The 109563-nt window shown below is 44.8% G+C and overlaps 1 protein-coding gene across 1 annotated transcript; it reads left to right on the top strand.

The window, feature by feature from the left end:
* The first annotated feature begins 38039 nt into the window (after nt 1-38039).
* Nucleotides 38040-95703, top strand: LOC120935444 (vomeronasal type-2 receptor 26-like). Its single transcript, XM_040347732.1, has 7 exons — nt 38040-38278; nt 49422-49716; nt 64879-65661; nt 68697-68759; nt 74522-74749; nt 83247-83370; nt 94796-95703. Exons 1-7 carry the CDS (start codon nt 38040-38042, stop codon nt 95701-95703), a joined length of 2640 nt encoding a protein of 879 aa, XP_040203666.1.
* The last annotated feature ends 13860 nt before the right edge of the window (nt 95704-109563 follow it).

Raw genomic sequence — 109563 nt, 5'->3', positions numbered from 1 at the left:
TCTATATGATCTATCTGTCCCCCCAGCTCTCCTACTTCAGCTTTAAGGGTGGTCATGCACTTCACCATGTCTGTGTGTAAGGAGCTTCGGAGGGAGACAAGCATGTCTTTCAGGGTTGTGTCAGATATTGGCTTGTCTGCAGTGGGGAACTCAGTAATGCAGTTTACAAGTTCCCTAGTGTCCTCCATAGAATCCTGGCAAGTGCTCACCTGCTGTGTGCTGATCGTCATACGTGGCCTCGATTTAGCAGGGCTGCGGGAGAGTGGGGTGGAGACTCCAGGAGATTGACTCATAGGCTCGCTGAGTGAGCCCGGGCTGGATGCGGCTGAGTGAGTGCCGCTCGAGGATGAAGGAGAGCTATGCCCGTAGCCAGCGCCATTTTGGGAGTGATCACGGGCCGCCGGAGGATAGAAATCTGTCAGTTTTTTCGGCCGGGTGGCTTCTTTTCTCTTCCGAGTCATCCCCAGAGGTGGACCGGGTGTTTAGGCAGGAGCGGGTCGGTGTTTCAGCGGCGATACCCCTTTTCAATTCTTATTCTCAGCGCTGGAGCGAAGCAGAGGAGCTATGCGTCCATGCTGCTGTGTGGTAACCACGCCCCCCTGAATATGTGCTTTTTTAATACAATGTTTTTCCCTTAAATTAATTAAAAATGTGTTAAATGTACTATTTTTGACACCTCTGTTGTACTGGCATCACTATAATTCCATTATCCTCCTGTTTTCCTCTTGTCAATCAAGGGATGAGGTGCAATTGTATATTCTAACCTCACTGTGGTTCCATGCAAATAATGTATACTGTTTGGGAGTATTACACAATCTTCAGGCTTTTTTTAAGCATGTGTGCAAAAAACAAAACAAAAAAAAAAACAGCTTGAGAAGTGAAAGGGTTAAACACCTCTAAACTAAACATGAACCTAAACTGGTTGTAATGTTTGTGTGGTTGAAAGTCATGTCTGGGCACATTGTGTTCCAGTACTGAACTGAGCGAGTATAAAAAGATACGAGTAAACTTTCATTGGACGCTCTCACCTTATACTTTAGTGTGTGTGGATTTATTTCAGCTTTTTTGTTTTTTATTTTAAAAGAGAAATCCATGTCATGTAATGCTTGAGCCAACATGTAGACTGCAATATACACGTTATAGGATGTTTTCTCATCAACAAATTGTAAACCAATTGAAAATGTCTCCAAACTGCAGTCCCTAAGAGGATAACTAGTTGTGAGTGGAATAAGGAAATTTTTCATTTGGTTTTTTGAAAAGCATCCACATTGAGTTATGAGAATATCCTCCATCAGGGGGTCATTTGGGTGGCTGGATGAAGTAAAATTATGAAAATATTCCAGCAATCCTGGTATGTAGAAATAAGGGAATGAAAACACCAAGCTGCAGTTATTGAGAGCAAAAAACATTCTACTCATTGACCAAGAATCTGGTATAATAAATGTTTTCTCCATGTAATAAGGGACATTATTATACAAAAACTTGTAATAAATCAGACTAACTGAGCCACAAATAATAAGAACTTCTGTAGTTGAGGTCCGCAGCTCTGGAGGAATTGTATTGCAATTCTTTTTAGACACCAGAATCTTGAATTCAATACAAATTCCATGATCAGATAAATGTTTGCTGAGATGTCGGATCTCCCTCTCTCCGTATTCATCATCAGATGTAAGGATCCCGACCCAGTTCCACTTCAACCTTTCCAGTAACTTTGCTATGGCCACATATTGCATCTCATCATCCGGAACTGTCCGGAAAAAGTTTGGATACTTCTTTCTATCACTCAGCAAAGTATCTCTGGCTCCGTAACTAATCTAGAAATGAAGAAACAAGTCTGTATAAATAATGTGTAACTCAGATAGGTAGATTCACAAAGAGTTAGGCCGGCTTATCTACAGATAAGCCGACCTAACTCTGAATCTAAGCCGACCTATGTTTAAGTGTATTCTCAAACAGAGATACACTTAAACATATCTAAGATAGGCCGGCTTGCGCCGTTCTATCTTAGATTGCAATGTTTCTTTTGGCCGCTAGATGGCGCTTCCATTGCGGCCGGGGTAGATTATGTAAATGAGGGGATACGCCGATTCATGAACGACCGCAAACGTACGCCAGGCCTACGCCATCGAATTACGTAGTTTCTGTAAGGGATAGGCCGCCTAAAGTTAGAGCTATGCTCTAGTGGCCTAGCCAATATTAAGTACGGCCACCGTTCCTGCCGCAAATTTCGAAATGTGAACGTCGTTTGCGTAAGTCGTCCGCGAATCGGGATTTACGTCGTTTACGTCCATGTCAAAATCAATAGGCCCGTATGGCGTACTTAGCCGCAATGCGCAGTGTCAAAAAACGTGAGGTCAAGCCTCATTTCCATAAAACACGCCCCCCTCCAAGTCATTTGATTTAGGCGCCCTTACGCCCGCTCGTTTGAGGCTACGCCGCCGTAGATTAGCAGGTAAGTGGTTTGAAAATCACTACTAGCCTAACTAATTTACGGCGGTGTAGCCTAAACAGGCTAGGCTAGGCCGTCCTAACGTTAGGCCAATGTATGTGAATCTACCTATTAATATCTAAATCAGAGGAAGATGAAGTATCCTAAAGAATGATTTTAGGGGATTAAGGCTCTTTCACAAGGGCGGACCGTATGTCCGCTTTTTCATCCATCCGTGTATGGATGAAAAAGGGACATACATTGGTCCCTATGAGATTGCGGGTGTCCGCGGATGAACATATGAACATAACATATGAAATTTTAAGGAATATTTCACTTTTATTGTTTCACTTTAAGCATTATTAAAATCACTGCTCCTGAATAAACAGCCGGGGGGCAGGACCCGGGTCCCCAAACACTTTTTAGGACAATAACTTGCATATTAGCCTTTAAAATTAACACTTTAGATTTCAAACGTTCGAGTCCCATAGTCTTTAACAGGGTTCTAAAGTTCACACAAACTTTTGGTCTGTTTGCAGGTTCTGGTGCAAACCAAACGGGGGGAGTTCAGCTCATCCCTAGTAGATGCACCGGCTAGAAACATAGCTTTACTAGACCTACTGATTACCAACAATACAGACCTGATCACGGATATGGAAATATGGGGCAATTTAGAAAACAGCGATCACAGGTCAATTAGCTTCAGTAGGAAACATAAGGAGAATACAAAGACACTGAATTTCAAAAGAGCCAACTTCCCTAAACTACAAACCTTGCTAGAAGACATTAATTGGGATAAAATCCTAGGAAAAAAGAACACGGAAGAGAGATGGGTTTCCTTTAAGAGCATATTAAATAAGGGCAAATTTAAAAGAGAGAATAAAAGTCCTGGGTGGTTTAACGCCAATGTAAAAATGCACATAAAAAGACTTCAAAAAATACAAAGCTACGGGATCATCATCAGCATTCCAACTTTACAAAGAATGCAACAAGAAATGTAAGCGTGCAATAAGGGCGACTACGATAGAATGCAAAAGACACATAGCGGAAGAGAGCAGAAAAAATCCCAAGAAATTCTTTAATTATATAAACAGTAAAAGAGGACAGACCACATTGGCCCCATAAAGAACGAGGAAGGGAATCTGGTTACAAAGGATGATGAGATGGCAAAGGTATTGAATTTATTTTACTCCTCAGTCTTCACAAGGGAATCGGGGGGCTTCAGTAACCAAAACTGCAGTGTCTATTCTTATGACACGTCACAGGAAGCACCCTCATAGCTTACAGAGGACAGAATTAGAAATAGACTTGAAAAACTTAATATTAATGAGTCACCAGGACCAGATGGCTTGCACCCGAGGGTCCTTAGGGAACTCATTCAAGTAATTTCCAGACCATTGCTCCTAATTTTTACTGACAGTCTAGTGACTGGAATGGTACCAGCTGATTGGAGAAAAGCCGATGTAGCACCAATATTTAAAAAGGTCCAAAATACATCCCTGGGAATTACAGACCAGTTAGCCTAACATCAATAGTATGCAGACTCTTGGAGGGGATGATAAGGGACTATATACAAGATTTTAGTAATGAAAACTGTATCATTATCAGTGGATTCATGAAGAATTGTTCTTGCCAAACCAATCGATTAACCTTCTATGAGGAGGTAAATTGCCATCTAGATAAAGGAAGTCCCGTAGACGTGGTGTATCTGGATTTTGCAAAAGCATTTGATGCAGTTCCCCATAAATGTTTACTGTACAAAGTAAGGTCCGTTGGCATGGACCATAGGGTGAGTACATGGATTGAAAACTGGCTACAAGGACGAGTTCAGAGTGTATTTATAAATAAAGAGTACTCAAAATAGTCAGGTGTGAAAAGTAAGGCCCCCCAGGGTTCTATGCTGGGACCAATCCTATTTAATTTGTTCATAAATGACCTGGAGGATGGGGTAAAGAGTTCAATCTCTATTTACAGATGATACTAAGCAGGGCAATAACTTATCCGCAGGATGTAGAAACCTTGCAAGAAGATCTGAACAAATTAATGGGGTGGGCAACTACATGAGGGTTAATGTGGAAAAATTTAAAATAATTCATTTGAGTGGCAAAAATATGAATGCAATCTACTCATTGGGGGGTGGACCTCTGGGGGAATCTAGGATGGAAAAGGATCTGGGGGTCCTAGTAGATGATAGACTCAGCAATGGCATACAATACCAAGCTGTTGCAAACAGAATATTGGCATTAAAAAGGGGATCAACTCCAGAGATAAAGTGATAATTCTCCCACGCTACAAGACTCTGGTCCGGCTGCACCAGGAGTATGCTGTCCAGTTCTGGGCACCAGTCCTCAGGAAGGATGTACTGGAAATGGAGCAAGTACAAAGAAGGGAAACAAAGCTAATAAAGGGTCTGGAGGATATTAGTTATGAAGAAAGGTTGCGAGCGCTGAACTTATTCTCTCTGGAAAAGAGACGCTTGAGAGGGGATATGATTTCAATTTACGAATACCGTTACCGGTGACCCCACAATAGGGATAAAACTTTTCCTTGAAAGGGAGTTTAATAAGACACGTGGCCACTCATTAAAATTAGAAGAAAATAGGTTTAACCCTAAACTGCTTAGAAGGTTCTTTACTGTAATGCCGCATACACACAGTCGTTTTTTGTGATGAAAAAAAACAACATTTTTAAAAACGTCATTTAAAATGATTGTGTGTGGGGAAAACGTTGTTTTATGTCTTCTGAAAAACGACAAATTTTTTGGGGGAAAATGCTTAAATTTTTTATGTAATTTTTTGTGTCATAAAAAATGACCATGGGTAGGCTAAAACAATGTTTTTAAACCCGCGCATGCTCAGAAGCAAGTTATGATGCGAGCTTGAATGGAACAGAGTGCCGCCGTACGTGCTGAACGTAACCACGCTTTGCTAGAGCATTTTGAAAAAACAATGGTGTGTAGGCAACGTCGTTTTTTAAAAATGAAGTTTGAAAAACTTTGTTTTTTTTTTCATGAGAAAAAACGACTTTTTTTTACAAGACAAAAAAACACAGTGTGTACGCGGCATAAGAACGGCAAGTTGTGGAATTCCCTTACACAGGCGGGGGTCTCAGCGGGGAGCATCGATAATGTAATACCGACATACAGTAAAATCACACACATAGGTTGTGTCTTTTTTTTCAGCAACACCTACTACCGTGTTTTCCCGAAAATAAGACACCGTCTTATATTTATTTTTCCTCCAAATATCACACTATGGCTTATTTTTGGGGGACGAGGAAGAGGCCCGTCTTTTTAACACTGAACGCCCGCCGTCTGAATATGAATGTCACGGAAAATCAGGTACACAGATCGGCACAGTGAGGTCTGGCTGCAATGGGCACAGTGAGGTCAGGCTGCAATGGGCACAGTGAGGTCAGGCTGCAATGGGCACAGTGAGGTCAGGCTGCAATGGGCTGCAAATAGGCAATGTTGACCCTCTTTTCCACTTACAGTAGCTGATGCATTCTCACCCTAGGCTTATACTCGAGTCAATAAGTTTTCCCATTTTTTTGTGGTAAAATTAGGTGCCTCCACAAATGTTATTGCACCATCTCTTATCTTTGTTGGAGATGTGGAATAGAAGTTGGCACCAAGCTTCATGTGTGGTGCCAATGCTCTAAGCTTCAGCCCTTCAGGGGAAAATCGTTGGTGCGCGATATACGGCGATACTGCTGTTCCCGGGCGCCGCCAAAATATACCAAGCCGAGCCGAGTGTACTCAGCACTCGGCTAGGCTCAGCCACGCTCGGCTCCGCCCGCAGCCACGTGAGATTAGCCGAACACACAGGAAATCCGTCTCCTCTCTGCGCCAAATCCAAAAACAAACACCGCTGCAACCCTGGGCAAGATGCGGATGGACTGGATGTACCCCGCGAGGAAGCCACAGACGGACACCTGCAAAGCTGAAGACGGACACCCACAAGGCTGGACGGACCCCGCGCAAGGAAGCCGCAGACGGACACCGACAAGGCTGGACGGACCCCACGCAAGGCCGCAGACGGACGCCGGACAAGGCCGCCGATGGACGCAGGGCAAACATTTCCTAAAAATACCTTCCTTGGGGTGCAGATTATACGCCGGCGCGTGATATACCCCGATAAATACGGTAATCAATTCATTTATTTTATATTGACCTGCACTATATATATTTTTATTGTTTCTTTATTTTAGTTTATTTGCCCACCAAGTATTGATTTATTTGTGCACCATCACTTTGTGCACTGGCACGTTACTTATACTAATATGTGGATTTTGTTTTTGTATTCACATTGTCACATTTATATAATTATATATCTTTTCACTTCTGACCTTTAGAGTGTTTTAGATTTTGCGCGAGAATCCCCTTTTTTGCATTTAAGTTTGTGTGCATTGTAATCACCACTAGTTTTTGCTGCAATTTCACCATTGTTACTTTGTGACATCTATTACTCGCAGTAGCGCGAAGGACACTATTTATTCACTTCATGATATGGACTATGATCTAGTCATCATTTTTATATTTTAGTGTTTCAAATTTGTTTATTCATGTATTCCTTGTGTACTTATTGTGTGATTTTTCTTTTTTGTGTTTCAGTAGTGCTTGTCAAAAAAACTCTCGAAGAAGCCAAATCGAATGGCGAAACATGTTGAGAGAATTGTCTGCATGCATTTTTGAAACTCTATTTATTTTATGATGGATTTTTTATTCTATCTATCTCTTGTATAATAACATTTATTTTTATATACATTATTTGTACAGTATATTTCATGCACCTTAAAAATCCAGTTTAATTTTCCTATGTTTATTCTTTAATCAAGGGATGTGGTGCCTACTATTTACAGCTGACAGGTAATATAACTATATCGAACTGTTTTGCAACAAAACAAAAATAAAGCATTTTTTATGACGGATCTTTCGGATTTTGTATTTCTGCATGTTTGTTATCGTTTGTTAAAAGAAACGCGAAAATCCCTGAAATTCGGACGAAAATGCATTTGGACGAAAACGAATGCACATGGCTAGTATTGACTGTACTTTCTCTGTTTGTGTGGTTTGGCTCTTTCTGTAGAACTATTCATTTGCAATATAAACAAAAGTAAAATGACCGCGCTAAATGTGAACAGTAGGCAAAAGCAGCAACTAACAAGTGAAATACACACAAAATATTAATGGGAAGAATAAAGCTGCACTGTGAAAAATCAAGATTACTATTGAAAGTAATGGCCCGGATTCAAAGAGATTTGCGCATTATTTACGGAGGCGCAGGGCAACGATTTTGCCCTGCGCCCCCGCAAATTTGCTCTGCTGCCCTTGATTCACGGAGCAGAAGCTCCGTGATTTGCGCGGACGCGCCGGCAAAATTGCCCGGCGCTAGAGCACGCGATTTAAATGATCCCGTAGGGGGCGGGAATCATTTAAATAAGGCGCGCTCCCGCGCCGAGCGTAGAGCGCATGCTCCGTCGGGAAACTTTCCCGACGTGCATTGCGGAAAATGACGTCGCAAGGACGTCATTTGCTTCCAAGTGAACGTGAATGGCATCCAGCGCCATTCACAAATCACTTACGCAAACGACATGAAATTCAAATTTTGCAACGCGGGAACGACGGGTATACTTCAGCATTGGTTGCCCCTGCTATTAGAAGGGGCAGCCTTACGCTAAACATGCCATACGGAAACGACGTAACTTGCGTACGCAGGGCTCGCGCAACATTGTGAATCGGTGTTACTATGCAATTTGCATACTATACACTGAGCACAATGGGAGCGCCCCCTAGCGGGCATCGCAAGAATGAAGCCTAAAATATGCGTGGCATAAGAGCCTTATGCCACGCAGATTTTAGGCTGCAGTCTGCGTTACGATGTTCCTGAATCAGGAGCATTCGTAACGCCGGAGCAAGTAAGCAATTGCGCTGTGTAACCTATGGTTACACAGGCACAATTGCTTCTTGAATCTGGGCCAATATAAACATATAAATATGTGTAAACAAACACACAACAAAAAAGTGGATGACAAATGTGCAAAAATTATCAAAAGAACTCTGGGCCAGATTCACAGAAGAGATACGACGGCATATCTCCTGATACGCCGTCGTATCTCTGTGTTACGGCCGTCCTAACTATGCGGCTGATTCATAGAATCAGTTACGCATAGCTAGCCCTAAGATCCGACAGGTGTAATTGACTTACACTGTCGGATCTTAAGGATTCAATTCTAGGCCGGCCGCTAGGTGGCGAGGCCATTGCGGTCAGCGTAGAATATGCAAATGACTAGTTTCCCGAACGTCCGCGCTGCCCGCCGATCTAACTTTACGTCGTTTCCGTCGAGTTACGCCGCGTAAAATTAGGGCTGAGCCCTAGTTGTTCTAAGCCATGTTAAGTATGGCCGTCGTTCCCGCGTCAAAATTTAAAAAACCACGTCGTTTGCGTAAGTCATCCGTGAATGGCGCTGGACACCATTTACGTTAACATCTAAACAAATGATGTCCGTGCGACGTCATTTAGCGCAATGCACGTCGGGTAAATTACCCGACGGAGCATGCGCAGTACGTTCGGCGCAGGAATGCGCCTAATTTAAATGGTGCCCGCCCCATTTGAATAGGGCGGGCTTGCGCCGAGTGCATTTACGTTACACCGCTGCAAGTTTACAGGTAAGAGTTTTGAGAATCAGGCACTTACGCTGTAAACCTGCGGCGGTGTAACGTAAATCAGATACGTTACGCTGCCGTGGAGCAACGTAATTGTATCTGAATCTGGCCCTCTATTTGCAATAAGTCCACCAAAAAAATAAGTGATAATGATGAGGATCCACCACCGAAAGTGAAAACACCATATGAAATTGCGCGCTTACCAAATGGCAAGCAGAGATAGCTTGTGGCTAAAACCCCAGCCTGGGTCTTTTAACCGTGGATAGCAGAGACCGCCACTGGTACTCAAAGGAAACTCGGGATGATTGATGTCACTCACACAAAATAGGTACCGGAAAGGAATAAATGCTCACCATAGTGAAGTTCCGTCAATAAATACAATTTTAATAAAGATAAAAAAACTCACAAGCACAGAAGTGTATGCAGCATGTATAAGAAGCGAACACCTGTCCGCTCGGACTGTAACGCGATGACGTCAGCAAGTCTCCTCCTCCCGACGTGCGTTTCGTCACACAAATGACGTCACTTGGGGCAATAAAAGAATTCATGAGGAAAAAAAAAAATCTGCTTTTCTTACCTGGGTGTAACCATATAGATTCAGCAGCTGGGCCATTTGGAGAGTGGTGTCAGAATTGAGATCTCCAATGAAACCAGCCGGGGCACCCCGCTCCATACAGGAATAATTTGGAGCTTCCTTTGTATGTCCAGACAATATCTGTAGAACGTCTTTTATAGCTTTATTCACATGTCCACAAGAATCATACAAATGGTATCCCAGAGTTATGTTGGGAAGAATATCTGGACTGCGGTTTATCTCATCAATAGCAAATATAAAAGACGGGAGATGTCTGTATTCTCTCTTGTAAACCCTGCAGAAAATGGATAGATTTGCATTGGTCTACAGCACTAGGACTGAAGAGGAAATTCCTGAAGGCAAAATATATAACACATTTAGATGTATGGTGGGATTGGGGGCCGTGTGTATTGCTCCATGAAACATATAGTGAAATTTAATTATTCCTGCATTTATATGAGTTAGAGCAGTGATTGATAATTTAAAAGGACCTCAGCTGTATCCCCTGACATCCCCATGCGGCTGCACATAATATTCAGTATATGTAATGCTTCAGAAGAAGGTCAGAGAATGCAGACTTACTAGAGTAGGCATGTCCAAAGTCTGGTCCGCGGGCCAATTGCGGCCCGCGTTTCGGTTTAATGCGGCCCCACTGGTATTTTGAATATATATATCTTTTGTGGCCCCAATGAATCCCAGAGCACCTCGGGGGTTCATTGGGGGGCCACACAAAATATACCGTATTTATCGTTCTGGCAGCCTCGGAGGGGACAGGGAGGAGGAGGGACGAGTGCTGTCAGATTACATACAGGAGAATCTCCTGTTTACTTGGCGCCCTTGGAATAGGAAGGCCGCCAAGTAAACAGGAGATTCTCCCGCCCTCTCCCTGTACCCTCCGAGGCTGCAGATGGGCATCGATCAGGCTGCACTGATGGCAATAGTGAAGCTGTATTCAGAGGCTGCATTCATGTCAATAGTGAGGCTGCATTTATGGCAATGGTGAGGCTGAATTCATGGCAATGGTGATGCTGCATTCATGACAATTGTGAGGCTGCATTCATGGCAATGGTGAGGCTGCATTTATGGCAATGGTGAGGCTGTATTCATGGCAATGGTGATGCTGCATTCATGACAATTGTGAGGCTGCATTCATGGCAATAGTGAGGCTGCAATTATGGCAATGATGAGGCTGCATTCATGTCAATGGTGAGGCTGCATTCATGTCAATGGTGAGGCTGCATTCATGGCAATGGTGAGGCTGCATTTATGACAATGGTGAGGTTGCATTCATGTCACTGGTAAGGCTGCATTCATAGCAATGGTGAGTCTGCATTCATGGCAATGGTGAGGCTGCAGATGGGCACTGATTAGGCTGTATCACGCCCACTACCTTCCTACTTTGAATTAGGCGGGCTTACGCCGGCCAATTTATGTTACATTGATGCAACGTAGGGAGCAAGTGCTTTATGAATACTGTGCTCGCCGCTCTGCGCTACGTCGGCATAACTATGTGCCAATCTCTGTGAATCCGGGCCATTTCTGACTTTCACATGCACCGACCTCGGCCTGTTAATCAACCATGTTTTTGTTTGCCATTTGGACTGATCTTTTGCCCTTCTACTTTAGTATACAGGGGTCTCACATATGTGAGGGGCTTCAGAATAGCATTCTGAGTAGAGAAAAACAGTTTTTGGTTTTCTGTGTTCCCAAAACAGGGTCTGGTTGCCCAGAGGCTTCAAAGAGATTTGGGTGGGAGAAGCCTCTACCCCTGTCCCCCTGGCCCTAAGCTTGATGGTCATTCCTGCTGCCTGGACCAATACTTTGGCTGTGCTGACCATATCGCTGCCTGTAATGACCCAGGAATGTTTGGACTATGTTTATTCCTCCTGCCTGAATCAATACTTTGGCTGCGTTGACCATATCGCTGCCTGCTGCCTCTACTGACTATGGACAGTATTTCTGCTTGGACATCTCTGCCTGCTACCTGGACCAATGCTTTGACTGAGCTTTGGCTGTGTTGACAATATCTCTGCCTGTACTACCTATGGACAGTATTCCTGCCTGCTGCCTGGACGATTGCTTTTGCTGTCGCTGACCACTTCCCTGCCTGCTGCCTGTACCGATGCTCTCCTCTGTGAACCACTGCACTACTAAAATCACATGTAATCTTTTGTTATTTGGAATGTACATGCTATGTCTTAGAACTATGAAGGGCCTTCAAAAATGTGATCGGTAGTCAGAAAATGATATGTGTAATTTCTGCTCCTAGAATGCCTGAAGGTGCTACTTGGATGTTGGGCCTCTGTATGTGGCCAGGCTGTGTAAAAGTCTCACACATGTGGTATCGCTATACTCAGGAGGAGTAGCAGAATGTATTTTGGGGTGTCATTTTGGCTATGTACATGCTATGTGTTAGAAATATCTTATAAATGGACAACATTGTGTAAAAAAATTCCTTTTAATGTTGTCCACAATTTCCCAAAACTTCTCGGAAAAATGATCCATTCAAAATGCTCATTATGCCTCATAGATTATACGTTGGGGTGTTTGCTTTCCAAAATAGGGTAATTTTGTGGCCAATTCCATGGTCCTGGTGCTCCAGGGCTTTCAAGCGTGTCATAGGTGGTTGAGAAATGAGATGTATAATTTATGCTTCTAGAACACCTGAAGATGCTACTTCAATGTTGGGCCTCTGTATGTGGCCAAGCTGTATAAAAGTCTCACACATGTGGTATCACCATACATAGGAGGAGTAGCAGAATGTGTTTTGGGGTGTAGTTGCAAGTACGCCTATGCTGTGTGTGAGAAATAACCTGTTAATAAGACAAGTTTGTGTGGAAAAAAATAAAAATTAAAAAATTCCTTAATTTTCCCAAGCATAGTGGGGAAAAGTTACAACTTCAAAAAACTCACCATGCCTCTTACTAAATACATTGGAATGTCTACTTTCCAAAAAGGGGTCATTTGGGGGGGGGGGTATTTGTACTTTCCTGGCTTGTTGGGGTCTCAAGAAATGTGATAGGCCAGTAGTACATCAGGTGAGATCAATTTTCTTGTAGACTGTATAACTTTCACACACATCCGCAAATTTGGGTTATTTTTTACCAAAGATATGTAGCAGTATAAATTTTGGTCCAAATTTATGAATACAAATTACTTATTTGCTAAATTTTACAATAAAAAAAAAAGTATTTTTCATTTTTTCAAAATGTTCGCTCTTTTTTCGCTTATACAGTATAAAAAATTTAAACCCAGAGGTGATTCAATACAACCAAAAGAAAGCTCTATTTGTAAGAAAAAAAATTATACAAAACTTTGTTTGGACACAGTGTAGTATGACTGAGTAATTGTCATTCAAAGTGTGGTATTGAAGTGGTTAAGGTCCTATTCACACTTGTGATCAATACATGGCAAAGCACCTTCTCTATGGGCAGTGCAATGCAGTGTCATTCATTGTGAATTGCATGCCAATGCATTGTACAGTAGATCCCAACACACAACACACCTCTAGGCACCATAATACACATACTATGCTCTGCGATGTGCTGCCTTATTAACAAACAGGTATTGTGTGTTTTTCATCCATTGTGGTACATTGGCAGCTATTCAAAATGAATGAATGTGACCATTAATACCCGGCAATGGAACACCTAAATGTGAATGGGCCATACGTGATTTTCATGAACACATTGAAGGATATAGTGCTCTGTAGATCAGATTGGAAGATTTACACTTCATATTTCACTTACGCTGAACACATGAGATTTTTAATAAGATTTCCTTTCTCTCTCCACTCTGACACTACAGAATGTACAGCAAATATCCCTCCTATAATGATGTCTCCATCCTGAGAATACTTGTACTCAAATGTATAATTCCTCATAGTCATATCACAGCGGTGAGCAGAGTTCTGGGTGTCAGATGTGCAGGGGGTCACACACAAAGACAACAAGCACAACATTCTAAGTGGATATCTGAAGACAACATGGCCGAGTCTCTGATAGACTCCAATGAGTTTTTCTCCCATCCTCCTCATCATCACTGACAGCAGAACAGGATCCTGACACTGACTTCATGGCTCAGCTGAAGGCTGTGAAAGTGTCAGGTTTATAAAGAATAATTCTGTTATTTATTACTGATAGACTGGAATATGAATCTGCTTATAGAGTAGGAAAAAAGGCCGAACCTAAAATACACAGAATCCATCTTTGTCAGCACCGTAGAATACGAAGGTTATAAAATTACCATTATGATATATTGTACATGAAACTGTAACAATGAGAAGTTGGATGGCCAAGAATGCCGAGTGTATTATTATTATTATTCATAACAATATTATTATTCTTATTATTCTTATTATTATTATTATTATTATTATTATATTATCGGCCTTCACTGCCTTCACCCACCAACTCACTCACTGCCCAATAGATCAGCAATCCCTTCAAAAATAAGATTGATACAATTTGTGATGAAATCTCCACTGTACTGTTTTCTCCCCCACTCAACACTCCGGGGCAGATCCACAAAGCACTTACGCCGGCGTATCTCGAGATGCGCGGCGTAAGTGTAAATATGCGCCGGCCTATCTATGCGCCGTATCCCCAAAACGAGATACGCCTGAAAATCAGATTTTTTTCGACCAACGGAATTTTTATACACCGGCGCATCGTGGGCACAAAAATACGCTAGATGCACCATTGTTTTTCTATGCAAATATGCAAATGAGGGAGATACGGCGATCCACAAAAGTACATTTGTCCGGCGCAGGCCACGCGCTGTGCGCATCAGCTGTACGTCCGGTCTAAAGTTACCCCTCATAAAAGCAGCTTTAACATTGCACCAGACGTGTGCATGTCAGCTAAAGCAGCACCTTTAGGGACGAGCTGAGCAGCCACACTTGCAGGACAACAATCTGTATGCCAACATGCCAGGGGCATCCATGGTCATAGCTATACTACTGGCTTTAGATGCGCGCAGAAGGAGGAGGGAACGGAGAAGGAGGAGGAGGGCACGGGAGAGGATATACCGACCGTGCATAAACGTCTTTGGCATGTGTGATTCTGAGGTGTATCGCATCTTCAGATTCACCCCTACTGCCATACTGGACTTAACCACAACCCTGCATGATGACATCACCAGCCAGACACACCGCTCACATGCAGTGCAGCCACTGGTCAAGGTACTGGCAACACTCCATTTCCTTGCCAGTGGCTCTTTTCAGCGTACAAGTGGAGTGGTGGCTGGGATGTCTCACAATCCTGCATTAGCAGATGTGTGCACCAGGTTACCCTTGCCAACCAAATCATCAGACCCACCCAGGAGGACCTGCGGGTGAAGGCAATGCATGATTTCTACAGAATTGCCAGATTCCCACGCACCGTGGGGGCCATTGATTGCACACATGTGGCACTATGGCCCCCCTTGAGACAGAGCACCTATACTGCAATCAGAAGCACTGGCATTCCATCAACGTACAGGTGATAGCCAATGCCCAATGCCTCATATGGCACATCCGTGCCAAACACCCAGGATCCAGCCATGACAGCTACATATACCGTCAAAGCTCTATCCCAACAGAATTTGAACAGAACGTGTATGGGAACAGCTGGCTGGTTGGTGAGTGACATGGGTGTCAGGCATGACTGTCCCCCTCCATGATGCAGACATCATGACTCCTTCTGTCTTTTCCCTTCCAGGTGACTCTGAATATGCACTTGGACCCCATCTCATGACTCCATTCCGGAATCCCCAAACGCCAGGAGAGCAAAGATACAATGATGCACACGCATGGAGTGGTGGAACGCACCTTTGGCCTCCTGAAGTCCTGTTTCCGATGCCTGGATAAGTCCGGGGGGATCCTGTTGTATTCCCCAACTGTGTGTGCCAGATCATTGGTGCATGTTGCATGCTGCACAACTTCGCCGTGAGAAGGGGCCTGGAGATTGACATACGTGATGACCTGACCCCCGAACCAGACAATCCCCCCCTGACCGAGGCTCCCCCATCTGAGGGAAGAGCAGTCAGGAGATGCCTCGCAGTAGGCACCTTTGCACGTTAAACCCACACATTAATCATGGCACAAGTAGAATGCATGCATGCACACCACTGTGGTCCCTAGCACAGACACATCACATCCTCATCAAATTGGATTAGCACAAGCCCACCATGCAGGACTTGGGAGCAGCAACGCTAAGCCAAGGCTCCAATTATGTCACTGTACATTCATACACCATTCACACGGACCTGGGATCACTTCTCCCTGGTCCTGGGGAACCCTTCTCCACCACTAAGGATGAGCCGAACACCCCCCTGTTCGGTTCGCATCAGAACTTGCGAACACACCAAATGTTCGTGTGAACTTTAGAACCCCGTTAAAGTCTATGGGACTCGAAAATATGAAATCTAAAGTGTTAATTTTAAAGGCTAATATGCAATTTATTGTCCTAAAAAGTGTTTGGGGACCTGGGTCCTGTCCCAGGAAACATGTATCAATGCAAACATTTTTTTTCAAAAACGGCCGTTTTTTCAGGAGCAGTGAATTTAATAATGCTTAAAGTGAAACAATAAAAGTGAAATATTCCTTTAAATTTCGTACCTAGGGGGGGTGTAAAGTCAGCATGTGAAATAGCACATGTTTTCCGTACATAGAACTGTCCCTGCACAAAGTGTCATTTCTGAAAGGAAAAAAGGCATTTAAAACCGGCTTTGCGGCTCTAATGAATTGTCGGCTCTGGCAATTACAGAGATGATTCATTCATAAAAAATAAAAATAAAAAATCTGGGGGTCCCCCAAATTCCATTAACAGGCCCTTCAGGTCTGATATGGATATTAAGGGGAACCCCGCCGTCAATTTAAAAAAAAAATGACATGGGGTTCCCCCCAAATATCCATACCAGACCCTTCAGGTCTGGTGTGGATTTTAAGGGGAACTCCACCCCAATTTTTTTTTTAAAATGGCGTGGAGTTCCCCCAAAAATCCACACCAGACCCTTATCCGAGCACGTTAACCTGGCCGGCCGCAGAAAAGAGGGGGGGGACATGGGGAGGATGTCCCCATGTTGATGAGGACAAGGGCCTCATCCCTTGCCCGGTGGTTGTGGGGGTCTGCGGGCGGGGGGCTTATCAGAATCTGGAAGACCCCTTTAACAAAGGGGACCCCCAGATCCTGCCCCCCCCTATGTGAATTGGTAATGGGGTACACTGTACCTCTACCATTTCACGAAGGAATTGTAAATAGTTAAAAAAAACACACAGACACCGTAGAAAAAAATCCTTTATTGATAGAAAAAAAAATCCAGTGATGTGAATCCACTCTCGGCCCGGCCCCCCGCTCCAACGTGGTCTTCTATCCAGCGACGGATTATCTCTCCAGCGACGGGTGATCAGCGGTCCGGTCCAGCGGTGAGAAGACCATTCGTCCAGAGCACAGCAGGCGAGCTCCACTCTCCGCTGGACACAGCCCAGCGGAATGACGCGCTGGAGCTGTGACATTTCTTATATAGGGGAAGCGGCCACCCGTCACGTGACCCCTCCCCCTCTGACGCACCCTCGTACGTCACTGGGAAAGCCCGGTCTTTCCGGGTCTTTCCCAGTGACGTACGAGGGTGCGTCAGAGGGGGCGGGGTCACATGACGGGTGGCCGCTTCCCCTATATAAGAAATGTCACAGCTCCAGCGCGTCATTCCGCTGGGCTGTGTCCAGCGGAGAGAGGAGCTCGCCTGCTGCGCTCTGGACGAAGGATCTTCTCATCGCTGGACCGGACCGCTGATCACCCGTCGCTGGAGAGATCATCCGCATCCGTCGCTGGATAGAACACAACGTTGGAGCGGGGTGCCGGGCCGAGAGTGGATTCACATCGCTGGATTTATTTTATTTTTTTATTAATAAAGGATTTTTTTCTACGGTGTCTGTGTGTTTTTTTTTAACTATTTACACTTCCTTTGTGAAATGGTAGAGGTACAGTGTACCCCATTACCAATTCACATAGGGGGGAGGCAGGATCTGGGGGTCCCCTTTGTTAAAGGGGTCTTCCAGATTCTGATAAGCCCCCCGCCCGCAGACCCCCACAACCACCGGGCAAGGGTTGTGGGGATGAGGCCCTTGTCCCCATCAACATGGGGACATCCTCCCCATGTTGAGGGCATGTGGCCTGGTGCGGTTCAGGAGAGGGGGGGCCGCACTCTGTCCACCCCTCTTTTCTGCGGCCGGCCAGGTTAACGTGCTCGGATAAGGGTCTGGTGTGGATTTTTGGGGGAACTCCACGCCATTTTTTTTTTAAATTTGGGGCGGGGTTCCCCTTAATATCCATATCAGACCTGAAGGGCCTGTTAATGGAATTTGGGGGGACCCCCAGCTTTTTTATTTTTATTTTTTATGAATGAATCATCTCTGAATTGCCAGAGCCGACAATTCATTAGAGCCGCAAAGCCGGTTTTAAATGCCTTTTTTTCTTTCAGAAATTACACTTTGTGCAGAGACAGTTCTATGTACAGGAAACATGCACTTTTTCACATGCTGACTTTACACCCCCCCTAGGTATGACATTTAAAGGAATATTACACTTTTATTGTTTCACTTTTAGCATTATTAAATTCACTGCTCCTGAAAAAACGACCGTTTTTAAAACTTTTGTTTGCATTGATACATGTTACCTGGGACAGGACCCAGGTCCTCAAACACTTTTTAGGACAATAAATTGCATATTAGCCTTTAAAATTAACACTTTAGATTTCTCCCATTGACTTTAACAGGCTTTTCGAATTTGCCGCGAACACCCCTAATTGTTCGTTGTTCGCCGAACAGGCAATGTTTGAATCGAACTTGAAGCACAATTGAGGGTGACACCCCTTTTCCGGCAGGAATGTAACCCCCACAATCATACATCATTCACAAACATAAAACAAATCATAATCACAGTAAAAAAAAATTAAAACACTGAAAACAAAAAAAGACAAAAAATTAACGCCGCTGGTGTGACCCACGCCTGGGCCGGCCATGGCCCCCGGCTCCTCAGGGGAGACTCATGGGGGGGGGATCAGGGGAAGGAGGAGCATCCCCTGGTCTATGCCCACCTGGTGGCCTGCCCTTTAAGGCCACTTCGATTATGGTCAGGCCCACATTGAGGGCTGCCGTATTGGCCTGGACAGCCTGGGTCAGGGCACGCACCTCCTGACCCACGCCTGCTGTGGCAGTCTGCAGGTCATTGCAGCAGGTAATCACTGCCAGGGAGTTACAACTCATGTCCATCACTGACTCCTTGATGGAGGCCAGGCTCTCCTCCATCCGGTCTAAAGTCTGAGTGACCTGACCCAGATGGTGGGTCTGACGGGCCTGGTCCCTTCTTAGGTTTTCCGGCAGAACCTCTGCCACCCCCCTGGTCTTGCGGGTCGCCTTCCTGCCTCCAGATGAGGCTTGTGGCCTGGGAGTAGGGGAGCCCCTTGGGGGGGGAGCCCTGTTGGGGGAGGAGTGGGAGGGGCTACCCCTGATGGAGGCCTGATTGCTGCCAGCCACAGGGGGAGCCTCCTCCAAATGGAGCGTGATATCATTCCCCTCCTCAACCTCCTCCTCCTCAACCTCCTCAGAGGACTCCGGCCTCGTCTGGGGGTCTTCCTCAGACTCATGTACGGTGGAGGCTGCGGACTGGCCAGATGGCCCAGCACCCTCCTGCACATCTGTGGATGACACAAAACTTACACAGGTTGGAGGATCCACACACTTGTCACATATTCCCTCCCCCCCACACATGCTACTCACCAGATAGAAAAAAAAACACTTACCTGTACTCACAGCCTCCTCAATGGAGTCAAAGCCAGGCAGCCCCTCCACTTGCTGCCTGTGGAAGCACTGGGCCACCACACGCTCCTCAGTGGTGAGCCTAATAGTGCATGGTGGTCCCCCTCCAGTGCCCCTGGCATGTGCTGCAATCTTGGCCAGCTTCCCACGGACCACACGCCTGAGATCATTGATCTTTTTTTGGATCCCACTGTGGGTCCTGGTCTCACCACCCAACGCATTGACAGCGTCTGTGATGTCTTGCCGTATCTGCCTCCTCCTGGCCGGGGTGGTGTTGGCACTCTCAGGGCCATGCAGCAAACTACCAAATCGGGTAATGGCCCTGGTAATAATCTCCTTCTCCCGCAAGGAGTAGTTTAACTTCCTCTTCCTCTCAGTCATCTTTACAAATCACTCTCCAAAACACTCTCCAAAACACACCGACACGACACAAACCAACAAACAGCAACAGACAACGGAACAAAAGCACCTTGCTTCAGGGGGGGAAACAATTGGATGTACTTTTGCAATGGAAGGGCGTGTGTCTGGGCCTATTTATGCCCTGGGCGTATCTCACTAAGTACGCTGGGCCTAATTCCTATCTCACTAATTGCGCCGGGCCGAGTTCTGAGCATGCGCAGAGAGGCACTGACCATAGTCATCGTTGTGCGCATGCGTAGTCCGGCCGGCCCTTCATTTGCATGGGGTCACGGCTCATTTCAATGGAACACGCCCACGTCCTTCCCACTTCGAATTACGCCGCCTTACGCCTCGGAATTTACGTCGCGCTGGCGCATATTTGCGCGCAAATACTATGAGGATACGGTAATTGCCTCTCTAAGTTGAGCCGGCGTAACGTAAATGAGATGCGTTACGCCAGTCTATATATGCGCCGATGTACATGGATCTGCCCCTCCATGTCCACAGCTACACTCAACACTTCCCTCATTCAACCCCACTGATATAGACAAGGTTGCTAAAAAAAATTTCTAAAGCCCACCTAACCATCTGCCCCAATGGACCCTATTCCCTCGCCAAATGCTACGTTAACCTTCTGGATTTATCCTACACTCTCTAACTCACATCTTCAATCTCTCAGCTCTCTTCTGAAAAAAAAGAAGATTCGACGGAGCAGGGAAACTGTACGTACATTTCTGGTTGAATGTTCCGCCTACAAGCTATAGTAGAGTTCTAATGTTGTATGACACTAGTAATAATTATATTTATTAATTACTATTACTAGTCAACCAACATTAGAATTCTTCTATAGCCTATGGGAAGAGCATTTCACCATAAATTTTCACCAAAAATATGTTTTTAGCTACTTCGTCGAATCTTCATGTCTCTATAATGTCAAATCTTTTCTCTCTATATCGAATCTTTTCTCTTTATGTAGAATAATATTGGACTAATACAGTTAAGGTTAGGCACATTCGTCCGCAACGAAAACAAAAATAAAGCATTTGTTTATGTTGGATCTTTTGTTTTTCGTTTTCTGCGCTTTCGTTACCATTTGTTAAAACGATAACGAAAATACCTGAAATGTGGACGAAATTGCATTCGGACGAAAACGAATGCACATGTCTAGTTACCACTAGGGTTGTCCCGATACCGATACTAGTATCGGTATCGGGACCGATACCAAGCATTTCCCCGAGTACTTGTACTCGGGGAAAATGCTCCGATACTTTACCGATACCTGAATCCTCCTCCAGTTCCCCCATCCATTCTGCTCTCTCCCTCCATGTGTCCCCCCTCTGTGCCGCTGCCGTTCTGCTCTCTCCCTCCATGCTCCGTGTCCCCCCTCCGTGCCGCTGCCGTTCTGCACTCTCCCTCTGTGCTCCTGTGTCCCCCCTCCGTGACGCTGCTGTCCTCCATTCTGCTCTCCCCCCTCCATGCTCCTCTGTGCCGCTGCTGTCCTCCATTCTGCTCTCCCCCCTCCATGCTCCTCTGTGCCACTACCGTTCTGCTCTCCCCCTCCGTGCCGCTGCTGTTTTACCTTCTGCTCTCACCCTCCAAGCTCCGTGTCCCCCTCTGTGCTGCTGTTTCCCCCCCCCCCTGCTCTGTGTCCCCCTCCATGTCCTCCTCTGCCCCCTCTGTTAGGATGGAGAGCGGCGGTATGAGCCGCTTAACCCGGCTCCTACCTTTTCCGAATGAACAGAGTCAGTGATCACTGACTCTGTCCATTAATATGACTGAGCATCGTAAACTGTGTTTACGATGCTTCAGTTTATGAATGGATAGGAGCCTCTGTCTCCTGTCCATTCATTTCCAGTGCAGCTGAGAAAGGGACTGGGGATCTGTGTCCTTAGTCCATTTCTCTGTCTCAAAGGTGAGATGTCAGGGGTTACGACCCCTGATATCTCACCAAAGCCCCCGAACAAGGCTAAGAAAAAAATGGCAATAAATAATAAAATTAATTAATTGCAAAAAATAATACATATTAAAATAAAAAACACCCTGACACATCCACCCTCCCCCCCAAGAAAGCATTGTAAAAAAAACAAAAAAAAAATGTGAAATTTAAATTGTAAAATAAAATAAAAAATACTGACACATGACATAAAAAAAAATGTATCGTTAATCGGTATCGGCCAGTACTTGAAAAAAAGTATTGGTACTTGTACTCGGTCTTAAAAAAGTGGTATCGGGACAACCCTAGTTACCACCATACCTAAAAAGCTTTTCTTGGACCCCTCCAATCTTAACAACTTATTTCCCATCTCTTACTCCTCTTTTTTCTCCAAACTCCTTGAACGTCTGGTCTACAACAGACTGAGTGACCATCCTTACTGAAAACAACCTGCTTGATCCCCTTCAGTCTGTATTTTGCCCCCCTAAACACTCCATGGAAACTGTTCTCCTAATACTCACAAACGATCTACTAATGGCTAAAACCAATGGACACTATTCTACTCTCCTACTGCTGGACCTCAGCAAGTGGAAGGATGAAAACTGGATAGCCGCACTCCAAATCACTTAAAAATAAGTTGTCTTTATTTTTCAACCGTACACACAGTCACTGCAACCAACAAAAAAACATCCATGACTAAGCACTAAATGTAAGTGCGAAACGCGTCGGCCATACTGTTTTTTGTTGGTTGCAGTGACTGTGTGTACGGTTGAAAAATAAAGACAACTTATTTTTAAGTGATTTGGAGTGCGGCTATCCAGTTTTCATCCTTCCACTTGCTATCATCAGCATTGCCAGCACCTTGGTGGTTCAACAGCCCTTGATTGCCTACGGGGCTCACCTGGAGCGGTGAGAAATTTGTCTGCTACTCCTGGACCTCCCTGCTGCCTTTGACACGTGGACCACTCCCTCCTCCTCAAAAACTGTACTCCTCTTTTCTTCATGACTGTACTCTTTGTTGGTTCTCATCCTACCTATCCCACCACACCTTCAGTGCCAATTACAACTTTAATTTCTCTTCTACGCTTCTTTTCTCTATCGGGGTCCCCCAAGGTTCTGTTCTTGGACCTCTCCTATTTCCGATCACCTCCTCCCTTGGTTAGGTAATAGCCCCCCATGACTTCCAATACCATTTGTATGCTGACGACATCCAAATCTATCTCTCAACCCCTCTGCTCACTCATTCAGTCTTCTCATGTATCACTAATTTACTAACAGACATATCGGTCTGGATGTCACACCACTTCCTCAAACTCAATTTATCCAAAAATGAGCTAAGACTATCTGCTTATTTATGCCTATTTGCATGTGGACACCCCATCATCTAACACGCCATGGAGGAGGCTGCCATATTAGTTACCGGGACATCAGGACCAAAGATAGATCTGACTACATTCCTTTCACGTAAAAATTAATATTGAGCTAACCTGTGAACGAGTGAAAAAATAGAAAAATGTAGAAAAGCTGCTACATAAGAATGTGACAAATATTCAAAGTGTGTAGCGCTAAAAGTGATGTACAGTGGAAATGTACAATGAAAATAATTAATCAAATAATCATTGAAATGAAAATCTACCTGAAGTCCTGCTGGTAAAAATATAAATAAGAATAAGTCCAATGATGTGAGTCAGTCCTTGCAAATAGCAGACAAGATCCGCCACAGACAAGTGGTTATTCTCAAGTGGACACTGATCATAATAGCAGGTGTATGGAACATCCAGAGTCATATGTCATCCAATCATTGATAAGAATATATACTTGTAGCACCCCCTTACTTTTAGTATGGGTGTTACGCAAACAATTAGTTGGGAATGGGAGGATTAGTTTACTCCTATTCATAATTTGTGGAAATTTGGGTTAATCTGCGTTCCGGGGGTGCGTTATCACCCCCGGGTGGCAGGTGGCGCTAGAGGGGTTCTGACAGACCCACCTTTCCCAGCAGCCAATCAGAGGAGTTCTGCACTCGTTGGGCATGCTGGGGGGGATATATCTGTGGCAACCGCCATTGTTTCCTGTTCTGTGCGGGGCCCCAGTTCCAGGTGCGGTATCCACCTTCAGGGTACGCGCATCCATGGGCCCTGCCACCGTGGCCTGCTCCACTGAGGTTATGCACCATGCGGACCCTCACCTTAATATTGAGAGGGGCCCCAGCGACTTGCTGGGTCCCAACCTTCTGCTGTAAGGATCCTAAGCTGGGAGCTGTGCGATGGGGGATCGGCTCGAGGAGAACCTAGAACTAGAGGTTGTCCAGGAGGCCTAGATGAACCATCGGGGATGCGGTCACCACGCCACATGACAGGTATGCTTAAGCTGTCAGTGGGTGACACAAAAATCTGCATTGACTGGGAGGATTCACTCATTCTGATCTCACATACCTCAAATTGATAAAGTCTGTACCCGAGGCTCTGAGTCAGGCCAGTGCTACAGGCCTGTTCCTCCCAGTGAACTTTAAGTGGCGCTCCGGCTGCCAGGCATGTGATAGACGCCTGTCCGGGGGCACTTTACCCACCCTGATTGTGGTGGCGACGAATTGGGTTACATTATTGCTGAGAGTAGGCTTGCTCTTTTCCATATCCAAGGCCTGATACTAAAGTTTCTCTACGCTCATCAACTTTTCTCTATTGTGTGTCATGTTGATGTTGGCCATGTTAGACCTTGGAATAAAGCATTGAAAACTCAATTGACGTCTGGACACTTGCTCTTTATTCACACTCACAGCTATCACCCCTAGACCAAGTCAAGACGGTAACTTAAATAGGCCGATCCCAAACTAAACAGCGGCTCCTTCGGGGTGAGCGCTACATACTCTTACCGGAACAGGTGGACCAGAGTGTCAGCGACAATGAGTCAGTAAAGCATGGATAGCCAGATCAGCAAATCGCCCAAACGATCAATTAGGCCCAGGAACTCTGGAAGCACCTTAGAATGTCTTGTAGGAAACAGCAAAACTGGAAGGCTGATGACCAAATTGGATAGCCAAAAAGACTAACATCCGAAGAGGTATGTAGAGAAAAAATGCCTCCAATAGTGTAGGTCAAACAAAGCAGGTTTTTATTTAAAAAAAACAACATACATAAAAACTGATCACTGGGATAAAAGCAATGTGGGGAGTGATGAACCAAGTCTGATGTGTTTCGTCCTACTAGGACATCTACAGGGGCATCTAACAGCTCCCCCACCTTGCACACATATATAAATACCATACAAAATGTAAAAAACAATCAGGAACAGCCAATTAGTCATTAGTAATATTAAGGTCCCTGATTGGAGGGGAACCGGTCACATGATGACCTGAGTTCCAAGTTTCGATCAAGGAACCAATGGTGTAAGGCAATAGGATACTCTTATGGATTTAGACACGCCTACAGACCGCACCAGGAAGTAGCATGGCTTACCCGTGATGTAAATCACATAAAAAAGCCAGCGAAAGTGAACATTAGGCTCACATGGCTGGTGATAGCTAATCATAATTGGGCCCCAGGGGAATGTTAGCGTGACGTAACGTGACGCAATTCATGAAACACCACAGCAAGCATTTACAGCCAAAAGTTTTAAAACAGGAATGAAACGGCAAGAACAAAATTGGACACAGCCGAGGATCAAACCATCTAGCTAAATGAAAAAAAAAACGTAAAGATGTCAAGATCTAGTGCTCCACCCGACGCGTTTCCCCATAGAAGGCATCAACTGGGAAAGTTTGATCCTCGGTTGTGTCCAATTTGTTTCTTGCCGTTCCTGTTTTAAAACTTTTGGCTGTAAATGCTTGCTGTGGTGTTTTATGAATAAAAACCTTTTTTTTAAGTTTTACTGCACCATTAAGCCTTCCTCTTTTATCTCCTATTGAGAGACAGTTATCCAGGATTATTTTGGATGGAAGACGTTTCCTGTCTGTCGATTTCTCTTCTCCTAAAAATCAAGAGCCCAGCTGGAAGTGCTTTACTGCAACTGAAGGAGCCATCCCTTCCTGAATCATACTTTGGGTGGATCGTATCTTTGCTGGCAGGCTGATGCATCAGGCTCCTATGATCTCTATAATGTGAGGTCCTACATTTCTGGTAAACAGTTTTTTTTTATTTCTGGCATCAGAACATCAAAGGTTTCCGGACAGGCCAGTAGCTCAATTGCATACTGTGCAAGCTCTGGCTAGTGATCCATCCTCAAGACCCAGTAACCCATAGAATTTTCGGTGGGAAAGGTGTCCAAGTCTGATCTTGCCCTAGGTATTCCCGAACCATGTAAAACAGATGCTGGCGATGGTTGCTGGAACCGATCATACCTTGGGGCTGCGGACTAAAAAATTGTCTGAACGCATCAGTCAGATGGCCATCTTCTTCACCGCTGCTTCTTTGGCTGACCAAAGCCTCAGCAACACGTTGTCCAGGACCAGGATTTTGTGACCTCCCAGTCTCTAGGAACGCGTTGCACAGACCTTTCTTCAAGGCCTCCCGAAAATGTTTCATCCTCTGCTCCTTCTGTGACGGCAAGATGATGCCTGCAACCTTACCCTTGTAATGTGGATCAAGGAGTATTGCCAGCCAGTAATGATCCCTCTCCTTGATACCACGAATATGAGGATCCTTCCGCAGGCTTTGCAGGATCAGGGAGGCCATGCAGTGTAGGTTTGCTGAGGCATTCGGTCCAGAGTCCTCTGGGTCATTCAGGATGTCATGATCCGCAGCCACCTCATCCCAGCCACGTACAAGTCCATGGGTTTCTTTGGACAGTAATTGATCCCTTGAAGACTGCTGCTGATACTGAGTGATAGGCTCCACCTCCATGCTGACACAATCCTCCTCCTCCTCCTCCTCGTCCTCTTCCTGTGTGATAGGCGGGCAAGCAGGAACACTGTCTGGATAAAGGGGGCCTTGAGAGGTAAGGAAGTCCTTCTTTTCCTCCCTCTGTTCTGCCTCAAGTGCCCTGTCCATTATTTCAAGCAGCGTGTGCTCCAACAGGTGGTCACTGATGCATGCATTGTCACTGCTCGCCATCCTCGTGGCCTCCTCAAATGGTGACAGAACAGTGCATGCATTCCTGATCATGGCCCACTGGTGTGGGAAAAAAAACAAGCTCCCCTGATCCTGTCCTGGTGCCATATTGGCACAGATACTCATTGACGGCCCTCTGCTGCGTGTGCAGCTGCTGCAGCATGGCCAATGTAGAGTTCCACCTGGTGGGCATGTCACAGATTAGGCGGTTCTTGGGCAGGTTGTATTCCTTTTGGAGGTCAGCTAGCCAAGCACTGGCATTATATGACTGTCAGAAATGTACACAGAGTTTCCTGGCCTGCTTCAGGACATCCTGTAAGCCCGGGTACCTGCCCAAGAACCACTGCACCACCAAGTTAAGGACATGAGCTAAACAGGGCACGTGGATCAGTTGTCCCTGTCGGAGAGCAGAGAGCAGGTTGTTGCCATTGTCGCAAACCAACAACCTCTGCCCCAGTGTGGCTCCTGTCCCCCAAGCACACCAGCTCAGGCACCGCATGGCATCTTTTTGCCTGCGTACCTGCGTAGCCCCTTGAACACCTAAGGAGCACAGTTTGTTCTGAAGACTGTAACAGAATGGCCCGGGACACCCAGAGACTTTTGAAGGATGTGGGGTACTCCTGTGCCAGCGTCACTAATGACTCTTGGGTCTAGAGTCATCCTGTGCCCCTTTTGGGCATAGGGTGACTGAGAAATATTAATTATAAATTACATGATATGGGACATTACTGATAGTTCATGTTTTGCAGGATCTTGGAATATTACAATTTGATTTCATGCTGACCCCCAACCGGTCAATAAGAGTGTCTACTTCAATGCTTAACCTAGGCTGTTGAGATGCTAACTAAGTACGTCTGCTCCTAAGACCTTTCATTGTGTGAAGATGCTATTGATGATAGATATGTGTTGTGAGTCTAGTCTAAAGGTCAGATGTCTCCTTTCAGGGATAGGGAATTAGCATGTCAATTATGTTTAGTAAAGGAATGTGTATTATGCAGGTGAATCACTTATTGTCGGAGACGGAATGTCTGGGGGAATAATTAACTCAATTGAATGTCATTGTCTAAGAGAAGGTGTATTGAAGCCCCCCATTGTGTGATGTGTGGGTGGAGAGTTTCATTGTCCCTGTAACATGCCTGTACTGCATAAAAAGCTGAGAGCTAACCATTAAAGATCATTCATACATTTTGACACAGAGAACGGAGCTTGTCTCGTTTATTCTGGGGAAATCCATATGGATCGTGTCTGTTGGATGGTTGGAGTGTCAGATAAGCTGTCATGGGTTGATGGAATGGGAATATCGTAAACGGTGGTGACCGTTACAAGGAAAAATCAGAAGAAGAAGAGGAGGGGTGGAGGAAAGAGGTGTGTCACCATCACCAGTAGTAGCATTTTGGAGGTGTGGTGGCGGAACAACCTCCAACACTACTGTACTTTGGCCTGCATCCTTCCCAGCTGCCAGCAGAGTCTTCCAATGCGCCGTGAAAGATAGGTAACGTCCCTGTCCATGCTTGCTGGACCATGAGTCAGCGGTAATATGCACCTTTCCGCTGATCGCCCTGCTTGTGCGGCTTGTGACTCTCTGCCTCTCCTTGTTGTCCTTCCAGTCATACACATGGCCTGCAGGGAGATGTAGCTGAACAAATACTGACAATACTTGCTGATCAGTCACTGCCTGTGGTATTAAAATGAGAACAATAGCAATTGTATTCACGTGGCTTTAGGTGCACACTGTGCAGAGGACACAGTACAACAAATGAAAATACTTGCTGATCCCTGCCTGTGGTATTAATGTGAGAACACCAGCAAATGTATTGACGTAGCTTTAGGTGCACACTGTGCAGAGGACACAGTACACCAAGTGAAAATAATTGCTGATGATCAGGCACTGCCTGTGGTATTAATATGACAACAACGACAATTGTATTCACGTGGCTTTAGGTGCACACTGTGCAGAGGACACAGTACACCAAGTGAAAATACTTGCTGATCAGTCACTGCCGGTGGTATTAATATGAGAACAACAGCAATTGTATTCACGTGGCTTTAGGTGCACACTGTGCAAAGGACACAGTACACCAAGTGAAAATACTTGCTGATGATCAGTCACTGCCTGTGGTATTAATATGACAACAACAGCAATTCTATTCACATGGCTTTAGGTGCACACTGTGAAAAGGACACAGTACACCAAGTGAAAATACTTGCTGATCAGTCACTGTCTGTGGTATTAATATGACAACAACATAAATTGTATTCACGTAGCTTTAGGTGCACACTGTGCAGAGGACACAGTACACCAAGTGAAAATACTGCAGCTAGCACAATCACTTGTCAGTATATTAGGATGAGCGGATCTAGCTAAACTCAATACAGTGTATAAATATATATACACAACACCTGGGATGAATATATATCCTCTACACACTGTAACTGACTCGCCTGCCTGCTCTATCTAACAAAAAAAAAGACACTCTCTCTCTTTGTCTCTCTCTCTGTCTTAAGAGATCTTAACCACCCAACACACTACACAAGGCCGTCACGGAGGCGGCCTTATATAGTGTGGGGCGTGTACTAAACCCCCTGAGCCATAATTGGCCAAAGCCACCCTGGCTTTGGCCAATTATGGCTCTCCATTTTTTGCGCGCTGTGATTGGCCAAAGCATGCGGGTCATAGTGCATGCTTGGCCAATCATCAGCCAGCAATGCACTGTAATGCCGCCCATGGATTATGGGCCGTGACACGTCACTCGAATTTGGGGAGAACGGCCCATAATGTTCGTAATTCGACGAACTAGAACACAAAGCTCATCCCTACTCACCACTGATGCTTTATCACCAATCCTTGTTTCACTAAAAAAAACAAATTTTCAAAAAAAAACATTTGTCATTGGGACAGAGAGTGAGGTGAAATCTTCTGAACATGTGCACAGAAAAATATCATCGGTAGCCTGCGGGACAGTACAGCGCCGAATGACATCATCCCCACAAAACTGCTGAAAGAATGTGCCGAGACATTGGCGCCCGCGGTCTCACACCTCATAAACCAATCATTTAAGGAAGGCATGGTGCCGACCTCCCTAAAACAAGGCGTAATAAAACCCATTTAAAAAAAAACTAATCTCGACCCAAAGAACCCAAGCCACCGTCGACCTATAACAGGTCTCAGCGTTTTCTCCAAGGTCATGAAGAAAGTTGTAGTACAACAGCTACAACAGCATTTAGACACCCATAAATTACTGGACCCACTACAATCGGGTTTCCGACCAGGTCATGGCACGGAAACAGCACTGCTCAAAATATGGGATGATGCTCTCGAAGCAGCAGACAAAGGAGAATTGTGTCTTCTGATACTGCTAGACCTTAGTGCAGCGTTTGACATATTAGATCACAAGATCTTGCTGACTCGGCTCACAGAAGTGGCCAGAGTCGTAGACTCAGATCTACCCTGATTCTCATCATTTCTGGAAAATCGATCCCAGATAGTGAAACTAGGACCTTTCACTTCAGAAGCACATACTCTGACATGTGGAGTCCCTCAAGGGTCCCCCCCGCCGCCCGTCTTATTCAACATTTACCTTCGCCCACTCTTCAAAATTATCAGCAACCAGGATCTACTCTACCATTCTTATGCCGATGATACTCAGCTTTACTTTCGTATAAACAACAAAAAGGACCAACACCTCGGACTAGAAAAATCCCTCACTCTGATAGACAACTGGATGACGGAGAGCCAGCTCAAACTCAATGGTTCAAAAACAGATTTCCTTTTGGTCCATGCAAACACAAAGAGATCGGCAGGATGACATGGTCGCCCCCACCAATATTTGGACAGACCATCACCCCTAGCACCAAAGTCAAAAGTCTGGTAGGTGGATTCATAAAGAGTTAGGCCGGCGTATCAGTAGATACGCCAACCTAACTCGGAATCTGCACCGTCCTAAGTTTAAGTGTATTCTCAAACTGAGATACACTTAAACCTATCTAAGATACGACGGCTTGCACCGTCGTATCTTAGGGTGCAATATTTAGGCTGGCCGCTAGGTGGCGCTTCCGTTGATTTCGGCATTGAATATGTAAATGCATAGATAAGCCTATTCACGAACGTACGTGCGCCCGTCGCAGTAAAGATACGCAGTTTCCCTAAGAGATACGCCGCCTAAAGATAAACATGCCCCCTAGGTGGCGTAACCAATGTTAAGTATGGCCGTCGTTCCTGCGTCGAAATTTGAAAATTTTACGTCGTTTGCGTAAGTCGTCCGTGAATAGGGCTGGACTTAATTTACGTCCACGTCAAAACCAATACGTCCTTGCGGCGTACTTTGCCGCAATGCACACTGGGATATGTACACGGACGGCGCATGCGCCATTCATAAAAAACGTCAATCACGTGAGGTCACCCCCCATTGACATAAAACACACCCCCTCAGCCTAATTTGAATTAGACACGCTTACGCCGGCCCCATTTACGCTACGCCGCCGTAACTTAGCAGGCAAGTAATTTGTGAATACAGTACCTGCCTAGCTAACTTACGGCTGCGTAGTGTAAATATGATACGCTACGCCGCCGCAAAGATGCGGCAATGTACCTGAATCTAGCTAAATGAGTCATTTTTGACTCCAACATGACAATGGATGCTCAAATTGGGTCAGTAGTCAGCAGGTCTCACCATCTCCTGCGTCTACTAAGAAGACTTGTGCCCTTCATTCCAAAAAAAGACACCGCAGTAGTAGTAGGAACACTAATAAACTCCAAGCTCGATTATGCTAACTCCCTGTACTTAGGTCTCCCAAAATACCAGATTGCCCATCTGCAAGTCGTCCAGAACACGGCAGCGCAACTGGTAACAGGCAAAAAACCCTGGGAATCAATTTCCCCCACCCTGAGGTCCCTTCACTGGCTGCCCGTTAAAGGCCGAATCACATTCAAGGCCCTCTCCCTGACGCACAAGTGTGTACAAGGCATCGCCCCCCAATATCTATTGTGGGAAAATAAAATACCACAACCCCAATCGCATTCTCTGATCAGCCAACCAAAATCTACTACAAATCTCCAAGTCGCGCTACAAGAGCAAAGAAGAACGAAGATTTGCAGTCCAAGGACCTCGACTGTGGAACTCATTACCAACTCATTTACGAACGGAAGAGAATCACCAGGCCTTCAGAAAAAAACTCAAGACCCACCTTTTCTGAAGACTAAATAGAAGGAAAATGGATGCCAAGCACCTTGAGGCGATTCAGTTTGCATTTGTAGTGTGTGGCAGCAGGCAGGTTAAATTCCCTGGTTGCATCCAGGATGCAGTGTATATATCCCCTAGGTTCAGGCTTTATGCCAGTTTATACCTCTAGGGGAGTGTTGGGAGTCCTGCTGGAAGAATTGATGGGCCCAGCTGAATTAGGTGAGCTCATTAGGTCCTCTACAAAAACTCCCAGCATGCTGAGAGATATGCTCCAACCTGGAACCAGATCTGTGTGATTAGTCTGGGGAGTGTGATCTCTGTGCGGTAGAATACTACCTGCTAGGTCTGCACTTTGACCTAGTGACAGATCACGCACCCCTAAAGTGGATGGCCCAGAACAAGGAGACAAACAGAAGGGTAAACAGATGGTTTCTGGCCCTACAGAAATTTAACTTTACTGTGAAACATCGTCCTGGCATCCAAATGGGGAATGTAGATGCATTGTCGTGGGTACATGCATGCCTAAATGCTGGTGTTCCAACCCCAAGGTTGAAACAAGGGGGGGGGGGGTATGTGGCAGCAGGCAGGTTAAATTCCCTGGTTGCATCCAGGATGCAATGTATATATCACCTGGGTTCAGGCTTTATGCCAGTTTATACCTCTAGGGGGAGGACTGGGAAGACTTGATGAGCCCAGCTGTATCAGGTGGGCTCATTAGGTCCTCTACAAAAACTCCCAGCATGCAGAGAGATATGCTCCAACCTGGAACCAGATCTGTGTGATTAGTCTGGGGAGTGTGATCTCTGTGCGGTAAGGCCAAGCCTGTGTTGCTATTGCTAAGAGATTTAAACAACAGGGAGTCAGGGACTGGGGCAGCACAAGGCTGTACCCAGTTGTTAGTTAGGGACACCAATGTTTGTAGCAAGCAGGTCAAGTTGACCAGGATTTATTTTTGTATTTCTTTTGTTTTCTGTCATATTTTTATTTGTATTTAGTTCAAATAAAACCACACCTTTTTGTTTTCCTCCTACCACTGTCTGCTGTGCCTAGTGTTTTTTGTGTGTGCTGAACCCTTCCAGGGGGTCACACACACCCGCTGCCGGGCTAACCCCTCACAGTGTGTAATATATTCATATACTTTTTGTCAGTGTAGGGCAGTGTTTCTCAATTCCAGTCCTCAGGCCCCCCCAACAGGTCAGGTTTTCAGGATTTCCCTCAGATGAAAAGGCTGTGGTGATTACTAAGGCAGTGAAACTGATCAAATCACCTGTGCAAAATAATGGAAATCCTGAAAACCTGACCTGTTGGGGGGGCCTGAGGACTGGAATTGAGAAACACTGGTGTAGGGACAGGTTGGTGTTTGGAGCAGGGACATACTATAGTGACACAAATCGTTACCTAACAGGTCCACAAAAGTCCTTTCAAGCACTGGTATAGGTGTACTAAGGATGCACCATGTTTATGACCACTACTTGGCCTGTGGACAGAATCTGCTCTCCCACTTATAGATGTACAGAACCTTCTGCCTCCCCCTGTGGGCCTGACAGACAAAATGGGTCCATTAGCACAGAATGAGTCTCTGGTTGCAACAGAAGATCATCCAGATAACCTATCATGGCAATCCCCCAAAGTCCCAGCAATGTCAGAACCAGAGCAAGAGGCGCGTCACAATGTGTTAATGCACGTTCCTAACCACAAAGCACATGAAGCGCTGATGCCTGGTACAGATAGGAACACCCACGTACATACTATTGATGTCTAAGAAAGCCAAGAAATCGCCCTGGTGGATTCCATCTCAAACTTCTGCATCCTCACAAAACAATTCAGGGTCTAGGGCCCATAACTGGACAAACCATAAACAGGTTGAAAGAAAACTCACAAAATCCTCTATATTTGGGACCAGAGCAAACATTCCCCGGAGCAGCAGGTTCTGCTGAGATGAAAAATGTAAGGGAAGAAGTCTTCTGGTGGGCAAAAAACAACATTCTTTTTCTGTAGAGGGACCCAATCAAAAGAGACCAGGGAGGTCCACGGGTCAGTGAACCAACTAAGATGATCTTCCACCCTGAAACGGGTGGGGGAATGCCTTCATGCTGAGGAGGACTTGTTTGTGGGCCTAGCAGGCTTGTGTTGTGAGACCAGTACCACATCATACTACATGAGGCAGCCTAAAGGGCTTGGGCCCTTGGTCAAGGAACCAAGGGAACAAAAACCACTTGTGTGGCAGAGAAAAAAGGACTGTGCTGTGGCATTGTCCTATCCCCTCTTTAGACTGCAGGAGAAGAGTACACTTACCCTCATAAGACACTAGATGATGTCCACCCGGGTAGCACCAAGTAGGTGTTTCACCTGGCAGAGTAAGGATGTCAGAGCCATTACGGACATCTGGTCCATAGTCAACGCTTGAACCAAAGAACTTCCCAAAGTACTTTTTCTGAGATGGAGAGCTTGAAGATCAGGGAGGCCACATCCAAGGACACATCACTCATGAACTTGAGGCCCTGGACCAATTAGTCTAAAAGTTCCACCCAGACCTTAGCATAAGAGCTTTGCCCATTCCGGAAGTGTCCAGGGCCATGGCTAAAAAAAGTCTGCAGTACTGAGCCAGCACTAATAAACATAGTGTTGGTGACCGATTTTGCCTGCCAGTCCACAGGATTCTTGAAGGAAGGAGACTCATGGCTAGTAGTTATGCCTGCCATCTTATCTTTGGTGTTTTTCCCTTTCCTATGGTCCAGGAAACGTTACTGTTTGATGATACGTTGCCTTTGGTGCTCATAAGTGTTTTATCCTACTAAGGTTTTTCCCTACTTTGCTTAAATTGATAAAAAAAATGTACATGGCATTGGACATTTGTGGCATTCCTTTGTGGTTCCAAAGCATTTTTTTGGTACACTACCCTGTTGAGGTGGCCCTTTTGAATGGACCTCTCCTCCTGTTGTGGACCTTATGATCCCTAGGTTAAACAGGGTGAACAATGATACCGGTGAAAGAGTCTCCTTCCTTCAAGGATCCTGTCAACTGGCAGGCAAAATCGGTCACCAACACTATGTTTATTATGCATGCATTAGCGGACGGCCCAAAAGTGTGGTGCACATTCCAGGGAAGGGGGCGCACACCTCATGTACCGCTACAAAAATTGTGAAAAACCCCAGCAACTCTATTGATGCAGGAAGTCCTGCACCATAACCCATCTAGCCTATGGTCCAACATACCACCAGGGAAGGGGAGCCCACGTGTCAGCAGAGCTTTTCAGGATCAGTAGACCTCTACTGGCAAGAACCAGGAGGCTGTCATGGAACACAGGCAGGACTACAAGGTAGATGAGTCCTCAGTAAAAGCAAGACAACACACAACTGCACTGCATCCCCCAAGTTACACACCAGGCCTGTCCCAAAACGAAAAAGGCCCGGCTGCCAAGCTCAGATGTATCAGGCATGTCCTGCACTCAGAAAAACTGCACACCTTACGGAGAGAGAGGAGACATGGAGGCCGACAACTCGAGCCTAGAGGGGAGGAGGGGGTCTGGCAGGGATAACCATCCCAGGGAGCTCCCATCACCCACAGTGAATGTGATGAGGAAGTGATCAGCGCATAAATTCCAATAAATAATGACGAAGATAGTAAAAAAGCCAATAGTGTAGAACAAGGTGAGTGATATGTGACAATATTGTGCAATAAATGCTAATACCGTAGTCCCAAGGTGCAAACACAAGTAAAACAGAAAATGACAAAATAAGTAATGAGTGTCCTTGTGTAATCCAAGTGTTAAAAAACTTCACAGTCTTCTTGCGTAACTCTTCTAGGTGCTGTGCTCACAGAGCGCTTACCTTAAGGCAGGTATATGAAGGCTTGTATGGGTATGGGTAGGTCCAGGGATGGTTCCTCCGCATTAGTTCCCAGCTGTTGTCCATCACCAGGGGTGCAGTTGGCCTCACAGGATCTCTCCTCCGTATGAGCCCCAGTATGAATCAAAGAGACACTCCATCGTGAAGTCCATCAAGGGATTTTACTAAATAAAAATGTAGAAACTTATATAAAAGTAAAAGAAAAGCAGCAATGACAGCGGCGTTCAAACTCTTCCTGTTTCCTGGTCCATCAGATCCTTACCGGTTACGCCACATCACGTGGCTTCATCAGAGGTCTCCAGCCTGCCGCCCAACCCAGCTGTTGATTGAAGACTTCCACAGGAGAAAAAAAAAAAGGAAAAAAGTTATGGAACCACAGATCCCAACAGAGAACTAGGTCCTTCCTCATGAAACACTAGGCAGAGATAAATGTCTATAGCAGAGAAGGAGTGTATACCAGGTAGGACTGCCCATAGGCAGTGCCGTGTTCTTTTTTCTGCCTGGTGTCCTACTCTGGTAGATGGCGCTATAAACCCTATGGTCAAGAATAAGAAGAACCTGTGGGCTAGATTCACATAGATTAGCGGATCTTAAGATCCGCTAATCTATGTGATTTACGATCCGCCGGTGCAATTTTGCAAGGCTAGTGCAGTATTCACAAAGCACTTACCTCGAAACTTGCACCAGCGGATCGTAACTCCCCCGGAGGAATTCAAATTCCGCGGCTAGGGGGAGTGTACAATTTAAATCACGCGCGTTCCCGCGCCGATTTAACTGCGCATGCGCCGTCGGGGAAATTTCCCAGTGCGCATGCTCCAAATTGTTTTTGGCAGCAAGGTAAATTGCGGCCATCCGTATTCCAGACCGACTTACAAATTTGAAATTTGAAACTCGGCGCAGGAACGACGGCCATACTTAACATTAGCTACCCCTCATATAGCAGGGGTAACTATCCGCCAGAAAAAGCCGAACGCAAACAACGTAAAAAAAAAGCGGCGGGCGTTCGTTTCTGAATTGGCGGTTCTCCTCATTTGCATATCCGACGTGTAAAAGACCAAGGCGACACCTAGCGGCCGGCGGGAGATTGTAGCCTAAGATCCGACGGTGTAAGTCACTTACACCAGTCGGATCTAAGGGAGATCTATGCGGAACTGGTTCTTATGAATCAGTCGCATAGATCCGACCGTTGGATCTCAGAGATACGACGGCGGATCAGGAGATCCGCCGTCGTATCTCTTGATGAATCTGGCCCTGAGTCCGTAAAATGAATGTAAGAGAAATTGGAGTTAACCTTTAACGCTGTATACATGCTGTGGCCAGTCGTGTATTTAAGTTTTGTGCTGCCCTAGGCCTGACTAAACTCGTGCACCACCTAATTTAAATATAACCCACCCCTTCCTGTCAAGGCCACACCCCTTTCTGTTTAAGACCCTCTCCTCTCGTCCGAGGCCGAGGCTGGGGATGAGAAGGCATCCGTGATAGGCTGAACACTAAACAGAGGCTCTGCTGGGAAAATTAGTGTTCCGCCTATCACGGAACAGTCAGAGGAGGAGGCGTGCTTTTTTAATAATGGATGGCCGACGGCTGCTGACACCGGTACATGTAATTGCGGTAACGCCGCCCAAGTAATGGGAACGGCGTTACCGTGAGGGGAAGAGTAATCTGGTAGATTACTCGTTACCCTCAAAAGAGGCTGCGTTAGGTAACGGAGTTTATTTTAACGCCGTTACTTACAACACTGATTATGGGCCGTGACACGCCACTCGAATTTGGCTCGAATGGCCCATAACGTTCGTTATTTGACGAACGGTCAAAACATACGATGTTCGAGTCGAAGCTCATCCCTAATCACCACCTGTAAAACGCTTTATAGCGGCAGTATAGTTAAATGTACGAATCAGCCCTAGATTTTGAGTCCATTCCCTTCTGTGTAACACATTCTCAGATATCTGATAACGTTGGTAGGACAAGAACTGGTTAAGCCTTCAGCCCGAAACATCCAGAGAATTGATGATATTATTTTGCAGTTATGAATAACGATTTTATTTTACATGTTGAGAATCACGTCATTGGAAGAATTTTCATCTGACTTTTCTAAATTCATCTCGGATCTTGTATATAAAGTGCTGGAGATGATCCCTCCAGTGCAGAGGACGCACACAGCTGTCGGTGATGTCCTCTGTCATGGACGGATTTCTGGTCCCCGTTGTCCTCTATGGCCTTGTCTCCATCCTACAAGGACAATCTCATCCATCTAGAGATAAGAAGATGACTATGTGTCACCTCATTTCTCAAAGCCCTGTGTTTGAATACAAGTATTACCAGAGAGGAGATGTGATGATCGGAGGGCTGGTCACTGTACACACAACCGCTACTACTACGAGATCGAAAAACATTGCATTTTACAATAGGTATATATGCGACGAGTAAGTACATTACCGTTATTGTATTGCGTTTATAAAGACACCCCGATATTTCAGATCGGAGAAGCGCTGTGTCATTGGGGTAGATTCAGGTACGTGCGCTTCTTCTTACGGCGGCGCAGCGTATCGTATTTGCGCTACGCCGCCGTAACTTACAGGAGCAAGTACAGAATTCACAAAGCACTTGCTCCGTAAGTAGCGGCGGCGTAGCGTAAATAGGGCCGGCGTAAGCGCGCGTAATTCAAATGTGGAAGGATGTTCGTGTTTCATGTAAATGTATGATGACCTGACGTGATTGACGTTTTGTACGGCCGTAAATGCTACGTGAATCTACCCCATTGTTATTATCATCAATACATTGCAGCACTGCAGTCCTTTCATTACCTCCTTATCTCTGTCTGCATGGAGTGTGTATGATCTCTCTGCCTCTGTATGCATGGAGTGTGTATGATCTCTGTATACATTTCTTCTACTTTTTCAGTATATAGGATATCCTAGAGAACCTCTCGGTTAGACAAAGTGGAATTTATCGGCACAACATGAGTCAACTTGGGTATAGTGGCCCGGATTCAGATACATTTATCTTTCAGCGGGCGTAGCGTATCTCAGATACACTACGCCACTGTAACTTAGGGAGCAAGTTCTGTATTCAGAAAGAACTTGCGCCCTAAGTTATGGCGGCCTAGTGTAAATGTGTCGGCGTAAGCCCACCTAATCAAATTTGGCTAGTAGTGGGCGTGTTTTATGTAAAACTATCATGATCCCACGTAATTGACGCTGTTTTCAAACGGCGCATGCGCCGTCCGTGAACGTTTCCAAGTGCGCATGCTCCAAATTACGCCGCAAACTGTCAATGCTTTCGACGTGAACGTAACTTACGTACAGCCCTATTCGCGAAAGACTTACGCAAATGATGTAAAATACGACGCTGTTCTTACGTTTCCGACGTCCATACTTAACCACTTGCTTACTGGGCACATAAACCCCCTTCGTTCCCAGGCGAAATCTCAGCGTCCGGCACTGCGTCGCTTTAACTGACAATTGCGCGGTCGTGCGACGTGGCTCCCAAACAAAATTGGCGTCATTTTTTCCCCACAAATAGAGCTTTCTTTTGGTGGTATTTGATCACCTCTGCGGTTTTTATTTTTTGCGCTATAAACAAAAAAAGAGCAACAATTTAAAAAAAATATATTTTTTTTTTACTTGTTGCTATAATAAATATCCCAATTTTTTTTTTAAAAACTATTTTTTTTCTCAGTTAAGGCCGATACGTATTCGACGTATTTTTGTAAAAAAAAAAAAAAAAAATCGCAATAAGCGACTGGTTTGCGCAAAAGTTATAGCGCCTACAAAATGGGGAACAGAATTATGATTTTTTTTATTATTTTTTTTTTTTACTAGTAATGGCGGCGATCTGCGATTTTTATTGGGACTGGGATATTGCGGCGGACGTATCGGACACTTTTGACACAAATTTGGCGCCATTCACATTTATACAGCGATCAGTGCTATAAAAATGCACGAATCACTGTATAAATGTGACTGGCAGTGAAGGGGTTAACACTAGGGGGTGAGGAAGGGGTTAACTGTGTAGCCTGGGTGTGTTCTAACTGTGTGGGGGGGGGGGGGGTGACTGAGGGAGGTGACCGATGCTGTGTCCCTATGTACAAGAGACACAGATCGGTCTCCTCTCCTCTGACAGCACGTGGAGCTCTGTGTTTACACACAGAGCTCCACGTCCCTGCTGTCACCTGCCGTGTCACCGACGATCGCGTGTACCCGGCGGACATCGCCGCCGCCAGGTACACGCATCGGGTCTTCGGCGATGCGTCGGGACAGTTTTTACCCGCCGCGCGCCACCCAGTGGCGCGCGCGGGTAATGCACATAAAAGGCCGTTTTTAAACGGCCACTTGGCACTTGAGAGCCGCGCTGCGGACGTATTTCGTCTATAGCGCGGATCTCAAGTGGTTAACATGGCTTACCCCTGCTTTATGAGGGGTAACTTTACGCCGGAAAAATCCTTAAGTAAACGACGTAAAAAAATACGCCGGGCGGACGTACGTTTCTCAATCGGCGTATCTACCTAATTTACATATTCTACGCGTAAATATACAGAAGCGCCACCTAGCGTCCAGCGTAAATATGCAACTAAGATACGACGGCGTAAGAGATTTACGCCGGTCGGATCTTAGGGAAATCTATGCGTAACTGATTCAATGAATCAGGCGCATGGATACGACCTCCCGCACTCAGAGATACGACAGTGTATCAGGAGATACGCCGTCGTAACTCGTCTCTGAATCCGGGCCAGTAAAACCATACATTTTATTTATCCATAATTTAAAAAAATATCATTAAAAATCAAAGACAACACCCTCCATTATATAATAATAATAATAATAATAATAATAATAATAATATGTAATGGAGGGCGTTGTCTTTGATTTTTAATAATATTTTTCACAATTATAGATAAATAAAATGTATGGTTTTACTATACCCAAGTTGCCTCATGTTGTGCCGATAAAGTCCACTATGTCTAACCAAGAGGTTCTCTAGGATATCTTTGTATATGGAATTGGATTTGAAGGTCCATCAAAATTTCCTGATTTTTCTGGTTTACCACTTCACCCAGAAATACACTGAGGCCCCGTACACACGAGGGGACATGTCCGATGAAAACGGTCCGCGGACTGTTTTCATCGGACATGTCCGCTCGGAGATTTCTGTCTGATGGTTGTACACACCATCAAACAGAAATCCGGGCGGACAGGATACGTGGTTACGTGGCCGCGCCGTCGCCGCGACGATGGCGCGGCGATGTGTGCGACCCTGGAATGCTTCAACCTATGCGTCGAATCACTTTGACGCATGCGAGGGCTTTCGGCCGAGCGGACATATCCGGTGAGTCGTACAGACGACCGAACATGTCCGACGGACAGGCTTCCAGCGGACATGTTTCTTAGCATGCTAAGAAACATTTGTCCGCTGGAAACCTGTCCGATCCGCCGGACAATTGTCCGGTCGGCCGTACACACGACCAAACATGTCCGCGGAAACTGGTCCGCCGGACCAGTTTCAGCAGACATGTTCGGTCGTGTGTACGAGGCTTAAGGCCCCTTTCACATGTCCGCTCCGCTCGTCCACTTATTATAAGTCCGTTTACGGACTTGTAATGTATCACTATGGGAATCGCGTCCGTTAGCGGATGGAGCATCCGCTAACGTCCGCGACCATCCGCGTCTGTCGGGATCCGCTTTTGCGGACGGAAGAAAACCCTATTTTTCTTCCGTCCGGCGGAACGGATCGGATGCAGACGGACATACGGTCCATCTGCATCCGATTCCCCATAGGGGAGAGCGGAGCGGAGCAGAGACAGGGCGGTCTCTGCACAGTGTGCGGGGACCGCCCTATCCGCCGACAGCTCAGCGGGGATGACGGATGATCCCCGCTGAGCTTTTGCGGACACACGGAGTGGACACAAAAACGGTCCGCTCCGTGTGAAAGGACCCTAACAGGTGTAATTGCTTCCACTTGAAGTATACCCCAACAATGAATTCTCTGATTTGCCCCGTTTTGTTAAATAGCCCATTGAGAGCGTTTTATTATATCTGATTTATAAGTGCAAAGAAAATATATATACAATAAATACATATATATTACAGTTGATGTTGTCAGACATTTACACTATATTACCCAAAATATTGGGCACTTGCCTTTACATGCACATGGACTTTAACCACTTAAGGGCCCCTTCACGCCGATATATGTCGGCAGAATGGCACGGCTGGGCACAATCACGTAACTGTACGTGTCTCTTAAGCCCAGCCGTGGGGTTACAAGCGCGCCGGCCCGGTCCAAAGCTCCGTGACCACGCCCGTGGGACCTGCGGACCCGATCGCCGCCGGTGTCCCGCGATCGGTCACTGGAGCTGAAGAACGGGGAGAGGTGTGTGCAAACACAGCTTCCCCCGTTCTTCACTGTGGCAGTGTCAGTGATCGTCTGTTCCCTGATATGACATCAATGATGTCACACGTCCAGCCCTGCCCCCCTACAGTTAGAAACACATATGAGGTCACACTTAACCCCTTCAGCGCCCCCTTGTAGTAAACTCCTAAACTGCAATTGTCATTTTCACAGTAATCTGTGCATTTTTATAGCACTTTTTGCTGTGAAAATTACAATGGTCCCAAAAATGAGTGAAAATTGTCCAAAGTGTCCGCCATAATGTCGCAGTCACGAAAAAAATCCCTGATCGCCACCATTAGTAGTAAAAAAAAAAAAAAATATTAATAAAAAATGCAATAAAACTATCTCCTATTTTGTAAACGCTATAAATTTTGCACAAACCAATCGATAAATGCTTATTGCGTTTTTTTTTTACCAAAAATATGTAGAAGAATACGTATCGGCCTAAACTGAGGAAAAAAAAAAGTTTTTTTATATATTTTTGGGGGATATTTATTATAGCAAAAAGTAAGAAATATTGAATTTTTTTCAAAATTGTCGCTCTATTTTTGTTTATAGCGCAAAAAAAAAAAAAAAAAAACGCAGAGGTGATCAAATACCACCAAAAGAAAACTATTTGTGGGAAAAAAAGGACGCCAATTTTGTTTGGGAGCCACGTCGCACGACTGCGCAATTGTCAGTTAAAGCGACGCAGTGCCGAATCGCAAAAAGTGGCCTGGTCTTTGACCAGCAAAATGGTCCGGGGGTTAAGTGGTTAATTACACAGGTTCTGAGGCTGATTTGATGCAGATAAGGCACCAAGTGAGTTTAATTACAATCTTAATCAGCCACAGAACCTGTGTAATTAATGTGTGTCCTGAATTACAGTGATGATGTGGCAACCCTAGCCATCTCCAAACTGTTCCCACAAGGTTGAAAGCATGAAATTGTCCAAAATGTCTTGGTATGCTGACACCTTAAAGGTTCCCTTCACTAGAACTAAAGGGCCAAGCCCAACCCCTGAAAAACAACACCACACCCTTCCACCAAATAACATGGACCAGTGCACAAAACAAGGTCCACAAAGACATGGATGAGCAAGTTTGGGGGAAGGAACTTGACTGGCCTGCACAGAGTCCTGACCTCAACCCGATAGAACACCTTTGGGATGAATTAGAGTGGAGACTGTGAGCCAGGCCTTCTTGTCCAACATCAGTGCCTGACCTCACAAATGCCCTTCTGGAAGAATGGTCAAACATTCCCATAGACACTTTTCTAAACTATGTGGACGGCCTTCCCAGAAGAGTCGAAGCTGTTATAGCTGGAAAGGGTCAGACTGTGTTAAAAGTCATGTAAAAGTCATGTAAAAGTAAAAAAAATCTATTAGGCCTCGTACACACGACGGGACATGTCCGATGAAAACGGGCCACGGACCGTTTTTATCAGACATGTCCGCTGGCGGATTTTGGTCTGATGGCTGTACACGCCATCAGACCAAATTTCCCGCGGACAGCAAACGCGGTGACGTGGCCGCGCCGTCGCCGCGATGATGACGCGGCGACGTGCGCGACCCTGGAAGGTCAATGCTTCCACGCATGCGTCGAATCACTTTGACGGATGCGAGGGCTTTCGGCCGAGCGGACATGTCCGGTGAGTCGTACAGACGACCGAACATGTCCGACGGACAGGCTTCCAGTGGACATGTTTCTTAGCATGCTAAGAAATTTTTGTCCGCTGGAAACCTGTCCCATCCGCCGGAAAATTGTTCGGTCGGCCGTACACACGACCGAACATGTCCGCGGAAACTGGTCCGCCGGACCAGTTTCAGCGGACATGTTCGGTCATGTGTACGAGGCCTTACACATGCAAAATGTGTGATGCCAGATTACGCTGGCACATAATACAACATACAACTTAATGTAAGGTGTCTGTGATTCTGTGATAGTTAGCCCTTGTAGATCGATCGCCAAATATCATTGCAGCAAGGTAAGAATTACACAGGGAGGAAGCTTAAAGCGGGGGTTCACCCAAATTTTTTTTTTTTACATTAGATTGAGGCTAATTACGGGAAGCAGAATCGGGTGTTTTGTTCAAAATCAATGTAGTACTTACCGTTTTAGAGATAGATGTTCTCCGCCGCTTCCGGGTATGATCTTCGGGACTGGGAGTTCCTATTTGATTGACAGTCTTCCGAGGGTCGCATACAGCGCGTCACGAGTTGCCGAACGTCGGTGCTGCTCTATACGGTGCCTTTGCACCGACGTTCGGCTACTTTCGGGAACTTGTGACGCGCTGTATGCGACCGTCGGAAGGCTGTCAATCAAATAGGAATGCCCAGTCCCGCAGCCCATACCCGGAAGTGGCGGAGAACATCGATCTCTAAAACAGTAAGTACTGCATTGATTTAAAACAAAATACCCGATTCTGCTTCTCATAATTAGCCTCAATCTAATGTTAAAAAAAAATATTTTTTGGGTGAACCTCCACTTTAAAGGGGTTGTAAACACTTGTGTTTTTTAACCTTAAAGCGGAGTTCCACCCAAAAATGGAACTTCCGCTTTTCGGAATCCTCCCCCCCTCCGGTGTTACATTTGGCACCTTTCGGGGGGGGAGCGAATACCTGTGTAATCCAGGTATTTGCTCCCACTTCCGCAGCGACCTATGCTACATCTGGCACCTTCTCCGTCCCCCCGCTGTCATCTGGGAGACACACAGGTTACAGAAGACAGCAGGGACCAGTGGGATCGCGCAGCGTGACTCGCGCAGTAGGGAACCAGAAAGTGAAGCTGTAAGGCTTCACTTCCTGATTCCCTTACCCAAGATGGCAACGGCATCCTATGCAATAAGGTGAAAAAACTTCTGAGGCCCTGTTCACACGATCAGTCCAAACTGATGAAAACGGATTGAAGTTCAGTTTCATCGGCCCAAACCTACCGTGTGTATGGCCCATCAGACTTTTGTCCTTCAGACCAAAGTTTTAAAACTTGCTTTATAATCGGACTGATGGACTGATGACCGATTGGTCAAAACCGATGGTTAGTACGCAAAGGCATTGGTTCAAAACCCGCGCATGCTCAGAATCAAGTTGACGCATGCTTGGAAGCATTGAACTTAATTTTTTTTAGCACGTTGTTGTGTTTTACGTCACCGCGTTGGACTCGATCGGATTTGGAACTGATGGTGTGTACGCACATCAGACCATCAGACTTCAGCCTTTAGTCCGTTTTCATCAGTTTGGACTGATCGTGTGTACAAGGCCTTACAGTCCCCCAGCCCCCCCCCCCCCTCGTTTTACTCACCTGAGCCCTTCAATCCCTCAGGGGAGACACGCTCTTCCTCTCTGCTTGGGGTTCTCGGCTCTTGAATGGATAGATTGATAGCAGCGCAGCTATTGGCTTCTGCTGCTGTCAATCAAATCCAATGACACGGGCGCCGGGGCTGAGTCCAGCATTCTGTGTCAAAAGACGCAAATGCTGGAATTGGGATTGCGCCCACAAAGTAACCCCCCAGGAGAGCGCTTCTCCCAGGGGGTTTACCGCTGTAGGGAGCAGCCACAAGAGCCACCGGGGGACCCCAGAAGACAACGATCGGGGACCCACTGTGCAAAACAAACAGCACAGTGGAGGTAAGTATGGCATGTTTGTTATCCAAAAAAAAACAAGGGTTTACAAACCCTTTAAATTAAAAGACACGCATGTAATTTAACCCTTTTGCTGTCAGAGAAGTTTTTGCGTTTTTTTGCACACATGTTTTAAAAAAAAAAAATAGGCCTAAAGATTGTCAACCCCCCCAAAAAATATATATATATCAGGAGGGGGCGCTCTCTTGTCCTCCCTCTTTTCCTGAGGCCTGCCAGGTTGCGTTCTCGGATAAGGGTCTGGTATGGATTTTTGGGGGGACCCCTACGCCATTTTTTATTTTGGCACAGGGTTCCCCTTAAAATCCATACCAGACCTGAAGGGCCTGGTATGGAATGTGAGGGGACCGCCACGCAATTCATTTTTATTTTGGCACATGGTTCCCCTTAACTTTTAAAAAACAAATTGGCGCAGCGTTTCCTTTAATATTCATACCAGGCCGCAAGGGCCTGGTAATGGACTGGGGGGGAACCCATGCCATTTTGTTCAATGAATTTTATCTGTATTGCCAGGGACCCGACAATACATTATATCCGCAAGTAAGTTTTAAATGTTTTTCTTTCCTTTAGAAATGTCATTTTGCTGTGGGACTGTTCTAAACATGGGAAACATGTGCTACTTTACAGGCAGACTAAGGACACCCCCTAGGTACGAAATTTAAAGGAATATTTCACTTTTATTGTTTCACTTTAAGCATTACTAAATTCACTGCTCCTGAAAAAACAACAGTTTTTAAAACTTTTTTTTGCATTGATAAATGTTTCCTGGGGCAGGACCCGGGTCCCCAAACAATTTTTATGACAATAACTTGCATATAAGCCTTTAAAATTAGCACTTTTGATTTTTCATGTTCGTGTCCCATAGACTTTAACGGTGTTCTCAGTGTTCGAACAATTTTTTTACCTGTTCGCAAGCTCTGGTGAGAATCGAACCCGGAGGGGGGGGTGTTCGGCTCATACACATATATATATATATATATATATATATATATATATATATATATATATATATATATATATATATATATTGTAAGGGGTTAGCTCGGTAGCGGGGGTGTGTGACCCCCTGGATGGGTTCACTACACACGGAACAATACAGAGAAACAGCCGAAGACGGTTGAAAACAAAGAATTTGGTTTATTCTTCCATCTTGCTGGAAACAAGTGCAAGCGTCCAAACAGCATAAACAAAATCAAACATAAAATAAACCCTGGCCACTTGGGGCATCTATCTTCACCACACAGGAACCTATCTATGGGGTCTGGCACAGCCTAGTACTGGGCAGACACTGCTGGTCATACAGCAGTAAAACAAATAGTCTTTTTGATTTTTATCACACAGAAAAATCAACAGCACCTCACCTCTTCAGAAGTATTTCTGTTCACTGCTCTCCTTCACTCAAAAAGCCTCAGGATGCAGCAATCAGTAGTAATCCTCAGAATTACTTATACAGGCCTTAATTGCCTCATTCTGAACAGCTGAAGTTTTTCAACGCCCTTAAACCTTCCTGTCTACTTCTGCAGCCGACACCTGATAATAATTGGTGTATTGTCTAAACAAGGCAGAAATGTGTCTCCCGTCTGTGACAACACCCACATATTTACCTGACTTCCTGTCACTATATATATATATATATATATATATATATTTTTTTTTTTCTGAAAGCAGACACCGTAGAGAATAAAATTATGGTCGTTAAAATTGTTTTATGTAATTTAAATCACTCTGGTGTGCTTGGTTATATGTAACATGTTTATTATCACCATCAACCTTTTTATGGTGATGACTTTTTGTGACAGGCAGGGCCATCTTAATAGCATCATGGGCCCCTGGGCAAAGTAATGCTATGGGGCCCCTACAATGGAGACAGTGGGCCAGATTCTCAGTGAAGATACAACGGCGTATCTCCAGATACGCCGTCGTATCTCTGCGTTGTGCCGTCATATCTATGCTTAGAATCAGTTACGCATAGATATCTATTAGATCCGTCAGGCGTAAGTCTCTTACGCCGTCGGATCGTAACTGCATATTTACGCTGGCCGCTAGGGGCGTGTACGCTGATTTATGTGTCAAAATATGTAAATCAGAGAGATACGCAAATTCATGAACGTACGCCCGGCCGACGCAGTAAAGTTACGCATTTAGGTTAGGCTTTTCCCGGCGTATAGTTACCCCTGCTATATGGTGGCGTAAGTGCGGCGTACCAATGTTAAGTATGGCCGTCGTTCCCGCGACTAAATTTGAAAATTTTACGTCGTTTGCTTAACTTGTCCGTGAATGGGGCTGGATGTAATTTACGTCCACGTCAAAACCAATACGTCCTTGCGGTGTATTAGGAGCAATGCACACTGGGAGATTTCCACGGACGGCGCATGCGCCGTTCGTGAAAAACGTCAATCACGTCGCCGCCGCAAATTACAGAGCAAGTGCTTTGAGAATACAGCATTTGCCCATCTAAGTTGCGGAGGCGTAATGTAAATCGGATACGTTGCGCCACCGCAAAGATACGCCGCTGAACGAGAATCTGACCCAGTGCAGGTAAACAGAAATCAAGTAGGTAGGAGGTAGGGGATATCTAGAGTGTAGAGGGGTCAGAGTGTTGGGGGCATATCTGGGATGTAGATGGGCAGCATGGGCTCAAGGACCAGCTGCTTTGGGGAAAGGGCAGGGGCCCCCAATGCAGCTGGGGCCCCTGGGCAGTGCCCAGGTGTGCCCTCCCATTAAGACAGCCCTGGTGACAGGTTCTCTTTAATGAGACATCTGGGATCTAAAAGACCCTCCCAATGTCTCCCCTGTGCTCCACTAAATGTAATGCATGCAGATTGCATTGCATTCCATTCTATTCTGGCCACACTGGTCAGGGAGACTGACAGGGGCTACACGGAAGTGATGTCAAACACGTGGCTTCTGGGTCAGCAACAAGAAGGACAGCCGATGTGTGCCCTCTTAGTACCCTTCCCCATACACGACGGCACCCGCTATGCCAGTCCCCAACCCACAGATGGGCAGGCGGAGGCAGTACATAGCGGAGGCACACATTACCGGGGTGAGTGGAGGCACCGGACTGCTTTCATATGGCAGGTAGCAGTCAGACTGGAAAAGCCCTCGCCTGTCAGGTCCATACAATACATGGAACCGGCAGCTAAAGGGTTAAAGGATTGGTGTTTGTACTATATTGCCCTCAAAGTCACACTAAAAGCAGGACCTCTCCCCCGATGTACAAATGATTTATTTCTTTATTTGATTATTTTTTCTTTGGTTCATTTTCCCTATGACTTTGCCAGGATCCCATGCCCTTTGTTTGATAAGTTCTTATCTTTAGCCCTGAAAATGACCAGAATGTTATCATAATTTTATCAAAAGTCAATTTTCATTTGAAGAATTGTACAACTTTGTCAAAAAATGTGAACAATAATTTACTCCACATTAGTAAAAAAAAAAGAAAATGTTTATTTGTTTATTTTTATTGTATTTTTGTATTTTTATTTGTATAATAATATATTAATTAGCTTGATTAAATGTTATGCTTTCTAAATCTTTCACAGGATCGATATATCAGAATATGAATACTTGATGGGATTTTTTTTTGCAATCGATGAGATTAACAAGGACCCCGATCTCCTTCCCAACATTACTCTAGGCTATCACTTGTTTGACACGTGTGGATACATTATGAGGGCAATAGATTCCACCCTACAGATACTGACTGGTGGAGGAATGTCGGGTGTTCCAAACTATTGGGGTACGAAAAACTCTGAAGTCGCTGGTTTTGTGGGCGATGCCACTTTCCCATCAACACTTGCCGTGGCTGAGCTCTTGAATATTTACCAGTACCCACAGGTAGGTTGTCGCTTCTGAAAATGTCATAACTATGATTTATGGGCTATAAAAGCAAATAAAATCCTGGGATATCTCAGCCCAACTATACAAAAAAATACAACAGTTTTCCAGTACACTTACCAGATAGCATTGGTGTGTGCATTAGGGTGTGCACCCCAAAGCTTAAACACACATGTGCATTAAAGCAGTCAGTAGAGTAGTGAATTGTGTCAGTAGAGCTGTGGACTTGTCAGTAGGGTAGGGGCTGGTTGTCAGTCAGTAGAGCAGTGTCCATAGGGCAGTGGACTTTGTCAGTAGGGTAGAGATTGGTGTCAGTAGAGTAGTGAACGGTGTCAGTAGAGCAGTGGACGGTGTCAGTAGAGCAGTGGACGGTGTCAGTAGAGCAGTGGACGGTGTCAGTAGAGCAGTGGACGGTGTCAGTAGAGCAGTGGACGGTGTCAGTAGAGCAGTGGACGGTGTGAGAGCAGTGGACGGTGTCAGTAGAGCAGTGGACGGTGTCAGTAGAGCAGTGGACGGTGTCAATAGAGCAGTGGACGGTGTCAGTAGAGCAGTGGACGGTGTCAGTAGAGCAGTGGACGGTGTCAGTAGAGAAGTGGACGGTGTCAGTAGAGCAGTGGACGATGTCAGTAGAGCAGTGGACGGTGTCAGTAGAGCGGTGGACGGTGTCAGTAGAGCGGTGGACGGTGTCAGTAGAGCAGTGGACCGTGTCAGTAGAGCAGTGGACCATGTCAGTAAAACAGTGTCCATGGGGCAGTGGACAGTGTCAGTAGGGCAAAGGTTGTTGTCAGTACTGCAGTGGATGGTGTCAGTATTTTTTTGTATTATTATTATAATTGTATTACTTTATTTACAATATTTTTTTTTATTATTTTTTACAATTTTATTTTTAAAATTTGTTAGGAGCCCCTTTGGGTGGCTTTGGTGAAATAGCAATGGTCTAAACAGATCCCTTTTGAGACTAATGCCGCGTACACACGACCGTTTTTCAAGACGAGAAAAAAATCAAATTTTTTAAATTGGTCGTTAAAAACGGTCGTGTGTGGGCTCCAGAGCATTTTTCACGTCGAGAAAATGGGCATTAGAAATTTAGAACATGCTTTATCTTTCCTCGTCGTTTTTCATGTCCTCTTGACATGAAAACGGTTGTGTGTAGCCTTTAACGACGGAGAAAAAAAACATGCATGCTCAGTTATGAGACGGGAAATTAGCATAATCAGCCCAAAGGGTGGCACTATTCGAAAGGGAACTTCCCCTTTATAGTGCAGTCTTACGTGTTGTACGTCACCGCGCTTTGCCCAAGCCTTTTTCTTTTTCACGATCGTGTGTATGCAAGGCAGGCTTGATAAGAATCACATCAAGAAAAAAACATTGTTTTTTTTCATGACATTAAAAACGGGAGTGAGGACAGAGATTCCCCTTGCTCGGTAGCCTCAGCTGCCACAGGGGTGAAGTGGCAGTCAGAAGGGGAATCTGCATTGCACAGTGTGATTAGGATGTATACAAACCCAAAAAGAGGTGAACCAGACGAAGCTACGCGACACACGTTTGCGAAACACGTTGACGTCACACAGCCCCAAGATGGCGCTGTAGTGATTCCCCGGCAAAGCGGGTGATACGAAGAGGTTCAGCCTATACGTGACACTGTGCAGAAAAAAACAGAACAGCGTGACTGACAACACAGCACTCTTCAACCCACCTACACTACAGTAGAAGTGTATTAAGACACTTCGCAGCCCGCTGAAGGGATCACATCCAACTTCTGAGGCAGAGGATGAGACCGCACGGTACGACTCTATGACAAGTGGAGGCGGTAAGGTGGAATGCATTTTCCGTAATCTGACTGTTGTTTGATTGCACATGAACTGCTTCACATATCGCTACAAGAATCTTTAAAGGATACCTACATCCAATCGGCAACTGGACTGACCCAGAGAGTAATTGCCATTGGTAGCGATATTCAATAGCATATCAATACACCAACTTAGCCATGATAAGCTCCTCCGTATAGGAGTGTTGCTGGCTATTTAATGAATCAGTGCTACAACGTATGCCAGAGATTGGAGTACCTGGAACTAAATACACAGAAGGACACCCCTGACTATTGAATCAATACACACTTCAATCCATCAGGCTATGGTCAGGACTGCAGATTATATATATATATATATATATATATATATATATATATATATATAATTTCTTATTTGAGCAGCATCTTCATACCAGATTGGCCAATCCATGTGACTATTAGCAGCTTTATTCAAAAAGGATAGCCATATGTTTGCTTCTTCAACTAACTTGCTTAGTATCATATTAGTGAGTAGAGATGTACAGAACTGTTCGCCGGCGAATAATTTGTGGCAATTTTTGCGCGTTCGCGTTCGCCGATGCGCGCGAACATATGCGCTGTTCGATCCGCCTTCTATTAATTATCATTGAGCAAACTTTGACCCTCTACCTCACAGTCAGCAGACACATTCCAGCCAATCAGCAGCATACCCTCCCTCCCTGACCGTCCCACCTCTCGGGCAGCATGCGTTTTAGATTCATTCGGAACCTGCATTCTTAGTGAGAGGAGGGATAGTGTTGCTGCTGCTGAATTGATAGGGAAAGCTATAGCTAGACTAGTGTTTTCAGTGTCCACTCCAGTCCTGAAAGACTCATCTGATCTCTGCTGTAAGGACAGCACCCCAAAAAGCCCTTTTTAGGGCTAGTAACCCCAAAAATACATTTTTAGGGCTAGTATATCAGTCAGCTTTTTTTTTCTCTGTAATCTAATTGCAGTTGCCTGCTAGGAAGGCACCGTGTGTGTGTCAGGATCACAGCGTACACTGTGCCCAGTGCCACCCACCACTCATCTACAGTATCTTGGTGGCACAGTAGATAACATTTAAAGAAAAAATGTTTTTATTACTGCAATATAATAGTAGTCAGTTGTCTGGCTGGCAGCATGTGTCAGGGTACAGCGTACACTGTGCCCAGTGCCACCCACCACTCATCTATCTTGGTGGCACAGTAGATAACATTTAAAAAAAATGTTTTATTACTGCAATATAATAGTAGTCAGTTGTCTGGCTGGCAGCATGTGTCAGGGTACAGCGTACACTGTGCCCAGTGCCACCCACCACTCATCTATCTTGGTGGCACAGTACATAACATTTAAAAAAAATATATATATATATTACTGCAATATAATTGTAGTCAGTTGCCTGGCTGCCAGCGTGTGTCAGGGGTACAGCATACACTGTGCCCAGTGCCACCCACCACTCATCTATCTTGGTGGCACAGTAAATAACATTTAAAAAACCCCAAAAATTGACTGCAATAGAATAGTAGTCAGTTGCCAGCGTGTGTCAGGCTCATAGTGTAAACTGTGCCCACTTGCCCAGTGCCACCACTCATATATCTGGTGGCATAGTATATTAAATTTAAAAAGAAAAAACACAATTTTGACTGCAATAGAATAGCAGTTAGTTGTCTGCAGGCATGTGTCAGGCCTACAGCGTCTACTCTGCCAACTTCTGCCAGTGCACAGTGCCACTCATATCTGGTGTCACAGTAGCTTGCACGCATAGTACAACTAAACAAATAAAAAAAATGACTGGCAGAGGCAGGCCACCCCGCAGGGGCTGTCGTGGTCGTGGTGCTGTGATTCCCTTTGGCCCTAGAATAATGCCCAGTGTTCAGAGGCCACGTACCCTGAACTCAAAAAGTTTTGAGGACATAGTTGACTGGCTAACACAGGACACCCAATCTTCTACAGCTTCCGCTCATAACCTTGACACACCATCCTCCTCCAGCTCATCTTCGGGCACCTCTCAAGTTACCACTCGCCCGCATGCCAACACCACCAACACTATCATCACAGCTGCTTCACTTGATCTGTCAGAGGAGTTATTTACACATCAGTTGGAAGAAATGAGTGATGCGCAACCATTATTGCCAGAGGTTGTAGATAAAAGGGATATGACTCAGTCAGGCAGCATTACACACATGGACGTATGGTGTGATGATGATGTACCCGCTGCTGCTTCCTTTGCTGAGTTGTCAGATACAAGTGAAGCGGTTGATGATGACGATGTGTCCGGGGATGTCACGTGGGTGCCTGCTCGAAGAGAAGAAGAACAGGGAGAAAGTTCAGATGTGGAGACAGAGAGGAGGAGGAGACGATCTGGAAGCAGGGGGAGGTCATCGCAAGGAGCTAGTGGCACAGTCAGACAGCATGTATCGGCACCCGGGGTCAGCCAGACAGCACGCCAATCAACGCATGCTGTTGCCACCACCAGAATGCCGGCATTGCAAAGCTCAGCAGTGTGGCATTTTTTTTGTGTGTCTGCCTCTGATAACAGTGATGCCATTTGCAACCTGTGCCAAAAGAAACTGAGTCGTGGGAAATCCAACACCCACCTAGGTACAACTGCTTTGCGAAGGCACATGATCGCACATCACAAATGCCTATGGGATCAACACATGATGACGAGTACAAGCAGCACACAAGCTCAAAGCCACCATCCTCCTCCTGGTGCAGCATCTTCAGTCACATCAATCACTGCTGTCCTCCTTGCCCCCTCTCAACCATCCGTCACTCCGTCTCTCACCTTGAGCAGTTCCTGCTCATCTGCCCACAGTCAAGTGTCTGTCAAGGACATGTTTGAGCATAAGAAGCCAAGGTCACAGAGTCACCCCCTTGCCCAGCGTCTGACAGCTGGCTTGTCGGAACTCTTAGCCCGCCAGCTTTTACCTTACAAGCTGGTGGAGTCTGAGGCCTTCAAAAAATTTGTAGCTATTGGGACACCGCAGTGGAAGGTACCCGGCCAAAATTTATTTTCACAAAAGGCAATCCCCAACCTGTACTCTATTGTGCAAAAGGAAGTCATGGCATCCCTGGCACACAGTGTTGGGAAACAAAAAAGGAAAAACGGAGGGCGCACCGACCTAGTGTGATACTGATTGGTGGATTTTATTAAAATAGTAAAAACAAATCATAATACTCACAAAAGGAGTGTTAAAAACAGGCCTTGAATCACAATGCAGCAAAGAACCAACACCATCGGCATAACACGATATTGTTTCGATCCGTGACCGTGGCTAGGTCTGACGCGTTTCAGGGGAGAACCCCTTTCCTCAGAGCTAAAAGGTCTGCAGTGCTTCCTCACCAAGGGACTTGTCTCAATAAATACTAACTTTAGGTAAGTGGTAAAGACACCCCTCCCATAAAGTAGGAGGTGCATGGCCGGAAACCCACCCACATGTCCACCACCTTTTCCTTTCTCCTCTCTCCATGTCTATATCAAGCCATTCGTAGTATGAATACACAGTCCAGAATGCACTATACCCAGCAATGTATACAGAAATGTACATACAAATAACTACCACAATATGGCATCAATATATATATACACACACACCACAATATGAAAGACCTTTTCAATCAGAGCACTCAGCAGATTGCTGCCTCCAGGTACATGGTTACATCAAATCAGTAAAGTGCCAAAGTGTAGTGAAGCCTCTCATAATCAACACTTCCAATAAGGGGCTATGTAGTTGCTCATATGTGCCACACGAGCCCCACTTGCAGTGCTGTGCCTACCTTCCTTAGACGAGGTGGCTGCTGGAACGCACGCCCAACGTGGAGGAAGTCTTTTGCACTCCAGCCGAGTCTGCGTTCCACTGCGCATGCGCGTGACGTCATCGACGCCGCGCGCGGCGCATATACGGTGACAATGCGCTCCAGCTTCTAGAACCAGCAGGCTGGAGCGTCTCCTTCCCTGCTAGATGGCACGTTCCCAAAGGGGAGAGTTAGACCGTTGCCATCTAGTGGTGAAAAGTGAATGCTGCCGGCAGTGTCGCCTCTATACAGCAGGGTATCATCACTGAATGACAAAACACCAAAAGGAAGGGAGGAGGGAGGGGAGAGGAGGAATTTTAGGGGGAAGTAAATTACATGGAGCGAGCCATCAACCTTGTGCAAGTGAAGAATTATTACACACCCATTGCATAAAAGACATATATTATAAATTATTTTAAAATCTAACTTTCAAAAACGGACACGTTGGGCCATATTCTGAGTAAATCTCCGCTAGCTTCGCTTAGGGCACTTACACTCCGCTGTCCCAACTTACTGGAGCAGGTGTTGTATTCCCCAACCACTTGCTCCATAAGTTGGGACAGCGGAGTGTAAGTGTCCCGGCGTAGCCTGGCGGATCTCCAAGGGGGCGGCTTCTATTCAAATGAAGCGCGCCCCCGATACAAAAGAACTGGGCATGCGCCGGGCTGCAAAAAGCCCAGTGCGCATGCTCCAGTTCTCGGCGGAAAACGTCAATGACGCCGACGTGTGCGTCATTGACGTAAAGTCGTATTCAAGAACGACTTACGTAAACGACGTATCCGACGAAAAAACACGACGGGGACCCGACGCCATCCGTAACATGGCCTACGCGAGACTTGCGGAAACTTACCCCTCATATAGCAGGGGTAAGTTTCCGCTTACGCAAACGACGTTAGCGACGGTTACGCGACGCGAACTCGTTCGTGAATCGGCGTAGAAGGATCATTTGCATACGCAAATGACTCCTTCACTTAAATGCCATCTAGCGGCGGCCGGCGTCATTGCATTTAAGATCCGCCAGTGTAAGTGACTTACAGATGGCGGATCTTAAGTGTATCTATGCAAAACTGATTCTGAGAATCAGGAGCATAGATACACGGGTCAAAAAAGGGAGTTACTATGGAGTATCCTGAGTTACTCCATCGTAACTTTACTCAGAATATGGCCCATAATGCATAATTAAAAAGAGTTGATTATTAATTATTATTAATAAATTCCAGATAAAAATAAAACACCATTTAATTCAATTAAAAACCACATAATTTCAAAAATGATAACAATAATATAATAATAATGTTGCCTATGGTCATATGCCCAGCCTTAATGGTATGGATGCACACTCACAGAGGTCCCAGGTGATGGTACCTAGAAGGACTGCAGACCCTCCAGATATCTACATAGCTAACCGTGCAATCATACTGTTACAACCTCCCACAGTGCCCTTAGGGACACCTACAAAAGGTAACCCCAGTGGTACTACATATGATTTTGTGAATCGACTAGACTAAATATTAAAAAGCGAAAATGAATAAATAAATAAATGAAAAATGATAAAAAATCAATTAATTACATGAATCTAGGCCACGATGGACAGGTGGCATAGACATCTCTTTAGGCCATTTGAATTATTATCTATTTTGCATTACTAGATGATTAGTGCATGGATAACTGTTGTACTGGCTATGTTACCCATCTATTTGTTTTGGGAAGAAGAAAGAAGGGGGGGGGGGGGTTTTGCCTTGGAATTTAATAAATGAATAGTTTTAGATGATTTTGAGGGAGGAAGGGATAAAGGAGGGGATGCGGGCATGAAGAAGGAGGGAGGACAAACTGGAAGAGGACAAGAACATTATTATTTCTCTTTCTGCTCATGTTATAGTGTGCAGTTCTATTTCTTCGTTCAGTCCATTCGGCACCATTGTACCCAGAGTGAAAATCCAAAATGCTTCTCTTTTACAGAGAATTTGATTTTGAACACAGTGTTGGGGCAAGGGTCCATCTGACCAATGATACCTGGTCTGCAAATCACGGTCAGGGCAGGTATATCACCTACACTGCGCATTGGGTAAACCTGCTGACGGCGCAAGTCTTTTTTTTCACGTCGCGATTCACAAAACGTTGGCGCGTCGTAATTTCGTGCAAGGCACGTCGGGAAATTTGCGTCGGGAGCATGCGCAGTACGTCCGGCGCGGGAGCGCGCCTAATTTAAATGGTACCCGCCCCATTTAAATTGGCCCGCCTTGTGCCGGACGGATTTAGGATACACCGCCTCAAATTTCCAGGTAATTGCTTTGTGGATCGGGCACTTAGACAGAAAATTTGCAGCGGTGTAACCTAAAGCGGTTACGTTATGCTGCGCCCGGGCTACCTGAATCTGGCCCATTGTTTTCTGGGTCACTTAACTGTCACTGAACTACCTCAGCACGACCATAGGCTTTGAAAAACCCCCATCACCTGCAATCTCCAAAACGTTCATTGACGTCAGTGAGGACAAGGAATGGGACATGGCTAGCTTGGTATCCAACCTTTTGTAAATGGGGAGTTTGCGGTTGTGCTAATGGACTGTTTGCAGGTGTTGGCAGTGCGTTAAATGGAGAGTTTGGTCTGTCAGAGTTTGGTCTGTCACTGTGAACCCTAACCCTATTACAGACAGGGTTAGGTTTACAGATAGGGTTAGGGTTACAGATAGGGTTAGGGTTAGGGTAGGGTTAGGGTTACAGATTTCGTTAGGGTTAGGGTTACAGATAGGGTTAGGGTTAGGGTTACAGATAGGGTTAGGGTTATGGTTACAAACTGTAACCCTAACTCTATCTGTAACCCTAACGCAATCTGTAACCATAACAGATAGGGTTAGGGTTACAGATAGGGTTATGGTTACAGACTGTAACCCTAACCCTATTTGTAACCCTAACCCTATCTGTAACCCTAATGCAATCTGTAACCCTAACCCTATCTGTAACCCTAACGCAATCTGTAACCATAACAGATAGGGTTAGGGTTACAGATAGGGTTATGGTTACAGACTGTAACCCTAACCCTATTTGTAACCCTAACCCTATCTGTAACCCTAATGCAATCTGTAACCCTAACCCTAACCCTAACCCTATTACAGACAGGGTTAGGGTTACAGATAGGGTTAGGGTTAGGGTAGGGTTAGGGTTACAGATAGGGTTAGAGTTAGGGTTACAGTCTGTAACCCTAACTCTAACCCTATCTGTAACCTTAACCCTAACCCTATCTGTAACCCTAACCCTGTCTGTAACCATACCCTAACCTAACCCTAACGCTATCTGTTACCCTAAACCTAACCCTATTACAGACAGGGTTAGGGTTACAGATAGGGTTAGGGTTAGGGTTACAGATAGGGTTAGGGTTACAGATAGGGTTAGGGTAGGGTTAGGGTTACATATAGGGTTAGGGTTAGGGTTAAGGTTACAGATAGGGTTAGAGTTAGGGTTACAGATAGGGTTAGGGTTACAGATAGGGTTAGGGTTAGGGTTACAGATAGGGTTAGGGTTACAGATAGGGTTAGGGTAGGGTTAGGGTTACAGATAGGGTTAGGGTTACAGATAGGGTTAGGGTTACAGACTGTAACCCTAACCCTATCTGTAACCCTAACCCTAACGCTATCCGTTACCCTAACCCTATCATTAACCCTAACCCTATCTGTTGCCCTAACCCTATCTGTAACCCTAACCCTAACCCTTACACTACCTGATCGATATAACATCATACTTGATGTTTTAAAGCACGTTATTCCAAACAATTTATGAATGTTAGGTGATTTATGCCCTTTATGGATTAAAAACGGACTCTGCGACAACTACGTAATTTTCCATGGGAGTTTTGCCATGGATCCCCCTCCGGCATGCCACAGTCCAGGTGTTAGTCCCCTTGAAACAACTTTTCCATCATTATTGTGGCCGGAAAGAGTCCCTGTGGGTTTTAAAATTCGCCTGCCCATTGAAGTCTAGGGCGGTTCGCCCGGTTCGCGCATTCGTGAACATATGCGCAATCGCCGTTCGTGAACGCAAAATTTTAGGTTCGCGACATCACTATTAGTGAGTAAATGGGCATTGACCCCCTAGTTCCATCATTACTTAGCCATTAATCCTCACTAGGGGACACACAGGCTGGGGGTTCCCCTTATTATATACCATGATTATTATTATTTTTTTTTTTTTTTTTTTCACGGTATGATGAGCCATTTAATAGCTAGTTGACCTATGGAACTTTGATGCTGGGATTGAACATGAACCCAGCTACCGCATAGATATACAATACCACCCTCAAAGTCAGAATTTTTAGTTGGTTAAATAAGGATTAAAAAGGTGGAGCTTCAATAGTTTTTTTTAGGGGGCTTTAGATGCTCGGGGTGGAAGGGAAAGGACAAACTAGGGTATAGGGGGGAAGCTTTTTTCTCTTCTTACTGTTGAAGGGAAGATAAGGAAGGAGGGGGGGAGGGGGGGTGATGCAGAAAAACTCTGGGTCTTAAGTGGTTAAAATGAGCTATCTAGAATTTAACTATTCCAAGAGATGGATCTCAATAAAGAGTGCAGTCTTTCTTCATCACATGGCAGTTATACCGATTGTGATAGGACTGGGAAGGTTCATATTTAAAGGGGTTGTAACAGGAAGGAAAAGGTAAGTGAACCAACAATGCACACGCTTAAAGGAAACTATTTAGAAAATAAAAATTTAACCTTTACAACCCCTTTAACCTCCCTGGCGGTATGATTCTGTCTGGAATTACGTACCAAAAGCGGTACATTTATTTTGCAAGGAAATTGGCGTTTTATACTGTAGGCCTGTAATTTTTAGAAATAACTCACTTAAATCTGACCAAACAAGAGTCTTGTAGGCATCCCGGGTATGATTTTTTTTTTTTAAACAAAATTATAAATTATAATATAATAAATAATTATAAATAATTATAACAAATAATAATATAATTATAATAAAAATTATTCAATAATGTAATCAACTCAAAATCACAGAAATTTGCTCAGTTGCAGAATTGTCGCTGTCATTATTTTATTTTTTTTATGACGAATTTCCCCGCAAATCGCTATCACACATTTCTGCAAGTGATTATAATTTATTATCGCTGTTTTCTAGCTGATCTAAAACCATTTTTGACATAAAGGGACACTTTTGGACAATCTACAGTTTTTAGGCAGAAATGACATTTTTTATTATATAAAAGTACATGCAGGGCACTGGGCAGACCACTAGGGACAAGGGGGGTGGGTATTTTTTACATACAGTACTGTAATCTATAAGATTACAGTATACTGTATGTAAAGTGTTTGTTTACTTTTTTGAATTTGGCGCCGTTCTCCGTCCCCGTGCGTCGTAACGTCGCAGGGAACGGAGATCGGCGGCACACGAGGACTGTGAATCGAGCGAGTAGGTCCCGCTCGCTCACACAGCGGGTGGCATCGCTGGATCCAGGGACAAGGTGAGTAAACCAAGCCTGTGGATCCAGCGAAAGGTAAGCCCGTCCAGCCCGAGCGTGACTCGGGTTTACCGATCCTAACATGTAAAACCAACCCCGAGTCACGCTTGGGTTTACCGTCAGGGGGGTTAATGGCCATTTTCCCTTGAGATCATATAACTAAAATCACAATGGCATTTTATCTTTTAAGGAGATTGATACCAATAATTATTCGTTTGCAGGGCACATCAACTATAAATGCGGGAATGTAAATGACTTTATTCCCTGAGTTGAAGTTCAACCAGACCTTTCCTATGACTTCAGGACAGTGCCTAACCACTTAAGACCCGGACCTTTAGGCAGCTAAAGGACCCGGGCAGGTTTTGCGATTCGGCATTGCGTCGCTTTAACTGACAATTTTGCGGTCGTGCGTTGTGGCTCCCAAACAAAATTGGCGTCCTTTTTCCCCCACAAATAGAGCTTTCTTTTGGTGGTATTTGATCACCTCTGCGGTTTTTATTTTTTGCGCTATAAACAAAAATAGAGCGACAATTTTGAAAAAAAATAAATATTTTTTACTTTTTGCTATAATAAATATCCCCCAAAAATATATAAAAAACGTATTTTTTCCTCAGTTTAGGCCGATACGTATTCTTCTACATATTTTTGGTAAAAAAAAATCGCAATAAGCGTTTATCGGTTGGTTTGCGCAAAATTTATAGTGTTTACAAAATAGGGGATAGTTTTATTGCATTTTTATTATTTTTTTTTTTTTACTAGTAATGGCAGCAATTAACGTTTTTTTATGACTGCGACATTATGGCGGACACTTCGGACAATTTTGACACATTTTTGGGACCATTGTCATTTTCACAGCAAAAAATGCATTTAAAATGCACTGATTACTGTGAAAAGGACAATTGCAGTTTGGGAGCTAACCACAAGGGGGCGCTGAAGGGGTTATGTATGACCTCATCTGTGTTTCTAACTGTAGGGGGGTGTGGCTGTAGGTGTGACGTCAACGATTGTGTGTCCCTATATTAGGGAACACACGATCGATGACGCCGCCACAGTGAAGAACGGGGAAGCTGTGTTTACACACAGCTCTCCTCGTTCTTCAGCTCCGGGGACCGATCGCGGGACTCCAGCGGCGATCGGGTCCGCGGGTCCCGGTCACGGAGCTTCGGACCGGGTCGCCGGCGTGCGCCCGCAACCCACGGCTGGGCACTAGCACAGGACAAACCTGTACGTGACTAGCCAGGTGACTACCTCTTGAGAATGCCAAGAGTGTGCAAAGCAGTAATCAAAGCAAGAGGTGGCTACTTTGAAGAACCTAGAATATGAAATAGATTTTCAGTTGTTTCACACTTATTTGTTATGTATAATTCCACATGTGTTCATTCATAGTTTTGATGCCTTCAGTGTGAATCTACAATTTTCATAGTCATGAAAATAAAGAAAACTCTTTGAATGAGAAGGTGTGTCCAAACTTTTGGTCTGTACTGTATATATATATATATATATATATATATATATATATATATATATATATATATATATATATATTTTAACCACTTAAGCCCCGGACCATTTTGTTGCTAAATGACCGCGCCACTTTTTGCGATTCGGCACTGCGTCGCTTTAACTGACAATTGCGCGGTCGTGCGACGTTGCTCCCAAAAAATTTGACGTCCTTTTTTCCCACAAATAGAGCTTTCTTTTGGTGGTATTTGATCACCTCTGCGGTTTTTATTTTTTGCGCTATAAACAAAAATAGAGCTACAATTTTGAAAAAAAAAACCAATAATTTTTACTTTTTGCTATAATAAATATTCCCCAAAAATATATAAAAAAAACATTTTTTCCTCAGTTTAGGCCGATACGTATTCTTCTACATATTTGGGTGTGTCCAAACTTTTGGTCTGTTATATATATATATATATATATATATATATATATATATATATATATATATATATATATATATATATATATTTTTTTTTAAATGACAATAAAATATATATAATTTGCACAATTATACACTTGTTTCACATTTTGACAGATCTCAGCAGTGCCTCCATAATATGTCAGATACAATACATTCTATGCATTAAGATACAAAGCCTTTTGCGTGCAGTAGCCCCCCTCAGCCCCCCCCAACACTTACCTGAGGTCCCTGTTTGTCCAGCGATGTCAATCAATGTCTCCTTCCTGATTGGCTGAGGTACAGCAGCGGCGTCATTGGCTCCTGCTGCTGTCAATCAAAGTCAGCTAGCCAATCAGGGGAGAGAGGAGGCAGAGCCAGGCCAGGGCTATATGTCTGACTGGACATAGGGAGCTGTGACTCGGCTCGGGTGCCCCCATAGCAAGCTGCTTGCGGATGGAGCACTAAATAGGAGGGAGGGGCCAGGATCACAGAAGAGGAACCTGAGAAGGCTGCTCTGTGCAAATCCACTGTGACAGAGCAGGTAAGTATACCATGTTTATTATTTTTATAGGAAAAAATATTGCTTTTCAATCACTTTAACCATTATATTCTAAACTAAACATAAAGAACTGGATCAAGTCTCAAAGCTACAACTAAATTAATGAAAAGGATGGAAGGACTCACATTTAATAAATGTTTAGAAACATTGGTTTAGTTTAAATTGGGGGAACAAGCCATCTTAAAGGTGATTTAATCAATATGCATGAACTTATCAAGGTTGATAGTAAGATTTAAAAACGACAGTTTATTCTAAAGACTACATGGGAATAAGAGTCTCCATGGGGATAGTTAGTTCTTTATTATTTTCAAAAATGTAGCTGCTTTATGTAATATATTTTCTTTTGGTAATATAGACAACCTGAACCATAGACGCTGTGTAAAAAATAAGTATTACCTCCATTAATTCACAAAAAAAGTAAACTAAATAAATACATACAAACTTTGACATATCCTTTATTAATACAAAGTCCCACAATGCAAAGGCAATGTCAATCACGTTGCCCAGGGATGTAGATCATTGTTAAATATGATGACCAATGCTCATCGATCTGCCCAAAGAAAAAAACAAGCTGACAGCCAACATAATTCGTTCCCAATAGCTGCTTGATGCAAATGACAGATTTCCAGCTGACAGCTAAATTTAAATGAAGGGCCAGGGTGTACCTGGGTGACGTTGTTGACCAAATATGTGAAAATAATAATATATTCCTCCTACCATATTTGCCGGCGTATAAGACGACCTTTTATACCTAAAAATTTGGCTCAAAAATCGGGGGTCGTCTTATACGCCAAATGCAGATGTGCAGGTGTCCATTTTTTAAAAGCCGCACCTCCTCCTTGTGCTGTTCCGTGATAGGCTCAATGATCCGCCTATCACGGACGTCGTCTCGTCCTCAGCCTCGGACGAGAGGACGTCTGTGATAGGCGGAACACTGAACACAGGCTCTGCTGGGAAAATGACTGTTCCGCCCATCAGGGAACAGCACAAGGAAGAGGTGCGGCTTTTAAAAATGGATGCCTGCAGTCTGACTCACTCTGCCAGGCAAGTAATGAGGATCGGCAATGGCACGGTGAGGCAATGGCACAGTGAGGCAATGGCACAGTGAGGTGAGGCAATGGCACAGTGAGGTGAGGTGAGGCAATGGCACAGTGAGGTGTGGCACGGTGAGGTGAGGCAATGGCACGGTGAGGTGAGGCAATGGCATGGTGAGGTGAGGCAATGGCACAGTGAGGTGAGGTGAGGCAATGGCACAGTGAGGTGTGGTGAGGCAATGGTGAGGTGAGGTGAGGCAAGGCAATGGCACAGTGAGGTGAGGTGAGGCAATGGTGAGGTGAGGTGAGGCAAGGCAATGGCACAGTGAGGTGAGGCAGTGGCACTGTGAGGTGAGGCAATGGCACATTGAGGTGAGGTGAGGCAATGGTGAGGTGAGGCAATGGCACAGTGAGGTGAGGCAATGGCACGGTGAGGTGAGGCAATGGCACGGTGAGGTGAGGCAATGACACAGTGAGGGGTCATCTTATATGGTGAGTATATCCCAAAACCAACATTTTAACTGGAAAATTAGGGAGTCGTCTTATACGCCTAGTTGCCTTATATGCCAGCAAATGCCGTACATTTTGTTTCGTCAGATCAGCCATCGAGTCACCGACCCTCTCCTGAGTGACAGAGAAAAATTCCCAAATTTTTACCGCACCGTTGCAAGCAACTGGCTTTGGTATGCAGAGGTTATAGAATTCCTGAAAATGTTTGGATGGAATTGGGTTGGAATCATCACATCGAGTGACGGAACCGGAGAAACAGAATTGCGGGAGCTGAGAAAAGAGATGACCAGACACGGGATCTGTATTGAATTTGTCGTTTACCTGACCAGTGATGTGGAAATTACCAATAGAAGGGTGAGGGTTATTGAGAAGTCAACTACGGATGTCGTGATAGTATGCGGCCATTTTATATATGAATATATCTTGTTTTCGAAAGAATCAAAAGTTCTCAGACAAAATATGACATTAATTGTCAATCCGTCATGGAATGTTCTTGGATATCCAGAGATCAGCCTGAAAGAAACATTTAATTGCAGCATTGTAGCGATATTTCCTCTGTATTACATTCCTGGATTTGATGATTTTATGTGCAATGTACATCCATCCAAACGGCCAGACGATCCATTGCTGGAAGATATTTGGATAAGTAAGTTTAATTGTCCTTCTTCAAATATACATAAAAATAATGTATTTCTATCTGGTGTCTGTAACATCACCTGCACCGGGCCAGAATCATTGGGATATCGCTTTACGAGGAGGGGTGATGGAAAATTTTATTTCATCTACATTGCGGTATACGCTCTGGCTCACGCTTTGAACAATATGAGACTAAGAAGAAATAAATCTGGAAATTATGGAATAAGGAAAAAGGTAAATATATTTCTTGGTTTATCTTTTCCACTAGATGTTGTGTCTATAATATATTCTGGTTAGAAGTAGAGATACTGAGACACTGGCACAGACAAGTGTACTAAATAGTAAAACACAAAACAATATGGGCCAGATTCTCGTAGAATAGCGTATCTTTGTTCCGGCGTAGCGTATCCTATTTACGCTACGCCTCCGCAACTTAGACGGGCAAGTGCAGTATTGTCAAAGCACTTGCTCCGTAAGTTGCGGCGGCGTAGCGTAAATAGGCCGGCGTAAGCCCGCCTAATTCAAATGTGGAACAGGGGGGCGTGTTTTATGTAAATAACTTGTGACCCGACGTGATTGACGTTTTTTCACGAACGGCGCATGCGCCGTCCGTGGAATATCCCAGTGTGCATTGCTCCAAAGTACGCCACAAGAACGTATTGGTTTCGACGTGAACGTAAATGACGTCCAGCCCCATTCCCGGACGACTTACGCAAACGACGTACATTTTTCAAAATTTGACGCGGGAACGACATCCATACTTAACATTGGTACGCTGCATGTACGCCACCATATAGCAGGGGTAACTTTACGTCGGGAAAAGCTTAACGTAAACGGCATATCTGTACTGCGTCGGCTGGGCGTACGTTTGTGAATTTGCGTATCTAGCTGATTTACATATTTCTAGGCGTAAATCAGCGTACACGCCCCTAGCGGCCAGCGTAAATATGCAGTTAAGATCCAACGGCGTAAGAGACTTACGCCGGTCGGATCTAATAGAAATCTATGCGTAACTGATTCTAAGAATCAGGCGCATAAATACGACCGCTCAGACTCAGAGATAATCTGGAGATACGCCGTCATATTTCCTTTGAGAATCTGGGCCTATATGCCTACAGTTCAAAAGAAAAACTGAAATTATGATCCTCCAATAGAATCAAAGAAAAGCAATCAAAAAGTCATGTTATGAAAATAGTCTATAAATTGTTTACGTGCACAAGGCGCTGAAGTGAAGGGAAATCTCCGCAATGGGACACAGATGGTGAAAAATAATCTGACTTGGGTTATAATCCTCCCTTGTTTTATCCAAAATGATAAAAAAAAAATGTATCTATAGTTTTACTTTAACTACTTGAGGACTTGAAGATTTTCCTCCTTAATGATCAGGCCATTTTTTTGCGATACGGCACTGTGTCGTTTTAACTGACAATTGCGCGGTCGTGCGATGACGTACCCAAATAAACTTTATGTCTTTTTTTCCCCCACAAATAGAGCTTTCCTTTGGTGGTATTTTATCACCTTTTGTTACTTTTTGCTATAATAAATATCCCTCCAAAAATGTAAAAAAATAATAATAATTCTTCATCAATTTAGGCCAATATGTATTCTTCTACATTTGTCCCCTGCAGGCGCTTCCTGTGTGTCACAAGAGCCATCTCTCCCGCCTTCTTCTGCACGTCCTAGTCTGCTGCCACTGACCCTGCTTTAGGCATGGCTGCAGAGCGGGAGGTAAGCGGCGGCCGCCGTCTGCCTGGACCATAGTCACCGCTCTTCTTAGGAAAAGCCATCTGGAATCCCCTGACCCACTAGGCAAATGTCACCAAAACACACTTCTGTTTCCATCATCACTGCACCAAAGAACACTGCCACTGAGAACTGCTGCCACTGAGCCAATGCACGCTTCTAAAGCGACAGGAAGTTTTGCACCCACCAGCATTGCACCAACAGACCCTTCTGAACTCGATGTCACTGCAAAGACATAGGCCTCGTACACACGACTGAGGAACTCCTCGGAAAAGACACATCGTTTTCATCGACGAGTTCCTTGTTAGGCTTGTCGAGGAAGTCGACAATCTTGCTTTGCATACACACGGTCAAGACAAAATCTCCTCGTTCTCAAAAGCGGTGACGTACAACACATACAATGGCAGGGGAAGTTCGATTCCACTGGCACAACCCTTGGGGCTGCTTTTGATAATCTCATGTTACTGCGTGTTAAGTAAAAGTTTGGTAAGAGACGATTTGCACTTTTCAGTCTGTTACAGCGTGACGAATGTGCTATCTCCATTACAAATGCTACTTTTACCGAAGGTGCGCTCCCGTCTCATACTTTATTCTGAGCATGCGCGGGTTTCTTAGCATACACACGAACATGTTTCTCGTCGAAAACCAGCCAGACGAGGAACACGACGAAGAAATTGAGACTCCCGTCGAGAAAAAGAGAACTTGTTCTCTTTTTTCCTCGTCGAGTTCCTCAAGAGTTTCCTCGATGAAAAACGTACACACGACCGTTTTCCTCGCCAAAAAAGCTCTGCCACCAAGTATCTTGATAGATTCTATCGAGGAAAATGGTTGTGTGTACAAGGCCATACACTTTGGCACTCACTGCCATTGCACAGCAAAAAAATCACACTCCTTGTTACTCTATTACCATGCACATCTGCATCTGCTGCCAATGAGCCAACATGCACTTCCTGATGCATCTGATTCAATGAACAGGCACAATTTTGCCGTATATCACTATTTTAGCACATTAATATTGTTCTATTTTGTATCTTATTTGTATGCTCTTAGTGGTTATGACAAATGTGATTGGTAGATAAATAACGAATGCGCTATCCATAAATCATATAGTAAATATTACATCAGCTAATCACTGTATACCGTATCATTAAAGTGCAATAGTGCAATTGTGGTGACCGGGGAGGGTGAGCCCCACGGCCACACACATGCGCTTGATGGTTAGCTACTTGGTTCTTGGGGCTAGGAGCTAGGAAGGCCACCTCTTGCTCTTTGGCCCATTCCACAGGCAGCTTGCCATTATAGTTCCCCTTCGCCATGCCTCGCAGGAGAGAGGTCAATGGCTCGGCAATTTGTGCAAAATGAGGAATAAATCGGCGGTAATATCCTGCAAATCCTAAGAAGCTCTGAATATCCTTAACGGTGCATGGGATAGGCCAATTCTTGACAACTTCGACTTTAGCTGGATCAGGTTGGACCCCTTCGGCACTGACGACATGGCCCAGGTAATGTACTTGTGGCTTGAGTAGGTGGCACTTGGAGGGTTTGACTTTCAGACCATGCTGGATCAGTACTTGGAAGACGTCGGACAGGTGAGTCAAATGTTCCTGATAGGATTTGGAATACACAATCACGTCATCCAGGTAGAGTAGGACACTCTGGAAGTTAAGGTGTCCCAGACATCTCTCCATCAACCGTTGAAAGGTAGCTGGGGCATTGCACAGCCCAAAGGCCATACTTTTAAATTCGAAAAGACCCATGGGGGTGACAAAGGCTGTTTTCTCCCTGTCTTCGATGGCCATGGGCACCTGCCAGTATCCGCTGGTCAGATCCAATGTAGAGAAGTAGGCCGCAGAACCCAGCGCGGTGAGTGACTCCTCAATCCGGGGGAGAGGGTATGCGTCTTCATGGTTGATGTCGTTCAATTTCCTGTAATCAACACAGAAACGGATGGTCCCATCCTTCTTCTTAACTAACACCATGGGTGCTGCCCAGGGACTCTGGCTCTCTTGTATTACATCCGCCTCCTTCATGTCGGTTAACAGTTTCTTGACGGTTTGGTACATGCCTGGTGCCACAGGCCGATGCCTTTCCTTGATGGGGGGTTTATCACCGGTCAGGATTCGATGCTTAATCATGGAGGTTTTTCCAAAATCGGTTGGGTGTTTGCTGAAGGCACTCTGGCACTCCTTCACCACCTCGATGACCCCTTCGACTTGTTCTGGTGGGGTGAGAGATCCTCCTATTTGCAGTTGGCGCCACCAAGGTTCTGGAGAATTTTCGGTAGCCCCTGACACGGTTTGGGCACTCAGCTGTTGGGCCGCCTTCCGTGAAGAGAGTATGTCACTGGAGTCCAAGAAAACAAGTTGGGCCACTGGAGTGTACTTTGGTAGGGTGGTGGCTACGCCGGACAAATTAACTAGGCGGACTGGGACCCGTCCATTCACCACCGTCACTAGGCTCCTTGCAGCTCAGACCAAAGGAAAATCTTCAGATTGTATGGGCTCCAGTAAGGCCTGATAGTCCTGATTCCTTACACCAGGGCGCGCCCGACACCACAAAATTGTCTCTGTGTTCGGCTGCAGGGTCACCGACCTCATGTCTTGGATCCGAACTTTACAGATTTCTCCTCTCCGGTTCGCGAACTTCTGTTCTGCTTTCAGAATTTTGAGATGGTGTTGCGCAGTCCTCTGACCTGAGGGAGACGTGGGGGAGAGAGGCATGCAAGGCATCCAAAATATCACTGAAGCAATGTCTCATTATATTCATCCCCAATATAAACTCTGTGGCCCCTGGTACCGTGACATTAGTGACAATTATACCTTGACCTCTAAGTGTGTGACCTCTCAGCTGAATAGTGGGCTCCCAGTACCCATGTCTGGGAATTGGTTTCCCGTCCCCTGCCATGACGCTAAAATCCATATCACCTGGTTCACACAATGAATCAACATTCCAGTACCTATAGAATAGGCCCTTAGAGATGGTAGACACCTGCGAGCCTGTATCAATCAGGGCCCGCAGTTGGACACCATCTATGGTAACATTTACATAGGGGCAGGATGCAATGTATAAGGACTGTCTTGAGTATATTGGCTCTTCTGCTGGACCTGTGATTCGTTTTCCTGAGGGCCGGTCCTCGACCTCAGGGGACGCCCGTTTAAAGCCCAGCATTGCATCTTCCAATGACCGGGTTTGTCACAGAAATCACAGTAAGGCCTACTAGAAGGTCCCGAGCGAGGCCCGCTAGAACGGGAAGGAGGGGCAGGAGTAGGTCTCTTAGTCTCTGGAGGCTCTCTAAGTACCCGAGTGGTGTGATTAGCCAACTCCCTTACCACTTGGGTAAGCTGGGCAATATCTTGTCTAACCTCTTGAATCTCAGTAATTGTAGTGGAGGCCGGGGTGACAGCCACGAGTGCGGGGGCTGGTGGTAACAGTGGTGCAGGGCACGCCGCTGCACCCATGGGTCCCGTTTTAGGGTCAGGATGCTCCTCAGGGCTTGCCCCCTGCTCTATAACTTGAAGGGCTAGGCGTTTAAAGGCAGAGAAAGACATATTGGGGTTCTGTACAGCTAACATCTTTAATTGCGCCTTGTCCCATTTATTTTGGACCCCTTCTATGAATCTATCCATCAATAGTCTGTTACCCTGGTCAGGGGTGATATTGTCCAGTTTCTGGACTGCCTCCAGGGCATTCTGCAAGGCTACTGCATATTCCCTTAGTGTTTCCCCCGGCTTTTGTCGCCTCTCGTACAGCCTGAGGCGGACCTCTGAGGGTGAGTGGGACTCAGATACCTGATGTAATCCCTCGAAGATCTGATCTACTGTAGTCTTCTCAGAAGTGGGCCAGGTACGGACTTCCTCACATGCAGGTCCCTGCAACTGTCCCATGAGCAACAGCACCTGTTGGTTAGGGGGGAGAGAGTAGAGAGAGAAAATGCTTTGGAAGCTCTCCTGGAAATCCTTGAGGGAAAAGGGATCCCCTCTGTAGTTAGGCAACACAGGCTTCCCCAGGTAGAATGGGGGGGCCCCACTGTCATGACGTCGTACTGGAGGTGATCCCGGAGGGGTAGCTTGTGCAGGAGCCGCAAGAGGATCTGGTACATCACCTGCATCTGGTGATCTTGGGGCTAACATGTTGTAGCCTTGTTTGAGTGCGCTGTCACTTTAAGAAACTTTGAGAGCGCTGTCCTTTGAGTGCGATGTCTTTGAGTGCGCTGTCACTTTAAGAAACTTTGAGAGTGCTGTCTTTGAGAGCGCTGTCTTTGAGTGCGACGTCTTTGAGTGCGCTGTCTTTGAGTGCGCTGTCTTTTATTGCCGGACACGTTGCTATGGCTGCGCCCGGCAACTTCCTTTTTTGGTCCGGTCAGCAATTGTTTCCTCCATGCAACACAGAGTGGATTCTCTAGTTCCGGCTTGCACACTGAAGAGGCGTCACCGCTGGGGCTTGACTGGGCGGAGCTGCGACCGCTTCCGCGCGCGGGAAATGCTGGAAACAATTTAACCCCTTCAGGTACAGACTTTCTCCACTTAACAATGGCAGCTAACAGTCTTTCCTTCACCTCCCCCACCACTTGTATATGCGCCTCGCTGAGTAAATTACTTTCAATGACACAGTTCAGATTCTGGGGGGGGGGGACTTGCTTTAGTGGCTGAATGGTTAAGGCGTACACCCGTATCCTGTTTGTGATGCCAGAAAACGATGTGGTGACTGGGGAGGGTGAGCCCCACGGCCACACACATGCGCTTGATGGTTAGCTACTTGGTTCTTGGGGCTAGGAGCCCAGGGTCAGGTGGTATTAACCCTTAGTGAGGGCCAGATGGTATTAACCCTCTCTGTCACGTGACGCCACTGTAGTCTTGGTATACCCCGGGAAACTACAGCTCCGGGGGCCTCCGTATCCCCGCTAGTTAGGATGGTAATAACACAGTCCACAACAGGCTTTACTGGCATGAAGGCAGGTGTCAAAATCTTCACAGCTTTTAAACAGAGTGTCACAAAGGTTCTGCAGACAGTCTCTAGAGGATCACACAGCTGATAATGCTTGAGCTTGGCTGATCATATATATATACTCGGCTGCTGAGGCCGGATTAGTAATTCAGGGCCTATGCTTAACTAGGCTGAAAAATAGATACACTTACTGAAGTGTCGGTAGACTTGAGGCTTTTCGCCGGAATAACGGATTGATCCGATAAATGAGCTGAAGTACTGGTTCTGTAGTGTTTAGGGATACTCCACGCTTTGCTGTACTTTCTCCTGAACTGGAGGCCTCTGGCCTGCACTGCTTCTCCTCTGACTGTGTTTTGCTCTGCTCTGCCAGGAACTGTGTGAAGCACTAGACTGACTTAAACATGAAGTACAATCCCTTATAAGGGCCTGATGAGACTGAAGCCCATTGGTTGAGAGCTGTGGATCATAGAGACTGACCTGTATTCCCCTTGGAACTTACATTCAGAGTTTGTTACAAGTTAAAGTATAACACAACACAGTAAGGTCTTGTCTAGCACTTAGTCCTCCTGACTCTAATACACTCTGACTGAACATGAGATGGCTGACTAAACCTCTTAAAGCTTTACACACCTAATAAACGTATTATCAACCATAACAGTGTAAATCACATCATGACTAGCTGAGTCCCTGCAGGGGAGACCCCACAAGCCGAGGGCCTCAATCTGACAGGGCCTACAGCAAATACCTGTACTGGGACACCACACAATAAAGTGCAACTATAAAAAAAATGTCCTACAACATATAAATGACTCCAGCAAAGAAAAAGTTCTTATATATAGCATATATGTGAATCCGTGCTAATATAGAAATACATTGTGCAAAGCCCCATAGAGCAGGGATCTTCAAACTACGGCCCTCCAGCTGTTGCGGGAACTACAAGTCCCATGAGGCATTGTAAAACTCTGACATTCACAGACATGACTAGGCATTGGGGGAATTGTAGTTCCTGAACAACTGGAGGGCCATAGTTTGAGGACCCCTGCCGTAGAGCCATATAGTGTGATCAGGAAGAGTCCCAACAACCAATTGGTTTATAATGTGTAATTCATTCCGGATAGGGTCATAAACTGAATAATCACCACAATGTGCTCCACTGCAAACATAGAGGATTCACCTCTTACCAGAGAGTCTGACCCTTACAGGTCAGAAAAAAACCTTTTGACAAGCAAGCCCCCTCAGGCATAGAATGGCACTTCATTGGCAGATCCAGACACTAGCAAGGATGATTTCGCCACATCTCCTCAAGCCAACACCATATAATCACTCCAGTAAATGAAGCATAATTCACATAGGGAAAGGAAGGAAAATCTCATTGTGCAAAATCCATGGAAATCGATTTTATTAAAAAATAATTATACTCACAAGGAAGGAAGATAAAACAGACATATCGATCTGAACAATGTCTGGCATCCCAGCGTGTTGACGTCACCGCTTCTCCTACCTCCCAATGTATGTGTGACAGACCTAGCCGGGACAGAGGCTTTTGGAGAGAACTGAATGCGAGCCTCTTGCCTTCCGATTGTGGGACAGGGCCTCAAAGCGGGAATGCGGATGGGTTATCCCTGTAGATGGACCTGGAACCTTAAGACTACTTTTTCAACATTCACAAGTTGACCCGTTCGGGGTCCCACTGTGGCTTTTGTACTATTTCCCAGGGGGAAGTATTGTCATGAACCTTGGAATACTGAAGTATTTCTCCTTTGAATCAGTTACGCAGTGGGGGGTCTTCTGCCCTGTCTTAAGGCTAAACCCCCCCTCCCCCCGCCCCGCCTACAGACGGCTCCATGGTCTGGAAGAAAAACATTGTTCTGTGTTTGGCTGTTATGTACTTTAATTACCCCCTGGGGCTTCTGTGTCATTACACATATCAGTCCTCCTATTCAAGCTATCGGACCAATCCCTGCTGACCCTGTTTCAAGTCCTCATTTGCATGGCCAAGAGGACCTAATTGAGAACTACAATGTACTTTATAATTGACCAATAGGAAAGTAGTTGTTGGGGGCAGGGTGTTCAAACTGCTCTGTATAAAAGTGTGTGTGCATCCAACAAAAGAGATTCCTGTTTGCAAATTACATACAGCCTGCCTGGTGTTTGTTCTGAGCTATCACAAATGGATTCCGAACGGCACATAGCTGTAGTTCGGATCCCGGAGCATCAGATGGCCGAACCATCAGACATTGCGATCTGCAATCTGATCCAATAGTAGCAGAGGAGTGTCGGGAGAGTGGAACCGAGCGAGCAAGGGTCTCGTTACAGTACGTTTTCATCCTAATGAACGTCGTAGACAAATGTGAGTTGGTGAATTTGGAAGAATTACTTTATAAGTTATGTATTTTTCCTCTAAAAGCTGCACAGATACGTCCGGACGGTTCAGTTCAAGAACTCCCACAGACAAGACGTAATTTTCAATGAGAGAGGAGAATTACCTAGTGTGTTTACGCTAGCAAACATGGTGATTTTTGATACTGATACAAATGACTGGGAAATCAAAATGACATTGGTTGAATTCACCAGTGATTTTAGTAATAGCAAGACAGATAGGACTGCAAAAGTATCCTATTGGAAACAGGGAAAGGTAAGTTATTTCCATTGTTTGTGCTTAATGTATTTTCTTTGTAGTATAGTATCATAAGTTCTGTTCTCTGATTGGAGTCATCTACCCTGAAGAGAAAGAAAACCTGTTCTTAGGCCGTGAAGGTCAGTTGGAGGACATATTAGGTGATGAAATATATTCTGCCAGAGAAGAGACCCACCTAGGCCCCAAAAATTGGAATATGGTTGCATCTCCCATTCCGGGGTAACACAGAGACTGGTCTATGTTCTCCTAGAGAGAGTAGAGGGAAATGGGTTGAATAGGCCCCATTTCCCACAGTCTTCACCAATTGAGGAGAGGCAATTAAGGCCACAAAGGATGTGAGGACTTCATGTTATTGGTCATAGTTTTGGAATAGAATTTTACCAATAACATTCCAGGGGTAACACAGAGCCTGGCCTATGTTCTCCTAGAGAGAGTAGAGGGAAATGGGTTGAATAGGCCCCATTTTCCCACAGTCTTCACCAATTGAGGAGAGGCAATTAAGGCCACAAAGGATGTGAGGACTTCATACTATTGGTCATAGTTTTGGAATAGAATTTTACCAATAAAATCAACCAATTCTCTACAGTGGGGCAAAAAAGTATTTAGTCCCGACCAATTGTGCAAGTTCTCCCACTTATAAAGATGAGAGAGGCCTGTAATTGTCATCATAGGTATACCTCAACTATGAGAGACAAAATGTGGAAACAAATCCAGACAATCACATTGTCTGATTTGGAAAGATTTTTTTTGCAAATTATGGTGGAAAATAAGTATTTGGTCTCCTCTACAAACAAGCAAGATTTCTGCCACTCACAGACCTGTATCTTCTTCTATAAGAGGCGCCTCTGTCCTCCACTCATTACCGGTATTAATAGCACCCGTTTGAACTTGTTATCAGTATAAAAGACACCTGTCCACAACCTCAAACAGTCACACTCCAAACTCCACTATGGTGAAGACCAGAGAACTGTCGAAGGACACCAGAAACAAAATTGTAGACCTGCACCAGGCTGGGAAGACTCAATCTGCAATAGGCAAGCAGCTTGGTGTGAAGAAATCGACTGTGGGAGTAATAATTCGAAAATGGAAGACATACAAGACCACTGATAATATCCCTCGATCTAGGGCTCCACGCAAGATCTCACCCCGTGGGGTCAAAATGATCACAAGAACCGTGAGCAAAAATCAAAGAAGCACACGGGGGGACCTAGTGAATGACCTGCAGAGAGCTGGGACCAATGTAACAAAGGCTACCATCAGTAACACACTACACCGCCAGGGACTGCAGTGACAGACATGTCCCCCTGCTTAAGCCAGTCCATGTCCAGGATCATCTAAGGTTTGCTAGAGAGCAATTGGATGATCCAACAGAGGATTGGGAGAATGTCATATGGTCAGATGAAACCAAAGTAGAACTGTTTGGTAGAAACACAACTCGTCATGTTTGGAGAAGAGAGAATGCTGAGTTGCAACCAAAGAACACCATACCTACTGTGAATAATTTGGGTGGCAACATCATGCTTTGTGGCTGTTTTTCTGCAAAGGGAACAGGACGACTGATCCGTGTACATGAAAGAATGAATGGGGCCATGTATCGTGAGATTTTGAGTGCAAACCTCCTCCCATTAGCAAGGGCCTTGAAGATGGGTGGCTGGGTCTTTCAGCATGACAATGATCCCAAACACACCACCCGGGCAACGAAGGAGTGGCTTCGTAAGAAGCATTTCAAGGTCCTGAAGTGGCCTAGTCAGTCTCCAAATCTCAACCCCATAGAAAACCTTTGGATGGAGTTGAAAGTCTGTGTTGCCCAGCGACAGCCCCAAAACATCATTGCTCTAGAGGAGATCTGCAGGGAGGAGATCTGGGCCAACATACCAGCAACAGTGTGTGACAACCTTGTGAAGACTTGCAGAAAACGTTTGACCTCTGTCATTGCCAACAAAGGATATATAACAAAGTATTGAGATGAACTTTTGATATTCACCAAATACTTATGTTCCACCATAATTTGCAAATAAATTCTTTCCAAATTCGGCATGGATGGAGAAACATGACTTGTGTTGGTTTCCTAAAATCCTCTCCAACATAAAAGTGATGAATAAACAGTTCTCCAAATTTACTCTTCACTAAGACCCCTTTCACACTGAGGAGTTTTTCAGGTGGTACAGCGCTAAAAATAGCGCTGCTATACAGCCTGAAAAACTCCTGCCCAGCAACCTCAATGTGAAAGCCGGAGGGCTTTCACACTAAGGCGATGCGCTGGCAGGAGAGAAAAAAATCTCCTGTCAGCAGCATCCTTGGAGTGGTGAGAGGAGCGGTGTGTATACCGCTCCTTCACCGCTCCTTCCTGTTTAACACAATGGAAAACCGCGGCAATACCGCCCGCAATGCGCCTCTGCAGAAGCGCATTGCGGGCGTTATTAACCCTTTATCGGCCGCTAGCGGGGGTTAATACCGCACCGATAGCGGCCGAATCTCGCGGCAAATCCGACCGTATGGCGCCGCTATTTTTAGCGGCGCTAGACCGCCACCGCGGCTCCCGCCCCAGTGTGAAAGAGGCCTAATTGTCACAAAAAAATATATAGTTCCCCTTATATTTCTCTTGGGTGTCGCTGACAACCTAGAGGAATCACGCTACATGAAATTGTTTTTTTTACGCATGCATTTGCGTATGCATTTGCTTCTGCGAGCGAGCATGGAGGGATGGGGCGCTTTAATTGTTTTTTTTTTTCTTATTTATTTTTCTTATTTATTTTCTTTAAATTATGTCTTTAATTTCCTTAAAAAAACGGTCACTTTTATTTCTGTTGGAAGTAAAGTAAACATCCCTTGTAAAAGCAATAGTAACATGTCAGGTATTGTTTTGGAGAGATCTGGGGTCTAAAACACCCCAAATCTCTCTTTTTCACTTAAAAGCATTCAAAACACCAAGTTTGACTGTTTTGAACATTTTAACTTTTTTAAATCTGGCACCTTTGAGGCCTCGTACACACGACCGAGGAACTCGTCGGAAAAGACACATCGTTTTCCTCGACGAGTTCCTTGTTAGGCTTGTCGAGGAATTCGACAAGCTTGCTTTGCGTACACACAGTCAAGACAAAATCTCCTCGTTCTCAAACGCGGTGACGTACAACACATACAATGGCAGGGGAAGTTCGATTCCACTGGCACAACCCTTGGGGCTGCTTTTGCTAATCTCATGTTACTGCGTGTTAAGTAAAAGTTTGGTGAGAGACGATTCGCGCTTTTCAGTCTGTTACAGCGTGATGAATGTGCTATCTCCATAACGAACGCTACTTTTACCGAAGGTGCGTTCCCGTTTAATACTTTATTCTGAGCATGCGCAGGTTTCTAAGCATACACACGAACATGTTTCTCATCGAAAACCAGCCCGACGAGGAACACGACGAGGAAATTGAGACTCCCATCGAGGAAAAAAGAGAACTCCTTTTTCCTCGTCGAGTTCCTCGACAGTTTTCTTGATGAAAAGCATACACACGACTGTTTTCCTCGACAAAAACCTCTGCCACCAAGTCTCTTGATGGATTCTGTCGAGGAAAACGGTCATGTGTACGAGGCTTAACCACTTCCATACAGGGCACGTATACACCTTCCCGCCCAAGCCAATTTTCAGCTTTCAGCACTGTCGCACTTTGAATGGCAATTGCGCGGTCATGCTACACTGTACCCAAACAAAATTGGCGTCCTTTTTTTCCCACAAATAGAGCTTTCTTTTGGTGGTATTTGATCACCTCTGCGATTTTTTTTTTTGCGCAACAACTAAAAAAAATACGTTTTTATTTTTTTCTGTTAATTTTTTTGTAAATAAGTAAGTTTTCTCTTTCAATTACGGGCACTGATATGGCGGCACTGATGGGCACCGATGAGATGGCACTGATGGACATCGATGAGGTAGTACTGACGGGCACAGTTGAGGTGGCACTGATTGGCGGCGCTTGTATGCGGCACTGATGGGCACACATAGGCGGCACTGATGGGCACACATAGGCGGCACTGATGGGCACTCATGGGCGGCACTGATGGGCACTCATAGGCGGCACAGATGGGCACTCATGGGCGGCACTGATGGCTACTTATGGGTGGCACAGATGGGCACTGATAGGTGGGCACTGGGCATGGATGGGCACTGTGGAGTGGCACTGATGGACACTGTAGAGTGGCACTGATGGACAATGTGGGGTGGCACTGATGGACACTGGGGCGACACTGATTTACCTATGTTGCCAATCAGTGGGCATTTGTGGGCACTGATTTGCATCTTTTTTTTTTTAAATGCTTTTTTTTTACAGCCTTTTTTTTTTTTTTTTTTTTACAGCCTTTTTTTTTTTTTTTTTTTTAGCTTTTTTTTTTTTTTTATCTGCCCTTCCCTGGTGGTCCAGGGTGGACATCCCTGGTGGTCCATGTGGCGATCCGAGGGGGGGCTGCGCTGATAAACAATCAGCGCGAACCCCCCCCTGTCGGGAGAGCCGCCGATCGGCTCTCTTCTACTCGTGTCTGTCAGACGCGAGTGAGGAAGAGCCATCGATGGCTCTTCCTGTTTACATTGTGATCAGCCGTGATTCGACACGGCTGATCACGTGGTAAAGAGTCTCCGTGAGAGACTCTTTACCGAGATCGGTGTTGCGGGGTGTCAGACTGACACCCCGCAACAACGATCGCCGCGATGCGCGCCCCCGGGGGCGCGCAGCGGCATAGAATCCTAAGGACGTCATATGATGTCCAGTCAGGATTCTACAACCACTTTGCCGCCGTCAATCTGTCATTGGCGGGTGGCAAGTGGTTAAAGTGGAGTTCCGGCCACAATTTCACTTTTTAAATATAAATACCCCTGTAATACACAAGCTTAATGTATTCTAGTAAAGTTAGTCTGTAATCTAAGGTCCGTTCTGTTATGTTGTTACAGCATTTAGACACTTTATAAACTAGCATTAGGCCGTGGCCATCTTAAGTGTGGGCATATGAAGCCAGACTGTCTGACTTCCTGGATTTCCACGGGTGCCGCGAGTGAGGCTCTTATTTAGAAATTTTGAGAAGCGGGGGGGGAACAGCGGGTGCCGCGGGTGTGCTTCTTCTTTACAAATTTTGAGAAGGGGGGGAACAGCGGGTGCCGCGAGTGTGCTTCTTCTTTCCAAATTTTGAGAAGCGGGGGTGGGGGGGGCAGCGGGTGCCGCGAGTGTGCTTTGTCCTGTGAAATTTTGAGAAGGGGGGCAGCGGGTGCCGCGAGTGTGCTTTGTCCTGTGAAATTTTGAGAAGGGGGGGTAGCGGGTGCCGCGAGTGTGCTTTGTCCTGTGAAATTTTGAGAAGGGGGGGCAGCGGGTGCCGCGAGTGTGCTTTGTCCTGTTAAATTTTGAGAAACGGGGGGCAGCGGGTGCCACGAGTGTGCTTTGTCCTGTTAAATTTTGAGAAGCGGGGGGGGCAGCGGGTGCCGCGAGTGTGCTTTATCCTGTTAAATTTTGAGAAACGGGGGGCAGCGGGTGCCGCGAGTGTGCTTTGTCCTGTTAAATTTTGAGAAGCGGGGGGGGGGCAGCGGGTGCCGCGAGTGTGCTTTGTCCTGTTAAATTTTGAGAAGCGGGGGGGGGGGGGTGCCGCGAGTGTGCTTTGTCCTTTGAAATTTTGAGAAGCGAGTGAGTCTCAGGGGGGGAGGGGGGTGTTACTGTTATACTGTGTGAATAGTGACTAGGAGGGGGAGGTGACTCACCAATCCCAGGAGTCTGTGCGGTGTAGGCAGAGGAAAACGACCGCGGATCAGGAAGAAGGCAGATTAGGAAGTCTGCCTAGCAACAACTGTTTTAAAGTATGTAAAAATGTTTTTTTTTTTTTACTCGGCTAATGAAATTATTTTTAAAAGTGCTGATGCAGAGTTTAATTTTAGGGTGGAGCTCCGCTTTAAGGCTCAGGACAGGAAAACCTGTGCAGACTGGGGGAAGGCGGCGGGAGGGGGGACACCCTTTTCCATTGCTTGTGATAACAATTGAGCGGTTGCTTAGCTGTATTGGTTGCTAACACAAGAAAGCCGACCATCGGCTCTTAAAAACGATACTGGGTGATGCCTGAAGCTGCGTATCAATCCGGTACAACCACTTGAAGCTGAATGACGTGAAGGTACCTGATTTTGCAGCACATGGTTAAGGATAGAGAAAGGGAGGTTAACCACTTAAGCCCCGGACCAAAATGCTGCCTAAAGACCCAAGGGGTTTTTACAGTTTGGGACTGCGTCGCTTTAACAGACAATTGCGCGGTCGTGCAACGTGGCTCCCAAACAAAATTAATGTCTTTTTTCCCCACAAATAGAGCTTTCTTTTGGTGGTATTTGATCACCTCTGCGGTTTTTATTTTTTGCGCTATAAACAAAAATAGAGCGACAATTTTGAAAAAATGCAATATTTTTTACTTTTTGCAATAATAAATATCCCCCAAAAACATATATAACATTTTTTTTCCCTCAGTTTAGGCCGATACGTATTCTTCTACCTATTTTTGGTAAAAAAAATCGCAATAATCGTTTATCGGTTGGTTTGCGCAAAATTTATAGTGTTTACAAAATAGGGGATAGTTTTTTTGCATTTTTATTTATTATTTTTTTTTACTACTAATGGCGGCGATCAGCGATTTTTTTCGTGACTGCGACATTATGGCGGACACTTCGGACAATTTTGACACATTTTTGGGACCATTGTCATTTTCACAGCAAAAAATGCATTAAAATTGCATTCTTTATTGTGAAAATTACAGTTGCGGTTTGGGAGTTAAACACAGGGGGCGCTGTAACATTTAGGGATCACTGTGTATGTGTTTACTAGTGTAGGGGGGTGTGGCTGTAGGAATGATGTCATCGATCGTGTCTTCCCTATAAATGGGATGACGCGATCGATGCGCCGACACAGTGAAGCACGGGGAAGACATGTTTACATACGGCTCTCCCCGTTCTTCAGCTCCGGGGAGCGATCGCGACGGAGCGGCTATAAACGAATAGCCGCGCCGTCGTCCCGGATCGCTCCTGAAGGCACGGGGACCGCCGCATGTACCGGGGGTCCCGATCGGACCCACGTCAAGCAGGGCACGTATATATACGTGGATGTGCCTGCCTGTGCCATTCTGCTGACGTATATGTACATGAGGCGGTCCTTAAGTGGTTAATAACCCCTGTATGTTTTTTTTGCCATCTGTGTTTCATTAGGGAGATGTACATTCTCTTCCTGAACCATAGCCAAAACAATGAGAGGGAATCACTGCAAATTAATGGAATCTATTGGGGCTTTGCCAGGTCATATAAAACATGAAGATGATCTAGGGAGCCCGACCAAAGAATATGAGCATTTGAGGTGGTGCCACCATAATATAATTAAAGGGGTTGTAAAGGAAACATTTTTTTTCATAATAAGCATCCTTTACCTGCAGACATTCCTCTTTTAACTTCCTCATTGTTCGTTTTTGCTCAGAAGTTGCTCTATTTCTTCTCTGTTCTGTTTACTTCCTGCTTGTCTGATTGTTACTGACCACCGTGAAGGGAGGCTTTACTGCAGTGGTCAGTAACGTGCTCACCCCCTCCTGGGAACTACATCTGTGTGGCAGGACGCTCTCTACGTGTTAGAGACTTCAAGGAGGTGTGAATTTCTGGGCGTGCTGCAATGCATACTGGGAAATGTAGTTCTTACATGAACGAGCGCCACAAACCAGGAAGTGAATGAGAGAACAGAAACTATAACGCCAGAGGTGATATAGATGAAGGAATTTAATAGGTATTTACTCATTTTTTAACAGAATCATTTCACTATTCTGTCTACCTTGCATGCATTAATTTTAGCCCAAAAAATGTTTTCCTTTACAACTCCTTTAAGATGGGATGAAACCAAAAAAGTAAATCAACAAGAAAAGAGGAAAAATTGGAATATACACTCACACGGTTACCTCCTCCATAAAGTTTATTGAAGATCAAAAAGACACAAGTAAAAACATTGCACAACAGGTCCTCCTGTCCACCCCCTGAGCCCCCCCCCCCCCAAGCAGCCTTCCACAACAGAGATCCCCAATGCCTTCCTGTATCCACCCAGACCCCCCACCAAAACAGAGACTGCCCCACAGGGTCTGGGGAACCTGCTCCCCCTACCTAGCCCCCCTCTAAACCTCACCTGAAACACCTCTAAATGTGGCCAAACCCCCAACAGTGGGGAATGTCCCAGACCGGTCCCAGGTCCTCCAAGGTGTAATAAATCTCAATGGTAAAAAGACGTCGAATTCTGGGTAAAGGTCAGGGCCTTCCAGGTCACCAGAAGCTGGGGACAACCCAAAATGTAGGATTTCCTTTAACTTTCACTTTTGATTGTTAGGAAAGACAGGACAAATAGAGAGGGGGGAATCTCCTTAATGGGGGTTGAGATAGCTGTAAAAAACAGATGTTTTTAATCCCTCTCCACTCTATCCATATTTTTTGAAAGGCTAATCAGATCCCACCTAAAAAATACATTCCTTTCAGGTTCCCCAAGCTCGGTGCAGTGACCCGTGTCCTCCAGGATCCAGGAAGGTTCCGACTGAAGGAGTCCATATCTGCTGCTATCACTGTGTGCCGTGTTCTGATGGAGAAATCTCTAATAAAACAGGTAATAAATACACAGTCACAGGTTGAAAAAAGACACATGGCCATCAAGTTTTACCACTTGCCGACCACCAGCACTACATTTACTGCTAGCTCTCCCAGGCACAGCGATGTGAACATATATGGTGGCACAAAATCTCTGATCACCCCCCCAGAGTAGTACTTTGTTACTATGGTGACACTGAACTACTTTGATGAGACTATGTAAAAAAATAGTATGGAAGTATGAAAGCGTGGAAGAGCGGAAGAGTATGGAATAAAATCTGAATAAAAAATATTATTGTTATTATTATTATTTTTTTTACATACTGTTGCTAGTCAATATCCCTGATCACCACCACACCATCATAAGATTATGCTGTACTACACTGTTGACAGTATGTAAAAAAACTGTATTTTCTATCTTATTTTTCCAAAAAAGTTGTGACAAAAAAATTGTATTTTCATTAAACTTGACATGTCTCTTACTAAATACTTTGGACTTTCTTTTCCAAAGGGGGTTCCATCAGTACATCAGGATTAGGGATGAGCTTCGTATTCGAGTCGAAAACTCATGTTCGACTCGAACATCGTATGTTCGATCGTTCGTCGAATTACGAAAGTTTTGGGCCGTTGGCGCCAAATTCGAGTTACGTTTCACAGACCATAATTCACTGCAGCATCGCTGGCTGATGATTGGCCAAGCATGCACTATGACCCGCATTCTTGGCCAATCACAGCTTGCAAAAAACAGAGAGCCATAATTGGCCAAAGCCAGGGTGGCTTTGGCCAATTATGGCTCAGGGGGTTTAGTACACGCCCCACACTATAAAAGGCCGCCTGCAGGTCGGCCTTGTGAAGTGTGTTGCGGCGGTGGTTAGAGAGGACAGAGAGAGAGTGTCATTTTTTGAAGGTAGATAGAGCAGGCAGGCTAGTCAGTTAATGCTACAGTGTGTAGAGGATATATATACATCCCAGGTGTTGTACATATATTTATACACTGGATAGTTTAGCTAGATCAGATCTTCCTAATTTACTGGCAGGCAGGTGATTGTGCTAGCTGCAGTATTCTCACGTGGTGTATTGCCCGTGTGCTCTGTAGTTTGCACCTAAAGCTACGTGGTGTGTGTACTGTCTGTGTCTGTGCTATTTTTCGCAATGATTTTCATCCATAAAGGCGCAAGCAGTTTTAAATTACTTTTTTCTTATAGTAATCCTATTTTGTGCAGGGACAGTTCTAAACACGTGCCACTTCACAGGCATACTAAAGACACCCAGCAGGTACAATATTTAAAGGAATTTTTCATTTATTTTTTATTTTTATTAAAGCATCATTAAAATCACTGCTCCTGGAGCAGTGATTTTAATGATGCTTAAATTAAAAAATAAAAAATAAAAATTCCTTTAAATATTGTACCTGCTGGGTGTCTATAGTATGCCTGTGAAAACGTCTTTAAGAACCCGGGTCTTGCCCGAGGGAACATGTAGACAAATACATGTTGAAATGCCAAAAATCAAGTGAGCTCCTAACTTCCTGTTTGGAATGACAACTGTAACGGTCACCACCGTTTACGATCTTCCCTTCCATCAACCCATGACAGCTTATCTGACAGTCCGACAAGCCAGCAGACACGATCCATAAGAATTCCCTCAGAAAGACGAGACATACGCTCTGTGTTCTGAGTCAAATGAATGAGCTTTAATGGTACACTCTCAGCTTTTTATGCAGTTACAGGCATGTTACAGTAATCAAAGGAACAAAGACACACTCCACCCACACATCACACAATGGGGCTTCAATCACATTCTTTTAGATAATGACATTCAGAGGAGTTAAAGGATCACTAAAGGAATTTTTTTTTAGCTAAATAGCTTCCTTTACCTTACTGCAGTACTGGTTTCATGTCCTCATTGTTCGTTTTTGCTTTGAAGTAGCTGTAATTCTGCTGTGATCTCCACACTTCCTGGTTGCCTGTTTCCTTATAACCATGGTACTGGGAGCTTTCTCACAGTGGTCTAAGCTGTCATTACTGTGTGTCTAAAACTCCTCAGAACCAATCAGATTCATTTTAAAAACAAAACACTGCCCTGGATTTGTTTGTTTTTGTTCTGTGAGTCTTCCCGACTCACCTCTCACCCGTAACTTCATGTATGTATCTTTAAAACCGAAAGTGAAACTAAAGGCACATTATATGATAGATTAAATTCAGATTTTAATCATTTTTAAAAGGAATCAGATAACTTTTATGTCTCTATACCCAATAAACAGTCATTTCAGCAAAAAATGTTTTTTTCCTTTAGTGACCCTTTAATTATCCCTCAGACGTCCTGTCTCTGCGACAAGTTCCCCTCACCTGTTACACAAACACATTCCTTTACTAAACATAATTGACATGCTAATTCCCTACCCCTGAAAGGAGACATCTGACCTTTCAGACTTAATTAGTACAATGGACACAGAATGCAATTACAGCAAGATACTTTAACATCCCACAATAGCCAGCCAGGCTGACTCTGTTTCAATCCACATCACCACAGTAGCAGACTTAGCATCTCACAATGGAATGTCTAGGAGCAGATGCAATTAACACCTCAAAAGCATGTGTCCCCCCCATTGAATGAAAACACTCCATTTGGAGTCAGACTTTAATAACTTGTAATATTCCAAGATATCCTGCAAAACATGAATTATCAGTAATGTCCCATCTCATGTAATTTATAATTATCATTTCTCAGTCACCCTACTGTATGCCCAAAAGGGGCATAGGATGACTCTAGACCCAGGAGTCATTAGTGACGCTGGCACAGGAGTACCCCACATCCTTCAAAAGTCTCTGGGTGTTAAGGATGAGCCGAACACCCCCCTGTTCGGTTGGCATCAGAACTTGCGAACACACCAAATGTTCGTGTGAACTTTAGAACCCTGTTAAAGTCTATGGGACTCAAACATTTGAAATCTAAAGTGTTAATTTTAAAGGCTAATATGCAAGTTATTGTCCTAAAAAGTGTTTGGGGACCTGGGTCCTGTCCCAGGAAACATGTATCAATGCAAAAAAAAGTTTTAAAAACTGCAGTTTTTTCAGGAGCAGTGAATTTAATAATGCTAAAAGTGAAACAATAAAAGTGTAATATTACTTTCAATTTCGTACATAGGGGGGGGTGTAAAGTCAGCATGTGAAAAAGCGCATGTTTCCCGTACATAGAACTGTCCCTGCACAAAGTGTCATTTCTGAAAGAAAAAAAGGCATTTAAAACCGGCTTTGCGGCTCTAATGAATTGTCGGCTCTGGCAATTCAGAGAAAATTCATTCATAAAGAAAAAAAAATGTGTGGGGGTCCCCCAAATTAAATTACCAGGCCCTTCAGGTCTGATATGGATATTAAGGGGAACCCCGCCGTAAAAAAAAAAAAAATACGTAGGGTTCCCCCGCAAATATCCATACCAGGCCCTTCAGGTCTGGTGTGGATTTTAAGGGGAACTCCACCCCAAATTAAAAAAAAAAAGCGTGGAGTCCCTCTAAAAATCCACACCAGACCCTTATCCGAGCACGTTAACCTGGTAGGCCACAGAAAAGAGGGGGGACAGAGTGCGCCCCCCCTCTCCTGAACCGCACCAGGCCACATGCCCTCAACATGGGGAGGATGTCCCCATGTTGATGGGGACAAGGGCCTCATCCCCACAACCCTTGCCCGGTGGTTGTGGGGGTCTGCGGGCAGGGGGCTTATCAGAATCTGGAAGACCCCTTTAACAAAGGGGACCCCCAGATCCTGCCCCCCCCTATGTGAATTGGTAATGGGGTACACTGTACCTCTACCATTTCACGAAGGAAGTGTAAATAGTTAAAAAAAACACACAGACACAGTAGAAAAAAATCCTTTATTAATAAAAAAAAATAAAAATCCAGCGATGTGAATCCACTGTCTCCTATCCAGCGATGGATGACCTCTCCAGCAACGGATGATCAGCCACCCGGTCCAGCGATGCAGAAGATCCATCCGTCCAGAGCGCAGCAGGGGAGCTCCACTCTCCGCTGGACACAGCCCAGCGGAATGACGCGCTGGAGCTGTGACATTTCTTATATAGGGGAGACGGCCACCCGTCACGTGACCCCGCCCCCTCTGACACACCCTCGTACGTCACTGGGAAAGCCCGGTCTTTCAGGGTCTTCAATTCGACCGCTTGTTGTTCCACCTTTACCTCGGTCTGCTCTACCCGAGCCAGGAGATGACTTATATCTGCCCTCAACATGCTTATTTCAGATTTAATTGATTCCTCCAATTTCCTAAAAATCTCACACATGTCTCCCTTGGATGGGACTTGTGTGTCTGTCCTTAGTTCTTCCATATGGCTCGTGTCCTGTTCCCACTCTGTCGATGTGTCGGTATTAGGGGGGGGGCTGATCCCCAGCTCCTTTTTTTACTGTCTCCTTTTTTTTCTGTTTTCTTTAAGGTACCCGGGCTCTTTTTTTTCTTCAATAAATTTTTATTGGTATATATTTAAACACAAACAATAAACAAAAATAGCAATATGATATGTTCAGAAAATATGCGATTCATGAGCATATATTAGAATAGATAGATTCAGCAGGTAGTCTAAAATGGAACATCAGTCGAGTAGATAATAAATAAATTAAATAAAAGGTATGTGCCTAATTGAACATGGATAAAATATTACCCGTTGTCTATCAATTTTAAAATAACAGATAAATGCCTTATGAAGTTTATTATATAAACACAGTGAAGAACAGCAGTGTAACCCTAAATGAGTGAAAGTATTAAGCGACACGGCTAGTTATCAGAAAACTCAATGTGGAATGGAATAAGATCAACCTTCCTTCCCAGGAATATACTATCCGCAATGTCTAAGTGTAGCTTTTGTACCAATTTGTCCAGGGGGTCCATGTGTTTATGTGTTTAGGTAAGGTAAATAGTGACACAGCCATCACTCTTTCGTATGTACAATGAATATTAGTTAAGTCAATAGTTTCCAATATACTAGGAGGACACGGATCTTTCCATTTTCTGGTTATCGAAAGTCTGGCAGCCATAAGTAAATGAACTATCGAGCTCCTAAGATTCGCTGGAAAGTTTTCAATACCCAGAGAAAGCAAAGCCAATGCGGGTTCTGGAATGATTCGCTTGACAGATATAGCAGAAATGATTTCGAACACTTCCGCCCAGTATTTCGTTAGCATAGGGCAGCCCCATAAAGTATGTATAAGGTCACCCCTGAATCCGCATAATCTCCAACATCTGTCCGACTGCTGTCCTCCAAATTTGGATACAACATCTGGGGTATAGTACCACCTCAATGTGAATTTAACAGATAATTCCCACAAAGTGGTGCAACTCGATGTTGATTGATTAAGCTTGCACGCGACTCGCCATTGGTCATCCGTATATGTTTGTCCTAGATCTTTTTCCCATTGAACATGCGAGGAGGTCTTTGAGAATCTCTGTTTTTCTTGGAGCAAGTTGTAAAAAACGGAGATACCTTTTTTTTTCATTTCTAGCGAAGTTAAATAGGACCACATTATGGGATGTACGTGAGTAGTGGTTATGTTTAATTTGCTAATGCATTTCACTATGAGAGAATAATGAGTAAGGAACCAGCTAGGTATATTGAACTCAGATTGAATGGCTTGGAAGGATTTAATCTCTCCCTTGAGGAAAAGGTCATGTATACGATTAATACCAAAATTGCCCCAAAGATCTAGTGGAACATGTTTCAGAACTAGATTTAGTACTTTCAGTGGAGCATGTACAGTAAGAGTAGAATCGGAGGGATCTACAGATTTTAGAACTTTAAGCCACGTAGAAATCGATAGCTGCATTGTAGGGGGTAGATGTGTGGGGATTTTTATCCCTATCTCTGCACCAAACAGCCACAAATTGGCAGAGCCATGAGTACAAAAGGAGGATTCAATCCGACCCCATGCTGTAGTGGAGTGAGGTTGAAACCATTCCTTTATCTGGGACATTATAGATGCTTGAAAATAGTCATTAAAATCGACATAGCCCACCCCTCCCCATTTTCTATGTTTGATCAATTTGTGGTGGGCGCACCTCGACTTTTTCCCATTCCAAATGAATTTGGAAAGGATTGATTGCAAGGATTTGAAGAAGTGAACCGGGATAGGTATGGGTAAACACCTGAACAAGTACAATATTTGAGGTAAATGCAGCATTTTGAATGCCGATAATCTGCCCCACCAGGATAATTCATGTTTGCCTAATTTGGATAGGTCAATTTGCAATTTATTTTTAATTGGAATAAAGTTTTGTGTGAACAGAGATCTAGTAGAACGGGTAAGAAGTATCCCTAGGTATGGAATACTAGTTCCTACCCATGAATATGGGAACTGAAGCTGGAGCAGGTTGTTAGACACAGCGTCAATACCTATATCCATGGCATAGGACTTGTCCTCATTAACTTTGTAGAATGAAATTTTACCAAACCATTTCAAAATCTTTTGAACTTCTAGAAGGGAAGAAAATGGGGAAGAGAGCATTAAAATAATATCGTCTGCGAATAAACTAATTTTATTAGAGCTGTCACCGATAGATATACCTGAAATTTTTGGATTGGATCTGACGTGTTCAGCTAGAGGTTCTATTAATAAATTGAATATCAAAGGGGATAATGGGCATCCTTGCCTTGTGCCATTAGTTATATTGAATGGTTTAGACAGCATGTTAGAGCTATAAACTCGCGCAATAGGGTTAGAGTATAGGGCGAGAATTGCTTTAAAAATAAAGCCCTCAAATCCAAATTCCTGCAAAGTAAGTGATAGATAGGTCCAATTTATCCTGTCAAACGCCTTCTCCGCATCCAATGATAGGAGCAGAGAAGGCGTTCCGGAAGCATTGATATTGTGGATAACGTCAATCAACCTTCTGGTCGCGTCAGAAGACTGTCTACCTCTAGTGAAACCAGTTTGGTCTAGATTGATTAGATTGGGGAGGATGTCTACAATTCTATTAGCAAGTAATTTAGCATAGATTTTTAAATCTACGTTTAGTAGTGAAATGGGGCGGAAGTTTTGTGGAGAAGTTGGGTCTTTACCCGGTTTAGGCAGGGTAACAATAAGAGCAGACAACATTTCCTTTGGGAATGTAGAAACAGATGCAGAGTGATTATACACCTCTAGTAGATGTGGTACTAGTATTTGTTTAAATGTTTTAAAATATTCAATGGAGTATCCATCTGGACCCGGTGCCTTTGCCCTAGGTAGAGAATCAATGGTGTTGAGAATTTCAAGACTATTGAAGGGGCAATTTAAAAGTGTAAGCTGGTCTCTTGTTAATTTGGGTAATTTAACATGAGATAGGAACTTTTGAATCTCATCAGTGGAGGGTTGATGAGTATTAGTATCTCTGGAGAGATTATATAAACCACTGTAGTAGGAGCTGAATGAATCAGCAATAAGTTGGGGGTTAATAATTTTATCTTTTGAGATTGGGTCAAAAAGATGAGAGATTTTTGTCTTTAGCCTATGACCCTTTATTCTATTAGCCAAAAGTTTACCTGCCTTGTTATTGGCGACATATGAACGTGCCTTCAATTTTCTGAGATTAGAATCATATGATTCCATTAGTACAGATCTCAGTTCATTTCTAAGTGCATATAGCTTGGATTTAAGATAGGTAGAGGGTTTAGATTTGTTTTCAGAGTCGGCATCTGCTAGTTTTTTGGTGAGTTCATCAATTTTAGATCTTCTCATCTTTTTTGCCCGAGATCCAAGTTGAATGAGTAAACCACGAACGAAGGCTTTATGTGTATTCCATACTACTACAGGATCTGATACGGAACCTTTGTTGTCCGAGAAGAATTCAGTCAATTTTTGAGATATATATTGTATATTATCAGGATGTTGTAATAAATAGTTATTAACGCGCCATAAATAAGATTTGTTTTTAGAATTAATATTCTTTAGTTTGATGCTGATCGGTGCATGATCCGACCATGTGGCAGTATGGATATGAGACTCTAATACGTTTTGAAGTAACCACTTGTCGGAGATGAATAGATCAATACGAGAGTATGTGTTGTGGCGCGGAGAATGGAAAGTGTAATCTCTCTCAGACGCGTGGCAACATCTCCAGATGTCATATAACTCATTTTCTGCCAAAAAGGCAGCAAGAGGGGAAGTGAACCTTTTAGCATTTGAGGAGGAATCAACGTGTATGTCAGGTACTAAATTGAAGTCGCCACAAATCAAAAGATTACCTTTCTGCATATCTATAATTTTTTTCATAGTTGTCTTGTGGAATTTCATTTGACCAATATTAGGTGCATAAATGTTGACTATCGTATACACTACATTATCTAGCATGCAAACCAAGATAAAAAATCTGCCTTCAGGATCAGCATATTCATTTAAAAGATTGAAAGCTAGTGTATCTCTAATAGCAATTAATACACCTCTCTGCTTGCGATTAAAATCTGCCTTGAAAATATGAGGATATGAGTTATGGCGACATTGAGGAGCATTATCTTTGATAAAATGTGTTTCTTGTAGGCAAAGAACATCGCAGTTGGAAGTTAGCGCAGTCTTCCACACTGAGGCCCTCTTAGCCGGGTGATTTAAACCATTGGTATTAATAGAGAGAAAATTGATAGACATTTCGTAGCGGTGTGTATGAGCGGTGAGTGTGATACTTACAGAAAGGGATTACCTCTAGGCGATAAGGATCAGTGTTATTTGAAAGATGTCCAGAAGTATGCACTGTCAGGGAACACGGAATCAACCTGTCGTTCTGTGACAGCTGCAAATAAAAACTAAAACAAAAATAAAATCAAAACAAGAAACAAAATAACAAAGCAAAGCAAAACTAAACAAAACAAGATGAAACAAAATAAAATAAAAATAAACCTTAACCAAACAAAACAAAATAGCCAAAATATTTGGAATGGCAACAAATCAAAATATTGTAGTTGCTAGCAAATGTATAAGAAACAAATCGCTATTGTGTGTACTAGGGATATGAACCTGGCACAAGCAATGTAATAACACAGGTCGGGTGAAAACTATAACCGACCAAGAGGAGAGGTAATGTTCAGCAAGCAAGGTTAATATAAAAGTAATATGTCAGATACTAGGGGGATGTATTGACATCAGAGGAATATCGCCAATGACTATAGCAATATATAGTAAAAATAAAAATAGAGAAAAAAAAAATAAAAAAGAAGGAAGGAAGGAAAAGGGAAAAGCATCAGAGGGAAAATACAATGGTCTCTCATTTTCCTCTGTTTAAACGATTTCCATCGGGATGATTGACTGGATCCAATGCAGGAGCTCTTCTTCCATCTTTATAGGAAGGAGATGGGGTAATACCCCAAGATTGAAGCAATTGCAGGCCATCTTTAGGGTTGGACACGACGATGGTTGAACCATTATGAGTAATTATCAGAGTTGCAGGATGTTTCCATTTATATTGAATTTTGTGATCACTCAATGCCTTGGTAGTAGATTTAAGTTGTCTTCTCAAATGCAGAGTATATTGCGACAGGTCTGCGTAAAGATGGATGTCTTTATATGGACCAGGAAGTACTGAAAGGATCCTAGCTTTTGCCAATAGCTTTTCTTTTGTTGGATAAAAATGGATTTTCATTAGGACGTCTCTAGGAATAGCTGGGTCCATATTTTTAGGTTTGGGAATGCGATGAATCCTATCTATCATTCTTTCCATTTGGGAAACTTCCGGCAGTAAATTGGCAATTAAATCATCCGCATATTTGTTTAAACCATCAGGGGGAACATTTTCAGGGACCCCCCTCAGTTTAACATTGTTTCTCCTTGAACGGTCCTCAAGGTCTGCGAGTTTGGCTTTAATTTTGTCGTTATCATATGATAGGTCTCTATAAGCGTCCATAAGACCATTGACTGTGTCATACTGATCATCCATTTTATTTTCAACTGTGACAACCCTGTCATTTAGACCTCTCAATTCAGTGGAGAATGAATTCATCATTAATGAGAAGTTAGACATAAGGGATGATTGTAGCGAGACAAGCATATTTTTCATGGTGGTGTCTAACACCGGTTGTCCCACAGTAGGATAGTTTGTAATTAGAGATGCGTCACAGGGGTTAGCTGAGGTATGCTGCATGTGTGACATACCTGGGATTAGATTAGGAGCTGCGTCATCAATCCTCCTCCGCGATTTAGCAGGGCTGTGAGATGAAGGGCTAATTGAGGGAGAGCCTCTAACAATGGACCCTTGTTTGATATCCTGCCATGGAGCTCCCTCTTCATCAGGCAAATCGGAGTACGTTGCAGGCATCTGATATACAGCCGCGGCGTCTGCGCCATCATTCAGCCCTGATATCGCTGTACCCGGCATCTCTAATAAATCTGCAAGTTTTTTGCAGTTCCCCTTCTCCTTTTTCTTCCGCGGAAACATCGAGTATGTTCCGCAGGCAAATATCAACAATTACCGATAGTTTTTGTGGCTTTAAATAAGCGTTTTGCCGCTTTATCCCCGGTTCTCCGACGGAGCTCTCTGCTCAAGCGGCCATCACGATCGCCTGCAAGCCTTCTCCTATCAGGTACCCGGGCTCTTGACACCCCCTTCCTGTGTCATATATTGTTTTATTGTGGAAGTGGAAGATTTATCCTTAGGGGTCTTTGAAGCGACCCCCCTTGTTGTCTTACTCACTTTTTAGGACAATAAATTGCATATTAGCATTTAAAATTAACACTTTAGATTTCTCCCATAGACTTTAACAGGGTGTTCTGCGGCTTTTCGAATTTGCCGCGAACACCCCTAATTGTTCGTTGTTCGGCTAACAGGCAATGTTCGAGTCGAACATGAGTTCGACTCGCACTCGAAGCTCATCCCTACTGGGTGTCACGGGTCATTCCGTTACAACAACAAAGCTGAGAATCTTCATTCAAAAATTATAATGTAAATATTAACTTTAAATTATCCAATCATGTAAAAAGAGTCAGTGAATATTCAAACTTTTTGTATGATTATTCTCCAATTCATTTAGCAAACTAGTCTTAAAATCACTACAAATTGACAGTTGTCATAGGAAAAGGTTCTCCCTTTGGGAGATTTATCCTCATGACTTTCTCTAGTCACAACTTTTTGGATTTCTTATCACTTTTCCTCTTGTTGACAATGGTCTACCCTATAGATGCAATTCAATGCAGAAAAGCTGAAGTGTTGTCAAACCCTTCTTTTTTAAATAGCATTTTTTTTCACAGCAAGCAATTCATTATATAAAACACAATCCACAAGATCTTGTTCCTCCCCCAACGCATTTCACCATGGAGGCGCTTAATCATAGAGGTCATAGAGCATTGTTTAAAAAAAAAACACTTCTTCTCTGAGTTATAATTATTGAAGAACAGATGCTGTATCTGGTATGTGTTAAGTTGTTGATGATTGTATACAGTTTAATAATGGAAAGTTTGAACTTTGTGCTTTTTTCTCCCACAGACAGTGACATCTGCCACCAATGTCCTGTTGATACGTTGCCGGATAAGAGAAAAATCACCTGTATTCCCAAAACATATGACTATCTCTCTTATGAGACAAACATCATAGCTCTAGCTTTTTATTTTATCTCTATATTATGTTCTGTGGAAACTCTCTCTATACTGACACTGTTTATTATATTCCGGGACACTCCAATTGTGAAAGCCAATAACCGGACGGTGAGCTTCATCCTCCTGACCGCCATCTTGCTGAGCTTCCTCTGCGTCTTCTTCTTCCTCGGACGTCCTGTGGATATAACCTGCATGGTGAGACAAATATCATTTGGGATCTTCTTCTCCATCGCTGTCTCTTCTGTTCTGGCCAAGACTATCACAGTCTGCATTGCCTTCAGAGCCTCCAAACCCGGCAGCTACTGGAGGAAGTGGGTGGGAGAGAAGACTTCTAATTCTGTTGTCATAATCGGCTCTTCTGTCCAAGTTGTGATCTGTGTTGTTTGGCTGTCAGTGTCTCCTCCCTACCAAGAGTATGACATGGACTCCTATCCTGGGAAGATCATCATTCAGTGTAATGAAGGGTCAGTTATCGGCTTCTACTCTATGTTGGGTTATATGGGGCTTCTGGCAGCTGTGAGTTTTCTTCTGGCTTTCATGGTGAGGACATTTCCGGACAGTTTTAATGAGGCCAAGTACATCACCTTCAGCATGCTGGTGTTCTGCAGTGTCTGGATTTCCATGATCCCGGCCTATCTGAGCACCAGAGGGAAATATATGGTGGCTGTGGAGGTATTCGCCATACTGACCTCCAGTGCTGGATTGTTGGGATGTATATTTTTTCCTAAATGTTATATAATTATCATACAACCTCAGAGAAATACAAGAAAACATATTTTTAATAAGGTCAAATCATAATTACGGGTTATAAATCATCCATGTCAGTACTTTTTAGGATATCAATAGTTACCACTTAGTTACTCAAAGTGGAGTTTCACCCAAAAGTTGAACTTCTGCAAATTTTTCTCCTCCCTTCCCTCCATGCCACATTTGGCACCTTTTGGGATGGAGCGGATACCTGTCTTTAACAAGTATCATTACATCGGCTCCCTCCTCTTCCCTCCCATAGCCGGGCCAATAGGAGAGCGCAGTGGTGCCTCGCGCATGCACAGTAGGGACCCAGAGTAAATTCGTAATGCTTCACTACCGGGTTCCCTTACTGGCAATGGTGGCGGCAGCACCCAACAGCTAATGGAAGCATCAGCTATGGTGCTGACATCGCTGGACTCCAGAACAGGCACGTGTCCTATTATTAAAAGTGGGCAGCTGCAGTATTTGTAGCTGCTGGCTGTTAATTTTTGCAGGGGTGGGCGGACCTCCACTTTAACAAGGATCCTGTTGTTTCCTGTCTAATAAAGTACATTGAACCCTTAAATTGGTCTACACTAGGATCAGTTACGGCTGGTGGAATTTTTTTTGGCGGGGCGACAAACAGTGCACCCACATACATCTCCTGGTCGGGTCGGTCGGGTCCGAAGCACTTACCCCATCTATGGCGGGCAGCGCTTCACCCACCCGATGGGAATCACATGTGGTGGGCATTACGGGCGCCTTCCTCTTCCCCTGCTGGCATCACGGTGTCTTCTGTCTCCTCCCTCCTCCTCCATCCTCCTCGGTGGCCAATCGGAATGCTTTTACTTTCAGCAAATCAGGAAATGGGTCTCAGACTTATTGACTGGGAGGAGGATCAGTGTTACAATAACAAATATTCATTCACTTTTGTAACACACCTGGGTGGCCTTGTAGCGCAGTGCTCTGCACCCCTGAGCCCACAGTACTTTGGAGCCTATTAGAGCCTAATGGCTCTTATCAGGTGCTCCAATACCCTCCCCAATTGGAATCCAAGCATCCGGTGTCCTGCTTGGGGGCCGGTCACATGGATGGGGGAGTGGCGCCCTTAAAGTGGAGTTCCACCCATAAATATAACATTACATCAGTAGTTTTAAAAAAAATTCATTAGTCCTTTACGATTTTTTTTTTTTCTTTTTAGATGCCTTCAAAGTGTTTTTGCTAGGCAGAATAGTTAATCTTCCCACTTCCTGCACCTAGGTGCTTAATGCTTCCTAACCTACACCACACAGACTCCTGGGAATGTAGTGGGTGTAACTTTCCAGGAGTCTGCGCACTCCCCAGTCTCAAAGAATCATGTGATTTGGACAGCACAGGTGCTTAAACCTGATCTGACACTGCTTGTGCAGCACTGAGCATGTGCGAGGTCTGCAAGGCTGAAATCCAGGAAGTCATACAGTCTGGCTTCATGATGCCCACACTTAAGATGGCCCCAGTCAATTTCTATTTTATAAAGTGTCTAAATGCTGTAACAACCTAACAAAACGGACCTTAGTTTACAGACTAACTTTACTAGAATACATTAAGCTTGTGTATTACAGGGGTATTTATATTTAAAAAGTGAAATTGTGGCCGGAACTCCGCTTTAATGGTCGGGCAGTCCCTGACTAGGATATACCGTAATTAGAGACATGAGAATGTATTTTATAATTCATCTAGGTAAGATCATCTTATGTTTTATAAATATACCTATAATATAAATCAATGTGCTTGTACCACATAAAAAGAAAACATATATTTATTTATTTTACTGGTACTACACTCCTGCTAAATTTGGGGGTTGATTTACCAAAGGCAAATAAACTGTGCACTTTGCAGTTGCTCCACAGCTTAGGAAATTAGCACAATTGCAAAAGTGCACAGTTTATTTCCCTTTAGTAAATCAACCCCTAAGTCTCATCTACCCTGATGTCTCAAAATGATATTAAAGTGTGAAACATACAGAGGAACCTTAGAGCATATATTTTGGTCCTGTATCACTCAAGTCCCTTTATGGCAAATGGTCGGCAACTAATAGCTAATAGGGATGGGTGAATGGTGCGGCCCGAGCATAAGTTCCTTGTTTGGCGAACATTCGAACAAATGACTCCTTTGACTGTTTGTTTGCCCCGAACTGACCACAATGCATTGCGGTGCTGAACAGTGCATTGCAAGCCCCGATTGGCTGATGCAGTGAAAGCTTCATCCAATCAGGGCACATAGCACTGTGAGGCCTCGTACACACGACCGAGGAACTCGTCGTAAATGAAACATTGTTTTCCTTGACAAATTCCTTGCTAGGTTTGTCGAGAATCTTGACAAGCTTTATTTGCGTACACACTGTCAAGACAAAATCTCGTCGTTCTCAAACGTGGTGACGTACAACACGTACGGCGGCACTATAAAGTGGAAGTTTGATTCTACTGGCTCCACCCTTGGGGCTGCTTTTGCTAATCTCATGTTACTGCGTGTTTAGTAAAATTTTGGTGAGAGACGATTCACGCTTTTCAGTCTGTTACAGCGTGACGAATGTGCTATCTCCATTACAAACCCTACTTTTACCGAAGGTGCGCTCCCATCTCATACTTTATTCTGAGCATGCACGGGTTTCTAAGCATACACACGAACGTGTTTCTCGTCGTAAACCAGCTCGACGAGGAACACGACGAGGACATTGAGACTCCCGATGAGGAAAAAGAGAACTTGTTCTCTTTTTTTCTTGTCGAGTTCCACGACAGTTTTCTCGACTAAAAACATACACACGACCGTTTTCCTTGGCAAAAAAGCTCTGCCACCAAGTTTCTACATGCAGCACAGGGCTGTCAACGAGTACCTGTGCGAGTACGGCCCGACGACAGGCTTAGGCCGCCTCTGCTTTTTTTTCCCACGCCAATGGCTGATCATTAAGGATGCATGCACTGTATTGTCACCATTCGAGGAGGCCACAAGGATGGTGAGCAGTGACATGCATCAGTGACACAATCTTTGTTATGTTCCTGCTGGAGCAGACTCTGCGTGGCAATATGGACAGGGCACTGGAGGCAAGGCAGCAGGAGGAAGAGGAGGACTTCCTTTCCTCTCAAGGCCCACTTGATCCAGACACCATCTGTCCTATGTCACAGAACACATAGGAGGAAATAGGGGAGGAGGATGAGGAGGAGGATTCTTGCACTTTCATAGGCGTCGAAGAATAGGAAGACATGCGCCAATCTGTAAGTGATGGCTTTCCAACCCCAGGACCCTTGGGAGTAGTATGTGGCTGGGAGGAGGAAGTTCCAGATGCTGTTATCCTAAGTGATTCAGAGAAGTCTACTTCTCAAGCCTCTGCAAATTTGAGGTGCATGGGCAACCTCATGCTTCAAAGCCTGCAAAAGGACCCAAGAATACGTGACATAAAGGAGAAGGGTAATTACTGGTTGCCACCCCTCTTTGATCACGGTTATAAGGGGAAGGTCCCCACAGACAGTGCAGAATATAAAATCTCTTGAGGACACATTAACCCTCCTGGCGGTAACCCCGAGCGTGACTCAGGGTGGATTTTTTCTGCTGCGATCGGTATCCCTGAGTCACGCTCGGGGTAAGCTATGCAGAGCCTGCAGCGTGCGCTGGCTTACCTTGTCCTGGATCCAGCGATGTCACCGCGCTGTGTGAGCGAGCGGGACCTCGCTCGATTCACACAGCGTCCTCCTGTGCCGCCGATCTTCGTTCCCTGCAACGTTACGACGCACGGGAGCGGAGATCGGCGCCAAATTCAAAAAAGTAAACAAACACCTTACATACAGTATACTGTAATCTTATAGATTACAGTACTGTATGTAAAAAAAACACCCCCCTTGTCCCTAGTGGTCTGCCCAGTGCCCTACATGTACTTTTGTATAATAAAAACCTTCTTTTTCTGCCTGCAAACTGTATATTGTCCATAGCAACCAAAAGTGTCCCTTTATGTCAAAAATGGTTTTAGATCAGCTAGAAAACAGCGATAATAAATTATAATCACTTGCAAAATTGTGCGATCGCGATTTGTGGGGAAATTCGTCATAAAAAATAATAATAATGACAGCGACAATTCTGCAACTGAGAACATTTCAGTGATTTTGAGTTGATTACATTATTGATTAATTTTTATTAGAATTATATTATTATTTGTTATAATTATTTATTATATTATAATTTATCATTTTGTTTTTAAAAAAATGTCATACCCGGGATGCCTATTAGATTCTTGTTTGGTCAGATTTAAGTGAGTTATTCCTAAGAATTACAGGCCTACAGTATAAAACGCCAAATTTCCTTGCAAATAATTGTACCGCTTTTGGTACGTAATTCCAGACAGAATCATACCGCCAGGGAGGTTAAAGAGTATTTTATTCAGACGTTTTCCTGACTCCAGTAGGTTACGGCATCGTGGAAAACATTTTGATTCTTCTGTTGGTCAAGAGAGGAGCGTTGGAGAAGACGTCTGCCTAAGTGAGCCGTTTCAGATCATTTTATCCCTCGCTGCCCAGGGCTGTCAGCTTCCACATCCTATTGGCAGCGTCTGCATGACATTGTGGATGATTACTGTGACGGATATCGAATACCCCATTTGGGCACATCCACCAGACCTGTGTCTCCTGTCCTCCAAACGCACCCACAGCCTGCAGATTCACCATAACCAGCCCTTTACCCCTCAATCACGAGACAATCCACACAAGTGTTGAGGGTTAAATATTCAGAGCACAAACTAGGACACTCCCCTTAGCCTTGTCAAAGAGGGGAGGGGGACAAGGAACAACCAATGGGAACTGAACATTTGTACATTGAAACAGGCTACAGATAAACATAATGAGATTATGGTAAGCAGGCAGCCTCTCAATACACATCCCCTGCGGAGAGACGTCTCCAGTCCAGACCATTGTCTATGTGCAATGAACCAAGACAATTAGACACAGCAACAAGGGGGGATGGGGGAGAAGGGCTGTAGCATTACATTACATTATCTCAATGCCAGCTTGTCTTCAGGTCTCCAGTATCTTATGGTCCATAATCTGTGGGTAACAGGCCCGCCCACAGTCCTCTCCAAAACACACAGTGACAGTGGGTTCTGTCACAACCTTGGGGCCAAAACAGAGATGGAGAGCTTTCCATATGATGATCCACTGACTTACTGGGTCATGAGAATAGACCACTGGCCAGAACTTGCCCATTATGCTAATGAGTTGTTGGACTGCCCTGCATCCAGCGTGCTTTCAGAATGGGCATTCAGTGCTGCAAGAGGTTTTGTTACTGATCATAGAACACATCTGTTCACAGACTCCGTGGACCGTTTAACTTTTATAAAAATTAATCAGTCCTGGATTAGCAGCTATGAAGACCCTGATGTCGATGTGACTGATTAATTCTTTTTGGGATGTGGAATCTATGCGGGACTTTGAGGCTGCTTAGCTTTGAGGGTGTTCAATCATTTCATCTGGAAGAATGTTTTTGGTATAGGTTTCACGGGCACAATTAACACCCAAAAAAGTATTTTTCAGCACCTGTTTGACATTCATCAAGAGCACCTCTATAAGGTTATGGGGGGAAGGCGCCCCCGACACCCAAAGAGTAATTTTTTTATGCAGCTGTTTGACAAGTGCATATCATTGCAATTTTTTACAGCGAGGCCAATTCTTGTTTTATTTAAGTGTTCCTCAATAGGGTAATGGTGGGAAGGCGCCACCAACACCCAAAGACCAATTTTTCTGCACCTGTTTGACAGGTGCATATCATTGCAATTTTTAAGGTCCAATTCTTGCTTTTCATCAAGAGCTCCTCAATAGAGTTTCAATGGGAAGGCACCACAACACCCAAAGACCATTTTTTACGCACCCGTTACTTCTGTCCAAAGTCCAAGTGACACCAGAATGTATCCAAAAAATCTCTAATCTTGTTACTAGTGCACTACATTGTGGCCTCATCATACACAATGGCTCCCCAGATGTTGTTGAGCAAAATAAAGGCAGCTTGCAGGGATTTTTTGGGCTTTATAAATGCAATTATTGCTGCAGCAGATTATAGACATGGTACAGATCTGCCACTTCACAGGTAAGCTAAGGGGACCCCTCAGGCAATATATTGAAAGGAATTTTTCATTTTTATGCTTTCACTTTAAACTTAAAAAGGCCCCTATGACCATTATATGCCCAATTACTTGCATATAAGCCTTCAAAATGGGCACTTTTGATATTTGAAGTTTGGGTGTTTTTTACTTTAATGGGGGTTCGTTATTTGGGTCCGAACTTTTGTGGTGTTGGAAAGTTCTGGTGCGAACCGAACAGGGGTCCGTTTGGCCCATCCCTAATAGCTAACCTAACTGAAAATATATATTACTGTAAACCTGCTCAGGATGGTCCAGGATAATAGGACAGTCAAAATTAGAAGAAGCTTGCATTAAACACTAACAGTGTAGCGCAAGCCGGCGGGGACTCTTTCCGTGCTGCCCCCCTGCAAAGTGCTGCCCTAGGCCTGGGCCTTGTTGGCCTAGGCCAGGATACATTGCCCCAAGGGTGGAACTATTAGGCCCCGTACACATGACCAAACATGTATGCTGAAACTGGTCAGCGGGCCAGTTTCAGCATACATGTTCGGTCGTGTGTAGGCACGAGCGGGCAGAATTCCAGCAAACATTTGCCCGCCGGGCCTTTTCCCAGCGGGCAAATATTCCTGGACGTGTTTTAAAACCGTCCGCTGGAATCCTGCCTGCTCGGACATGTACGGTCGTCAGCAAGGATCTTAAGGGATGGGCGCTCCACAAATTATCCTGGCTAGGGAGACTGAATGCAGCGAAAATGACACTACTTTCCAAACTGCTTTACCTATTTCGGGCATTGCCAATCCTGATTAGAAAAGACCATTTGCGGTCATTTCAAAGCAAACTGGTACAATTCATTTGGGGCAACTCAGGTCATCGCTTATCGAGAAAAGTGCTTTACAGACCTAGAAAGCAGGGAGGTTTGGGAGCCCCAAACCTCCTGTGGTATTATCAAGCGGCTAATTTTCAATTATCTACACACGCATAGAAAATCCAGATTGGATGCAGATAGAGAGGCAAGCAGTTCTGTCGCACACTTTAGACTTTTTCCTCTGGTGCCCAGTAAAGGATCGCCCCCCTGTTATGTCCCCTGTGCTCTCCAACTCCATTTCTCTTTGGGATAGCCTGAAGAGACACCAATCTCTGACGTCAGCCATGTCACCACTAGCACATATTTTTCACAACGCTAACTTCCCACCTGGTATGAATATCAAAGTCATTCGCTGGTGGTTAGATAAAGGATTATACCGCATTGGACACTTTTTGACCTTTCCGGGCCCCTCTCTCGCTCAGTTTCTGTCAGAGCAAGCTGGAGATGCCCGACTCCAAAAGATTTCGCTACCTACAAATATCCCATTTCCTAAATGCACAATGGCGTAACAAACCATTGCCCCCATCCGTGACACCCTACGAATAGGGTTGACCGAACCCGAACTGTTTTTTGCACCCGAACCCGAATAATTGGAAAAAGTTTGGGTTCGGGTTCGGAGTTTGGCTATTTTATGGTGCGCTGCACTGCAGCCAATCGCCATTTGTTATACTAGAGTTACTAGGAAGCCATCACAGCCATGCCTACTAATGGCATGGCTGTGATTGGCCAGTGCAGCATGTGACCCAGCATGTGACCAGCCTCTATATTAGATAGAGGCACACAGCACAGGTCGTCACTCTGCATTAGCTAGTGTAGGGAGAGGCTGCTGCTGGTTGGGGGAGAGTGACAGAGAGGTGTATCCTGCTTCAGAAATTACACAAGCACTCTTTATTTCTGTGAGATCTGCATCATCTTATGGTTTATGGCTCGTCACTCTGTTGTAGCTATGGTAGGGACAGGCTGCTGTTGTTAATTGAGGGACAGTGTCAGAGAGGTGTACCCTGCTTCAGAAATATACCCAAGCACTCTTTATTTCTGTGACATCTGCATCCTATAGGTTAGGAATTTTGTTCAGCTATTTGCTATAGGGACAGGCTGCTGTTTATTGAGGGACAGTGTCAGAGAGGTGTATCCTGCTTCAGAAATCTAAACAAACACTCTTTATTTCTGTGACATCTGCAGTTCCAGCTATTTCCTATAGGGACAGCAATCTATAGGTGACTCTCTGTATATTTCAACAGCACTGCACCTGCCACCACCTGTGATATACTGTGTGTGTCCAGTACATAGTTGAGGGAGAGGTTCCCGCTATTTCCTATAGGGACAGCAATCGATAGGTGACTCTCTGTATATTTCAACAGCACTGCACCTGCCACCACCTGTGCACCTGTGATATACTGTGTGTGTCCAGTACATAGTTGAGGGAGAGGTTCCAGCTATTTCCTATAGGGACAGCAATCTATAGGTGACTCTCTGTATATTTCACCAGCACTGCACCTGCCACCACCTGTGCACCTGTGATATACTGTGTGTGTCCAGTACATAGTTGAGGGAGAGGTTCCAGCTATTTACTATAGGGACAGCAATCTATAGGTGACTCTCTGTATATTTCACCAGCACTGCACCTGCCACCACCTGTGCACCTGTGATATACTGTGTGTGTCCAGTACATAGTTGAGGGAGAGGTTCCAGCTATTTCCTATAGGGACAGCAATCTATAGGTGACTCTCTGTATATTTCAACAGCACTGCACCTGTCACAACCTGTGATATACTGTGTGTGTCCAGTACATAGTTGAGGGAGAGGTTCCAGCTATTTGCTATAGGGACAGCAATCTATAGGTGACTCTCTGTATATTTCAACAGCACTGCACCTGTCACAACCTGTGATATACTGTGTGTGTCCAGTACATAGTTGAGGGAGAGGTTCCAGCTATTTGCTATAGGGACAGCAATCTATAGGTGACTCTCTGCCTATTTCATCAGCACTCCACCTGTCCCCTGTGATATACTGTCTGTGCAGTACATTGTTTAGGGGTAGGTTCCTGCTTCTTGCTATAGGTAGATAAATATATAGGTGAATCTCTGCCTATTTCACCATATTACACTATTGTTGTATTTTAAAAACACCCATTTAGGGCAAGATCCTAAATTTGAGAAATATGAGGAAAACGTCAAATAAGGGACGTGGCCGCGGTCGTGGTGCTGCTGGTGGTGCTCCTGTTACAGGGACAGGACGTGGTCAATCTGTCCCAGCTACATGCACAAGTGAAACACCTTTCTCGGGTGTGAGTAGGCGACAGAGCCTGCAGCGGTATTTGGTCGGGCCTAATCCAACTCTACGAATGTTGAGGCCAGGAGCAGAACAGGCGGTAGTAGATTGGGTTGCTGACAGTGCCTCCAGTTCCTTCACATTGTTTTCCAACCAGTCTTGTGCTGAAAGTTCAGAGTTGGCGCCTGCAGCCGATGTCCACCATCAGTCTTTCACCTCACCCCCTTGCAAATCAGCCAAGCAGTCTGAGCCCCAAAGCATGCAGCAGTCAATTCTTCTTTTTGATGAGTCTGTTAGCATGTGTTCCCAGGGCCATCCATCTAGCCCAGCCCCAGAAGGGGAAGAGATTGAGTGCACTGATGCCCAACCACTTATATTTCAAGATGAGTACATGGGGGACCATCACAGCACGTCTTGCATGATGATGATGAAACACAGTTGCCAACTGCTGGTGCTTTTGCAATTGTGCAGACCGACAAGGAGGGCAGTGGTGAAGATTGGGTGGAAGATGATGTGGAGGACGATGAGGTCCTCGACCCGACATGGAATCAACCTCATGCAGGTGACCCGTGTAGTTCGGAGGAAGAGGCGGTGGTCGCACAGAGCCACCAGCACAGCAGAAGAGGGGACAGGGTGCCAAAGCAGAGCGTCCGTCCCCTAGACAGTACGCCTGCTACTGCCCAACGCAGCAAGGGACCGAGCACACCAAAGCCAGGTCCAAGGAGTTCCCTAGCGTGGCAGTTCTTCACACAATGTGCTGATGACAAGACACGCGTGGTTTGCACGTTGTGCAATCAGAGCCTGAAGCGAGGCATAAACGTTCTCAACCTGAGCACAACCTGCATGACCAGGCATCTAAGTGCAAAGCACGAGCTGCAGTGGAGTAGACACCTCAAAAACCAAGAAAGGTCTCTGGCTCCTCCTGCTTCCTCTTCTGCATCAGCCTCGGGCCTCTCGGCCTCTTCATCCATCTCTGTAGTGACAGAGCCACCTGCCACCCCTCAATTAGAGGACCGGCAAGCAACACTACCACCTGGGTCACCAAACATCTCCACAATGTCCCATGGAAGCATTCAGCTCTCAATCTCCCAAACACTGGAGTGTAAGAGGAAGTAACCCTCTACCCACCCGCGATCCCTGGCCCTGAATGCCAGCATTTCAAAATTACTGGCCTTTGAAATGCTGTCATTCTGTCTGGTGGAGACGCAGAGTTTTAAAAGCCTGATGGCATTGGCTGTCCCACAGTACGTCGTGCCCAGCCGCCACTACTTTTCCAGGCAAGCCATCCCTTCCCTGCACAACCACGTGGGGTACAAAATCAGGTGTGCACTGCGCAACGCCACCTGTGCCAAGGTCCACCTAACTACGGATTACTTTAAATTTCGTACCTAGGGGGGGGTGTAAAGTTAGCATGTGAAAAAGCGCATGTTTAAGACTGTAACCCTAACCCTGTCTGTAACCCTAACCCTATATGTTACCCTAACCCTAACCCTATCTGTTACCCTAACCCTAACCCTATCTGTAACCCTAACCCTAAGCCTTACACTACCTGATTGATATAACATCATACTTGATGTTTTAAAGCACGTTATTCCAAACAATTTATGAATGTTAGGTGATTTTTGCCCTTTATGGATTAAAAACGGTCTCTGCGACAACTACGTAATTTTCCATGGGAGTTTTGCCATGGATCCCCCTCCGGCATGCCACAGTCCAGGTGTTAGTCCCCTTGAAACATCTTTTCCATCATTATTGTGGCCGGTAAGAGTCCCCGTGGGTTTTAAAATTCGCCTTCCCATTGAAGTCTATGGTGGTTCGCACATTCGCGACCATATGCGCAAGTTCGCAATCGCCGTTCGCGAACGCAAAATTTTAGGTTTGCGACATCACTAGTGGCCAGTGGACCCTCTAATTGTCTCCTGTTGTTTCCAATGACAGCGGAAGCAGGGCTTCCGGCGGTGGGCGTGTGCACGCGCCCCCAGAGCTGACAACAGCAATCACGTACAAGTATGTACATGATTTTGCGCTTAAGGGCCGCCCTGCAGCAGTATATGTACGTGGGGCAGAACCTAAGTGGTTAAAGCAGGCAATGAGGAGCCAACATATTGGCACTCACGAGTCACCACCTGTAAAACGCTTTATAGCGGCAGTATAGTTAAATGTACGAACCAGCCCTAGATTTTAAGTCCATTCCCTTCTGTGTAACACATTCTCAGATATCGGATAACGTTGGTAGGACAAGAACTGGTTAAGCCTTCAGCCTGAAACATCCAGAGAATTGATGATATTATTTTGCAGTTATGAATAACGATTTTTTTTTACATGTTGAGAATCACGTCATTGGAAGAGTTTTCATCTGATATTTCTAAATTCATCTCGGATCTTGTATATAAAGTGCTGGAGATGATCCCTCCAGTGCGGAGGACGCACACAGCTGTCGGTGATGTCCTCTGTCATGGACGGATTTCTGGTCCCCGTTGTCCTCTATGGCCTTGTCTCCATCCTACAAGGACAATCTCATCCATCTAGAGATAAGAAGATTCCTATGTGTCACCTCATTTGTCAAACCCCCATGTTTGAATACGAGTATTACCAGAGAGGAGATGTGATGATTGGAGGGCTGGTCACTGTACACACTTTCGCTACAACTATGAGATTGAAAAACAATGCATTTTATAATAGGTATAAATGTGGCGAGTAAGTACATTACCGTTATTGTATTGTGTTTATAAAGACACCCCGATATTTCATATCAGAGAAGCGCGGTGTCATTGTTATTATCACCAATACATTGCAGCACTGCAGTGCTTTCCTTACCTCCTTATCTCTGTCTGCATGGGGAGTGTATGATCTCTCTGCCTCTGTCTGCATGGGGAGTGTATGATCTCTCTGGCCCAGATTCAGATAGCAGTTACGACGGCGTATCTCCGGATACGCCGTCGTAACTCTGAGTGTGCGGGGTTGTATCTATGCGACTGATTCATAGATTCAGTTACGCATAGATTTCCCTAAGATCCGACCGGCGTAAGTCTCTTACCCATCGTATCTTAGGCTGCATATTTACGCTGGCCGCTAGGTGTCGCTCCCGTAGATTTACGCAAGGAATATGCAAATTAGGTAGATACGCCGATTCAGAAACGTACGTCCGCCCGGCGCATTTTTTTACGTCAGGCTTCTTCCGGCGTAAGGTTACCCCTGCTATATGAGGTTAAGTATGTTAAATATGTTAAGTCTGGACGTCGGGCCATCGTCAAATTTTCCGTTGATTACGTCGTTTGAGTAAGTCGTTCGCGAATAGGGCTGTACGTAAGTTACATTCACGTCTAAAACATTGACGATTTGCGGCGTAATTTCGAGCATGCGTACTGGGATTCTTTCACGAACGGCGCATACGCCGTTCGAAAAAAACGTCCAATACGTGGGGTCACAATTAATTTATATAAAACATGCCCACATCATCCACATTTGAATTAGGCAGGCTTACGCCAGACCACATACGCTACGCTGCCGTAACTTAGTGTGCAAGTTCTTTATGAATACGGAACTTGCGCCCTAAGTTACGGCGGCGTAACGTATCTGAGATACGTTACGCCCGCCGATAGATACACCATTGTATCTGAATCCGGGCCTCTGCCTCTGTCTGCATGGGGAGTGTATGATTTCTCTGCCTCTCTCTGCATGGGGAGTGTATGATTTATCTGCCTCTGTCTGCATGGGGAGTGTATGATCTCTCTGCCTCTGTCTGCATGGGGAGTGTATGATCTCTGTATACATTTCCCCTGATTTCTCCGTATACAAAGATATCCTAGAGCAGTGGTTCTCAACCTCGGTCCTTAACCACTTCAGCCCCGGACCATTTGGCTGCCAAATGACCGGGCCACTTTTTGCGATTACGCACTGCGTCGCTTTAACTGTCAATTGCCCGGTCGCGCGACGTGGCTCACAAACACAATTGACGTCCTTTTTTCCCCACAAATAGAGATTTCTTTTGGTGGTATTCGATCACCTCTGCGGTTTTCATTTGTTTGCGCTATAAACAAAAATAGAGCGACAAAATAAATAAATAAATAAATAAAGCAATATTTTGTACTTTTTGCTATAATAAATATTCCCATTTATTTATAAAAAAAAAAGCAAATATTTCCTCAGTTTAGGGCTAGATTCAGAAAGAATTTACGTTGACATATCTATTGATACGCCGCGTAAATTCAAAGCTGCGCCGGCGTATCTTATTTCTGTATTCAGAAAGCAAGATATACGCCAAAATTAGGCTAAGATCCGACTGGCGTAAGTCTCTTACTCCGTCGTATCTTAGTCGCATATTTACGCTGGCCGCTAGGTCTCGCTTCCTTCAATTTATGTGAGGAATATGCTAATTAGGTAGATACGCCGATTCAGAAACGTACGTCCGCCCGGCGCATTTTTTTACGTCGTTTACATTAGGCTTTTTCTGGCGTAAAGTTACCCCTGCTATATGAGGCGTATCCTATGTTAAGTATGGACGTCGTTCCCGCGTCAAATTTTGAAAATTTTACATTGTTTGCTTAAGTCATTCACGAATAGGGCTGTACGTAAGTTACGTTAACGTCTAAAGCATTGACGATTTGTGGCGTAATTTCAAGCATGCGCACTGGGATTCTTTCACAGACGGCGCATGTGCCGTTCGTAAAAAACGTCTAATATGTGGGGTCATAAGTAA

The sequence above is a fragment of the Rana temporaria genome, chromosome 1, assembly GCF_905171775.1.
Source record: "Rana temporaria chromosome 1, aRanTem1.1, whole genome shotgun sequence".
Taxonomy (NCBI): domain Eukaryota; kingdom Metazoa; phylum Chordata; class Amphibia; order Anura; family Ranidae; genus Rana; species Rana temporaria.
This window is presented reverse-complemented; position numbering and strand designations above follow the sequence as displayed.

What these genes read in the sequence shown, in the direction of transcription:
- LOC120935444 (XM_040347732.1), top strand. Translation starts at nt 38,040, where the DNA reads ATGTCCTCTGTCATGGACGGATTTCTGGTCCCCGTTGTCCTCTATGGC. An exon ending in AACATTGCATTTTACAATAG is followed by an intron (nt 38,279 to 49,421) that starts GTATATATGCGA and finishes AATCTTTCACAG; the next exon opens with GATCGATATATCAGAATATG. An exon ending in ATTATGGAATAAGGAAAAAG is followed by an intron (nt 65,662 to 68,696) that starts GTAAATATATTT and finishes TGGCTTGAGTAG; the next exon opens with GTGGCACTTGGAGGGTTTGA.